This window comes from Parasteatoda tepidariorum, chromosome 3 (assembly GCF_043381705.1).
Source record: "Parasteatoda tepidariorum isolate YZ-2023 chromosome 3, CAS_Ptep_4.0, whole genome shotgun sequence".
In the NCBI taxonomy this organism is placed as follows: Eukaryota; Metazoa; Arthropoda; class Arachnida; order Araneae; family Theridiidae; genus Parasteatoda; species Parasteatoda tepidariorum.
This window is the reverse complement of record NC_092206.1, coordinates 81966489-82110667: the sequence shown is the minus strand read 5'-3', so window position 1 is coordinate 82110667 and position 144179 is coordinate 81966489. Positions and strand designations below refer to the sequence as shown.

General features: G+C 29.3%; 1 protein-coding gene and 1 long non-coding RNA gene across 5 annotated transcripts; one reads left to right on the top strand and one right to left on the bottom strand.

Annotated features, from left to right (window-relative positions):
* Positions 1-37222: 37222 nt before the first annotated feature.
* LOC107452098 (E3 ubiquitin-protein ligase MARCHF8) lies at positions 37223-99526 on the top strand. Of its 3 annotated transcripts, none has more exons than XM_071178896.1 (3): positions 37223-37677; positions 91285-91575; positions 96835-99476. In XM_071178896.1, exons 2-3 carry the CDS (start codon positions 91324-91326, stop codon positions 97570-97572), a joined length of 990 nt encoding a protein of 329 aa, XP_071034997.1. In that variant the 5' UTR covers positions 37223-37677; positions 91285-91323; the 3' UTR covers positions 97573-99476. The 3 variants fall into 3 exon arrangements, with proteins under 3 accessions (XP_071034997.1, XP_015923891.1, XP_015923892.1); XM_016068405.3 differs by lacking the exon at positions 37223-37677 and adding an exon at positions 44236-44750 and having other exon boundaries at positions 96835-99526; XM_016068406.4 differs by lacking the exon at positions 37223-37677 and adding an exon at positions 73119-73509 and having other exon boundaries at positions 96835-99526.
* Positions 99527-116756: 17230 nt separating this feature from the next.
* On the bottom strand, positions 116757-143865 carry LOC107452100 (uncharacterized). Of its 2 annotated transcripts, XR_011636447.1 has the most exons (7): positions 143304-143865; positions 141647-141796; positions 137619-137703; positions 135259-135341; positions 133900-133958; positions 125660-125802; positions 116757-122471 (listed from the first exon to the last, which is right to left on the bottom strand). It is a non-coding gene; the product is annotated as an uncharacterized lncRNA (long non-coding RNA). The 2 variants fall into 2 exon arrangements; XR_001585154.4 differs by lacking the exons at positions 133900-133958; positions 135259-135341 and having other exon boundaries at positions 143304-143848.
* Between the last annotated feature and the right edge of the window lie 314 nt (positions 143866-144179).

Genomic DNA, 144179 nt, shown 5'->3' with positions numbered 1-144179 from the left:
GAATGCGTATATTTTGAGGCAATCAACTGTTATTTTCGTCTGCTTCTGAACAGGTCATATTAGAGAACCGGACATTCCGGACATTGGTTCCTATGCCACTGTAATCCGGATAGTGTGACCTAACTCTTCCAGAAGTTTGTCGTAACATTTACACGAATCCCTCTAACATGTAATGATTCTTAAGCTTGCACATTTCTTCGCTTTGAAACTAAACCGTTGTAACTCAAAAAAGTCGAAATATGAGATTTTTGGGTCATTTTGTGTAAAAAAAGTCACCCTTTTAGAAAAACAGCCTGTTATCTTTATAGTTCCATAAAGTTAATTTAGAGAGCAGATAAATCGTCATCGCATTGCCGCGTTTAGCATTAGCGCGGAAAGTTTGAAATCGCTCTCCTGAAAAACTTGCTTTTTTGAGTTACCACGGTTTAGATTCAAAGCGACGATTTTCACAAAAAGACGAAAAATGTCATTAAAAAATCTGTATCTTTAGGAACAAAATTAATTTCAGATTTGAAATAGTCACACACGAATTAGGCAAGATCAAGTATTTGTATGAATGCAACAAAACAGTTTCTCCACGGTGTAATTAATGTAACATAGGCTACAAAGAAAGAAGTCTCTTAAGTGCAATATTGATATCTACAATTGTAAAAATAAAAAATTTTGATAAAATGGAGATTTATCGCTTACTATGTTGCATGCACGCCTGATCATAACATCGAAAATAAATTATCGAATAATATTACATTAAGCCAAAACACTGATTTAATTATGTAATGTTGTTTAATAATAATTTATGTAATGTCGATTGCAAGACAAGAGGTCTCTTAAGTGCAATTCTGATATCCACAGTTTCCAAATTAAAAACCAAATAGCCTAAGTAATTTCTGACAAAGTTTTTCATTTGCTATGTTGTATGAAAATGTGGTCTATCAAGAACAATTATCAATCAATAGATTATTATATTGAAATGTTCAGGTAATAATGTATCGTTGTTTAATTATAATTAATCTAACGTCAACTGCAAAGGAAGAAGCCTGTTAAGGGCAATACTGACATCATAAGTTGTAGAAATAAAAAATAGTCATCCTGAATATTTTTCAATAAAGTGAATGGTTCATCATGTACTATGCTGCATGTAAGTCTGATCACAATATCGAAAATCAATTATCGATCAGGATGATATTAATCCAAAATGCTGGCTCATTAATTTAACGTTATTTAATATTTCATCAGTTGCTTCATCATCATGCAACATCAGTTGCAAAGTAAGGAGTCTCTTCAGTGCATTTATGATATCTACAGTTTGTAAATTTAAAACCAAACAGCCTGAGTCTATTTTGACTACTTTTTTCATTTACTATGCTGATTGAAAATTTGCTCTATCAAAAATCAATTATCGATAAATACATTGTTATATTGAAATGATCGCACAATAATGCAATGTTGCTTAGTTATAATTAATGTAACATCAGTTGCGAGAGTGTGATTCTGTTATCTACATTTGACAAAATAAAGACAAAACAGTCTGAGTAATTTTCGATTGAAGTAAACGGGTTTTCGTATAATGTATTGCTGGAAAATCTAATCATAATATGGAAAATCAATTATTGACCAACATTTTTTAAAATCAAAATGCTTATTTAAAGTAATGAATATGAACATTTAATAATAATAAATAAATGTTGAAGGAAAACCTTATGTATTTTAATTACATGTATATAGAAAATTTTTGTTTATTCCCAATGGACTAAATGTTTTACTGTGAAGAAAAGAAAAAAAGAACATGATTACGTTTGTTTGTGTGCATGCGGTAGATAAAGTATGAATTGCCGGAGATGAGCCAAAAAGCTTTGCTGGAAAAGTGCCACCTTACTTTCACAACAACAGTTATCATTGCCAAAATGAAAAATTCTGAAATTGTAGACAGTTGGGCTAGAATTCTTAAAACTTTACTTTTTCGGAATATTTCACACTAGTAAGCAAACTGAAACTGAAACAAAATGTAATAAAAAAATATAATCCTGACTAATATTTTGAGTATTTTATATGATTAACACATTAAATTGAAAACTGCAAGTTCGAAATTCGTGTGTATTTTGTTCCATAGTGTTCCATAGAGAGAGAAAGAACTATTTGCCATGTTTGTGAAAGCAGCATGTACAATGCAAAAAATTCCGATTCAAATTACTGTTAAAGCATACTTTTTACTGTAAAATTCATTTTTAATGGAATATGTTAAAGAACAAAAAATCTGATATACTGTATGTTTAGCAGTATTAATTACTGTAAAATTCACTGAATCACTCTAATTAAATAAACATTACTGTAAAATTTACAGTAAAATATTTTACGGTAAAAGGAAATTTCACGGTAAAATGTATTTTACGAATGATGTCCTAAATTACAGGTACTTTATACCCTAATTTAATTCGAAAATTTCTACAGTGTTAAAATGCGTGAAAAAAAGTTGAACACCTTAATAACTTTTGATATAATGAACGGAATTTCATTCATTAGGAATGAATTTCACTTGGAGAAAAAGTCTGGCAAAATTACCGAAATTAATGGCAAAGTCATTTCTGGTAAAAAAAATACAACATAATTCTGGTAATAAAAGCAAAATATACGGTATTTAGACAATTCACTTATTAATTTTTCCATTTATAACAATATGACCAAAATTCTGGTTCTTAAAAAATAAAGCTCATATTACCACGCATTTAATAGTAACAGAAAAGCAAATTTAACAAAATAAAAGGTTTTTATGCTATGTTTCATGAAAAAATTACCAAATTTTACCACAGTTACCATAATTTAACACGCATTATAAAATAATATTTCGTTGCGGATTATTTTTATAATCATTACCGAAGAGCTTCGGTAAAAGTTACCGTGCTTTTCGGTGTTCCCATTTGAGCCAGTAACATAATCAATTTTACCATACTCTAGTAGCTTCAACCATACTTTTTTTTTCTGAGTGTAATGGGTCAAAAGCCTAACCGACATTATGCTAGACATTTTATCCAGACTATATTTTTAGTTATACAAAATGAGATACAATAACGGTTTTTCTGTAAATAAACACACGAAGTTTGAATTCTTAAAGACTCAAAATAAGGGGATAGATCTAAAATATATAGTTTTAATAGCTTGGGCAAAACAGTATACTTCAATTTCTCAAGGAAGTCGTATTTTTCAAATTTTAATTTCACAAGAATCATCCGATCTAGATCTTTCTGATTCTGCACTTCGTCATTTTAAATTATGTAAATTAAATTCGTATTNAAGGAAACATCCATTTTTAACCTAAGTGTACAATTTTTTAAGTAACTCTTACTGAATATTAATAAATTAAGATGTAAAGACTATTGAAATAAAAATTCAGGCTCCACATAAAAGTTGAGTGTTAAGGGTACTCTTTTATGAACATTTTATGCAAGTTAAACATACTGTCATCCAAATAACGTTTTCGTTTTTTCTCTTTCCTTCTTGTTATTGTTTCTTTTTTCCCTGGGCACAAACGGCTTGTTCTATCAATTTCTAGAAATTTAAGTGCATTTAATCATGATTTTTCTGTTAAATCTCTTTCTGATACAGATTTTAAAGTTCTTGCTCTTTTCTTTTTTTTTTTTAACTTTCTTCAAACAATATAGGGTTTTCTTTTAATTTCTGTCTAGCTTGTCTCATACTAAGTTTTTTCTGTTCCTTTCCTTTTGCATTTGAACATTTGATTGCTTTCTTTTTTTACATTTTGGTTTTGCCATTTTTTCCTAAAATTTGAAGAGAAAAAAAATTTTAAACATCACAGAAATTATTTAGAAAAATTGCCAATATTTACTTCTCCGATAAGAAAAAGTTAAACTGAATTGATTTTCTTTAAAAATACAAACACATTAACACATTTGTTCCATTTTAAAAAATATCAATTAAAAGAAAATTGTTTTTTAATTATTAAAATTGTATTATGGTTATCTAACACATTGTCTCTTCCATTGACTGTGTCTTCTCCTCCGTGGACATAATAAGTCCACGGAGGAGACAAAAACTAGTTCCTGAATTTTACTGATTTTTAATTTTAAAGTTACAAAAATGGGGCAGTTCTTTTTATTAAATATACTATTTTTGCAATCGAAAATTCATCTATCAAAAATAAAATAGTTTTCTCTTACCTTCTTTATGATGTCCACGGAGTATACGGTGAGAACTTTGCCAAACCCCAGTTGAACACAACAATCCAAAACTGACACTAAAGAGAGCAAAAACAACTGATAGTTAACATTAGAGAATGGAATGGTTACCTTTCCCAGCAGTTGTCTTATAGGGATTTCGCATATGCTACCCTTTATTGCATATTTACCGAACTATATTAATTGTCCATGGAGGGAGGTTTAATTTTTGATGGACAAAGTTTACTAGTCATTTATTTTATAAAAATAAATTTAAAAAAAAAAAATATTAAATGAAAAGTTACTATAAACATTTAACTAAGTAAAACTACAAAAATCATTAAAATAACATTTAAATTGTTTAACAGCCATTTAAAATTATTTTGTGTCACAGACGTAGGGACGTCCACGGAGGGGATTTTGAAGTTATGTTTATTAAAAAATAAGAATGAAAGATTAAATACATTTAGCAGAAATGCATATGATTTGTTAGTTAGAACTTTACGAAAAATGATGAAGAAAAATATTAAGAAATTTGCTGTATTTCCTAATATTTATTACTAAGGGACTTAAAAAATCACCTTTTTGTGAGAATGACCCATATAGTTTCAATAGCTTGGGCAAAACAGTAATCTAAAATATAAGCATCTCAGTGTTAATTTCTTTCTATTTTATTTGCATACTTCATTTTCTCAAAGAAGTCGTATTATTCAAATTTTAATTTCACAAGAATCATCCGATCTAGATCTTTCTGATTCAGCACTTCGTCATTTCAAATTATGTAAATTAAATTCGTATAAAGTTTCGTGACCTAACAATTCTAAATTTTGTTAACCACTAGTATATTTAATATCAAAAAACTATTAAAAAATAATTTTTTGAATGGAGTTATTAAAAAGTTTTTAATGAATTTAATTTGCTTTAAATATATTGTTAAATACCCAAAAAGTGAAAGGAGCATTTAAAGTATCTGACTAGTGCAAAAACATAATTTTGGGCAAAATTTTAGAAATTGAGTTTATTATAAATTTAGAATCCCTGTACTCTTAGTTTTCTAAAAAATCCTTTACTTTTATTTGTACTCCAATTATTTAAAAAGTTATAGCAGTTTATGTGCAAGGGGATAACTCTAGATAGAGTAAGGATTTTAAGTCTTTGAATGCGTTTATCCCTAAAACACATTTTTTCATATTTTTACATTTATCACAGTGGCTGGGTGACGCAGTTGGTTTGTCGTCGGCCTTCTGAGCCCATGTCTGCGGGTTCGATTTCCGGCCCAGACACCGGATTTTAGGGATGCAGAAAATCCTCATCGGCCATGTCGTATGATTATGCGGCATGTAAAAGATCCCTGGAGTGTCTTATTGGATCTTGGCATTTCCGACAAAATTAAATTCCTAGTGCACTTTAGCATCCAAATAGAGTCTCAGTGCTGCCATCTAGTGTGGCAGAAACTAGACGTCCAAATTAACATGGCCAACGGTATCTCTACCATTGTGGTGGTCATGAAAGAGTGTATACCACTTCTGGAGAACGCACTAGGTCTGCTCATAGGGAAGACTGATTGTGCAGCTCATAGGAAATAAAATGGAATAAAAACTGTTATCACTACCTTAAACAGGATACCTTATGTTCTTTTTAAAATAATTGTCTACAATTTTTAATGAGGTTTTATGATTATAACGCACATGTTTTGAACTACAGATTGGGAGGGAAAAAGGTAGAATTTCATTTTTTATGCATGTTTTTTCACAAAAATATGCATAAAAATGAAATTCTACTTCCGAAAGTGATTAAAAATTTGCTTTTTTAACTACATGGTTTCCTTACTCAGTAGTATATGTACTTGCTTTTAAGATAATAGCTCAAAACATAGTTGATAGCCTTCTAAATAAAACCCTCAAAGGCTTTTTTTCTTTGTTTCAGGCAGTCGAAATTTTTTTACAGTGTGTATGCAAAGAAATGCCATTTTTTTTAAATCTAAAAATGGCCAATCAAATTATAATAATAATAATTAATTCTCTGCCAGTTTCATAAGTTTTTACATATAATAAGACAAATAAGCTTTTTTTTTAAATTTTTGATGTGCTAAATATATTAAAATAAGAACACAAAACTGCACAAAGATTTGAAAATTTTCTTCATCAGAAGGTGCAAAAAATCATAAAGTATTTATCCTTGTTATTCATTTGTTTTCGCTTTTGAAAATATTTAATTACTTATGATCTCTAAAGGAACATTTAATTATCGAATTTGAAAAACTTAATTACGTCAGAAAAACAACAAATATATAAATCTCAGAATTGAAATTAAAAAAATAGAAAGAATTTTAATAAAACGTGCAAGAACAGGAAACGCGACCTTAATAAAAGAAAACACAGTAGAATGCATTAATTAGAATAAGATTCCTTCTACTTAGAATATTTTTTCCCTTTTTCATATATGCATGCACATGTGACGAATTTTAAAAGCAGGCTTTTTCCCCCTGCTTTATAATCACTCCACCCTTTGCCATCATCTGCTTCACATTTTGGGTATTTTATTTTCCTCTTCCATTAGAAAAAAATGGTTTGGAAGATGGGGATATGATGGAGGAGGAGAGAAAAAATTTGAGGGTAAAAAACATTTCTGGCAAAGCAGTGTGGGAACTATGATAGGGTCACGGTTGAATCAACGTCTACCGCTTTTAATTGTTCGATTAAGAGCTTTGTTAATTCTTTTCCTTCCAATTCACAGTCTGGTTTGTCCCACGCCTATCACCCATGAGATTTTATTTTTTCTCTTTTACGGATTTATGAAATCGGTAGCATTATATAAAAAAAAATTGAAAAAGAGGTAAAAGAGTTTATTATAGTTGAATAAAGTTTTTAAGTACGTTTATGAAAAGAACGAGGTACGTTCTAACAAATAGAAAAAAAATTTCCAAACTGGCACTTTTCCCATCATAGATCACGCAAAGTTGCAAGACATTTAACACTAGCTAGCTTATTTAAACGTACAAGTTTAAAAATAATTTATTCAGAGTACAATTATTATATAATAATTTCATTATAATTTAATGTAACTCATATAAATTATAATTCAATTATTCAACAATAATTTAATTATTCAATAATAATTCAATAATAATTCAATTATTCAATAATAATTCAATTATTCAATAATAATTCAATTATTCAACAAAAATTCAATGATTCAATAATTTAAACACACGAATGAAAAATTATTTTTTTATTATTAAGCACTCAAAAACATTTCGATACATTTATAATTTATAATTCAAATGTTTCTATTTATAATTCATCAAATTACCAATTATTGAAAACATTCAATAATAATTATATACGATTCAGATAATTCAACATAATTTAGATCAATGACAATTTATTTGTTCAATAATAATTCCATGGTATTAAAATAAATAATTTCAATTTGTAGTTCAATGAATTTATAATTCAGTTTTTTTTTTCATTTGGAAAGATATATAAAAATAATGAATATTCATAAAAATAACTTTACGGCATATTTATTTAGTTTTAAGTGTCTTTAAAGTTTTAACTCAATACTGAGCTCGTAAGATTAAAGGAGTTAGATATAAACCCAATGTGGAACTGAAACCCAATTAAATTCAAATAAGTCTAATAAGAAGATAATGCCTCAGAGCCAAAGGCCAAAATGAGTAAATAATATTATATTACCAATAAGGATTTTATAGAAAAAGAATTTAGTTCTCCTGCAAACTAAGTGTGACTTAAAAAGACCTTTTATTCTATAAGAGCATACACACAATTCTATTTTTCATTTCAGGCATGATGATCCAGTCATGATTGACAAATGTTTTTTATTTTAATTATTTAAAATAAAGCATTAATTCAAAAGTGCAAATCGTTAAAAAATATTAAATATATCCTGCAGTAAATACAGATTCAAACAAGGTAAATACAGATTCACAAATTGTGGGTGAGAGGCAATTAAAATTAAAAACTTCAATTAATCAATTAACTTATACTTCCTTTACCACACAGATGAGACTGATGTTACACTCATACATTATTTTTACTGAAATTAAAACAGCTGATATAATATTAATAACAATACTAATTACTATTATTATTATAATCATTATTATGTGAAAATTAAGACTTACTTCTTGCGTCAAGCCCTCAATTCTATTATAGGTATTCAGCTGAAACCTGATAAATAAATATTAAGTATTAATTCTAAATATATCTTTAAAATTTTTAGATTAAGGTGTATTACAAATATTTGAGTAAGATTTCCAGTGCTTATGAAGACAAGTTTCCTCAATCTACTTTATAGCATGCTTATTATGCTGAGAAATAAAGAATGGAACGACCAGAATATAGTAAAATTTACCTTGTCTCTGTATCTATGGAAACACCAAAAAACTTGGTAGTTTTTACCAAAGTGCTTTGGTAATGATTTTGATAAAAATTAGCTATAAAAATGTTTTTATAATCTGTGATAAAATTCATAAGTGCTTTAAAATTTGAAAATTTTATGATAACGTAAGGCATGGCATAAAAATCATTTATTCGGTTAAATTTACTTTTCAGATTTAGATTTTTTTGCGCAATGTATGGTAATAAGGACTATAATTTTAAAATCTGAAATTTATTGGTAAGCCATTACCATATGAGTAAAAAAATTATCATATGATTAATTTAAATATCGTATCTTTTGGTTCTACAACCAGAATTATGCTTCTTTTTGTTTACCAGAAATACCGTTACGATACAGTACGATAATTTTACCAGAATATTTTTCTCCGTGGATATTTTCTTTTTCTTAAGTTTCATTTATAAGGCAGCAGGTTTTAAATCTGAACTACTCCGGTCATTTGTACTGAACTATTAATTGAAGTCCTATAATGTTAAACCATATATAACTTCTATTGCAATTAGAGCATTTTTGTATTTCTTATGTTTATCAGAAAACTGAATTTCGTCCGCAGGATATTTCTAACATTTATAATTCCTTACAATGAATATTCAGTCACTTCATCTAAGATATATGATCTCTAATATATCATTAAAACTGCTATTATGCAAAACGATTTTCTATAGCTCGAAATGCTATATTGCTGTTCTCATTTAATTTAACTAAATGCATTTAATTTATCCTCTTGTATAGTTATAGAAAAACCAATATTACGTAGCATGCTTTAGGTTCACAAACAAGCTGGAATTAAGGCATGATTTTAAAAATAAAATTATGGTGTAAATTAAAATTTGATGCCCTGAAATCATAACGCAAAATAAATTTAAATTAAAAAAAGAGTACCATGTCTCCTATACCATGCTCATGAATGCATGCATAGAAAACTAGAACTTCCTTTAATTGCTTTTTTGTGTTTACTGATTTGAACTTACATTATGTCCATGTATAACATTATGCATGCATAACTTATTGTATGTTTGGGTGCACTTTTTATTTCAACATACATATTCCGCGAAAACAGATAGAAAATAGTACTAACTCAAGGTCTGTAAAAGCTTAAAATGCAATAAAATGAGGAGGCTTTATTACATGTTTCGAAACATTTTGAAAAGAATGTGTCTACCGATCGGAATTATTTACTTTTATCGGATAAACAAAAGAAATAAGCATGGATGTCTATTTTACAATGCTTATGATCGTACTGTTTACAATGTGAGCGACATCGTAGCACCGATTTAAAGTTTTGTACATGATAAATAAAGTTGGTCAAATTTTGAGACATTAAACATTTATAAGGAAAAGTTGGCTTTTACAGCTAACAAAAGGAAACAATATTCTGCGTTGCGTATGAGGGAAAAAAACGGATTATGTGTTTTTCAGAAAGACATGCCAAAAAATGTTATGGAAAGTAGTGCCATGCTAAATCACCATGCTGTCTCACCTAAATTGTCATTGTAAGTTCAACAAAGAAAACGTCTAAAGACATAAATATTCCGGCAGAGCCGTGGTGGTTAAGGTGATAGAGCGATTGTTTCCCAATGATGTTAACCAAGTTCGAATCCCCATGCTGGCTGGTTGATATGAATTCCACTTCCAGCTCACACTGATCCCAATGCTGATGCTAAATATCCACGTTGATAGATGAATCATGGTTTAGAATCCCCTTGCTGTTGGGCTTACCCTGGGAGGTTTTCGTAGTTTTCTTCTCCATGTAGTGCAAATAATTCTCCCCTAAGGCTAAATTGTCCCAATGTTTGATCTAGGAGTTCCCTTGTCTTCTAGGTTGGGTTTAAAATTACAAGGCAACGGAGTTAAACAATCATAATCGTAAACTCAAAATTGGGTCTGCTTTTCAACGCTGGATGTAAAATTTAAAAAAAAAACCATTTCGACAAGGGGTACTGACTATCCAGGAAAAAAAGAAAATTTTCTCACTCGAAAGGTTATGGACTTTATATTACTGGGGTCATAATACAGCTTTACTAACATATGACCCTTTGGTGAGGCTGTACCTGAGAAACAGAAGAATAAAATTTTATAATTTTAAGCCATGAGCTTAATAATAGTTTTTTAAAACTATTATCTAAATCCATCTATGAAATTTTCAATTCTATTATTTTTTCATCGACAGCAGTTAAGAAACTGAAAATGAAGTTTCAATGATATTTTCTCCGTTGTCGCCAGAGCACATTCAGTTGTTGTCAGAGTATTGATTCGCTGACACATCTAAGATTTATACGAAATTCCTTTTGTCATCTCTGCTTAGCGCCGCCTCTTTTCAAGTCTTAACACTTTTCGAAATTATGTCATTGTAACCACAACGGTAAAAGCTAGATGATCGTTTTACATCATTCAGCTAATTTTCAGCAAATAACTTTCTATCTTCAAAATTCTGCACCTTTAAAACGATATGCATGCTAGGGATCAAGTGCTGATATTGCTATTTTCTAATGACTTTGTATTATAAAATATTTATAAACATACATATTTTTGTTTTTACATAGATAGAGACAGAATTAAATTTTATTATTCCTATTAAATCTAAAAGCTTGTTTTGATTGGGCCTCAGATAATCTCTTATTAATTTTTTAATACTGACATAAGTGTAAAAGTTAGAAGCACTGGACTATAAATGTTATCAAAAGAGAACTAATTTTAAACTATCAAATCTGTGTATGTTCGGATCACTTTATAACATGTTTTTAGTGAATTTTTAACATAATTATAATTGTAATTCCTGCAAACAAAATATAATTGAATGTTTCATTCATAAAAGGAATTACATTTTAATTAAAAATTCCTAGCTAAAAAGTTTTGTTAATCTCTATGATAAACATATAAGTTTTCAATTTAATAAATCTTTTGTAAAAAGAATTGTAATGAGCTTTAGTCGTTGAATACAATCTCAAAACAAAAACTTTCGGTAAAAAGGTTTAAAAAAAGAATAGAAAGACTGATGAAGCCAAAGAAAGAAAGATCGAAACACTTCCTTAAATTTCCATCGCATTCATAGGAAATCTAACAGAAAGCAAAAACAATTTCAATTACTTAGCTCCAAAAAACCCCTGTTTTCTAAAATAGCTGAAAGTTCTTTGAACTTATAAGGCTTCTATTCAATTTAAACCAAAAGTGTACTAAGCTTTTGTACTCTATGAATTAGGTTTAGCTCTGGATTTATATTTTGAAAATAAAATAATGAAGCTGGGATAAGATAATGAAAAACTAAAATAATAAAAAAATAAAATTAAGAAACATGAAATTATTGGATTCAGATAAAAATAATTTTTCTGAATGACAGGAAGTACATCTAAAAATTTAAATTTAAAGTGTAGAAGCAATCAATTTTAATAAACGGTTCGTCAAACGCAAAAATTACAAAAGGAAAGTGAAGCACAGAAAATTAATTTTCCGATATAATTTAACTTTTTAAGCATTATTTTCTTCCAAGCTTCTACAGTTTCAAGACGTTTAATTTAATTACACAAGACGTAATTACTAACTAATATATAAATTGTGGTCTCCGCCCCTTGTTCTCTGACGCTGCCCAACCATCGAAGATTGCTATGCAATCATGTGTGCTCTTGTATGCAATAGGTTGTTCGCTTCGCTCGCTACTAAGTTAAAACCATTTTAAATGTGTTCCAGCATAAAATCTCAAGAATTCGAATCAATTATTCAAGTCTTTACTAATTCCTCTGTAAAAAATTACAACTTTTAGTCAATCAATAGTTATTGAAACAAAAAAATTAGAATTGAAATAAATAACATGCAAAAGAAAAACTTGCGAAAACAAAACAATAATTATGCTTTTAAAAAGCAGTATGCATGACGGCCCAGTTTCTATGCATTTCTTCAATGTCAATGCCATATATGCTTTCTTTCAATGCATTCATTCAGTTTTTCATTACTGTAATCTAAGCTTTCCTCTGCTCTTAGTGTATGCTTTTTTTTACTACACTTAAAATGCGCAACAGCACGACTATACTCTATTTTCAATAGATAACGAGCACAATGAATAAAATTATTATTATTGAAGTTGCAAAGATTTAATTAAAAATGAACACTTTGTTAATATGAGCTATTTGCTTTTAATTTATCAATTATTGGTAATTGCTTTTAACCATTTAATTCTTTTTAACTTATAGCTCAGTTTGTTTCAGCTCTTCGCTGTTCCATGCAAAAAGAATTTTCATTCAGAAATTTTAGGCATGCGCATTTACACTTTCATGCTTATGACTGCTCACGCACTTGATATTTCAATTCCTTACTGTCATTGCAAAAAGGAAATGAAGACTTTCTTTGTCACTGTGCAAGAGAAATCAGAGTGAGATCAGAAAAAAACTGAAACGAAATTAGATGAATCTTGTGAAAGCTAAAATGAGTAAAATTTCACCAAATAAAAAGAGAAATTTTGATTATTCATGTTTTTTTATTAGCTTTCAATACCCTATTTTCGATAAGTTTAAATTTCATAATATTTTTGAAAATTTAAAAGTTTTGTTTTCATTAAAATATTTTAAAATAATTAAAAGCTGTAAATATAATAAATCTTTTTGTCGAACTGTTTTTAATAGAGTCAATCGAAGGTAACTAAGAAATCAAACACGCTTCAGTACTGCAGTAAGAACGTGCCATAAAAATCCCACTACCCTCTATTTGCCCTTCGAACCTCTATGATTATGCTATGTTTCGATTTTCAGATTCTATGATTATGATTATGTTTCGATTTTCCTGTTTTGTAATCTGTCAGACTAGTTACGGAAATATTTTAAATCATTTTTGAAAGACACGGTATGTGTAAGTTCATTCGACACACTTTCGTCACACTATCGCATTGATATATTTTGCTTTGGCTATATTCATGCAATATTAGAAAACATCTATTTTGCAGATATAATTGTGAGACGAGATAATATCTTCTCATTATTTTTGTTTTTCATAAGTTTTGTTCTTTTTAATTTGAATTTTTTTTTAACTAAAAATTATTTCTTTAAATATTTAAAAAACATTTCGTAATAACTTTTCTTCTTCATAAATCTTTTCAATGTTTGCTTTGTCTGTATTTTCTGTACGAAGAGAACTCATGCTAGGGTTGCCTTCTTCCACTGGCATTTAGTGTTCTCACTTATTTTACATGGTATCATGGTATGGAGGATACATATTTTTTTTAGATCTAATGAATAATGAAATATTCGTACGCAATTTATATGTCTTTAAATACAATTAAAATAATTTTTAAACGTATTTTACAAGGAGACTAAAAACGGAGAGAATAGCTTTATATTTGAAGAAATTACGTTTTTGTGACTAATTTAACTTCATCTGAACTAATTATTTAGCATATCTATGATTAAGCCCTCGATCCATTAAGTTTGAGTCTTCGTTCATGAAAATCCTATTACTAGATTAAAAGTCCAGTTTGTTCGCTTTTTATCTTTGCAAATTAATTTTAATTAGATAATTTTTGTTGATTATAAAAAATTTGAAAAACCTATAAGTTTTTTTCCAAATACTTTGGACATATTTATTTATACACGTGTACTCTTGTACTTTTTAACATTTCATTTCACTTTTACTTCAATAAAATCAAATAACAGAATAACGATAAGCATTTTTATTCTACAAAATATTTAGATGGATTTCTGAAGAAGTTGACAAATAGTTAGAATCTCAATGGTTGCAACCTACATGATGGAGCTACTATCAAGAAAACCGTACATGTTTCAAAGCGTTTCGGATCTGATTTGTCATGTTTTTGAATTCAGAAACATCTATACGACAAAAGTAAGTGGTTTTAAACTATTTAAAAGGAAATTTAAATTTTGAGTAGGTTTATTCATTTGCTTTGTTACTATTATAAAATGGAATACTGTTTTGCAACACTATACAGCCCTTGCTATAAAAACGAATTTTTATTTGTCGCATTTTTATTGGTAAAAAAATAGATTATTTATTTCTGCACTCGTAAAACGAAATCTAATATTAGTTCTCTATTAATAACTTAATCATTTTTATTTCAGTTTGAAAAAAGTTTTTGATTCTTTACTTAAAATAAATTAAATTCTTTTTTAACACTATAGATTTATTTTTCTGCAGTTAATTATTATTTGATGCATCCGTACGATGGCTTTCTATGTATGTTTTTATGTTTATATCTAAGCACTTATTGATTTTTTTTTTTCTGCATTCTTAATCTTTTACTTTTTATTTATTCCTTAAGTCGAAAAACTTAAATTCTGTTTTAACGCTATATTCCTAATGCTGTGAAATTCATTTATATTTCTATAGTGAAGTATTGGGAATTATAGTGATTCTATAGTGAAGCATTCGATTTATATTTCTATTAGTGAATTATTATTTAATGCATATGCAAGATGGCTGTCTAGGTTTGTTTTTATATTAATATCTCATAATGATTCTTATTTCAAACTCTAAAAATGTTAAAGAATTCAGTATTAAGAAAAAATTTATTATTCATTATTAAATAAAAATTAAAGATTAAAGAATTCAAATTCTGTTTTATCACTGTATTCTTATTGCCGAAAAAAACACATTTTTTCATCATTTGCTTTACTTTTCTACAGTAATTATTATTTTATGCATGTGTAAGAAGACTGTCTAGGCTTGTTTTTATATAAATATCTCATAATTATTCTTATTTCAAATTCTAAAGAGAAAAAATTTAATTCTTTACTTTACAGAATTCAAATTCTGTTCTACAAGTATATTTCCATTACTGTAAAATACATTTTTCAGTATTAGATTTATTTTTATTGAGTCAATTATTATTTAATTCATTTGTAAGATGTCTGTCAAGGTTTGTTTTTAAAAAAATATATAAATATTTAATGATTCTTATTTCAAATTCTAAAAAAAAAATTCAATTCCTTACTTTAAAGAATTTAAATTCTTTTAAGACACTTTATTCTTTTTTGGTGTATAATACTGTTTTTTTCAGCATTTGATTTACATTGCTGGAGTGAATTTTTGTTTAATGCATCTGTAAGATGTTTTTATATTAATATCTAATATCTAAGTTTTTTATATTAATATCGAAACACCTAATGATTCTAATTTTAAATTCTAAAATTTTTTTTAAATTCTTTACTTTAAAGAATTTAAATTTTGCTATCCCACTATATATTTATTGTTGTAAAATTAATTTTTTTCCCAGCAGTGCATTCTTCTGAAAATGATTTCTATTTATTACATCTGTAAGATGGCAGCTTAAATTAATTCTTCCAATACCTGAACGCGTAATGTTGGTTGGTTCTAATGACACTTGCCACACTGTCAAGCCTGCTTGGTGAAACCGTGCAAATTTAAGGCAGAGTGCGCTATTCCTGTTTTTCAGTGGCGCCATCTGTGGCCAAGAATTCGACTTCTGTCACATCATACGTCACACCTGTATATAAGGAGGACCCATTCATACATCCATTCATCCACAGATTGCGATTTTAACCTGAATCAGAGAATGATCGATCTCCAATCCAGTACCCCCAGAGGTGTTGATTTGTTATGGGAACATGGAGGACTTTGCCACTCGACAGAATTTTAACTTGCATCAGTCACCAACTAACCGGGGGGTGGATCTTCGGCCGGCGGGGTTCGAACCCTCGAGCTCTCGGACATGGGCTCAGCGCCCTACCGACCAGGCTATCCCGGCCTTACGCGTAATGTATTTACCGTATCTGTTAAATAGCAGGTTATAGAAGCTTTTTTTTATAATTGCCAAAAAGAAGACTAATGTTTCTTGTTTAAATTTTTAAAATACGTTTTCAATTCTTTATTACCTATTTGCAGCACTATACTGCGACGTACTTACCATTACAATTAGTATTAAACAACATCAATTCACTAGTATATAAGACATGCTAACTCTATTTAATCTTTAGGTACCTTTTGATCAATGAAGGTTGATATTGTAGATAACTCACTCTCCACAGTACTTTCATTGCTTTAAATTTGAATCTTTATTTTTTTCACTGGAGTCATTTTGTTGATGAGTCATTAGACTAGAGTCATTTGTTGTCATGTATATCATTATCTTCATGTTTAAGATAGCCATTGTTAGTTTTCCTATTAATACATTAACACTGAACGTTTTTATTTCAGTTATTTAAATAAGGTGAATTCGACGCTCGTCTGAAATCCCTCGCAAATACTTAATGGAAGTTCCGTTTTTATTTCTTTTTTTATTTCAAGATCATTTTATATGCGTACAAAGATTCTTTTTTAATTTCACTTGTGAAAGTGCATTATAAGGAAGAGGAATTTTTTCTAATAGTTGAAAGCACATTAAACTCAGACTGGCTTAATCCTATTCACTCCAAATAATTCTTATGAGTTGAAATTTATTGAAAAACACTTAACTTTTTCGCTAGAGCTGAAAATTGTCTTATACGAACTATAACTAATTTAACTATGGAAGCATAATCCAAATAAAGTAGACTCTAGAAATAAATCTATTTCAAAACAAACATATTTTTTTAATCTTGTTTTTCGAAATAGTGATTTGTTTGTAAAGTCTTTTATGAAAAATTTTTAAAATCAATATCTGTTTTAAACACAAAAATAAAATAAGTTTTCAAACAGTTGTTGTTAAAAAAATTCCCGTTATCTGTTTTCCTTAATGACACTCAATCAGTGTGGTGTATTTAGTTTTCTTACGGCTTAGACTATGGTTCGATTCCTTGGGATTAAAGACGGTAAGTGATCAGACAGTGCACAAAAAATTTTCAATTCGTAAAACTTTTATTATACGAATAGAAAAAGTAAAATTTTTTCAATTCGCCTAAAAATTTCTCGAGATATAGCGAAATACGCGAAAAATAAAATTAACGTTAAGGGGTCCTAACTTTGAATCACTCTCCTGCCAGCTAGCTATAGGCATCATATTTCTCAGATTGCTGCTACCCCCTATATTTTGGGGGTCAGAAATACAAATCCGCCGAAAAAAAGGTATGTTTATTCAGAGAAAGTACGTTTTTGTTTCTAATTTCGTAACTTAAAATATCATCTGCACTTAATAATTAGCATATTTGAGGTCACCCCCCTCAAGCCATTAAGATTAGGTCCTAGAACGTGGAAATCTGATCAATAAATCAAAAGTTATTCAGGGTTGTCAGCTTTTTTTTTGGGGGGGGGGGATACCTGCAAATGACGTAGATTGGGTATCTTGATCCTGCTTGGTTGGTGAAACGTGGTAGTATTTGTTAGCTTTAGCTACTGTTCTTTCCATTCTATTTCGAGTAAGCCCGTCAAGTATCAGTTCTTTCTAGTGACACATTCTATATTCTTCAACGTAAATTCTTTCACTAAGATTTCAATTCTTTCACTATATACTTACTCAAAGACTTAACACAAACACAGGCATGAAGTCATGTAGAACATAAACAAACTAATTATGCATCCAAGTTGCCAGGTACACAAAACAAGAATATATCACGGTTGAAATAAAAGGTATAGAAATTAATAAATCTAAATTAAGTAAAATATATAGACGCGAACGAATTATATTTCGATAAATTCGATATGCGATACTGTGCTGTATTTATATAACTTCACGTTAATTAACATATGGGGAGAAACTTAACTTGACTTTTAACACACCATTTTGCTGATAAACAACCAGCTGCCACTGACGTCATAGGTCACATGTGTGGTGGGATAGTGAAGATTTCATCTCTCAAAAAAATTTCGATTTAAAAAAATTCGACAGTTTTGTACCACCGATTCCATAATTCTGCTGTAAAGATATATTTTTTGAGATTCATAGCAAACTGTCAATCTTAAAGATATTTGCTTATTTCATGCTTATGTGAATCTAAAACTTTTTGCACACAATGATAAATTATCTTATATAAAGACAAAAATCTAATTGATTAAAAATATTTGTTATTATTATTGTTTATATTGAAAATATTAAAAATAGTTTCATTGTAAAATATAAAATAATTTTATATTTTTTAACTTTCCAATTTTAAATGACATAAACTAAAATTTGAACGAAATCATTCATCCACATAGTTCCTCATAAATAAATATTTAAAAACACAAATTTTTGTGAAATTTTATTACACTTAAACCATTCTGGTGATTAAGTTTAAATTTTGTATTTTGTCAGTTGAAATTATATCGTCTGAAAATTCAAATATTTTCAACAATTAATGAATAAAATAATAAAAATTATAATGTGCATAAAATTATCTTTAGATAAGAAAATGTTTTATAACTATATACTGAAAGTTTTATAATTCACTTAAATTCGCTGCAAAATATTCCGGATCAAATTACGGTAAAAAGTAAAGGCACTATTTACCGTAAAATTTACTATTATCGGGATATGTTATGGAGTCATCAATCTGGTATACCGTAATTTTTACAGTGATAATTACCGTAAAATAACTTTATCACTCTAATTGAATAAATATTACTGTAAAAATTACGGAATAATATTTTACGGAGGAAGTAACCAAAGAGCCGGTACTTTATACCGTAATTTGATCTGGAACATTTTGCATAGTTCCAGAGAGAAATATGTAAAAAGGAAAATAACATTAAGGAGCTCAAACTTTTGATCAATATACTCAACTAGAGCAGGGGGCTGCGGGTTAGAGAGCAGGGGGCTGAGCTCCCTGCTCTCTAACGCTCGCCAATCCCCGAAAATTGCTACGCAGTCTTATATGGTTTGCTTCGCAAACCAAGCTCGCTTCACTCGCTACTAACTTAGGTACATTGCAACTGCACAAAATTCTAAGAATTCTAAACAATCATTCAAATCCATATAACAACTTTTAAAAAATAAAAATAAAAATTAGTATTATAGGAAAACGTTTCTCTATATAACATAAAATCATAATGGTCTGTCACCGTTTTCCATTGTTGTCGGCGCATTTTTATTGGCCGGAAAATCACGTGGTTGGATCCAGTTTACCCCCATTCATTTCCATATTGTTTAGGTTGTCATCAGCAGATCACATTTGGTGAGAATGCTCTCTCTGATTATTTCAGTTTTCGTTTTTAAAAGAGCTATATGTTGAGCCACCTCAACTAGATTTGGCGTGTGACATTTTTAGCTGCAATCATTGGTCGATTTTCTAGCGTTGCCATTCGGGGCGTTGTAATGAGGCATTTTTTTATCGCCGTGTAAGAGAAATATATATATAGATTATTGGGATAATATTTTCCAGATTATGATTCCCACTCCCATATTTTAGGAACCAAAAATCCAAATGCATTATTAAACTGTTTTGTTTATAAAAAGAAGTTACTCTTTTGTATCTAATTTGATAACTTTATCAGTAATAACTAATTAGAATATTTAAAGTTAGACTCTCGAACCATATTACGAATAATATTAAGTGAAAATCAAAAATCAATATCACAAATGCAGTATTAAAAATTACATCTAATACAAAATAGTGAACTGAAATACAATAGCAAGAGTTATAAATGTCATGCACGTACAAAGAGGATCATTAAGTCTTCTTCAAACAGTGCAATGGCAAATTGAGATTATATCGTATTCATAACTATTAAAAATACTTTAACTTTTAATTAAATCTATCGAGATGTAAAAATATTCGAAAGAGTATTTAAAATTTAAAGTGTGAATTTTTTCTAAAAACTTTCTTATCGTTTAGGATTGAGTACTGTAAAAAAAAACCAATACCATTCATCATATAAATACCAAGTTCTTAAAATCGGATAGTAGAACGAAGTTAATGATAAACAGGTGTTAAACAACAGAAAAAAGCATTGTATTATTATGCATATAACTTTAATGACTGATGTAGATCATTATTCTTAATAAGAAAGGTTTTTCTTTTTCAACAAATTAATTTTGTTTTTATATTCGTAGTAGGGAAAAGTTTCTGATGAAAAAAAATTTCCTTTGAATTTTTTAATTTGAAATATTAAATAAATTATTATCCTTTAAAGCACTTAAAACGTTTTAATTTAATTGACAACCAATTACACTTTTTTTGCTTTAAATAAAGAGAATTGCAAAATTTAATATGGTTATATTTGTAATTGTGATTTTGTATTTAGTTTTAAAATGTGTTTTGACTGAAACTTCTATATTATTGCTAGCCGTATACATTATAAAACCTACAGATGGTAATAAAATCACTAAGATAATAAAATGTATTTATTTCGTATTTTAAGAAAAAATTCCTCTCAGACTGCTGTGTATCTTGAAACAATTCAAATTTACTTCTTTTTTGGGATTTTCTTTTAACAAAACACCCATAAAAATCTAACTTTACTTCACAAGTCATTTTTAAAAGTTTTCTTGATGCAATAATTTTTCATTAAAAATTTTTCATTGTTATTAAACTCGTAGTGTTATATGTTTATACAATTGAGTTATTGATAAACATTTCCTTTTTTTACACATTTTTTACCCATACATTAACACTTCATACTATTGAAAAGATTGATATTTAATGATATTTCGTTAACTAGTTTGATATTCAAGGTCATTCAAGTTAGTTGTGTTTGTTTATTTTTTAAATTAAACTAATGATTCAAAAAATAAAATTCATTATAAATAATTAACTTTCTCAGAAATAGAACTCTCACTTTTGACGATTCAGCAATCTTGAGCTATATTTTGTTGATTTTGAGAATACCACGAAATCACGTGATTTGTGACGAAATGCGAACTCTCTAATGTAGGAAGAAAATGTTTCCTCAATTACAAACTTCTTCGTAATACATTGTTGGAGATTATTAACTAGAATGACAAAATTAGATTGAATACTAAACTATCGAAAATTAAGTAGTAAAGTAAGCCGACACGTCTATATGGTGGTCAAGGAATTGTCCGCGTATCAGAAGGATTCCGCGATCGAATCCCGCGTCGGACATGGGTGCAATTTATTCTCTCGCCTCTCAACCATTGGTAAAGACAAAAAGTTAGTTAAATAGGTTCCGCAAGAACTGAATGAAAAGAAAATTCTTTTTTTATCTGCAGTTCTTAGCTTTTAAGAAATAAAAGAGAATATTTTTGAACAGAAATATCACCTGTGATGAAAAATGGATCTTTTATGACAATAGGCATCGTTCAGTGCAATAGTTAGATATAGATGAAAGTCCAAAAACAATATCAAAAACAACGCTGCACCCTAAAAAGGCAATGATTACTGTTTGGTGGTCTATGTCCAGAATAATTCATTATAAATTTTTAAATGCTGGCGAAACAAAAACAGCAGAGAAGTACCGTGCAGAAGTTGAATTTATGCATGAAACATTACGTCAAATGCAGCAGAAACTGGGAAAAGTATCCCTTTTGATTTATGATAGCGAACGACAACGTGTTTCACTGATCGTCACAAACAAGTTAACCGAATTAGAAGACGACATTCACCACATCCACCGGACATGTCTCCAACTGGTAATCACTTTTTTTTAAAAATATTTGGACAACTTTCTCTGTGATAAAAAGCTCACCAATCTAGAGCAGATCAAAAAAGATTTTCAATATTTATTGACACCAGAGAGCCATATTTTTATGAAAGTGGTAGCCAAAAACTAGCAACACATTGGCAAAACTTTGTTGTGATGGTTTTTACTTTGATTCATAAAATAGTTTTTAGAAAAGTTATGCTTATTTAAATTACAGTTATAAATCCGAGATTTCATATGTAACAACATAATATATTATAGAGTTAAAAATATGTAATGAATGGGCACTCAAGAGTTAATCACTTTCGATTTTTTTGATTTCTAATCTTTTAAAAAAAAGTGATTTCTTCTTCTGTTTCTAGTAAGAATTAAGTGATCAAAAACTACAAAAAAGTTAATACAACAAAATAACAGATCATCACTCTCCCAGCAAGTTCAATTTCTTACTTCTCCTTATTAAAAAAAATGAATCATTTCCGATGAAATGCAACGAACTACATTTTTATTCATAAACAAATATCTTTTCCCTCCAAAAAACATGCAAGAAGCCAATTGTGTTTTATTAATATTTATAAAGACACAATCATGTAACTGTTTTTATAATCTATTTATTAATTTTTTACGTGTAACATAGATCTTACATAAGTGCACAACTTAATAACAACTATAGATCATAACGATTCTTTGACTATAATCTATGTCATTATATCAACTACTCAAAATTCTAATGTCTTGATATATTTTTGCCATACAGATAATTCATATGATGACGTATGCAATCTATTAAGTTTTAAGTTGGAACAAAGAAGCTATCTAGCTTACTCGAACTGTAACGATATACTGAACATTTCGAAATGATCACGCACTTCAGTTATTTTTCTGAGAAGTAGGCAACGGAGATATAAACAAACTGGCAAATTACAGATTTAACTTTCTGTCAATCGATGATTCCGAACAGAAAGGGTTCATCGATTATTTCTTTTGTTTCGTTGCTTAGCATTTGAAGTTGAAGTACATATGTATGTTAGTTTCGATATGACTTAATATTTAATTCTTTTAGCTTTTTAGGACTTTTCAGCTTTTATTTGAAAGATTGCCAATGAGGTTAAGTAGGAAACATACTAGCTTTCATTTATGAGTGATTAACATACATTTTTTTTCAAATAATACATTTTTTGAGGGTGTAGTTAAAACTGTTTAAGAATTAAGGTCAAAAAATTTACTAGTCATTTAACTATTTAGAATAATCTTAATCACTCTGATTGAAACTAGGTTTTGCTTTCTGCTTTTAAAGCAAAACTCTTTAAAGAATTGTTGTTAATAAGTTAAAATCAAATGCATTTACATTTTTCAGTGTTATACCTAATATATTTTTTTATATTTTATATCTTCGTAAACTTATAAGGATTATTGGGACAAACTTTAAGGGGACGTAAAGGACATCTCAAGTATTCAGAATTGCATATAGATCGGAAATGCCATGGGAAAGTAGTATGACAGGTACAAGAAGCAAAGAGACACAAGACTGAAATCATTTGAAATATTTATTGGTCAAAGATATCACATGTGATGTGGTTGATGATCTGGGAAAACGTCACGAGAGATGTTCGAAATTTTCAACATTTTTAGTAATACATGCTTTACAGTATAGGGTCCGGAATTGGCGGACTCGCTCAAATACATCTAGATTTTGTTGCATACCAACAGTAGCACAGACGATTCATATTACCAGATCTATTTCGGAATCGACAGATTTTGCATTTTTCAGTGCATCCCCAAAGAAAGAAATCCATGCTGCCTACACCAGGAGAGCGTGGTGGCCAAAGAACTGATCCCCCAAGCCTAATTCAGCTTGTGTACACCACCTAGTGGTGACCATGGGTTGTTATGCAAATCTGAATATTTAGGATGTCCTCTACCTCCTTTTAAAATTTGTCCCAATAATCCTGTGACACCCTGTATATTCGAATCTGATCAAAACTGGGACTTTCTTTTATCGGAAAAGTTTTTTTTAAATTCATTGCTTACTTGTAGTGGTTTGTAGTATAAGGATGGGACTTAAGTAAAAGTAAGTTGTTTACAGATAAAAGCTGAGCTATTAATTTTAAATCGTTTAAGTAACTCCAAAAATCTACACACGATTTTACACATTCATTAAATATTTATTTAATTTTATTTTATCGTAATACACATACATCTCTACTTGACTTTAAAATTTTTTGAAACTTTTTTTAAAGCTCTTCTTTATACTCTTAAATTTATGCTTAACGGTCTAAACTTCAGTTCTTATGTCGAAATTTTTTTTCTATCTTCGTCGTCATCAAAGTTTATTCCTTTAGCAATTTTTTTCAGTTTCGGAACTTTTTTCTTATTTCAATTCTGATATAAAAATTTTCTTAATATCTTCGACATCATCTACGCTTATACTTTTAACAATTTTTTCAGTTTTGGAACTTTTTTTTAAATTTCAAATCGGATGTCAGGAGTTTCTTATTATCTTCGACATCATCTTTGCTTATTCTTTCAGCAATTGTTTCATTTTTAGAACTTTTTTTCTTCAATTCTAATGTCAAAAATTTCTCAATATAGTCGACATCACTTACACTTACTATTTTAGCAATTTTCTCTGTTTCGGAGCTTTTTTTTACTTCAATTTTGATGTCAAGATTAGCTTAATATTTACGCTATCATTTACGCGTATTCCTTCAGAATTTTTTTCCAATTTTGGAAATAAAAAGAAAGCTTGCTGGTGAAAAGTCCAGATAACTTTTACAAAGGACTCATTTTTTAAAAAAAATTTTTGATAATAGTTTACAATCGGGGACCCTTCCTATTTTGGTGATTTGAGAAAAAAAACATATATGCGAAAATATGCCAAAAATCAATAACATAACGGAAAGCAAAAGTTCCGGTAACCCGAAGATGACTTCATTGAAATCAAAGATAGCAAAGAATATCGAGGTAATCAGAAACGGGGGTTTCAGCAAAACTGAACGAAAATTATAGCCAAACCAAGCACATGCCGATTCCACACCTTAACAGGGCTTTTCGAACCTTTTTCGCCAAGGAAAATATAAAAGCCGCAGTTTAAGTGCCATCCAATTGAAGAAAAGCTTTAATTTTCAGCATTTTACTGTACGGAATTATCTGTGCTTTAGAGTGGACAAATAGCTAAAAAAATTTAAAAGTTATTAATCTTTTTTAAAAATCGCCAGTTTGGTGACATTTTTCCACCTACATGAAAATTATCAAAATCAATGTCTTATGCCTATTTTTTTTTGCAAATTCTTATGAGCTCAGGTAATGCAACATTAGAGTAAGTTTCTAAATATTTAAATATCAGACCACAAACGCTTTTCATTTTCTCAAAACTATAGCATTTCTCCATATTGACTCTTTGCGCCATTTTTAAAATAATCATAGAGGGCGCTGACTGAAGATGGGCTAAAATTGGCCTAACGGTCATGAATAACTGTTGCAGACGCACATCAGTTTAGAAAAAAAGGATTTTATTCGCAAAAAAAGGATCATTTCATGCAACTACAGAGCTTTCGAAAACAGCCCACAGATAAAGCCAGGAAATCATTATTTTTCTTCTTAGAACCTGCTAAACTCGAAGGCATTCTTTAGATTTTGCGCATGTGCTAAATGACATCTATGAGCTAAAGCAAAAGGTTTATTACGAATCCATTAGGTCAACTAAAGTACTTTTAGGGTTTAAATCAAATAAAACTTTGAAGTAAAAAAACATTTAAATTAATTTTAATAGGTGGCTGATAAGGATTTTAAAAAGCATTTTTAGTAATTTGATAGGTAATTTTAATAGGAAAATAATTCTAAGATAATAAAAACAATAACTGCAAATTTTCAACTGTGTATTACTGTGAATAACAATTACAGTGAATATGTAACTGTTAATTCTAAATATGCGAAACCCAAATAAATTGAAAATGCAAAATTGATCCGTGTTAAAGTCTCATATTCTAAACATTGGTGGTGAATTTTTAATTAATTTTAATTAATGTTTAATCTTTTGCACTATGATTCCATTCCACCAATCAGAAATATTTTAAAACTATGATGCTTTACCATTCAAAGTAGTAAGATCAGACAGCTATACCAACTATTTCGTTTAGCTAATGTAATAGTTTTAATGATTTATTGCTTTGGCTTAATTACTTATTTTATTCATTCCGTGAAGACAGAAACTGAATTATATTTCTAACTAAATCGGATACCTGCAAGTGACGTCATCGTACGTAGATCGTGGCATTTTCGATTCAGAAGCCAATCAAGTTCGACATACACGCGTGGCGTCGCTTACAGGCAACCAATGAAATTTGATTTAAATCACATGATTAGGCATAGTCTTTTCACTTCTTCTCGAGTTATAATTACTCATTTCCATAGATTTCCCGCAGATAAAATTTTCCTTTCTTCGTTTTTTTTTTTTTTTTTTTTTTTTTTTTTTTTTTACTCAGGTGAGATTTTAATTATTTATGATCTTGCCACTAAACTATAAAATACAAATTGCTTATGATTCTGCTAACTTTTGTCACATAATCAGGTAGCTTCAAAATAATTGCAAAAATTATTTCAACACTTTTATAAATTTGAAATTTTTAATCTTTTGCGGTGTGTACTGCCTAAATTACTAGGGAAATCATTAGTTATTGATTCATGTATCATTACGATAGCGTATTTCGGCAGTTCATTACCGGCAGTACACAAGACGAATCCGAATCAAGGATTTATCAGTATGTATCAGATCGAGGTGTTTCAATAAATAAGCGAGGACACGACCTGAATATTAAAGACTAGTCAACCTTGACTGAGGATTAAAAGTAACCATGGTAACACATTTCAGTGTGCAGGACATTTTCCAATCTCATGATGATTCCGACTGAACCGTTGAATTTTAAAGCACAATGAATTTGTTACAACTTAGATTTTCGGCTTAGCGAGATTTCTGCTCTTTCCTAAGTAATGTGACATATTCTAAATAGTAATTATTATCAAACTCTGGAAGTTCTATTAATGAGGAAAAGACATTTAATGTGTTCGAAAGTGAACTATGTTATCCATCATTTATTTAGTTTCAGTTTATTTTTGATGTGTGAAAAATAAATTATTAAGTTTTTTATCTTAAAATAATCAATCATATTAATATACAAATTACATTCATTTGTTTTTTAAATGTAATATAGAATTTTAAAGAATTTGATTTCATTATAGGATAACAAACTTACGTTAGTTGTCTGAGTAGACTTCAGATATTAGTTTATGAAAACTACTAATTTTACTATTAGTTCTATTCATCTTATGAAATGTGCATTTTTGTATCATCAATTGCTATGAATAGTTATTAAAGTATAATTAGTAACGAGTGAATTAAAAAAAAAAGAATGAGTTCATGAAGTAAATAAATGAATCGATGGGTTAAAGCAAAATTAACTTTTTTCTTGCAAATCGATGAACTGGCGTATTTTTAACAAATCGTGGTATCGACGTATTTTTAGCAATTCAAGAAATCGGCAAAATTTTAGCAAATCAGTGCATTATTGCATCAACGAATAGGCGATAATTAGTGAATTAATTAGTAAATCGACGAAACAGAAAATAAGAAAATTAATTAACCTTGAATTGGAGAATCGTCACATTTACAAAGACCAGATGAAAAGCCTTGTTAGCTCAAGGGATAAAGCGCTCGCCACCTTATGACGTGACCCGGGTTCGAATCCTAGCGATGGCTGCTCGATATGACTTCCACCCCCGGCTCGTACCAACTACAGGGCTGACGTAAAACTATCATCAGTGGTAGATGGATCATGGGTTAGAGTCCCATCGTCGTCAGGCTAACCGGGGAAGTATTTCGTGGCTTTCTTCTCCGTGTAAACAAATAAGGGTTAGTTCCATCAAAAAAAGTCCTCCACGAAAGCAGATTACTCCTACTACTTGATCATTGAGTTCCCTTGTCTTCTGAATTGGGTTCAAAACTACAAGGCTATGGGGTTGAACTTTGGTCATCGTAAACTCAAATTTGGGTAGGCAGTTCAACAGAGTGTGTGAAATAAAATCGGAAAAAGACCAGACAAATTGTATACTGAAACAGCAGTTATTTGTCATAATTATGAAAAGAAGAGTTCAGTGACTGATAACTAGATCAATCTAGTTTAGCATTTTGAACAACAAACATGGAAACAACAAAGCTACAGATTAAAAAACTAAGAAGTTAGCAAAGCAGATGTTTAAGAAATATTCTGTCCTCAAACCATATCAAGTTAAGACATCTACGATAAAACCAAACAGGTACCAATCACGCTTAATGTAAAAAGGAGAAACAAAATATAGGTCGAATTTTGTGAATGTTTTTTGTAAGAATGCCATCAGTAGCCTTAACATAGGCCCCAAAAAGCAATCTAAAGAGAGGCAGACCTAGGCTATCATGGAGGAGATAAGTAAAAAAGAACGAACGCAAGCAGGTTGAACAAGGTGATTCGAGATTAGAGACTGTACTAGTGAGGTGACCGGCGAAGGAAGTTAAGGGCCTTATGTGCCACAGGGCACGAAGAAGGTAAATACATCTGCTACTTCAATTTATACTTAAAAGAACACTAATAAGAGGAACTTTTTGCTTCTCAGTTTTAGATTTGCTGTGTTAACACCCTCTACTTTCTTAAACAGCCATACTTGTTTTTTTTTCTATTGCCAGTATTACAGATACTTTAGTAGCCTCATGGAGTGTTTTAATGTGAGGGTGGGGAGACCTATTAATAAATAATATAATTTTTCATCTAAATATGTTATATATAACTTTTTAAGGAAATTAAAGAATTTAATTTAATGATTCAACCCCTACTGTATTGTCTTGAGGTCATTTGTTTCAATTTTTAACTCAATTCATCTTAAGAGACATTAGCTGGATGTTGTATTTGCATCAGTTAAGATTTCTGTCCTCACCCATCTCGTCAAAGAGACTTATATCATAAAAATGAAATATTACCTTTTTTTCCAATTAAAATGCATATGACGTATTGAATTAATTAGTGATAAATGTCCACAACTGTTTTAAATTACTTTTAATAATACTTTTATTTATGATATTTATTAATGATAATTAATTAATGATAAATGTCCATCAGCAGCAATTTTAATATGAAATATTGTGTTATGATTTTTTAGTTTTAAATCAAAATAATAATAATAATTGAAAACCACGCCTCAATTTTTCAAAATCTTTTAATAAATGTATACGTAACGCCATCTGTCGAAAACATTTTTTAAATAAAATCAGGAACCCTAGGAGGAAAAATGAAGGCCCTGCCTTCATTTTGCTGCAAGAATTGCTTAACGTAACGTAACTTTTTCTCTAATATATATTTTTACGAACTATAAGACTTATATAAAATGCATGTACAGTGCTCAAAAAAATAAACAAAACACCTTAAATAACTTTTGATCTAATGATCGAGTGTTCACATACTAGGACTTATTCCTGGTTGCTCGAGATAGTAACTTCAAGTATGCTAATTAATTACAAAATAAAATTTTAACTTATTTTATAGTGCAGTCATATTTTAAATCATACGAAATCAGGCACAAAAAAGTACTTCCTCTGAATGAACTTACCCTTTTTCCTGTGGTTTTGAATTTTTAACCCTCATAATTTAGTGGGTAGTAGCAATCTGGGAAATATTGACCCAATAGTTTGATCAGGAAAGCGGTCAAAAGTTTGAAACGCCTTACTGTTGATCCTACTTTTGAGTATTTCACCAAATCTCGAGAACTTTTTAAGTGAAATGAAAAATGATTGCACTCAAATATAAAATTCGTTTATTCGAAGATAATTCCATGCAAAAAATAACTTTTAATAATTATTCATTAATTTTTAGTATTTTATTTAGTAATGATCAGAAATATTTTGGTATGTAATGTATACAATTTTACATTATTTTAAAGAATGTGATTTTGCATGGCAACGTACAAAATTTGTACTAAGTCGCACGAATAGTTCCCGAGAAATCTGAAAATTTGAAATTAAATTTTAAATTGTCAGATATTTAAAATTCGATTTCTCAGGAACTATTCAACCAATTTCGTTCAAATTTTGTATTTTGACTTAAATATTATATTTGTTAAAATGGTGTAAAATTTTGCAAACCTTAAAATTTAAATTTTTTCGACCATTAGTAACTAACTAATATATAATATATATTAAATATATAATAAAATAATATATAATAAAATAATATATAATGAAATATTACATAATATAATAATATATAATTAAATAATATATGATAAAAAATAACTCATTATTAGTAGAAATTATTTTTTGCATGAACTTTTCTTGGTATAAACAAATTTTATAATTGTGTGCAAAAAATTTTCAAGTCGTTTTAAAAGCTCGAGATATATGGCGAATTAAGCAAAAAGTATAATTATCATTAAAGGGATACAAACTTTGGACAGCTCTCCTGACCAAACTATGAAGACCATATTTCCCACCTCCTATATTTAGAGATCAGAAACCTAAATCAGTTAAAAAAAAAAGGTATGTTTATTCAGAGAAGGTATAGTTTTGTATCTGTGATCTTGTAACTTAAAATATCGTCTGCACTAACTAACTAGCATATTTGAGGTCACACTTCGAATTATTAAAATTGAGTCCTAGTTCGTGAAAATTCGACAATTAGATCAATAGTTATTCACGGTGTTTCGTTTATTTTGTTGCGCTCTGTACGTGTACAAATATTTCATCACACCACAATGAAATCTAAATTCTCACTTTCTCTTATTAGTTTTTTCTTCGTTAGCTTTTATTAACTTTTTCATTAAAATTCTTTTCTCTTTCAAATTTAATAATGTTAATTTTTTTATTTGATTTCAGCCAATTTGTGACTCCCATTATAATTTTTACTTAACAACACCAGTGTTTAAAAAGTTTAAATGTTATGAGGTTCTCTGTTACAAAATATTCTTCTTTTTTAAACAGCTTCAGACCGTGAGAACTAAAAACTAAGCCAGTTGTAAATACTTTTTTTTAAACTTAAACACTTCAAATACATCAAGAAATCGGATATTGGCATTGAAACGATTGGTATTCGATTTCATCTAGGATAGTCACAAATCAAATGTCGAAAAAACACCAAACGAAGAAGCGAAATTGCTTCTACATCCTATTCAACACATCAGAAGTAGGGTTGCCTATAATATAATGTCAATCATAGATGCACGCGACCGATGAGTACAGGCCTTGATAAAGCATGAAAAAGGGAAAAATTCTAAAAAAAAAGGAACAAGTCATCGAACATCCACTGGTAAGGGTCTTTTTCCTTTTTATTCGAGGGGAAACAGGTGCCTCCTGTTCAATAGAGGGTGTCCAAGCGATCGATTATGTAATCCCAGTAGCCCCCCAAAATGTACCACCCCTTCCTCTGCGAGGTCGAATGGGTGCAATGTTTCCGTATCCCCTCTTTCCTCATCTGTTGCTTATTATTTTTGATGAAACAGCTGCTTAACCCTATAGAGCGCATCACCGTTTACTTGTTGCTCTGTTGTTTCTGCGATGATATAGCTTTTATATTGAAGATAAAAACCATATTCAATGCTTGAATTCAACCCTATTTTGAGGTAAATCCCATAACGATATTGTCTAAGTTTACTATAGAGTTTTTCTTTTTTATTTGAAAATTTAGGGTGAAATCTACTATTGTTTGTTCGATCCATATCTTCCTGCATACAACTTCCTTTGACCTAGCCTCTAATATATTGGGAAAACATTTGGCATAATTTAATCATCTAAAAATAATATTTTAAGATTATTCTTTCTCTTAGTATGTTTTTACAAAGAAATTGTCCAAGTAAAAATGTAACTATATTTATCCCTGTTGGTCAGAGTTTTTCATTATAACTTAAATAACATTATAAACTTAAATTTCAAATTTTAATTTCGAATTATGTTTGCGTAAATATTTGTATATTATATTAATATAAATATGTTTGGATAAAATCTCCATTCTCCCTTAAAACTGAAATAATTGGATTCCTGCAAGTAGACTCCATCATAGGTAAATCCTGTAATTTGTCTAAGCCAATCAGGTTCGACACACATGTTTGACGTCACTTACAGGTATCCAATTAAATCTGATTTTAATTACCCAATCAAGTACCGATCAATACCAAATTGTTCAGAATTCTTTGATTAAAATTTGATTCGTTGATCCTAACTTTTGGATGCCACAATATACTTAATCAAATACAATTAATCTGTTGTATAAACTCAAAAATAAGAAAGTAGAAATTAAAAAAGAATGTTCATTCCGTAAACCTTTTAGAATGTCGCTTGAAAGAATTTAAATTGGACTGGATTTATTGGCTTTATTTAAGTCAATAATAAAAGAATTATAAGACTTCGTAAAATATTTACAAAATTTAATATTTTAGTATACCTATGTCAGTATGTATCTCATAAAAATTTAACACACGTCTACTTCTATTAAATTTAAATTTAGCATTTTAGGTATAAATTTTAAAATATTTTTGGAATACAGCTATGTTTTAATATATTTTGGATATTAAATTTTTATAACGTTAATATCAATTTAAGTCCAATATAAAAGAACGTAAAATAAGATTTTCAATCTCACAAATAGTCAAACTTTAATTTCTAAAGAGACGTTTATACTTCTTTTGTGTTTATAGGTTTTCTCAGATAAAGTTTTATTTCATTCCAAGAAAACTGCATTGTTCGAGAATAAAGCTAAATCGTAAATTTCAAACTGTCAAAGTTTAAATCTTTTGTAAATGTAGGAAATACATCTTCATGTATTCTCTATCTAGTTAAATGTTCTATAGTCATGTCTTAAAAGTGTTAGAAAATACATATTTTATTCGATAGCTTTTTAGAAAATTGTTTTTAGAAAATGAATGAATAATTTAATTGAGTAGAAGAAATTTTATTTACTAGTCATAAATCTTTTAATTTTCTCGTTCATTAAAAAAATTATATAATAAAAAATTAAAGTTTTACAAAGGACATTCCTTTTTTTTAATAACCATCGTTGAACATTGACCCTATTTCGGGTTAACGACTCTAATGTTCAACTCCGTAACCTTGTAATTTTGAACCCAATCCAGAAGATAAGGGAAGTATTGGAAAAAAAATTTCTTCATAGAGGACTTTTTGATAGAACTAACCAGATCTTGTGTTTCATGGCAAGGAAAACCTCCAAAACCTCCCACGGTTAATCTGGCGGCAGGAGGACTCTATCCCATGATTTGTCTACCACTTAGGATATTTTACGTCAGCACTGCGGTCAGTGCTGGTCGAGTGCAGAATTCGTATCTCCCAGCCATCGATGGGATTCGAATCCGGTTTACCTCATTGGAAGGAGAACGCTCTATTCCCTGATCCATCCCGGCTCGATGAGAAATTTAAAACTAATGAATATGAATGTTTCAACATTAACATAGTTTTTTATTATCACTAGAAAGCTCCGCACCCTGCTTGCTCCACTCGCCATTTCCGGTAACTGCTTCTCATTCATTATTGCTCATTCTTTCTCAAACGTAAATATTTACCACAAAATACTAAACATTTTGGTTTCAAAATATGCAATTATGGTAGCTTTATGTACGATATATTAATAGACTAGATTTGAAAAATAATCATATGTACTTGAAAAAAACATTAACCTAAGGAATATAGATTGTGAGACTCAAAAAAAAAAAATTTGAAGTAATTTTACTCTACTGGACTCTGCTCCTTCTATCAACATTTAAATGAAATGGTTAATGATACTGTAGCTTTAAATAACGACACTCTACATTTCTAATTTAGAGTCTCTGTCATGTTTTAGTTTATTTCTATAGTATTATATCATGAGTGTTAATTGCGCTTATAGCATGAAGGAATAAAATACTTCTCTCAGTGTAGTTAGTTTTATAATTGCGTGTTTTCTTGCTTCATTTCAAGAAAAAATTATTGAAAAAAAATAACATTGCGTCAATTTGTGTTAGTGTATCGGGTTTTTTTTTCAGATTGAGTGTTTATGAAGAAACATAAAATTTCTTGATTAATTCTAAATCTTAGATTTTAGATCTACTATTCGTAAAAAGTGTTTCTGTCACATTTTTATTTACTCCTCTTCATTTCATTCTATCATATGATAAATTCTATTATGGACAGAAAAAGGAAAAATTTACAGTATTAACGCTTAACAGAAACTATTTTTTAAAAATAATTTTTAAATTAAAAGGTGTTACGTTGCATGTCATCAATAAAAATACGAGTATGTATTTTATTCAGAATTGGAATGAAATTAAAAGCAAGAAAAATGGTGAGTTAAAAAATATTAAAATATTTTAAGTAAATCATAGTTTACCTTAGAAAATATACAGTGCGCCTAAGAAAAAATGACCACCTTGAATATATTTTGATCAAATGATTAGATCTTCGCGTTCTAGGGCTCATTTTTAATGGTTCGACTGGGTGACATAAAATATTCAAATTATTTAGTGCAGAAGATATTTTAAGTTAAGAAATCAGATACAAAAACTGCTAAGCTTTTTTAATTCGCTAAAAAGTTCTCGAGATAAGGGGAAGTACACAAAAAGTAAAATTTACATAAAGGGGTTGAAAATTTTGACCGCTCTCCTGATCAAACTATTAGGACCATATTTTCCCATTGCGGCTATAGCCTATATTTTGGGGGTCAGAAATCCGAATCCGCCGAACAAAAGATATGTTTATTAAACGATGACGCAGTTTTGTATTTGATTTTCTAACTTAAAATTACGCTAGCACTAAAAAAGTAGCATATTTTAAATCAACCACTCGAACCATTAGGATCGAGTCCTAAAACGTGAAGATCCGATCATTAGACCAAAAGTTAGTTCATTTTTTTTTTTTGATGCACTGTACTTAGACCTTCATTTACATACAAAATTCTTATAGAATTAGCATCTAAGTATTTTACAGAACCAAAATAAAACGATTACAAAGTACTTCATAAATTCAATTAAAAATAATAAAAGAAAACGATAAGCTCATAATAGACCTTAAAACCAGCTCAAATACTAAAATCAAGCACATGCGCTAAGTATTTGACATCACGGTTTAAATGGCATTTTGACAATTGTAATTACTTTTTTGCGATGTTTGCTGCCATTTTAAAAATCAAAAGAATTTCTTATTTTTTTAAATCTTACGTTATCTTCTTGTTTTTATTGTTGTTATCGGATTTGTTTTTGTTATTTTTATTTTTTTTCTACTATGAAGCTAATTCTCTTTTCGTTTTGTATATTGCTGTTTATTATTTTTTTAACTTCAAATTTGTTATTTTTTCATTGTTTCAAGTTACTAGTGTTCATAGTTAGTGATTTTTAATTCTATCATAAAGTTTTTCTGCCTGTAAAAAGTCATTTTCTGCCTATCAATGTCTTCGAAGACACGCCAGTAAGAGACGTCCTGATATTATTGACATTGTAGCACCAAATTAAAAACTTACTCTCATAATTGTGATGTTTGCGACGCAAATAACATTTCGGAAAGAGTTTTAGAAGAGCATTTAAGGACACACAAAACTGATGAGTGTGTTAAAACCAGATAGTGGCACATTTAACCATGTAAAAAAATCAGTGTAGGGTATACCGAGAAGTGGCACTTAACTTTAAAAAACGTCAGTGTAAGGCACTTTACCTTGGTTAAGGTGTGGTATCGGGGGAGCTGTAAATGGTTATGCGAAAATTCCCAGTTGTACAATTTTGCTAAAACCCCGTTTTTGGTTATCAACATATTCTTTGCTTTCATTCATCAGAACTTTTTTTTTTATCGTTATGCGATTGATTCTTGGTTTATTTTCATATATGGTGTTTTTTTTTTGTTTTTTTTGTTGATTTTTTTTTAACTTTAACTGTCATTATTCTCTTAACATCACTTGATCTACCTTTATCTATAGCTATTTTTATCTCTCTTCTCTGCAAAATTCTTTTTTTAAATTCGAGAAAAAAGAGTTAAGTTGTGATATTTGAATACAAAATTAAAATTTTGCTATCTATTTTACACAACTTTTTTTTTGAATGTCTGTTAATAAATTAACATCAATAATGAAACATTAAGAGAGTATTTCTTATTGATATTATTTATTTCTTGTTATTCCTGTTTGTTAATTTCCCGTTCGCTGATATTATTATTTTCTTGCTGATAAATTAACATCAATATCAAATGTTAAGCATTTAGTTTAGTGTCTTACCTGTTATATTTGTCGATTTAAAAATAAACCAATATATATGGAAAAAAAATAACAACCAATCACATAACGGTAGCCAAAAGATGAGGTAACCTGAAGGTAACGTCATTGAAAGCAAAGACACACAATAATACCACAGTAGCCAGAAACAAAGTTTCTGCAAAACTGGAAGAACATTATCATCAAACCAAGAACCACCGATTCTAAACCTTAACCTACATTTTACTTAGTATGAAGTAGATATTTCAAGATACGTATAACACCAAGCCTACTTCGAACGGCCAAGGGTCTCGCAGTGGACTGATCGTTAAGACACGGTTCCCAGCAGATCACCGAAGTCAAGCATCACTGGCTGTGGTCAGTGTGCGAGTGGGTGGCCACTTGGATTAGTCTGCGTAGGGACCGAGGGTGTGCGGTATTAAACTGTTCTACCGTAAAGTGCTCGACTTCGGGTGCAGGTCGTCGGGCCACCGAAGCGGGGGTGTCATCCCTTCTGCAGAGGATCATAATTGTGATGGCATGTTTTCGGATAATCCTCAGGGATGTTTCCCAGACCGTCTCCTATAGCCCATTGTGCAGCTCTAGTGCGACGCAAATGAACAAATCAATCAGTCAATGTTTAAAAATCAAAATTTTTGATTTCACAAGTTTCCTTTTATTTTTAAATAAACGAAACAAGAACCTAATCAATGGTTGTTTACATAGAAAGCACTGTCAACCTTCCAGAAACATTCATGTTCTCATGACAATCCATTTTGGGATATTGTTACAGTCTGTCCCGCAGCAGTTTAACGGATCTAGTTCAGCTTTGGAACGGCGTAATAAATGCATCATTAATCAATTGCTAGTGAAATTAACTTCAGCATTTTGTGCTTAGGTGAACCTTAAAAATAAGCATACTAATAAAGCACAAATATGTGGTTGAATAGTATTTGGAAGAGTATTTGTGTGGAAGCTAAAGTGTAGATAAGTTCATCAATATAACTACTGATTAAGCTTTTTGGTGCAGCGTGACGCTAAAACATTTTGGATTAGTGTTGTCATCTTGCCTCGCCTTGAAAAAAAAACGTGTCACCTTTTCCCCTTCTCTAACATTAAAGAGAAAAATATGTATTTCTCTGTGCTCTGTTCAAATGCTGTGCTCTGTTTTCTTTCCTCATTTCACTATTGATATTTCTTACTTTAACAAAATTAAGCTACTATTGAAACTTTTCATTCGGTATAAGTATAATGAATTTTGAAAATTATAATAAAAGCTAGCGATTTCAAAATTTTATGTATAATTTTCTTCCATAATGAATGTTTTCAATCGCGATTGCTAAAAATCTCAAACACTATTGCACCATAGCCAAAATTAAATATTCTTTCTTCAACTTAGATAGGTAAGTTACCTTTTGATAAGATAAAAATATTCATTTCTGAAAATATCGTTTGATTTATAAATTGTTTTAATAACATTTATCAAGTTTATAAAAATATTTTATCGTTTGCTTTTTCTATTTCATATATTCAAATGGCACCAGAAAATTTTTATTATGTCGAATATTTGTATTTACATAACTGAAGACGAAAAAATATTTGTAATGCCCGAGATCGAAGCCGGATGCAAAACTCAAAACACATTATCTTTCAATTTAATTTCTAAACCTAGAAGAAAATTTAAAACGAACTATCAAGAAAACTTTTTCCAATAACGGTAAGATATTTATTGTCTTATGGAACAACGTGACGTATCATTTCAGTTATCCTCAAGAATTCTTTTTCATGAAATTAATTTTTTTTTCAATATTATCGAAACTAATTTTACTCTTGGATCATAAAATTAAGTTTATTTTTCTGAATAGAATTCGTTTTCATATTTATATGAGCATTGATGTATAGTAATAATTTATTGACGAAACTAGTTTTCATAATACTTTTTCAGTGAACTGTAAAAAGAAGTTTTATGCACTAAGTCAACTAAATTAAATATTGCAGGAATGGATATATTACTTTTTCTGAAAAATGCTATTTGTTTAATAGCGTTTGAGATATTTTGGGTCAAAACTGAAAAGCTGCTCAAACACAGGTTTTCCGGTCACATACATAAATAAATCCAATATTTAATAAAATTTTTGAAATACTTTTTCTTCCAAATAAAAGAAAAAACTTAACGAGCCATTTCATTTTTATAGTGATACTTTTACCCTTGAAAAAAAAAGTAGCAGCATATTTTATAAATAATTCATAAAAAATCTGCTTCTTAAACGAGTTTATTTTATTTAATAGCAAATATTTTCAAAAAAAATATTCACACTAAGTGTTAAATTAAGGAAATTATAAATAGAATACATTAAAAATCAGATATTGCGTAGTTTTATTCATTTTTATCGTACAACAGTAGAGCTTCTTCCTGTTTGGCTAAAAATAATCTACTTTTGATATAATCATCGTTAGTAAAAATTATAATTTTTTTGCCAGCCTTTAGCCTATTTTGCTTGAAACTCAAAAATTATTTTTAAATTTTATAATTTAAATTTTGTGACGCATGAGGAAAAAGGAATGTAAAAGAAATGTAATTATCTGATATTTAATGCAAACAAAAGAACCTCAGTATTAAGCAGCTAGTCAAACATTTTTAGTGCGTCGTTGATTAAAGACTGCATCATAAGACAAAGATACTTATACTAGGTAATCAAGTTTTTTTTATGTGATTTCTGATTCTAAATTTTTTATGAAGCCTAACACATAAATATGATGATAATCAATTAATATTAAATTAGTTGTTTTTTCCCTCTCTGTCTCAAAAAATCATAAAATTTTATATGATTATCATTTACCATAGGTGGATACTAAAATGTAAATAATGGAACTTGCTATTTTTTGGTATTAAAATTAAAAGCAGCACTTCAGGTGCAGTGAAAGCTTAATAAATAAATGAGTATCCTGAAGTAAAGTTCACTGATTTTTTTCCTCCTTAACATAAAAAGATAATGGTCTAATAAATAGCTTTCAAAATTGTCGCTGTTGTATTTTTATTGGTCAAAACATCATATTAATGGCCCTTAATAGAGAGCCAGATTTTTTTAGTGTCATTCAGCACAAAATTATTTAAATATTTATATTTTCCCCTTATTTAACAGTATTTATCAGTAATATTTAATTCTCATCCTTTCTTACAAGGAAAACTAGGGAAGTCTGACTCGCCAATTTTGAAATAAACTAGTGGGATGTATGCCTTATGAGGAATAATTTTCGGGGGCAACATTCGTTTCGGGCCATAGAAGGTCCTGTGAGAGATAAAAAATAATTCAATCTATAGAAAAATCGACATTTTATAACTTCAATGCAGACTATTAGTTATTGCAATTGTTTCATACTCCAATTAATTTGTATGGTTAATTAATTAATTTTCTAATTAATAAATCAATTAGCAAATCAATTAATTATTAATTAAATATTAATTAATCAATTATTAATTAATTGATTGATTTGCAATTACATACTCCAATTAATTTGGAAAATTTTGGAAAAAAAAAGTAAAAAAATTTGATGTCAATTTTTTTTTTTAATTAACCTAACAGGTTTTTCTGAAAAACTACAGATATATAAAATTTTCAAAATCAATTTTGAGAATAAATATGCATTATATAGTACGTGAAAGTAAGTACCAGAAAATTAATTGGAGTATGAGATAATTACAATAACTAATAGTCTGCATTGAAGTAATAAAATACCGATTTTTCTATATATTGAATTATTTTTTATCTCTCACAGGATCTTCTATGGGCCGAAACGAGTGTTGCCACCAAAAATTATTCCTCATAAGGTATACATCCCACTAGTTTATTTTAAGATTGGCGAGTCACACTTCCCTAGTTTCCCTTGTTAGTATTATTTTCTGCCATTATTACGTCTTTTTTTTACTTTAAGTATTATTGCAAATTAAAGGATAAAAAAAGATATTCCATTAAAGTAATCAAATGGATGTTACCTTATTGTGAAACATTTAATAATAAATATTTGAAATAGTAATATGAATAATTAACCATTTGAAAATTATTAAGTGATAAATTATTTAAATTTGCTTTTATTTTAAGCTTTGTGGGAAACTGCAATCGGTGAACATATGCATTTAAAATAATAAATAAAAAATTTTAAAACTTTATTAGGAAATGACTTGTTGCTCTATTACTAAATAATCTCTTTTCCAAAAAACATGGAACGAATTTTTATAGTAATAAAAATTAAATAGGTGTTGCAAAACCAAAATTGTATATGAAGTTGCTATGGTAACCGAGCGAAATGGTTAGATTTAAATTTAATTTCTGTAGAATCAAGATTTAAATTAGGGAAATCAAAACTGCGTTAATACAATAAAAAAAAGTTTTAATTTAGGGATTTTTAATTCTATTTTAGCATTCTGTTCATCGTTACAAGAAAAAAGGAATTGCGTAGCAATCGTGAGAGTTATTGAGAAGAACGAGAAGGGTGAGGGACCCCCTAAATTAACTTCGTTTTGAAAAATAAAGTTGTAAATGCTGGTTAGTTGTAATAAATAACTTTTGAATCATGAAAAATTTTAACCTCATCATGGGTAACAATTGTCAATTGAAACAGCTTTTTAATGTTATAAAATACATCCATAATGAAATTCAATAGTAAAACCATTACCGTTAGTAGTTTAGAATTCTTACTTTTTTTTCCTTCCTTGTAAGGTAAAATTTTAAAGACATTCTTGGGTCTTTAGTTACACTCTCTTTAATCAACCTCATCTCATTTATCCCTCCATCAATCAAATTATAAATGTAATCAATGAAAATATCAATGTAATCAATAAAAATACCAATGTAATCAATAAAATTATCAATCGCATCAAATTCTTTTATCACTCTAAATCTAATTTAGATACACCTTTTGCCAAGAAAAGTTTTAGAAAGGTTATGCAACTCTCGTTGGGAAAATGGAAGCACATAATGGAATTTATTTACTCAGCATGAAAATGGATTAAATCAAAATTCGGTAAAATGCTTCTTATTATACAATTAAATAACTGTATAAGTTAATTCTTTCAAGACGTTGCAAAGCAAAAATAGTTACTGCACAATTTTTTTTTTAGATAAAGCCTTTCTATTTTAGGGGTATGTGGTGGAACCACTAACAACTACAATTTTTTAGTTAGGATTTAATAATGTTTTGTTTGATTAAAATATGCGAATAACTACAGAAGTGAGTAGGATCGTTGATTAGATATCAATATCTACCAGAATAACGGGTTTTTTAATTGAGAAATTTAGAAATTTCCCCGAAAAATCTCCAGTAAATGGTATATGGCATGAAAAAAACCCTTACAACATAAGGGAATTACTCCTCCATACTTATATAAAGAATTTAATTTCAACTACACTGTTAAATTTTGATATCAATCGAAGATTGTGTCAATTTTGAAGCTTGGGTGACTTAAAATAATGAATTTTGGATTAAAACACTTCTGAAATTTTCTAGACGCACGCTCTAGACTAAGAGTGACTGCTACAAAAATAAAAACTTGGATACTCTTACAGCTGTTAAGTCTTCAGGCATATAATTTTAGAATAAAGCACTGTATATGAGAAAAATGAAGGAAACAAGAGAAAAAAGGATTTTTTTGTCAAAGTTCTGGAGTAGCCTAACCTCTTTAAGATATATTTTAATGAACCAGAACAATTAAATTATCGTAGATGTAAAAACTTATGAAGTTTTAGATTAGAGTGAAAACAGAGGATCGTAAGCTCGATTATGTTTAAGATACCGTAGGCGCAAGTTAGTTAATATCTTAACTTAAAAATTCACCATTTAGTAGCTGTATGTCATTTTTTCCCGTGCCACACTTCTTCTATAATACACAATCTTATGATTTGGGTATCATGCATCGACTACTTTAATAAAATGATAACTATTGTCGTAGCATATTAAATCTTGTCATTAATAAATGCCTTCTTTTGATCATGTATGTCTGTTATTAGTGGGTCATAACTGAAACAATGAATGAAAGAGTTCTGTATGACTGTGAGACATTAATCTCCAGTCGATTACGTAGAACACCGAAGTCAAGCATCACTTGCTGCTGTCAGTAAGCCTGCGTTGGGACCAAGGTGTGCGGCTGATAAAACTGGTCCTCGTTAAATTGTTCTACCGTTAAGTGCTCGACATCGCGTACAAGTCATCGGACTACCAAAACAAGTGAACTATTCCTTCTGCAGAGGATCAAAATTGAGATGGCTTGTCTTTGGATCATCCTCAGGGTAGTTTCCCAGACTGTCACTAATAGCCAAGTGTGTAGCTCTAGTTAGACGTGAATGAAGTATCTACCAGAAGATAGTGGGTTCCTTTGTAAATTAAGATTTTTGATTCTTAAATTAAAGGAACATATACGATTTAAGGCAAACCTGTAGATTCGTATTTAAATAAATTACAACAATAAGTGTATGAAACTGTTGTAAATAGGCTAAACGTTGTCTGTAGCACTCAAACTCATGTTTTCCTGTATAATTAATTGGTCTGTTGGAAACTAATGTTGGGTCACTCTAAATCTTGCCATTGATAAACACCTTCTTTTGATAATGTACTGCAATTATAAGTTTTTCATACCTGAAAGTTTTATATTTGGATTAAACTTTTTCTATCGCAAGCGAACTCATGATCTTGTGTATCAAGTATTGGATCTTTTAGTCAGTTGGAAACTAATGTTGGAAAACTATAAATCTTGCCATTAATAAATGCCTGCTTTTGATCGTTATAAGTGGTTCATAATTAAAATAATAAATACATGAAAATGTTGTATTTGGGCTGTACTTTTTCTACAGCACACGAACTCATGATCTTATGTAGCAAGTGTTGATGCTTTAGTCGGTTGGCAACTCATGGTGGGACATTCTAAATCTTGCCATAAATAAACACCTTCGTTTGATCGTGTACGGCAGTTACAAATGGGTCAGAGCTGAAACAATGAATTAAAGTTGTTGTTGTTGTTAATTTACGTCGCACTAGAGCTGCACAATGGGCTATTGGCGACGGTCTGGGAAACATCCCGGAGGATGATCCGAAGACATGCCATCACAATTTTGATCCTCTGCGGAGGGGATGGCACCCTTGCTTCGGTAGCCCGACGACCTGCGCACGAAGTCGAGCACTAATGAATTAAAGAGTTCTGTATTACTGAGAGACAATTGTCCCCAGCCGATTACTCGGCTGGGACAATTGTCGTGAAGATAGTGGGATAGTGAAGATAGTGGGTTCTTCTGTAAATTATGATTTTGACCTTCAAATTACAAGAACATATGAGTTTTTAGGGAAACCTATAGATTAATGCATAAATAAATTAATAATAAGGGTATAGTACGTTAAAAGAAATTAGTTATTGTTACATTTTGTCAGCTTAGCTGATATTTTAATGAGTACATCCGCTTTTCATGGAACGAACCTGCAACTTTCTACGTCGCAATTTAGAACCTAATTCGACATTGTTATATCTAGCAATAATGTGATAAAGTAACCGAAAAATAATTAGAAGGACTATTTATTACTTAATAAATAAAAATTTCTATCGATATTAATAAAATTTTAGGTAAGTCTTAAAATTATTATAATAATTAAATATTTATAAGGAATAGTTTGATATTTTTTAAACAGCATGTTATCGTTCAAATACATCCGCTAAAAAATGTTATTCCTTTTCATTTTAAATTTTTTTTAAATTAAATGTATTATATATTTCTCACTATTTCTTATACAATTATTTCTGCTTGCTGAGTCTCAAAATTATTTGCATTGCATCGTTCTTTTATTTCTAAAAATCAAAAATTTTTTATAGCCATATCACTAAAGAACATGCAATTAAATGCATATGCAGCAATATATATTTGAGCCCTAATCCCTCATTGACGACGTCAGCTGGTACCACGCATGCGCCCCAATCTCACGACCTCTTCTCATCGACAAAGCCGATTTGTCGAGGCGACACGAAGCAATGCAGCCCCGTTGTGTGCGCTGATGACGAAGTGAAGAAAGGCAAAAAGGCCCAGACGATGCGAAACTGGAAATAGTTCTCGTGCTCACTTCACCTTCCCTGGGTTCTCTCTCTTTCACTCCCTCTCTTCTCTTTTTATTTACATACTCTGGGGATACATCTTGTTTATGTTTCACCTTGCATTTAGGATCAAATGATACCAATGTAATCGCTTGGGTGTTATTCTTTCCATTAATTTATCGTCTGAAATGGAATTTGAATTTTTCCTGAGAGGCTTAGCATCTAGCTGCGATAAAGTGAAGTTTGTTTTCTTTCAAAGATCGTCTGTTGGAACTATGGGAGTACGATGCTTAAATTCAACATGAAGGTTTATGTGGGGATAAGAAAATGCCTCTGCAGCAAATCCGGGTGACCCCCGCTGATCGAAAAAACACAAATGAGAAAGAAAAAGTCAAGTATGATTCTAAAGTAAGTTAAATTCCTAATAATAACTTGATTATCTTTGATTTAAATTTAATTATAAATTAAAACATTTCACAAAGTTTCCTTTTCATGGTTACAAAAAATATTGGTTCATTAAATGTATTGCAAAAACTTCATTTTCAAATTATAAGTAAAGAAACTTATGTTATAGTAATAAACTATTTTGTCTGATGTAGTTTCCTTCACGTGTATATGAAACAATATTTTACTAGGGGAACTTACCTAACTATTTATAATTCTATGATATTTTTCCTTCATTTTTTTCCAAATACTAGCTTTAAATCTGAAAAAATTCTTGAGTTAGAAATTATTTACTTTAAACAAGAAGATCTGAACTGATTGAATATTTTGAAGAAAAAAAAGTAGATTTCAAAAAACAAGAAATTTAAAAGTATTTCGAAATAAAATATTTTAATCGAATCAAACAAGTTCTTTAATATATATAAAGGTATCCTCAGTAAATATAAATAATTAACATAATCTAAACCACTCAAACAGTTTTTAAAAGTATTTTATCTCTGGTAAAAATACGATTAGCTGGTTGGTTGTATCAAACTTTTCTGAAACATAAAAATGTAATAATAATATGCAACAACTTTGAAAAAAATAAGAAAATTATATAGATTTTAAACCAAAAAATGAATTTTTGCCTTAAAAACTGTTTTAAAATGCTTATATTAATTTAAATTTTGGAATATAAAACCATATTTCGTGCAACACTGTAAACAATATAATTTTGAACAATAGAGAAGAAGAATTTACTTAATCAGTTTACTAAGTGCTGTAAATTATGAGCATTTAGGTAGAAAAAACAGTATTTGATTTAAAAAAGACGTTTAAAATTTTCTCTAATTTATAAATTATATCTTTGCAATGACTTCCAAAATATCAACATTACTTGGATTAATGTCAAAATACTCAAAACTGGAATCTGTCTTAAAATACCAAATTTGAACGACAATGCAAATTTAGAAGCGCAAGAATTTGCATTTAAAAACACAAGGAAAAAATCCTAAGAAACGAATAAATACGGTGTTATTTAGTCTGACAAAATCTGCTAAAGGTCAATTCCCTATTTTGGGATATTTTTCTGATTGGTCTAATATCCAAACAGACGCATTGTGAATGTGTCACTTATCTACTTTTTGCAAGTGCATTTTAAGCTAGAATTTCTATTCAAGGAAAATTCGTGCTATTTGTTTTTTTAGCACCAATTTGAAACTTAGAACTTGGTCTATCAGCAATTTGACTATAAAATGTTTTACACTTTTTATATTAAAGATACAGTGAAAAAAAAGTGAAAGGAAATCAATAAAAATAAAGTTAAATGTCAACGTTTTTAATTATAATTTTCCCTGATTAACTTACATAAAAATCACATTGTATTTATATTGCTTTGTTACGTATTTTCTCTCAGAAATATAAGATTTATTTCTTAAAAAAAGGTCATTAGAAACATTATATAGAAATATTATTATAGAAACATTATTCAAATAAAACACAGGTTTTCCAAATCTCTAGCACATGGGTTAGCGATCGATAAATCACAGCAACTACTCCTTTATAAATCCATTTGCAACGGAGCAGGGGATCGTTGAGAAATACTTTTCGTGGGAAAATGCAGCGGTAATTCCGAGAACGCTAATGATATTTGGAAAAAAAGCGTGAATGATAAAGCGTGTTCACATATGAAATATTTCAGCTGTTTAATAAAGTTTTTGCTAAAGTTTAATGGCTTAATAAATACTAGTAAAGTCTGGTCATCATTCAAATAATCCATTTTAAAAAGCAATGACTTTAAATTTTGAAATTCTGCACTGCTTTTCCAAATGAATCTAAACTTATGGTGCACGTGTTGCTAACGATACGTCATTATCTCTCAGGTAGTACACGAAGCAAGAATCCAAAAATTTTATTGGAAAATTAGAAATATAAATAAATTAAAGGCAAAAATAAAATTAAAATATAACATTCCCATACTAGATCAAGCGATATATATTTCTCTTAATATCAATCTCGTTTTCTATTTCTACATTTTCTCTCTCATTGTGATGATTGATGATGATATGCCAAGAAATATCAGGAAATCATTAAAAGATAAACTCGTTAAAAATTTAAGTTCATAGAAACGTTTTACAAAATCTTCCAAATAAGCTTTACGACGTACCTTTATTTTTAAACTTACCATCAATGGAGTTAATGCGTCAATTATTTGTTTTTATTTTTACCGTGTCAGGAAATAAGTGGTATAAAAAATGAAACAAGATTTTTTAATTTTGTAAGAAACTTATTTTTCCGAAATTAAATTTTAACTGTTGCATGAAAAAAAGACTTAAAGCAAAATCCTTATTTGTTTATGACAAAAAAGTTAAAATAAATATGTTTCGAATGGCAAAAAATTACATTTCTTAAGGTTTAACAAAGAAATTGAAATGTGAAAAGCACGTATTTTAAAAACAATGAAGTCTCAAGTAATAATAAATTTTAAATGATTATTACTGTTATATAAAATTATGATATATTACTGTTATATAAACTCAAATTTAAAAATAAAATTTTTTCACCTCTTCATTCTTGCCCGAAGAATTTAGTCTAAGTTAATCTTAAAAGTATGAAAATTAGCATAATGAATTATTAAAAAAATTTATATTTTCCTTATCAAATTTAATTAAATTAATTGTATTAATCATACTTTCTTATAGCTTATTTATAAAACTTATCTCCGGTAAGGTTTTAAATCTGAACATGGCATGTTTAAAGAAACTAAATACATGTTTAAAAAAATGAACTCTATTCAAAAAGTGTATTTACGACAATGAACACAGCTCGTAATAAGTGCTTAAGAAACAAACATAGCTAGTTAAGAAATTGGACACAACATTTGATTCTGTTTTTCAAACTTAAATGAGTATTGTTCTTTTTTAAAAGAATTAAACAATGAATTAATTGGTACTATATCATCCATTTCCATACATCACTCTGTTCACTTTACTAAATTAGTCTTTTTCGAAAGACTTTAAAAGACAACAGCAGTTTTTTTCAAAATTTTCCCTGGATTCTGTAAATTTATAACAGTTCAGTTAATTTGCGTTGTAGGAATTCAGAGTTTTGAAACTCAAGCTTTCATTTAAACTGAATATGAGAGTTCTATCATCACCTGAAATGTTGCATCTGTAATATAACTAACCATCTCGACCCCGAAGTCCGAGACTTTGTCCCGTAAAGATTATACTCAGTGTTTAAATCAGTAGGGAAAAAATAAGCATGCAGTTCTTTGTTTAACTGTTAAAGTTTGGTTGAAAACTGAGAAATGTGCCTTTTTTGCAATCCATTTTCGTAAACACGAATTTTGAGCTGTGTTCACTTTTGTAAACACACATTTCCAGCTGTGATCATTTCATAAATAAGCATTTCAAGCCGTGTTCATTTTCTGAAATGTGAATTTCGAGCTATCACCATTTTTTAAACACACATTTTGAGCTGTCCTCATTTGCCTAAACCTGAATATCGAGCTGTGTCCAAATTTATAAGCTCACCAAGGTTCCAGAAAAATGGATTCAAAATTATCAATATTAGTAGCCGTAAAATTAATTCTACAACTCTTTGAAATCATTTTCGTACTCAGATCAATTTCAGTAAAACTTTCAGACTCATTGCTTTTCAGCTGTTACAGTGTGTAGTCAACTGGTAGTTTTTGAACTGTAAATATGATTTTGTTTTGAATTTTATTATCCAAAAAACTATTTGACTGATTTAGTTCAAATTTTGCATTTTGTCATATAACAGTTGGGCTGAAAAGTTCGTAGGCTGACACATAGATGGGGCTACTATTATTAAATACATATGATTTTTAGTTAGTTCTAACCTTTGAAAGACGCGTGTACAAATTTGACAGCTGTCGGACTATTAGTTTGTGAGATATAGTATTTTTAGTGAAGCAACTTTTCTTAGTTTAGAAACAATGGATAAAAAGGAATTTCGTGTGTTTTTAAAGCATTGCTTTTTAGCGAAAAAATTACTCTTGAAGCCAAGGCTTGGCTTGGGAAACATTATTCGGACTCTGTACCAGGAAAATCAACCATTGAGAAGTGATTTGTTAAGTTTAAACGAGGCGAAATGAGCACCAACGACGATGCACACAGTAGTCGCCCCAAGGAGGCTGTTACCGACGAAAACATCAAAAAAGTCCACAAAATAATTTTAGATTACCGTAAAGTGAAGTTGATCAAAATATCTGAGACTCTAGAGATATCAAAGGAACGTGTTGAGCATATCTTGAATATTTGGGTATGCGAAAGCTCTAGGCAAAGTGGGTGCCGCACGAGCTCCCAATTGGACAAAAACAACAACGAATTGATGATTCTGAGCTGTTTTTGAAGCTGTTTAATCATAATAAACCCGAATTTTTGCATCAATATGGGACAATGGGTGAAACATGGCTCCATAATTTCACACCGGAATCCAACCAACTGTCAGTCGAGTGAACTGTACGAGACGAACCAACTCCAAAGCGTGGAAAGGCGCAACAGTCAGCTGGCAAAGTTATAGCGTCAGTATTTTGGGATGCTCATGGTATAATATTCATTGACTATCTTGAAAAGGGAAAAACTATCAACAGCGACTATTACATAGCGTTATTGGAGCGTTTGAACTACGAAATCGCAGAAAAACGGCCCCATTTGAGGAAGAAGAAAGTGCTGTGTCATCAAGACAATGCACCGCGTCACAAGTCAATGAAAACGATGGCAAAATTATATGAATTGGTCTTCGAATTGCTTCCGCATCCACCGTCTTCTCCAGATCTGGTCGCCAGCGACTTTTTACTGTTCTCAGACCTCAAGAGAATGCTTGCTGGAAAGAAATTTGGCACGGATGAAGAAGTAATCACCGAAACAAAGGCATATTTTGAGGCTAAAGAAAAATCGTACTATAAAAATGTTATCGAGAAATTATATGACCACTATAATCGTTGTATCGTCCTTAAAGGAAGCTATATTGAATAATAAAATGGAATTTTGTCAAAAAAAATTTTTTCCTATGTTAGCCTACGAACTAACTGTTAAAGTGAACTCACAACTGAAACTGAACTGAAAGTGCTCAACTGTTAAAGTGAAATTACTTAGTTTAAAAGAAGGCAAAAACATGGCCATTATAATTCAGATCGTTATTAAATAACAATTCGCATAAACTTGTATTTGAACAAGAGTTTCGCAACTATAGACAAATACCTTTTAATTCTCTTATATAGTTCCAGATGCATGACTATTCTGAACTAATCATTATAGATTAATTTTTGAGGCTACAAACTTTAATGTCTGAAAATAAAATGGATTTTGATCTTTTCTACATTTCAAATTAGTGTTTGAGTTGCTAAACTTTAAAGTTTTTTTTTAAATATTTTTAGAAAGGAGTGCTTTTAAATTTTAGTTTTACAGCACAAAAATTATCTACAATGCTTCGATCTCTTTTCACTATGTTTTCAAATCACTTTAAGAAAAAAAATGTCAAATCTCTAGAAATCCTTAACTTCAAGTCCAATATTGTTACATGCTTTGTCATAACAAATAATGAGATAAAATAGCATTTTCATCCGGTCTGTAAACAAACCTTTCCTCCCTTTATTTTTCGTAACTTCAATTATTTTTAGAAAGAAAGATTTGACAGGGAAAAAAAGAGCAGCAGAAAATCAAAATAAAAAGTGGAAAAATTGGCAGAGCTGCAGAGGCTGGTGTAGAAAGTAGAAAATGTTTTATGCAGGAAAAGATGTGATTGATAGTGACAGACTAATTTGAAGTTCTTGTTTATTTTTTTATCACTTTTCTTTTAAAAAAAATTCTGGTTTAAAAAATTTAGCAAACATGCAATATATTTAGCAGCTGATGAGAAGTATTTTTACCATCGATTCTCGACAAAATATCTTATTTTTCTGCGTTTTTTAATATTTTTCTCTTTGTTTCCAAACGGCTTGGTTACGTGTAAACAAAACAAACTTTTTTTCTTTTAAAACTAATCGAAAACTTTCCCTTTTTTTCTAATTCTTTTTTAGTGTAAGAATTCGTCGCAGTTTAGGTAAGGAAATGTTTATCAATAATGACATGCAAGACTGAAAATGACTCTTAACATTTTTTGCGTCAAGGAAAGAGCTGAACGCATCAAAATATGTTGCAATATCGTCTTCATTATCTCGTTCATTTTTTAATGAATAAGTGTTTCATTTAACATCCGTTAAAAATAATTTAGATTTTCACCGTGGTTTTAAGGTATAACTTACTCTACAGTTACTCTTATACAAACCTTTTTTGTACGTTAATTCAATTTTGTAATCGATCTACTAGTTATTCTAAACAATTTATTTTAAAACTCAAAAATATTTCTTAAAATAAAGTACACAGAATTTCCATTACTCGATTGGGCATAGTTTTATTTCCACTTCAAGTTAAAAAGAAACAATAGTGAGTTACAGTTAAGAGCTGAATCATCTTGTTCAAAATGAACATAACAAGATAGGTTCAGTGAAAGTTTTACATCAATATGGATCGTTGCAAATAAATTGTAAAATATGTGTTAGATAAAATAGTCATTTTTACCATGTGCTCTTATGCATCAAACAGCCTAAAAAAGTTATTCCCTTATTGTTTCGATTAGAATTTTCTTCAGTTTTAAATTTTAAAGAAATCACTGGAAATTTTTTTTTCCTTATTGATTGATTACAACGGATTCATTAAAACTGTGTTAATCTGAAAGCAGTTTGTTCGGGGATATTGAAGTCCTAAAAAGAGAATTAATTTTGTTTTAAGTCCTATCTCATGAGGATGTATTCTTGCTCTTTATATCTGTGGATTAGTGATTGAAATGATAATGAATGATAATCGATCGCAGATCGTCATTCATTAAAAATTCTAAATAAGCGTAAATTATTAATCTATTGTAATATTCTCAATATAATCAGAAATTCGATGCTTTTCTTTTGTAACCTCGTAATGTCATCTACTTAGAATGAAATTAAATATGGTTGTTTTATGAGTTTGGAGATCATTGTAGTATTGTAAAAAATAAATAGGGAAGATCAATATTTCTTTGCTCACTTTTATAATTTTTATATTGCACGCAAGGGATTCACATTTGTTAACCTGAATTTTTTTCACATTTTTTAATGTGAATTTTTTCTCATTTGCTTGAAATTCACTATTGTTTATTTGAATATTTTGAAATTGGCATCTAAAATTTATTTATTTCGAATTCTCTTAAAACATGCTCCTATAGAATTCTAAATTTCACAGAATTGTACTAAAAATCATAGAATCATGTGTTGCAGTTAGCTGTAAGAAAATTTACTTAGTTTTTTAACAACACTTTTAAAAATTAGCGTTTTTTTTTAGCTCAAACGTAATAAAAATTAATAAAGCTAAGCGCCTTTACAAAAGTCATTTTGCGTTTTAGAAATGCTGTTTCAAGCAAAAAACGGCCTAAAAGCAAGTAAGCCATAAACAAATTTACTAGTACTAACTACTATGAGGTGAAATTGCTGACAACATGTAAGGATATATTTTATGAAAATTATATTATAAATTACAGTAAAATAATTATTATATGAAAATTATAATTAAAAGTTTTGAGAAATTCAAGAACTTATCATACAAATTGATTCAGTTGATGTGGCTAAAATTCCATTGAAAACTAAACTCCGATAGCTACAGACTCTATTCCCTTCTAAGAAGCTATAGTTCATTCCGCTTTGTGACTATAATAATAGGCTTTTTTGTTAGGTATGTTGTCCCAGTACTTGATCCAAATTTCATCCTCCTCACAGAAACTTTTAATTTTTCATAAGTTTGTTAGATATAAAAACAAAATAGCTAACATTAAAATTTGTTGCTGCTTTATTTAATTTGCGATTATGTGCTAATTTTTATTTTATGGAGTTTTATGAAAGTTTAGCATAACAGTTCTGTTTAGAGTACTCCTCAGATTTCATTGAAAGTATTTTCTGTATTTTTTTTATGTTATAAATGCGTATATTTTAATTATTTTTAATATATGCTACAAAGAGCATGTTAGAATTGTCTTGAGTTAAAATGTTTCCCGCAATCACAAACCTAAATATAATTTTTTAGAATTACTAAACTCATTAGAATTACTTATTACTAAATAGAATTCATAAAAACCTTCTCACTACTATGCGAATTAATATCCAAATTTGGAGAAAAAATTTAAAACAGTTATTAAAAACAAATCACAATCAAGGCCAATTACTGTTGATGTGGAATTTATAAAAACCTAATCGCTACTATACGAGTTCGTAACCAAATATGTCCCAAAAAATGAAAAGTTATAAAAACAAATTGCGATCAAGGGCAATTACAGTAAAGGTGACTCATAAAATCTTACTAGTATACGAATTCGTATTCAAATATGAAAAAAAATTAAAATTTATGAAAACAAAAAAATTATGATCAAGGCCAATTACAATCGAGGTAGAATTCATTAAAACTTATTCACTACTATGCGAATTAATATCCAAATTAGCATCAAAATAAAATTTAGAAAAAAGGTTATTGAAACAAATCACCGTTAAGGCTAATTACAGTTAAGGTGGTGTTGAAATTGTAAAAGCTTATTTTTGAGAAGAAGCATAAAAATCTCTAAGAATTGTTCTCAGCTTAAGTAAGCAGGGTTAGATAATTGTAACTCCTCCTCTACTGTAATAAACCTCGTTAATGATTCGTCAGTAAAGTCTCGATACTTTTTATATACATTCATTTCTATTACTCGTTTGAGATCTTATTGCTGCTGTTACTTATGGCAGTTACTACAAGGTTTTCTATATATCTCCTCGACCAATATATTTTGGCAAGGCTGAAAGTGTAGTGCAGCCACCGTAAGAAAATGAGTGAAGACAAAACCACGAATCGCGGACTGGAAAAAGAAAGCATCTGAATAATGATTTTTTTTAGTGCAATAACACTGAAAATAATTCTCCGTCAATCAATCCTCTTTTTATGGAGGCTTCACTACACACTATCAGAGATTATTTGTTTTCATAATAATTAACAGCTAAACAAAACAGTTTTTTTTTACTGTTTTGTAGTTTTTACGAATATTGAAACAACCAAATGGTTTTTGTAAAACGTATTTAAAGTATTATAATATTTTTTTAAGTTACAATCAGGCATATGTCTTTCACATATGCATTTCATTAAGGTGTAGGATATCCTGGAAGAAAATCAAAATTAATTTCATTGAAATTTCCTTTGTCTAAGTGATTTACAGTTTATGTTATGCTGCAGATATTTTAGCAACTTTAATATAAACTATACGTCTTTGTTAATTGATAAATTATTCAAGTTCTATGTTTAAAATTTCAAAAAATTTATTGACACGCATTTATACGTTTGGAAATAAAATGTTAACAAAAAGACGCTATAAAATTCATAAAATAACTGAGTTTTCATACTATTACTCTGATTATTTATTATTAAATTACTAAGCAAACATCTATAATATCATTAAAACAACTTGAACATTTTTTTTGTATCAAACATAATATATTTTAACGCATATAAAAGTTATAGTCATTTCCCCTACATCTAATTTCATTCAAAACTCCAATAAAGCTGTTCAGGATGCATCACAATAATCACAAATGACTTGTAATTCAGTGTAATATCCATTATCTTCGCGCTCTTTTATTGTCCAATTTATCTCCATGCTTAATCGTAAAAAAAATAACTCTTAGAGACAAAGATCGTAATAAACATCATTATTAAGAATGCAACTGCAATTTATTTTCTCACGTGAAAGTAAGGTTTTTCGGTTGTAATGTTAAGAAATAGGCCTTTTATGTCTGCGTTTAATACAAGAAAATAACTGTATAACTGCTTGCAAGATTTAAAGAACAAACTATAGATATATCTATACTATAACACATAAAGAAATTTGACATTTACACCTTTATTGCTATTTAAGAAGAGGCTTAGGGCTATATAATAAGCCATATTTTCAGGTTGTTTAGGGAAGCGTTTTTTAAGATCATTAGTGTAGAAAAATACCATGGTTTTCAAGCTGGCAATAATATTTGTGTATTGTTCTGTTGTCTAGTACTGCTGTTCCTAATTTGTTTCCGTTATGGAACCCTAAAAGAATGAGTTTCTTTCGGTGGAACCCCGACTTTTTAAATAAAGTATGCAAAAAAAATTTTGAAAGTATTAACCAATAAAAGACTACTTTATTTTCTAAATACTAACTTAATAAAATGAATGAAATTTTTTTCGTTTGAACATTAATAAACTCTGTTTTATGTTCGACTGTTAAATGCGCAGTCCTGGAACTGAATCTGGTCTATGTATATACATAAGCAATAAATTAGTAAAATAAGCCAAATTATGGTTTTCTTTAAAATGAAAATTATAAAGAAATGTTATAAATGTTCAAAATGGTTAATACAGAAACATATTTTCTTATCGACGAATTGAGTTATTTCATTTTGATTTGAAAAGTAATATTGGAAATACTAAGGAAATATTTTATAAATTCATGCCTTTTTCAACATGTTTTCAAAATATTGTTACCAGAAAAATCAGGTTTAAAAGCAATGCCCTTTATTTTTCATTCACATTTTGCTTCGAATAGTTCCATACATGCAACTGAAATATTAAATAAATAATGGATTATTTATTGGATATAAATGTAATTACAAGTTTCCAAAGTAATTATTGGTCAAAAAAAGTCCTAACTAACGGAACCCCTTCAGCTTTTCCATGGAACCATAAGGTTCCACAGGACACTATTTGAGAACTGCTGTTCTAGTAGGAAGTCTGGAAGTTCAAATAATGCATTTCTGGAAACAATACTTAAAGACAGTTTGATATAAAAATTTAATTTTCGAAAATAAAGTTGCTGATAATAAGAAATATTGTTAAAATATTTGTAATAGAAAACAAATATATTTGAATTTCAGAGAGAACATTAGAGAAAACAATATCTTTATACATAACTAGTGCTAGCTTAATACCCATCTTTCGAATGAAGTTATTATACTAATTACTTTTTATAAGTGTTTTTTTAATTACTGTATCTTTACTATTTTTAATTACGCAACATATTGTAAAATACTAAAATTTTTAAAAATTTAATCCCGCAAAAATAAAATTTCCATAATAGACAACATTGTAATGGCTAAAAGAATATAAATAAAAATAATACTAAATAAAAAATATATATCATAAAGGAGGACTGATCTGGAAAAAAGATTGAAAAATCATTTTCCTTTCGCTTCGTTCGGAGCAAAAGAAAACGTGTTTTTTGCTTAGATTAAAAAATCATTAGAGCTAGTATAATTAATTTTGTTTCGCCGATCATATTTTAAATTAGAATGAAAGATTAATTTCATATTTTTTTCCTAAATTGTATATTTGTTTATCCTGGATGTCGCAACTTAAAAAATATGTAGAGGTAGTCATTAAATAGCTTTTACCAATTTTTTTGTAAAAAGAAACAAGTTAAAAAAAGTGAGAACTTTCTTTTAAAGGAAATTGTGTAGAAATTTTATTAAATACTATTCTAGGGTGCTTCGTTCAAACCAATAAACCCCACATAAGAACCCAACTAATCATTACTTTAATAATTCGATAGATAGATAAATATTTTAATACGTAATTGAAACCCTGTATCGTTAAACTCAGCATCTACATTGTTACATTTTAACTCAACTCATACACTATTTCGATAACTCAATAGATAAGTTGGAATTTGTGCCATTAAAACCCACATTTCCGCTCATCTCCTCATTATTTAAATAATATCTTACTAAAATGTCTTATAAAGATTTCTTTTTATAATTTTAATAAATTTTTTTAATTATAAATTCTTATTATAACTCTTTTTATTGTAATGCATTTTTCATATCTTTTTATAATTTATTTTTATTATAAAATTGAGTAAAAATAACGAAATAAATATTTAATTTAAATATTTCTTGTGTAGATAGCTTACGTCCTATTTTTTTTACCTAAAATAATATGAATGATTTGAAAAATAAACTGAAAATTATCGCTTTTTAAAAAAAATATGCTCGTTTATTTTGTAAAGAAAGCTGTTCATCTGTTTTAAAAGTGATTTAAGCAAGGACAATTATGTTATGCTAACATACTAAAACGAGAAAAATACAAAAGAATATGAACTTCAATCTGACATTAATAGTCTTTTTCATTGTCTTTTGGTCAGTCACTATAGTGACAAGACTTCGTATAAACTGTTTTAACGATCATTTTAATGTGTCATATTCCTTTACGACCAACTCACGCACAGGGCAAAGAATAGTTTCATAGCAGTTGAAAATAAAATTTTAAAATAGGTATATTAACTGTTTCATTATCACAAATAGAAACACTTTTTTTATTTCATTTAATCTGTTGAGAACAAAATGTAATTTTAAAAAAGTAGTAAAACAGATGTTAAAATTCATGATTGGTAATGTTTTATATGCATATATTTAATGTATGAAATTGAAAGTCAATTTGTGGATGATATATATTGTGTAACAAGACACCAGTGAACTGGAACTTGAAGTGTTAAGTATATTTTTAGTGAAGGTAGTAAAACAAGTTTTTTTGAGAGAAACTGCTTTGAAAAATTTCACTTATTTAAGTACTTTCTTTTTCTCTCAACTATCACAAGTATCTAAAAACATACCTATTTTAGCTATACATACTAAATATTACAATAAATAGAAAAGTATTTTTAAAATTTGATTTCTCAGAAACTATTTGACCGATTAAGCTCAAATTTTGTATTTTGCCATGTAAAATTGCATTATTTAAAATGATGTAAAATATTGTATAGCTACTCAAATCTTTTTGACTTGCTATTCAAATTGTCTCGCTATTCAAGTATTTTTAACTATTATTAAATAAAATCATTAATATTTACCAAAAGTTATTTTTTGCAAAGAATTGTTATTAAATAAGCGAATTTTATAATTGTGTGCAAAAAATTTCAAATAAAAACACGTAAAAAGTACTAATAACTTTAAGGGCTCCAAATGTTGGACTACTCTCCTGACCAAACTATGGTGATCATATTTCTTCCCCCTATACTTACCCTCCATATTTTGGGGGTCAGAAATCTAAATCCGTCGAAAAAAAGGTACATTTATTCAAAAAAAGTACGTTTCCTAACTCTTTCGTAAATTCAGATATTGTCTGCACAATGAGCTTATTTGAGGTCACCACTTCAAACCGTTAATATTGCGTCCTAAAACGTAAAGATCCGATTATTAGATCAAGAGCTATTCAGGGTGGTCTATTTTTATTTTGTGCTTTGTAAATTACCTATATAACCATTTTTGTGCATCCATACATTATATGTAGATATATATTAACAAAGTGTAGAGATATATACGTACATACTATTCCCATTTATTCAATGCTGACATAAATGCATATATATTGCAAGATTTAAAGAACAAACTATAGATATATCTATACTATAACANTATATAAATATAAAACCTTTTCTTCTGAGTGTATGCCACGAATATAATTGACATCATAACAAACTAAGCGAAATTATTATAAAATTGCTTTAAATATTACCACTTAGTTCAAAATAAGAACTTAATATTAATTAAATTTAGAAAATAAAAAATATCGCAATATATTTTGTATTTCGTGAATTATTTGTGAAATTCACATTTTTGAAAGAAACAGATGATCTCTGCATATCTATTTTTTACGCAATATTGAAAGAAGTTGGTAGTATGTATAAAATTTATATGTATTGAGAAACAAGCCTATTTTCGTAAAAATTAAGGAAAAAAATAATAGAGCTTATTGAACAGTTTACCCTTTAGGAAAATTGAAAAGTGTAAAAAAATAAAAATAAAATGTATATAAAATTCTGAAAACCCCCTTATTTCTATTTACGCTTTTTACTGTACTGTAAGTTTAAGATAGCTTTAACAAGATTAAAAAAAAACTTTTTCCTTTACTCGTTCAAAAATCATATCTAATTTTAAAAATTATCAGAACATTACTTTGGTGAAGCACTATTTTATTTCAATCACTTTTCGAAACATCATGACTTAACCTTAAATTTACTCAAACTAGTTTATTTTGATTCTTTTGCAAGAAAGTAATGATTTTGCTAAAACATAATTTTGAGCTGATATTTGTGCCAGAACACAATGATACGTAGACATTTAAAATAACATTATTGAAAATAACGTTTATAAAAGAGTTATTTCATGAAGCTTAATCACGTTTCGGCATTGTAATTTTAAAATTCAAATTACGTAATTGTGATAAGAGTATTGCGTTATTTTTGAATCAATATTTTTTGTTATTTTTCTTGTTAACTTGCGCAATTGAGATGAAAGTATTTATTGCGTAATCGTATTGGAAAAGAAGTACAATTTAAAGATTTAAATTCGAGGAAATGAACCCTGAAGTGCTGTAGTTTAGTATTGCTTATTTAACAAACAAATATCAACACCAACTGATTTTTTTTTTATTTACAAAAGAAAAAAATATTTTAAAAAAACTTTTTCAGAAACTTGAAGAGGCTGAATTTGAAACCACTTGAAGGGCTCTTTAGTTATTTGCTCACTTCCACCCAAAAAAAGTTTTATGCTGGCAATAAAAGATAGAAAAAGATTGCACTGGATTCACAATTGGAAGACACGGGCATCTATATTTAACTTGGTTCACACTTAGGGTCGGCAAGCATTTTTTTGTTGTTGCTTAGTTCTGCTTCTCCTCTTGTCCAATTTCCGGCGATTCTCCTATTTAATTCGGAGAACAGGAAATAAATAGTAGGGGGTCTAAAAATGAGAAATTTCCTTGTGATATTTACTAATAAAGAATCAAAAATAGACATTGTTCCGAAGGGAACTATAAATTTAATGCAATCCTTGTATTTGCACTTATTTTTGCACTTGATAATCTATCAAATCTAAGAAGAAATCAAACTATATCATTCAACGGCAGCAGATACAAAAAAAAAGAAATTTTAAGTTATTTCGTTTGTGTCTGTCCAGTTTTCATCAGAAATATTCAAAAACATAATGATTAGTTGTGCATTCAAGTAATCCGTATGCTGGAAATCCTTTAAATAGTTTTCAAAATGCTGTACAAAATTTAATTTTAGTTTCAAACACATAATTGTTACATAAGTTTAAAAAAATAATTTGTAAATGTCATGAATTACTCTGAGCATTTCATAAGCTAGATATTTTTCTTACTATTGCTAAAAATACCGAATGTTTAATAAGGAAATAAAAAATGAATAAAATGAATAAAAAATACATAGTTTTAACCTTTAAAATATTAAAGAAAAAACCTTACAAAAATTATAGCAAAATTAAAATGATTGCAAAATAATAAGAAAAAGAAAAAAATACAGGGAAATGACGACTGATTTGAAATTGACAAATTTTAAAATATATGCTTATTTGAAATGGATAAAAATGGGGTAAAGTAATTTAGAAAACATTTAAGTAGCTTGTTGCAGAAATTTTATGATACACTTCCTGAAATTTCTTGTAAGTTGTAAAAAAGTTCAAATATTTAATGTCTAAGGATTACTGTAAATCTTATTTAAGAATGATCTCGTTTTACAACTGCGTTAAAAAAGAAATATACTTTTCAGAAACTAAAATCGTCGCACTAATCTTGAAATGTCTTCTTTTTTGAGATATGCAAATGTCTGTTAACACTTACCTAAAAAATAATTGACGGAAGTAAATTTTGAAATATTTTCTAGTTTTGTTTATTACCACTTATTTAACAAAACTATCTCTGCTGTTATTATTTAACAAAACTATCTCTGCTTTTAGGGCAAAATGAGTAAGCAATGTTCATGGTCTTTGTCATAAGAGCATTTGATACATTTTTGTTCAAATAAATGCTATCTTTTTAACTGGGTATACTTGGAGTCTTAGGCAAACTGTCACAGGTCATGTTATTCCTACTAAATTTCACCAGTAAATGACATTTCATGCGAGCCTGATTTCCGTCAACAAATAAACATTAAACGAATTGTGTTGTTATATGTCACCTGCTCGCCACGTTGGACATGTATTAGTCTGGTTCTTTTTGAAATGATTTATTTTGCTGTTTTATCTTAGTTTATGTATTTATAGTAAGCGTATTTAAAACTCAGTTTATTAATTAAACTAAAAGTTAAGCGGTATTCCTAGTAAAATTCTTAAAGTGGAAGTAGGTGTGATTTTTTTTTCATATTGTACCAAATTATAAAAATGGTTATTTTAAACCTTAGTGGCAAAATCGCGCAGACGTGGCGACATTGTCGCAGATATTTACTGAGTTCTTGCAGAAAGATTTTTTTGGGAAGAAAAAAATTTCGGGTTGCTTTTCATAAAAAATTTCCACGCAAAATTTGAACCGTGCATTTAGTCGTTTTTTGGAATTTATGCCGATATCGTAAATTCATTTTGATTGTATTTTCGGAAGTTATAGGCATTAATTTTTACGTGGCTTTTAGATATATTTCAGTAGATATAAAAATTCGAATTGCGCATTTGATCATTTAATTTTTAAGGCAACGATTCTGTCGATTTTTTTTAGCAGTTATTGCCTTTGTTTTTCACATTGCTTTTGATTTTTAAAACCATATATATATTTTATACAATATTATTTATTTAAGCAATCGAATCTTAAAATAAAGCATGCATTTGAGTAAACCCTTTCTGAAGAGTCCGATTCACGTGATTTGGTAGTCGATCTGTTTTCGTTAATTACTGCAACAGATTTCATGATATAAAATTATTTTTTTAATGTGATGATGATTTGAAAAATGTGATAAAGGAAATAATTAGTGCGTCTCTTCCCCCCCCCAACAAAATGCGAAAATATCACCCATATTAGAATGAATTAAATTAAAATTAGAATTAATTAACAACTTAAAAAAAAACTCCAAGCAGCGTTTTTGTTACCTTACATTACTAACATACATTTTTGTTATTATAGAAAGTATATTACAGAAAGATATTAGTGCTAGAGAGTTTTGTGGCACGAAGCCCAAAAAAATTCTGCTACAGGGTTTCAAACCTTATCCAATATAAAACTTATAATTTCGACCTAATAGTAGTGTTATTAACATAAGTTTTATTAACATTGATTTAAATATTGATTTAAATATAAAACTCAAAATTTCAATAAAAGTTACTAGTACGTGAATCTTAATAACCTTGATTTAATATAAATTTTAATGATAGTTTTCATTGCAACTTAGCATTTGATTATATTTGAATAACATGATACATATTTTTAGCATCTTGTAGTCTTTTGCGTTATTTTGCGACTTTTAAGTCATTAACAGTGTGTCTTTTTTTACCATTCACAAATGAACCACGCGTCCAATCAATTTCTCTGGTAGTTCTCATGCTAAGAGTGCATTTTTTAAAATAAATATTTCATTGCTATCTTCGTGCATTTGAGCCGGAACTATTTATTATATACTTGTTACAATCAGTAAATGCATGCACATTCATTTAATTTTTTTCAAAAATAAACGCATCTTTATCTTGTAATGAAGACAATTCTGTCAACATTTTTGTGCACTTCACTCAAAGAAAAACAACGGATGAAATTTATTCGCGTGAGAGTGCAAATTCCATATGCACGTTTCTTTTTATTTCGTGACTAAAAATATTCTTATAAACAATCTTCCCTGAAGATTTGACGAAAACATTTGATTTTAAGCATCTGAATGTTACGATTTAAAAAAGCGTTTTTCCTTCAGGTAATTTCTTTATTTATTTTTCATGTTTATTAAGTGGTAATTTTTTTTTAATTTATAAAATAATTAGACTGAAAAGAGAGGTTAAATTAAACATTTATTATTAAGCGTTTGTGGGTTATATACATGTTCATGAAATCTACTTTTAAAACACTAAATCAATACTTTTAAAAACAAATAATAATTTTATAAATTATAATTTTCCAACAATCAAGTAAATTTAAATGCGTTTTTGTGGGCCAGTATTTTCATCTACTATTGACTAATCATATGTTGATTTTAAAACTGAAATTTTTTTTACTACTTCAGAGCATAATCGTGAAGCTTTTTGCTTAAGTAAAATCCCAAACTAGACCTATGCAATCAGAGAAAAAATTAAAGAATTTGTATTTTAAACGCTGAGTGATGTTTGGATAGTTGACAAAAAAAATGTACGAAAAATATTTGTATTTGATTGACAGTATTTTATAGGCAAAAAGTCAAAAAATTGCACTTAATTCGCTTTATGTGTCAGTTAATTTCATGTGTTTAAGAGATAGTTAAAATATTATCCTTATATTTGAGAAATATTAACCTAGTTGTCACGTAAATTCACTTTTCAGATACCATTATTAGAAAAGAACTTAAAATCTACTCAGTGAGGCTACAATTAATAAATAAAATTTCCTTAAAATCTGATCAATTATAATTGATGTCCCTTTGAGCAAAAAAATCATCAGCATTGCGTTGATTTTTTGTGATAGATAATATACACATGCGACAGTCCTTGTTTTCAACTTCTTTGAGATAATTCTTTAATTTCGAGTAGGCAATTTCTAAGTTCACCAGTTTCTTTTTCGGTTCATAGAAATTTAAAATATTTTATTACTTCAAATATACTGTTCATAGAAATTTAAAATATTTCTTATTTTATTATAGTTATATTTCTTATGTTCCATTCATGGAAATTTAAAATATTTTATTACTTCAAATTTTCCGTTCATAGAAATTTAAAATAATTCTTATTTTATTATAGTTATATTTCTTATGTTCCGTTCATAGAAATTTAAAATATTTCTTATTGTTTAAAATATTTCTTTCTTAGCGAAATAAAATATAAATAAGCTTGGATATAATTTTACTTTATAAAATGTTCCTGTTTTGTCATCGCCTTACCTTTACTTTGTCACTGACTTTTTTCTACCTATAGTTTGACATTTAGAAGCCTAAATCGATTGACAGCATTTTTAGCAGCGATTGAACATTCGTCTTTCATACTCAAAATTTTAAGAAAAATACCGAATTAGTCTTAAATAGCTATAAAAATCCATAATTTGTCTGCCTTATCTAAATTATGGATGGCTATTCGTCCATTTTTTTAACAAAGTTATAGTTATATATCTTTTTTTAAAAAAAAACAATTGCAAAATACATATGGAATACATATGCGCCCTTAGTTTAATTTTAATTTTGAACTATCTGAACAACTTTTGAGTGTGTACAAACATAAAAAGTTCTTATGCTAAAAATTCCTAATGATAACCCACTTTTTTTACCAACATTGTGTACTCGTATCAGTACATAGCTTTCAAGAATGATTTTTATTGAATACTCCTTTAAGTAAATGAATACATTGTACTTAGTCTTTTTTATACATATATATTCGATTGTTAAAATATTAGCTTTCAATTTTTTAAGAACAAATTACTATCCCAATTCAATAAACTGCAACTTTTTGATAAATAAGAGAATTTGAAGAACATTCAGTATTAATTGATAAAGAATGTTTCTTTGAACCCATACTAAATTTATAAAACTCAATAAAATACTAATAAAACCCAAGTCTCATAAAGAAACGAGGGCAATTTTAAAGAAACAAAGTCAACAGAAACACACAAATAAAATACATTAGGTATAAGTGACTAACAACGAAGAAAGTAAGCAAAACAGACATTAGAAAAACGGCAGAAGAAAAAGAAAACATCAACTGAAACTGAATTAACGAAAAAAAAGGAAAAGAAGCCAGTTGTCAATATTTTTAAGATGAATATTACAGTCAAACTAGCTAAAAATTAAAAGAACAAAATAAACAACTCGACCAAAAAAATTTAAAAAAAGGAAAACAATCAAACTAATTTGACTTACTACATGGAGAATTAAAACAAACAAAACTGATGGATAAAGAAAAAAATTCTTGTATTATGTTAATTCAGTTAATATTTGAAATTTTAAGCAATGTTTAGTATTAAACAAAACTTCGCAATTACGTTTCAGACGAGTTTAAAATCTCATAGAAAAAAACCATACCAATTTCAGAAATAATCCGAAATGGTATCCTGTGAATTTTTTATTTTTGTTCACAATGAAATGAAATATTTCTGAAATGCTATATGATGTTATGAGATGTTATGAAATATTTCCATGTTATTTCTGAAATATATAAATCATATTCAAAAGCGGTTGCAGACAGTACAAAGTTTGACGTTTTATAAACAGAACATGTATGTTTTGCACTCTTTCGAAACGTTTTTGCACTAAACATTTTCAAATTAGTAACTTATCTATGTCTTAAATACGAAATTTTATACTATTGTGGGATTTGAACGACTTTTACGCAACTTTAAGTATTTGATAAAATGGTTTAATTACCGTTTAATGACTAGAACAAATTAAAAAATTTCCGATAATTTTGCCGCTAAATTGTTTAATTTCACTCTAAAAATAGTAATTTCTAGTAACTATATAAATTGCATTATATTACAAATAAGTTCTGAGTGACTTAACCTTCCAACTTTTTTTAAGTAATTTTGAAAATATCTTTTATCAATGTAATTATTATGGGAAAAAAGGTTAAAGTGAAGTATAATGTACCATAAGTCGTTTGTGTTATTCACTAATGGCGGGTGCGGTGCTTTACAATGCTTTTATAACCTTCTTAAATGACTTTTTAGAGGTTTCATTAGTTTCATTGTTGTTGTATTAAGATAAATATTCATAATGTCACGTTATATAATTACTCTCACTTTCAACCTTTCCAAATTTGTAAGCGAGATAATGATGAAGATAAACGATTTTTATTATTCTATTTTAAAAGCCGTACACACCCGATGGGGTTTTTCTTAACTCAAATACTAATATTTTTCGAGAGAATCTTCTTCATTCTTTCATTAAAGATTAAATTCTGGTTAAATTTTCTTTGAACAGAAATCTTTAATGGTTATATTAAAAAAACAATTCTAAAGTGAAAACGAAAAATCTGTTAAGAAAAACAACGACTTTTAAATTTTTGTATGCATCTTTATTGCAAAATAAACGTTATATATTAAATAAATGTTTAAATTAAACTTCTCTGTTGACTTCTCACATCTGTTGGTGCTTAGTTTCAGTATCCAATATATCACCGAAAGTATGGTTATTTATTAACAAAGTTTGGTGCAGTTTAACTGCATCCGGCTCATTCACTATGAACTAGTATAAATACAATGAAAGTTAATCTACAGAAAAGGTCTATCATTTTTATCTAAAAAAAATATCTAAAAAATCTATTGAAAGGAAGTTAAAATTCTATTAAATAAATAATATCAAAAAACTGAAACTGTAAGAAATAATTTGATTAAAAAAAACTTCATTGTTTTCAAAAATATGGAAATGCAAATAAAAGGCGTCTCGTTTCAATCGCCCAAAAATAGGCACCCATTATCACGACTTGATCAGACGTGAATGAAAAGAAACGAAAACGATTTGAAAAGTAAAAAGTAAAGTTGCAAAGGAAAAATGGGAAATAAGGTGCAATAAATTATTTTTTTCATTCACGTTTGGCAAGTCTTGAAATGGGCGCCTATTTTTCAGAGCATGAAACATATTGACTTTTATTTCTATCTGCATAGTTTGTACGCTAATGAAGTTCTTTAATCAAGTAAAAACTTGATTATTAAAATAATATATAAGTTTCTGAAGGAAAAGCAAAACAAAATTCTAACATAATAAAAATTAATGTATTTTTATATTGATTTAATAGGAAACTAAGAATCACTTTCTTAAAACTATTCCTTGTAAAAAAAATATAGAATCTTGTATATTTTAAGAAATATTTCAACAGGGAGAGTAAAAGATATATAATAAAAATAGTTTTTAACTTTTATATTTTTTAATTTGTAAGGATAATATTTTGATATTTATTTAATTAAAATCTCATTGTTTCAAACATCCATCACCGTTTATTTTTATTTCCTGGAATAAGAAATATCACCAGTTTTATTTACAGTAAGTTTGGAGAGGTATTGCGAGGTATGACTACACTGTAAATACATCTTTCAAATTTTGCAGAAAAAAACTGTTAAATTATGTACCAGTATAAAATCGTTTTATTTCATCGAGAAACACTGTTATTTAAAAACGGATGCCTGTTTTTCAAGCAGATAAGTACAGTTATTTTAAACGAGAGACTCTTATTTAAAATTAAAAAAAATAAACTAACTATTTCAGCATTGTGGTCAGTGCGAGCCGAGAGCAATATTTACATGACCAGTCAACCTGGCATTCAAACCTGGGTCACCACATTGGGAGGCGAGCCCTCAGTCCACTGAGGCACTGCAGTTCTAGTGTTTGAGTACGAAGATTTACACTTTGAATTGACTGTTTTATTCCGTTTATGATTTTAGTGAAAAACAAACAAAANTTTTTTTTTTTTTTTTTTTTTTTTTTTTTTTTTTTTTTTTTTTTTTTTTTTTTTTTTTGCAGCGCGTGGGTAGCGATTTAAAACAGAAAAAATCTGTATTTATCTTTAAATAATTTTATGTCTAAAAATGTTTTTTTTCTATAGAATTTACAGTTATTTTTTACAGTGTAAAGTGTATAAAAGTTATTACTTTTCACCATTTTTTGTTTCTATGGAAATTTTAAAATGTTCTTTTGTACTTCATTGAGATACAAATAAAACTTTCACACAGTAGCAAAAACAAAAGATTCATTGTTCCTAAGACAAGTATTCAAACTTTTTTTCCCTCGGGAAGAACAAATGAAATCCCGAAAATAAAATTGATTCCTGGAAATATTGTTCCTATATTGATTCCTGGAACTTGTTTTCATATCTTCAAAGTAAATGCATCAAGAGGAAAAATTTTCTTTTTATTTTTAATTATTTCAGTATTAAGTACATTTCAAAATTAAATTTTGCATTATTAAATAAAATAAATGCTAAAATATTACGGTTACCAAATGGTTATTTGTTTAAAATAATATTGATGATTTCTTCGAACTTTTTTTGATCACTCTTAAAAGTATATCTTTAATTAAACTATGTACTATTTTTATGCACTGTTTTTCAACAAACGCGCAGGACCAGCTTATTGTAATGCCAACTTAAAACTGAATTAAACTCCATTTAACTCAGATATATTCAGTATCTGCTAGAAGCCCACCCAACTTCAGATTGAGGGGTACCAGCTTGTCTGAGAAGTAAAGACGGTGTGTGCGCAATGTTGACCAAATTGAAACACTCATACCGTTGATTACTAAATTGTGGCGCCTTAATCACCATGACTCCTCTGTCCTACAACGACCTGTTTGCGAGAAATCTTTGCTATTTCAATTTAGATATACGCAAACAAAACAAGAATCTAATCTTTCAAATTCATGCGGTCACGACGAGTTTTCCTGCAGCATTGGATTTTTCAAATTTTCTAAGACAACAAAAACTTAATATATTTTAATATTGAATTTTTCGTGCAAATAGAGAGAAAGATATTTATGTTACCGATCTTTTTATAGATACATCTTATTATTCATGCAGTTTATTTCATAGATGACTCTTCTATTTTAACCATTTGTTTATACCATTTTCTCATTTCGAAGATAACTTCTGTTGCATTTCAAACATTAAAGAATGAATGTATTTATTTAACGAATGTTAATTTCAAGATAAATTCAAAAGTCGCTAAGCTGATCTGCGCGTTGAAATTGGACAACCACTAAAAAAACTTAGATGAATGTTTTTGTAAATTTCTAATTCTATTTATTTTATTATTTTGAAAGGCAATATATTCGTACAAAATTTTATGGATTCTGTTTTAAAAAAGTTTTTAAAAAAATTTATAAAAGTCATGAAAAATTCAATACATTTTGAATGATATATTGTGATTTTAGAAAGTCATAATATTTATTAAAGTTTTGAAACTAAAATACAAAGCAAAACCAATACCGTTATAAAAAAAGATGCCAAACAATTTTTATAAAAATTGGTTTCGAAACCTTTACTTGAAGCTGTCAATTGGTAAACTAAATCATGGATTAATCATTTAAAAAAATGTAAAACTTTTATTAATATCGTGCTAAACATTTGTTGGTATGTACTACTTTCCAATATTGCTATTATTTCATAAACAACTTTGATTTTTTTTAAAGTTTTAAATGATATAGAAAGCCTTAAAATGTTCAATTAGTATGTGGTTTTTGTTGCGTTTTAACAATATTCCACCAAATTATACGAAATGGAAATTATTAAAAGTTAACTGTAAAAACAATTTAGTCTTAAAGATTCTTATAAATTTAGTTATAATAAATTGCTTTTAATAATGGAAATATACCCATTACACCATAAATTATAATCAAAACTCATAACGATTCGTTCACTTTCTGGTGTGATACAAAATAATATTTTAGGAGTGCATATAAAAAGTTTTTTTTCCTCGAATCCAGCTGGTGAAACTGAATGTTTACATTTATTTTAGCAGGATAAGTTTTGACCTGAGAAGAGACCGAAATAGACTCCTTTCTATGTTTATTTTAGCATCGTGAACTTTTTTGAGATTTTCTTTTCAGACCCCTCATTTATAAAGATGAGAAATTCTAAGGTTGTTTAGTTTGTTTGTTTGAATTTTTTTTTTTTTTTTTGAATTTGGTTAAAGGTTATTTGAAGTAGGTCAAGAAATTAGGTTTTGAGGTTTTGTTTTTGTTTACCATCCTTACAAATCATTGAAAAATGCAGATTTATTAGCGAATTAACTTCGAAAAATGCAATCTTATTTCATTTCTATTGATTGATTAATAATAAAACTTCCTAATATTGTAAAATAAAGAGTAGTTCAAATATATAAAAGCTTGTCATTGATTACAGGATTCGATATGAGAAATGTAATTTTGGTTTTGTTTACCAGTTTTTACGAGGCATTGCAAAATTGAGATTTGCTTAAGAGAAATAACCTTTGAGTTTTGCAGTCTTATTTAATTTTCAGATGATTTATTAATAATAAAATTTCTTATATTGCAAAATGAAGGATAGTTTAAATACATAAAAGTTTTTCATTGATTATGATTCTAAATAACCATTATTTATTAATGTTTCTGCGTAAACATTTGTTTATTATTCTTTTTCAACAACGCTAAAATAAAAATAAAGAAATTCATCCTATAATATATATATATATATATATATATAACCAGCGTTGAATAACTATTAAAAATGTTTTGGTTTGCAACAATCATACGCTCAACTTCGTAGCCTTGTAATTATAAACTTAACCTAGCGTTCGTGGAGGGCTTTTTAATGAGACTAACATTCATTTTCGATGTACAGAAAGGAAAACCACGAAAACTTCTCATGGTTACCTCGGCGGCAAAGTATTTTTTCCGTGTGCACTGTGTTTGGTGAGTTCCAAGAGTAGGATTTGAACCTGGGATCCCTCATTGGAAAGCGATAGTTCCATTCCCTGAGTTATCGCGGCTCCATTCAGTATGTTGTCATGGCACGTCATTTCTCAAAACCGACCCATTTCGGTTTTTAAATTTTTGAAAAAGAAATCTTTTTCGCATTTTTTTCGCCCAAGTATGCATTAGTTTCCGTTCCTTAAGATTTTTGAGTGGTTCTAATCAAAGCCTGCTAACCCAGAATTTAATATTTAAAAAAATAGTTCATAAGCTTGCCTTGAATTGATGCCGTCAAAGCTTGAAATGCTTTTTCATTATTAAAAAAAAATTACTTTCTTTGGAATTATCTGAATCCCAAAAATAATCCATCAGAAATTATAAGACCTATGCATGGCTCACTTTTCAACCTTCTTATAATATATAAAAGCGAATTTCCACTTACAACGCATAAAATTGATGTTTTAAACTAACTGTTGTTCCTAAATTAATAATAATTAACTACTTAAGCTCCATTGGAATAATCTGAGATAAGTTCAAAAAGAAGAATAAGTTCAAAGTTCCTTCGCAATTTTTTTATGTAGTTTTGCTCCTTATTTATTGCGTTCTTTTTCAAAATTCTAGCATTATTCTCAATTACTAAAGAAATTATATTGGATGATTTTCATGTTTTTCATTACTACATTAAAATCACATTTTTTACTAAAACTTGGTACGGAAATAATATTTTTCGATATGAAAGATATTCGATTAAAATAAAATATTAAAATATTGTTAATTAAATTATGGACTTAATAAATTAATGGATGCAAACTTCTTTTGTAGTTATTTTTATATTTTACGAGAAATCAGATTTTATAGTTTTAAAAAGAATCACCTACAACTTAAATTTCAAATATGATTATTAAATTTAAAAATAAAATTTTTTCAAGTTTTTATTATTCTTCCCTGGCGGGACATCCCTGGGTGGGCCTTGTCCTTCTCTAGGAGTTTCCTCCAATTGTCCTTTTGTTAGGAGACTGTCTTAATATTTCATTAGTTTATTTAATATTAAAAAAATTATATATGTATTTTAAATTTCAATCTATTTTACAAAAAACTGTCAATTTTTAAAACTTTGTCCGTCCCCTAAAGGTATTACTGTATATAGCAACAAGACTCCTCATTGCACAGTTGCTTGATAAGGAGCCTTTTTTATGGTAAATACCGTATTTAATAATTTTTTCCGTTTATTTGCTTACTTTTTAAATCAGTGGTATCATTTAATAATGCGATACGAAATTGAAAGCATGAAATATATTGTATTTTGAGATTGGCTCTTGCTACCCCTGACTTTATTTAAAAATAATTTATGTACCACATCCTTATTCACACTAAATCATCCATTCGTTGTCAGAAACTTAGCTTTCATTCAATTGAAGCTTTTCTGAGTTACTAGAAATCGAACAAAATAGTGATTGTAGGAATGTTAGAAATGGAGTTTATCATCAAACATGTTTACGCAAACAAATTTCTGTTAACATTCAGGTGATAAAACTGTTACTTTAGTAAAATAAAAAATAGCAAACAACGATATATGTGTCAAACAAATGCGTTCATCTGTGTTGAATCTAGAATAATCGGGTGGATTGAAGTTTTTTGTAGACCATTTTTTCTGTAAAACTGTTTGATTAGTTTAAATATTTGCATTTGAAAAAAAAATTCTACTGTCTACAAAGCAAATTGTCTTAGAAAAATTAACGGCGTATCCAAATATTTATTATCATAACAATGGTTAAGAAGAGAACGTCCTACGAATTTTTATACCTTTTTGAAAAAAAATATTATTGTCTGAAAACGAGTATTAGTTACTTAAATAAATATAAAATAACTTAAAATAAATTTATTTTTGTATATCACTAGCACATTCCAAGTTACAATTTTATTCAAATATTTTTCTGAAATATAAATATTTTCTTCCCAGTAAGTATTTGTGACAGAAAAACTCGTTAAAAGATCAGTAAATGCTGATAAAATACCATATATGAAAAATAGATTTATGATGCACTTGCATAATATAGATTATATTTCATTATTTTGTCATTCCATTAAGATAAAACACACAAAACCAAACTCTTAAGCCTCCCAAGCTTTAAATAATGGCATAAAATTTAGAAGCATGTAGCTTTGAAGAAAGTAAATTCATAAACGTGACAAAATTATATAAAAAAATTTCAGAAAGTTTTAAAAAATTTAAGAATTTATCTACTTAAAGTTTTACAATTATTTTTTTATTACATAATGAAAAGATAAATTTTAATTTTTATCACTTTTTTACGTATGCTAGAATATTTCTCATTATAGGATATTTCCTCAGAACTTTACACATATGAAAAACATTTAATAAAATATATAATATGTAACAATAACAATAAAATGTAACATAATATTGTTGTATATTTGTATATATAATATGGAATTTTTCAGTTTAGTTCCATCAATTTATTTAATGTTACTTAACTAAATTTTTTGGTAGGAAATTTGAAATTTTTGACATATCCTCAAAGAAAAAATTAAAATTGAAGAGTGCATATTTAAAATTAAACCCAGAATGCAAAGCAGAAAGAAGTAGGGGAAAAAAGCACTCAAAAGGAAAGCAGAGTATTTTATATTTTTAAAACTTTTAAAAAATACGCTAAAAATAATTTTCGCTATTTTCTTAACGATATACACAGGACGGACATATAAATCCATAATAACATCTTAATTTAAACTGGATGATTTTCAAAAGAATTTCGCAAACTATCCTTTCATCCTCTTAACTATACTATCATCAGTTTACTTATCTTCAAGGGTTTCCAAGCTCTTAGAAATTACATTTTTTTGAAGTTAAATATTTCCATAATCCCATTCCACTATTCTTACAATATGAAAACAATGGACACAAATATGAGTGACTCAATTCTTTACATGCTCTTTAAATCGTTAAACTACCGAGAGAGGGCAGTACTGTTTGTTGTGATTTTGCCGCAACTCATCGCACTGACATCTCGGGGGGGGAAAAACTGAAATTCACCGGCACTCAGGTGTTATTGAGTCGCCGTAATTTATTAAATCATGAGAAATATGCATCTTACTTCCACATCAACTTTAAATTTCGTAAAGAAATCTAATTACGCTAAAATCGGAACAAAATTCATTCCAAAACACAGTTGAGTGATTCAATGGAGCTTTGCGGAAAAGCCAGTGCCGAGATTCTTCCATACCGTCTGCTGTAGTATTGATCAGTGACGTACGGTAGAAAAAGTTAGAGAGATTTTTCTTTTAATTCATTAAAAGAGAGAAGAGGTGGACCCTCTTTTCGTAAATCCATGCTACGGCAATCCAGGTAAGCTAGTATCTTTACGATATTAGTGTTTATTTAATTAAAATAGTAACTCATTCACTTTTTAACCTGTTGCCTCACAGCGTAGGATTTCTTTTATTTACCTTTTCTGTATCGTAGTTTTAAGCCTCTTTTTATTTACACTTAAAACCAGAGCTTGGTGTTGTGCGTAACGGAGTGTCATTCCGAAGTATTTCTAAGCGATTTATTTTAATAAAAAAAATTTATGATGCTTTGAATTTATAATTATTAAATTTTTTTTTTTTAAAAAATAGAGGAACCTCACACTTTGTTTCGTGGGATGTTACCGTTCATATCCTCCGACGTTTTATAGTTCTAAAACCACTGCCTGAAATAGTAAAAGAAAAATATAAGTAGTAGGTTTAACTTACATTTTATAAAAAGAAATTAAAAACATAGAGATTAAATATAGTGTATATAACTGTTTAGACGTATATAGAAATAATATTTAAATGTATGATTTTTTATCTATGCTGATTATCTTGTTACCTTAAAATTAACAATACGCAGAAATAATATATTTTGCAATAAATATTATATTGTGCACATTTTTTTTTCTTTCATTGGAAAAATTTACTTCATCTTTCATCTTCGAACTCGTGTTCGAAAAGTGAAATTTACAGTTTTCATCAAAATATTCTGGATTTTAATAGAACATATTTAATTATAAAAAAGAATACATTTTCTAAATAAGTTAAACTTAAAGTCTGATAATTAATATAGGAATTTTGAAATTAAATTAAAATTTTTTAAAGCAAATATTCGGTTTTCAATTTCAAAAAGAAAAATAATTTTTTAGTTTTTTATATTTTATGCGAAAATGTCAAGATGCCAACCTTCCTATGTAAACTACATAGTGTCAATTCTAAGTAGCTGGTTCATTTGTTTTATTAAATTTAGAAACCTATAAAACTAGCATAAAAATAACTATTATTTACATGTCCATTTTTAGGTAAAAATAATCCTTTTTTTGCATATACGCTACACACACAAAAAAAAAAAAATTCTATCGTCTAAAACCAAAACTTCTTTCAGGAACTTATTTAGAAGGCCATTAACTATATTTTGATATATTACCTTAAAAGTAAGTGTACATACATACTACTGACTTAGGGATCTATGTAGTTAAAAAAGCAAAGTTTTACAAATGTCCGTACTTGTCTTTGCAAAAAAAAAATCATGCAAAAAAATGTAATTCTACTTTTTTCTCTTAGTCTGCAGTTCTAAACAATCCGTGCTACAATCATAAACATTCATGAAAAATTGTAGACAATTATTTTCAAAACATGATCTATCGTATTTAAGGGGGTGTAAAATGGAATAAATCTGATTTTGGGATAAACCCATTTAAAGACTTTAAATCATTAGACTTACTTGCACAAAACCAGCTATAACTTTGTAAATAATTGGAGTACAAACAAAAGTATAGTGTTTTTGGAAAGTACAGGGATTCTAAATTTATAATAAACTCATTTTCGACAATTTTGCCTAAAATCATGTTTTGTGCTATTCAGATATCTTAAAAAAATTAAGACATCTGGTTTTCCTGTTAAATCTGATGCTATTTGAAAATAATAATTATAAGATGCAAAAGAAAGTTATATTGTCTATATCTTTTTTCAGGAAAATAAACTTACCATTTTGTTTAATTTTACTCTATTTCATATTATAATTATCTTAAGTCTTGTAGTACCTATCATATTTTAAAAATTGGGCATCACTTTTGTTTGCTACATGCTTGCTCAAGAAAACAATTCAACTGTAAAGTTTTAAATTTTGCATGTCATTATTGTCAGCATTTTAGGGCCATCTTTTTATTGGTACCTATTAGGATACATTTTTTGGAAAGATATTTTAATTAACTTCTTTTATTAAAATTGCATTTGCACAGAATATTCTCTTCTGATCATGTGTCATTAACCCACATCGCCTTAATTTGATTATTGTTTAAAATGTATCTTCGGTACGTATTTAAAATGTCGATTTGTTAAAATTTTAATTAACTTTAAAAAATTAACTGCCTTTTTAATTATTTCCTCCGAAAGGTTTATTTTTGAATAATAGCATAATTGATTTACCTGATTATCAGTTTTTTAAACTTTTTTTCTGTAACTTTGACGTATAAGCCTATTCATATATAGCGCCTTTAAAATGTACTGTTTGCAAAACATTTAACCACCCTAAATAACTTTTGATTTAATGATCAGATCTTCAAGTTCCAGGACTTAATCTTAATTTTGTGAAAGTCGTATTTTTAACTAACTTTGAGTAATTATTTTTCATAATTTCATTTAATAATCAAGAAAATTTTGAATTATACCGTATGAAATTTTTTAAATTTTAAAGAATGTACTTTACATGGCAAAATACAAAATTTGAGCGAAATCGATGGAATAGTTCTTGAGAAATCGAATTTTTAAAAAGTCATGTTTATAAAATCTCATTTCTAAGAAACTAATCGACCGATTTTGATCAAAAATTGTATTTTACCATTTAAAATTATATTCTTTACGATGATGTAAAAATTTGTTTACCTTACAATTCAAAATTTTTTCTTCTATTATTAAAATAAGTAGTAAAAAATATTTATTGAAAGTTATATTTCCATGGAATTACCTTTAGATAAATGAATTTAATAATTGAGTGAAAAAAAATTTTCAATTCGTTTGAAAAGCTCTCAAGATATAGTATAAAATACTCAAAACGTAGAATTAGCATTAAGGGGTTCGAACTATAGGCCGCCTTCCTGTCAAACCGAATTGGGACCATATTTCTCGGATCGCGGCTACTCCCTACATTTTGGGGATCAGAAATCCAAATCCTAAAAAAACGGTATATTTTTTCAGAAAAAGTACGTGTTTGTGTCTGATTTTGAAACTTAAAATATATTACTAGAACTAGATCAGTAACTTAGTTCAACCCTTTTTTTCAGATAAACATAACATTTTCTTAATCTCAAACATTCCCGAATTTGTATTAGATTTAGTTAAAAACTAAACTTCATATTTGCTTACCTTAAGTATATAATGTTGTTTATGTTTAGATTACATACTATAAAAATTTCCGACTCTTTTACCATTAAATTATTTATTCAATTTTTTTCAGTCCAATCATTTTGGAAATTAATATAGCTCAATATCATGACCATCGTTAAAAGCACTGCAGTTTCTTGGTTATCTCAAGCAATTGTCAATAGTTTTTTTTTATCTTGAGCAATACCATGCTCAAGTTTGAAATTGATTATAATACTTGTTTTTGCAAAAATATTTATATCCGGTATTTTTTTTCCAGCTTATTTTTATAGCCATAACAACTGTCAATGTTTTTCAGTTCATTTGTATTGTTAGAGCACGCAATGTCATTGTGTGAATATCAAAATTAAATCTATATCTAATTTGCATTGAGTCATCCAGGACATTAACTCTGCACGTGGAAATCGATCAATAATGTCATTTAGTGCACGACTACTTGGCTAATTTAAAACAAGAGTATGTCAAATGTTTATGAATTACTTTTCATGCTAATTTATTTACAATGAATTCGTAAAAATTCCCTCGTGTATTCTTAGAAAAAGTGTAGTTTTTGTAAAGCCATAAACTTAGTTTACTATTCTAAGTTTTTGTGACTACTGTTAAATTATAATAAACATTGGTAGTGTAGAGAAACCATTGCATAATGATTGGAAGTTAGTAAATTTTGAAGTTTTTTTTCCTAAATAATTTTGCTTCATTTTATAAACAGCGTCGAATAGCCGACGCAATTTCAAGTTTACGACTATCTCTATTTAAATCATATCCTTTGAGTTTTGAGACTAGATTTTATCAAGATTTTTGTTTTCCATTTTTCGGAGTTTATAGTTGGTTTTTCATGTTAGGATTTATTTTAAAATATACGCAATAGGCTCCTCCTTTGCAAATGCCTCGGTTTTATTTTATTTTATTTTACAACTGTCGTTGAACAGCCGACTCGATTCTAAATTTACGACTGTCAATGTTCACCTCTGTCGCCTTATAATTTTAAACCCAAACCACAAAGCAAGGGAACTTCTGGATCAAGCGTTGGGACAAACTAACCTACGTGATTTTGATTGAATTAACATGATTGAATTAACATGCATTGAAAAACAACGAAAACTTCCCATGGTTAGTCCGACGGCAAAGGAATTCTGACTTATGAATTTGTCTACCATTGAAGATATTTTATGTCAGCACTATGGTCGGTGGCAGGCTGAAGCAGAATTCATATCGACCAACTATCTGTGGGATTCGAACCTGTTCAACCTCATTTGGAGGCGAGAACTCTAACCTCTGAGCCAATTTTGTAAATGTTTGATTGTAAAACCTTTTACAACCAAACCTGACATGATCCAAAATAACCTGATAAAATATGAAAACTAGACCTTGTTTTAAAAAAAACTTTTTTTTCCTAAATATTGTGATGTATCTAAAATATAATGCTTTTTTTTATTTTTAATGTTTTATTACTTCGTCAGAAAAAGCATAAACTGAAATCATAAGGGAAGGCAAAGGAAACGTAGATGTTAAACAACCCTTAAAATTAAACCAGCTGTCTAATAAAACTTCTGTTAAACAGACAAAGGTATAAATAAAACAGTCCTATAAAGATTAATCTAAGGATCTATTGCTAAATAATGTAATGAAAATCTAAAAATAGAAGTAGTAATACTGAGTGCTAAAGCAGCTAGATGAATTGTACTAACAAAAAAGGCAATCTGGAGAAAGTCCAGTTCAAACGAAATAAAAAGAAAAGTCTTGGCGCAAAAGAAAAGAAAAAGGTTATTTGTCTTCAGTTGCCTTTTAAACCAAAGAAAAAGATGTTTTAGCAATACGAATTACATGCTTTTGAAAAAGCTATGTAGATTGGTATAATATAAGGTAATACACCTGAAAATACATAAAATGAATAAAACAAAGCCATATCATATGAAGCAATGAATAATACACTTCTGGTCGTTAAGATTGGTACACCAAGAAGGTAGCACGCAATAAACTCGTAAATTTGGTTGAAATGATAAGCGAACGATTAGATTTTCAAAACATACATGCAAAACAGGCGGCAATAGCGACACATAATGTGCTCATAAAACAAACTTTTGGTGGAAGTTTCGCCTTATTCAACTTACATTTAAACAGTATTTTTGGCTGAAAAGGACATTGTAATGCCCTTAGTAAGAAATAGAAAAGACTACCAACACGTGTATGACTTAGATAAAGAACGAATTATAGCCTACTGTGTAGTTAATGATTTATCTCAACGCAATGTTGCCGCTAGCGTTGGCTCAGATACATTGACTGTCCGCAGAATATGAAGTCAATGAATTCAGGATAATCATATGAAGCTTTGGGCTAGATTTAGGCTGCTCATCACTCTAGCAGCAGATAAGGCAAACATCTTATTCTCATTGATAGTGGGTATCAGGCCACGAACCATGAACCGTTTGCAAGACAAAAAGCTTCTGCTCCAACAGGTTGGCGACGTAAGCAGCAGTACTTTCTGTTAGAGCGGCAACCAGGGATTCTTCTACACTTAGCTCTGTATTATAGATTGCAGAACCTTCAGTGGTGTGATCTGGGATCAACATCCAGCCTGAACCCATGAATTTCAGCACATCAGCTTTACAGCCGAATCTCGGTTCTGTACAGAATCATGACGACAGCTATCCTGTTTGGCGAAATCATAGAAACGCACGTTACTAAATTTCTTGAAGCATTATGCAATTGTTGTTGCATCACCGCGAAGTACTTGCAGTGATGATATGGAATGTTATTGGATGCATATGTCAGTCACCACTAGTTCGTTTACTTGGCACTATGAACACCAACCGTTAAATTTCAAACGTGCTAAGACCCGTGGCTCTGCCCTAACTACCCACTCTAGCGCCATTTTACAGCAGGAAAAAAGTCCTGTACTTCCTCGTTATAGAACAAGTTCGACTGATACAGAAAATGTTATTTTGGTTTGCACATTTTCCTTATTACTGAACAATTAAAAATGCGTAGTTCATGGTTGCCGACTGATCGTCTCCAATCGGTCTTCGATAAGCTATGGCACAATCTTAAAGTTGTATTTACTTAGAATCCCAAAACTACCATACATCAGTGAATAAATGCTGTTATTTTTGATAGATGGGACAACCTTGTGCATTGATTTCTTATTTCATATAAATTTAATCATTTCTTTTTTTTTATTATGTGCGTGCTTAATAAATATTACGTTATTTGTATTCCATCATGGTGTTGGAGTTTTAGAGGACAGCTGTATGGAAATTCCCAAAGGAGATATTGACTTACACGCAGTCAGCAGCTGGAAAATAAATAAATTTGACCAAAATGAAGGTACATTATTACTGCAGTTTCAAAATCATCAGAGAAAGGAACTTTATATTCACTATAGCAGAAATATTTAAGTTTACAGAATATTTTTTTATATTTATGTAATTTTATATAATTTTTTTTATTTAATTTTTCATTTTCCTGTATTTTTTTNTAGACTTGGTCTATTTTTGAACATATTTTTAAAATTAAAATATGCAATTCATAAAAAAAAAATTTCACTTAAAAGTTGACAATTTCGTGGAATTGCCCAGGTACATTATTACTGCAGTTTCAAAATCATCAGAGAAAACTGTATATTCACTATAGTCGAAGTATTTAAGTTTACAGAATATTTTTTTATATTTGTATAATTTTATTTTATTTTTTTAATTTAATTCTTCATTTTCTTGTAAATTTTTTTAAATAGTTAAAATTAATAAATACCATACCATGAAATTCAAGATTAATAATAAACTAAATATTTAAATAATATATGAGCAAAAAAATACCGAATGAGGTAAAATATTTTATATATTTACCTATGCATATTAATAATTTCATAGCAAAAATTATCATATTAATAATTTAATTAATTTAATTGGGATGCTTTTGTTATTAATGGTGAACGAGTTTCTTATTATTAAAATTTTTAAATAAATTATTTTTATAAGAAATGTTAAGAACATGTGTAAAGTATTATAATCAAAAAGTATAAAAGTACCTAATTTTATCTTATCTCAACCTAATTTTCTTTCTTGCATAAGTACTAAGTAGTAAAATTGGTTTGTATAAGTAAGACTTTGTTTATTGAAACTAAAAGTATGAATAAACAAAACTGATTGCATTTGCCGAAATAAGAGTACATAAGAACTGATATTTGCTAAGTATTTCCTGTCACTGAATCTATACTAAAAACGTGTCCCTGTTAAGAAGTAATCTTACAAAATAGATGAATGTAAATAATTTGCGCAAAAATAACTGTCTTGAAAGCAGTGCAAACTAGATTTATCGGTAAACTATGATTAAGTATCTATATTTGGCAATGATTTTTATGGCTCACGTACGGTAGTAAACGTATCCTAAATGAAGTATGGCGCATTTCGCAAACATCTACCTTTTGTAGGAAATAAATATAAAATAAAACGTAAAGTAAATATCTATTTAATAAAAATTAGTCTAAAATATCTTTTAAATTAGTCAGTACTATTACGACATAATAGCTTTTATACTCTTAAATAGCTTTTAACATAAAATTGCAGCTTTGATGATACTGAATAAGTAAACAGTATCTCTTCTACAGTAAATAATTTGAAGCGATGATGTGTGTTTAAAATAATTGCATTGTCATGATAGAATTTGAGGGATTTATATTCTTGAAGGAACAGGAGTTTCACAACGCGAAGACAACCCATTTTTCTGTTTTCTTTGTGTATAAAACTAAGTCAATTACACCCCGTTCAATTGTTTTTCCTACCCCTTTTAAGTAATTCCTTTTCCGTTTAGCGCAGTATAGCTTATTCCGGCTTTTGAGCCTTAAAACTTTACATTCAATCCAAAATATAAATTATATTTTTGTGCATAAAGGCTTTTTAATAGAGAATGAATACAACTTAAACATTTACTACGCCTGGAACTCTATATTATAATAAATAAAAAAAATTATGCTCTTAGTCAAGTAACGAAACGTTTTACAAGACTTTCCAGTTTAATAAAACTTTAAATTTAATTAAAATATTTTTAGTTACTCTACATTGTTTTAAGTAATTCTATTTTTTTTCGTTATATGACACAACTTAAGCTGAGACAATATTTTTTTTAAATATATTCACATTTTTTGGTTAAGTGTTGTATATCACAAAGTAAGTTTACAGATGTTTCAAATTAAAATCATGCTTAAATACTCTAGATTTTATTTATTTTAAGTGAAAAACGGATAAAAACATTCATAGTCATTTTGTTCCAATTTTCTCCTGGATTATTTATGCTGTAGGAGGCTCCACCCATTGCTCGTTCTGCTTATCAACCCCTGTGGTTTCTTCATTAAAATTCACAACAAATAAGAGGTAGTTAAGCTAAACAAACCAACCATTTGAAAGCTGCCAGCATTTTCTAGTAAGCGAATAATTGTGATTATTGATATGCGAGCTAAGCAAATTGGGGTAGTAACCTAGATTCCAATGAAATCATCATGTAACTTTGTAAGTTAACAATCAGAGTATAAAGGCCTCAATGTTTTCTTTACATTTTAAATTAATATATTAACGAACTGACACCCAAGCGTATACGCTTAAGATCATTGAAAAAAGTACCAACGATTATCAGTAACTTTTTCAGGAATTCTATCCCTATTTTTTTTCATTTACTGATTGTAAAAAGGATGGTATCTTTAGCGTCATTGATAAAAATTCAAAATGCAAGTTGTATTAATAAATTAAAAAATTTAAATCAATTTGAATAAAAATGGATCATATAACAAGTATTTCATTAACTTTCAGTGTTTCATAATTTTTAACTCTTTGACGCAGATGGGACACCGGTGTCCAGAGTTGCCAACTGCTCCGGACACGAAAAAATAATTTAAAAAACGGTAAATAATTTCTTACTAAATTTTGCAAATACTTGACTAATTTTGCCTGCTTTTTAAAAAGTTTAGAGTGACATAACTATAATAATTTAGAAATAGTGGTAGATAAAAATCTAATAAATTTAGTTTATTTAACCAAGAATTACAATTAATAAGCTACCACTTAAAAATATTTATTCGCTGTCCGGAGCAAGTTGGCATCTCTGGGTGTCCCTTTTTATATAGTTTTTTACTGACGCTTTAATTACAAGTAAAAATATATTTTGGTAAATTTTAATTATAAAAAACACTCGAATAATAGTTATTGAAAAAGATTATCGAAATTATATTTGTATTACAATGTGAAATCCAAAAAAATAGTTTTAACTTTTTTGTCATTCATATTCAAATATTTATCAATTTTTTAAATTAAAGAAAATCTAATGATGAATAACTGTTTCTTTTAAATCTAAATAACTGCAAATAAGTGCAACATTGGAAACTTATTGCATGGAAGTGAGCTCACTTTGGAAGATTTTACCTTTCACGCAGAAAAAAGCACAGACGTTTCATGCTGTATTTCATAATTTATTACAATACTTAAATGCTTAATATAATACTTTTTTCACTAATTTTGACCTAAATCAAAACAAAATAATAAAGTGTGAAAATTATGTTAATAAAAAATTCTGCGTCAAACAGTTAAACATTGTGAATTCTAACACTCCCATAAAGCAAAATCTGCATTAAAAATAGTATTAAATTATTTTTATACACTTTTCGACTTTGTAAAAGTAGTCTCAAATTCTTTCTGTAGAGATCTCGGGCATTCGATAAATCAATCGTAGGTGCTGTAAATCATCTTCGTAATTAATACCTTAATCAGAATTACTGAGGATTAAATAAGGTATTTTTAGATAAGAAAAAAAGGGAATTTATGAATTGATTGCAGTCGATAACTTCTCAAACCCACCCATAACGCCCAAAGCGATAGTAATGAAATGATCGCTATTTAGAGTTCTTTTGAGAGTGGGAGAGGCATTCTCCGGTATTTTTACATAACTGTCTGAATTTCGATGGATCGATTTCTCATAGATTCACATCATGTTTAAACTCATGCCTGTGGTTAGAAAATGCATCTATTTTTATCTGCCATCGATTACAATTGCAAGTCTAATGGAAGGACACGTTATGTGCCATTTTCAAAAAATTGATCAAATCAGACTGTTAGAGGTGTTTAGTAAATGATGTTTACTGACACTTTAGACTGTTGAAAACCGCCTTATTTTAAGTCTTAACAAAATAAATTATTCTATGCTGACGTTTAATCAGAATGCGTTCTTAAACTTAGGAAATTGTTCTTTCAAAACGTCAGCTAATATATCTTTCTTCTAAGCTTTTCAATTACTTTTTCTCAGTTTAATTTTATTCCTGACATGTGTGCTTATTTATTTCCATGTAAACTAATTTATTTATATATATATATGCAGGTTTCAGTCAGTTGCAAATAAATTTCGTAATACGAATACATAAATACATAGTTCTTTTCACTTTATAAATTCTTATTTACAGTGAGCAAAATAAAAAACGGATCACCCTGAATAACTTTTAATCGGATCTCCACCTTCTAGGACTCAATTTTAATGGTTTGAGGGGGTAACTTCAAATGTGTTAATTAGTTCAGACGATATTTTAAGTTACGAAATCAGGAAATCAGACCTAAAAACATACTTTCTGTGAACAAACTTTTTTTTGACGGAGTTCGATTTCTGACCTCCAAAATATGGGGGGGTAGCCGCAATCTTTAAACCATGGTCCCAATAGTCGCGTATTTCACCATATCTCGAAAATTTTCCTAGCAAATTAAGAACAATTTTCACGCAATTATAAACTTAAATTATCGAAAAGTAATTCCATGCAAAATATGAATTTTAGAAATCTTATTATTTATAATTATTTTATTTGATAATCGTCAAAAAAATTTCGTATTTCAAGGTTTACCATTTGTTATATTATATTAAAGAATGTAATTTTACACGACAAAATACAAAATTTGAGCACAATCGGGCGAATAGTTACAAAGAAATCAAATACTTAAAAAATTGTATTTTTAGAATTTGATTTCTCAGAAAATATTCAATCGAATTTGCTCAAATTTTGTATTTTATTATTGTAAAATTACATTCTTTAAAATAATATAACAAATGGTAAACCTTAAAATACAAAATTTTTTGGTTATTATTAAATAGAATAATAAAAAAATTATAATACTTAATAAAATTATCTTTTGCATGAGATTATTTTTGTGTAAACGAATTATACTTGTATATTTGCGTGCAATAAATATTTAATTCTCTTAAAACGTTTGAGAGATGGTGAAATTCACAAAAAGTACAATTAACATTAAGGGGTGCAAATTTTAGACCGCTCACCTGACTAAACTATTGGGACCATAATTCCCAGATTGCGGCTACCCCCAAAATATAGTGCCAAAAAAACCAAGTTCAAAGTTTTCTGGCCTAGACTGATAGAAGGTTCAAAAAAATCTTTAAACTCATGTACTTAACTATTTTTCCTGCTGATGAACCTTTGGGTATACTATTTTAAGAAATTAAGATTTTAGATGATAAAAAAAAGCAATTTTTCAAAAATCCTAGCATATTTTAACACCTTAAAGTTTTAAAGAGCTTGTTTGCATATTATGTATTCTCTCTGTACGAAAATTCCCAAAATGTTAGCATTCCAGACTTTATTAAATTATAAACATCGAAAATGCTGCATATTAACTTGTTAATTTGGCAAAAAAAAAAAAGATTATTTGGCAATAAAAGCAAAGCTCAACGACAACAAAGAAAGAGGGGCAAAATTATAGTTGGGTATCGATTTTGCAGTCTCTTGACCATCACGCAAAGGCATCATCAGAGTTGGCGAGATCGTACCAGGTGATCTTAAAATCATTTCAGATATGGCCAATCCATTGTCAGAAAAATAGAATACCTCGTTTCCCATCTACTATTAGTTCTTTCATTCATTTGCTGTTCTCTCTCTTTCTATCTATCCTGCTTGTGTCATAATGTTATTAGTCAATCAAACTAATGCTTTCTTTCCCCTTGAACTTCTCAGTTTTAATGGTGAGGGATATGTTTTGGTTTCATTCTCTACCTGAAGCTGTGTTTAAATATTTATCTTTATGCAGTTTTAATGAGAAGGAATTATTGAGTTGTTTTTAAGTCTAATTGTAAAGGTTAGACAAAAAAAAATGGATATTTGTTAAACATACGCTGAAAGAGAGATCTTAATCTGAGAGTTTCTGGAAAGAAATCCTTATTTATAACTCTTTAGTATAGCCCGAAAATAACCTCGGTCACTTTTTTTATCGCTTTATTTATACATTTATTATTATTTTTAAATTATTAAATGATACAAATACATCAATGTAGAAAAACTCTGGAAACCATAATTTTATGTTTAAAAGGTTTAATGAGTCCTTTCAAAATTTTGATCTCTCAGAATCCATCAATTTGAGGTGAGCAGATTCATGTGAAAAGAGAGTTCTTTAACGATTCACATATTTTAATGTTTTAATGTATATATTTAATATATTTTACCTCCTCAAATATTTTTAAATATTCTTTAAAGTCAATTTGTTTAACTAAATTTTGTCGCAATTTTATATTATTGATATTATTGAAATAACTTTTTATAACCGTAGATTATTTCTATTATAAATTTAGTTCAAAAATATAATTCAATCTAAGCAAAATAAAGTTTTAAAAGGGTTATTAAATGAAATAGACCTATCGATCACCGACTCATTAGGATTGAGGAAAGTTGATAAGGATTGAGGAAGTTATTTGAGTCTACCGGCCATTGCCTACTAAATGAAAATTTGAATTTTCAGGTCGAGTTTAGTGGTCGAAAATACGGGCAAATTAAGGAGAATGTTTAATAATTTCTTTGTAATATACTATTTCCCTATAAAATAGCATCGAAATATTTGCTTGGTGGAAAAGAATGCAGGTCGAAATTCGAAGTCTTGATTTTTAGAGGCAGTTGTTCTCAATTTCTATTCGGTCATGAAATCCTAAATAGTCGACATTCTTCCAGACTTCAAAAATGAAATTCTTTAGAAGTTACAAAAGTGTTAACCACTGAAAAATAACTCATTATTTTGAAAATATTTAATATGAAGGATGGAGCCGTGATGGATCCCCGTTTGTCTCCCAATGAAGTATGAATCCCACCGATGGCTGTTCGATATCGAACACATTGCACCAACCACATACCACCAAATACATTGCTGATGTAAAACATCCTCAATGATAGACGGATCATGAGTTAGAGTCCCATTACCATCAGACTAACCGTGAGAGGCTTTCGGGATTTTTCTCACCATGCAACAGAAATGCAGATTAGTTCTGTCAAAAAGTCCTCCGCGAATCCAAATTTCCCCCTATACTTGATAAAGTTCTTCTCCCTTCCCTTCTGGATTGGTTTAAAAGTTACAAGGCTACGGAGTTGTACATTGGTAGACGTAAATTTAAAATTAGGTTAGCTGTTCAACGACGGTCGAACCTGATGATTTAACTCTGTTTTTATTGTTAATTCAACCACCAACTTGTTTTCTTTTTAATTTTTATTAAATTTTATTTAGTATAAAAACTCATTAAATATTTTTCGTTAACGAGATTGTCTAGCAGAAGTTATGAAAGTTAATTCCTAATATTAATTCAGATTTTGAATAGTTTTGTTATCACAATTTTAATTTCATACCTTAATTGGACACTTATAAAAGTAAATGTAGCTAATTAAAATTGAAATAACTTATTAACATTTTAATACATGTAAAGGTAAATACCTTCCTCATCTAATGTCGCTCTATGGTATGCATTTGATGAGATTTTCAACTTTGACTTATAAGCTTAATCCTGTTATGCAGATATCACTGTTCTGATGCTATCAGCATAATCCTAACATCATGTAATTGCTAATTACATAAAGTAATGCCATCTTTAGTTTTAAAACTTTAGCCTACCTCCAACTTATAATCAGAATCAGTAACGTAATTACAGCTGGGAATAATATTAGAAAAGAGATAATAAATTAATATTACTGCTAATACCTTTAAATCAGAGGAAAATAAATAATTTTACTGATAAATATTAACTTTTTTAAGCTGGTTACAGTCAACGATATCTGTAACTTTCTCTTTCGGTAATATTATGTTACTTTTTTGTCCAATGAGATTGTGCAAAACGATAAGACAACAATAGCATTTTTATGATACATCGAGAAATATAACACATCATGGGTATAATACTAAACACCTGTTTTCAAAACTTTGTGGTTTAAATTTATGATATACTTTATGATATTGATACCTACGATGTAAGATCTTCCCAAATTTAGTCTATTCAATTAAACATGAATATATAACTTCAGATGTTTTATTACTAATCAATACACTAACAAAATGATTTTAACTTACTCACTGAATAGACGTTATTTTATTTTTATTTTATGAGGAAAAAAGAAACAGATTAAGCAAGATTTAGTATGGTATCAATAAAATGTACAAAAGAAACGTTTTCTTGAAAATTCTGTTCATTTCTTCTGGAATGGTTCTGCCGCTCCAGAAAACCGAAAAGATATCTTACGAAATACCTTCCGTCCACTTAAATCCGTATTTAGCTTCCACCTACGTTCCATCTGTAGATAGAAATGGAATAGTGTCAGGGATTTTGTGCCCATCTCCAGAGATTTCCCGGAAAATCCAGTTATTCCTCCTTTAATTTTGTTTTCCAGTGAGAATCAGGTCGTTGGATTCTCGGTCCTGGCAGAAAATCGATGGTATAAAAGAATACTTTTCTCTCTATTTTTTTTAGTACTTTTTCGTTTGTTTTTGTATCAAACACAGAAAATTCTTCGGTTCCTTGGCTTACGAAACATTTGCTTCGAATCAGTTTTGATTAAGGGAAAGGAAAATTGTTTGAACTCCTTTGATAACATATGTTGTTGTTTTCTTTTGTGCCGTGTAATAAGTTAACGTAAGTTGACTTAATTTTACTGAAGATTGAAAAAATAGAGAAATCTTTATCGCTCCTTTTTCATTTTACTTGTTTTGGCTAGTTAAAAACGAATGTTGAAAGACACTGATAGGGGTCTTCTGAAAGAAGATCGGTATCTAAAAGCAAAAAATACTACATAGGCAGAGCGATAATTTTACATTCATCACAATTGAACTTTGTATTTACAAATTATAAAACACATGGGGAAACACATATAAACTAAGCTAGTGTAATTAGATTTGATTATTTGTGATAGAGTTGATAGATGGGACACCTGCGTCTCTTTCATATGTTTTTTCCTAACGCTCTAATTGGGTACTTACACTCCAAGAAGATCACGAATACCCACACATACCCATAATATCAGTGCCAGCTGATCGCGTATAAACAAATGACGTGTTAAAGTTGAGCTAAGTTTCTCCACATAATTAGCATGCTAATTAACGTGATATTAATTAAAATACAGTGCCGTATCACACATCGAATTTATTAAAATGTTATTCTTTCTCGTCTGCGTCTTTTACTTAACTTAAATTTATTATTTGTTTATGTATTTTATTGTAACCGTGATGTAATTTTGTTTTGTGTGTGTACATGGCACCTCCGATGCATAATTATTAGTTTATGTTCTACGTGACTTTATGCCTGTCTTTGTGTTAAGCAGGAAATATATAATTCAAGAATTGAAATTGCTGTGTAAGAATATAGAATGTGTCACTTAAAAAATTGATACTTGACAGGCTTGGTTTACTCGAAATAGAATAGAAAAAATCAGTTGCTAACGTAAACAAATTCACCATCTCTACAAATCTTCACCTTTCCACAAATTCACCATCTTTCATGAAAAAAAATATTTTATGTCTTTCCGCATGTGTAAGTAAAAATGCACAGCAAAAATAATAAGTAAATACATTTTTAACCATGCTTAACTGCACACTAAGAATATTTTTCTTTTCTTCTAAATTTTCAGTCAGTGATTAATCTAATTGTCTATGTAATCATTGAATAACTTTTACTAAATATTTTTTTACAACTAGCTCAATTTTTGGTAAATAGGTTTTCCACGGCATTATGAGCTAAAATATCGATCTCATATCTTGCTCTTCTAAAGAAAAAAAGAAAAAAAGGAGGGAAAAGATTAATGGCGCTAACCTTGTTACCATTCTTTTTCGCTTTTTTTTTTCTTTTCTTTTTTTTTTACCAGTCGCCCTCTTTACCTACACCCATACTCTAGAGTAAAATAAATGTCGAAAAAAAAAAAGAAATATCTGAGCTAAGTGACACAGTCCAGAGTTTCATTAGTCAAAGTTACTACGTGCAATTTACTTTACAGTACTATTCGGCCGTGAGAAAATCGATTCACTTTGCTTCTAATTAAGAGAAAATACTTGCTTTTACCTCGCTTTTCACAGTTAATGATGATGATTTCTCCAACTCGACCTCAACTTTTAGCGAATCAATTCTCCCACTTTAGGGGCAGAGATCTGATAATTAAATACTCCATTTTGATGATTATGTTTCTTTTTTTTCGCTCTCTCTCTCTATTCATCATTTTAAGTGAACAGAAGCTAAAAAAAATGTTAGTTTTTGGAAAAGGAAGAAAATTTTTAAATCTGTTTGCTTTCATTGCATTTAATCGTGTTAATGGTTGCTTTTGAATTGTAATATAAGAAAAAAATTGTGTTTTAACCCTTGGTATGAGGATATTTCAGACACAGATACATCTATGCAATTTATTTTTTTACTGGAAATTAGTCGTAAGGAGCGAAATTTTCTGATGGAATTTTCTTTTAAATTTTCATCAATTTTGATTTTAAAAAAAATAAATAAATAAAAATCCGACAGAAACAATTTTTGAAAATGAAAGATAATAATTTTTTCGATCTTCACTGTTGAACGGGGTTTTCCCATTGTCCGAAAAAGTATCTTTTTCATAAATTTTAGTTTTCTGTGCATCACAAATTTTAAAAATTGAAATTGCACTAATTTTTTAAACAGGAGGTACGAAGCTGTGAAAACTATTAATATATTAGATAGACTCTTAGGCTAATTTTCTAATTAAGAAGTTATATTAGGCTTAAATGTGTTAAGTAATGTTAAGCCTAATGTTATGTTTAGTTTCCTTTTAACTGACGGGCAGTGAGTTTCACTTAGATCATCTTCCAACTACTCCTGGTATTAGTTGCTAAATGTATGCATCCCAGACGTTAATTTGGCATGTTTAGATTCAAATTATTTTTTTAAAAAATTCCAGATGACTTGGTAAAAATTGCTTATTCAGTCAGAAAATCTTTATATATAGACTACATCAGCACGAGGCCACATTGCTATGTCTCATTAAAGAAGATCTACCGGAGACGCAAAGGGTTTAAATGGCTAAATTTATTGATTTTATTTTAATTATTTCTATTTAGTTATTATTATTACATCGTGGAGAGGATATAAGGATATCTTCACATTCATTTAGAAAGTTTAAAATGATCTTTTTTTTAATGTATAATATCTGAGATATTATTGAATGACATAATGCACTATTTATACCAATTTGCATTACGCTCTATAATGTAAATGAGGGATGATAAAATGAAATCATAAATATTTTGCTCGCATGTTTCTAATTCATTGATCAATGTATGTCATATTCATACGGTTAAAGATGCAATATTTTATTGATGACAGTCAAAATTTGCACATTTTGAGATTATGAAAAATTAGATATTATAATGAAGTTGACATGTTATTTATTACTGCAGCAATGATTGAACGTTTCAATTTTTGTTCCTTCTTTCAGCACGAAACCTTCAGTCCTGGGTCCCCGACGTGCCCTCGCATGGATCGTCGCCACTCGTCGCAACCATCGACGGTGTCGAGCTCCCTGGGGGGGAACGTGGACATTTGCCGCATCTGTCACTGCGAGGGAGACGCTGAACTACCCCTCATCTCCCCCTGCTTCTGTGCTGGCTCTTTGCGCTACGTCCACCAATCCTGCCTCCAGCAGTGGATCAAGAGTTCAGACACGAGATGCTGCGAACTCTGTAAATTCCAGTTCATCATGCACACAAAGATCAAGCCATTTCGAAAGGTCTGACTTTTTTTTTACTTTATACTTAAAAAAAAAAAAAATTACATTATTATGGCGATAAACACCCTTAAATGGGTCGGGGCCTATAAAGGAATTGGGATTTAGATGTATACAACAAACATCAAGAAATTACAATTTAGAAACAATTAAAAGCAAAAAGCTCCTTCAGTACCTTAACCTAATCCCACCCTGAGACACAAAAAGAGAGTTACAAAATTTCCTTAGAAATATGAGAATAAAGCTTTCACGTGCGAAAAGTGGGGATGAGAAAGACAAAGCAGACAAAACCTAGTAACGAAATAGAGGATAATAGTACTCCCTAAGAAAAATCAGTCACTCGCTTTGAAGCATAATATCAGTACCTTGAACGATAAAAAGGGGTAAATCTGTTGCAACCTTAATATAGGCTGTAAAATGAACCATATTTCCTTTCAGGTAGAACCATAGTATCGTGTAATCAAGTTAAGAATCATGAGGGATGATTAATGGTTTCGCCAAAAAAAAATCCTCAATAAAATTGCTCTGAAAACTCACATTGATAAAATGTATAGTAAATGCCCGAGCTGTTAAATATACATCACGCACACACATTCCAAGCCTTAAAAACATCAATAAACCTATCTTTAACAGACAATCTCGTAATAAAGTCACCATCAACATATCTTAATTCTTACTTTCTACAACATATCCAGCCGTGTCCTCACTTTTTGCAACCTTTACATGTTAGACGAGATACAACGCTTACCAACACTTCATTTTTTAACGTGGTTCGTGTTTTTTCTTTTTTTCAATTAACATTAAGAAAAAAGTAGAAAACCAAAAAACTGAATCTATTATGGGATTTTTAAACAAACAGCTCTTATTTACTTCCTCCCTAACACGACAATTTATGTAAAACGATGGTCATCCTAACTATTCAACTCCAAAGTTAACTATCTGGAGCCTTAATTTTTCAATTCTACAATCCAAACAATTTAAATCTAAAAGCAGCGATCAATTTTATAAATGGCTGACTCGAGAAATTATTCGTTTAATTTTGCGCTATTTTTAAACAAGGCGATCTTTTAACGTGGTAAAACAAGGCGATCTTTTCCTTTAACAAAAAAGTCATTCTTGTGTCCTAAGATTATTAAATGAAGAAATATTTTTTTAACATATTTCTTACACAGAAATTCTTAGAAATTGAAGAGTACGTAATAGAATGGTATGAAATATGGGCAATAATAAAATATGGAAATTTAGTTTTCCTACAACTATTAACATTACTACACATCTATTAATTTTAGATTCGTTATTATAAAAACCACCAGTTTCGTTTAACTTATTCAAATTATAAAACTTTTTTATTTATATATCCGCACATCATATGATAAAATAAATAAAAAGCTATTCAAGTACTTAAATGCTGGACAGCTCTTGTAATCTCAGCTGTTGTTGTGCAAGTGCAACATGAGTATTGATTTACAGTGACTCTTTAAAACTTACCCGATTTAGTGCCAAATTAAAAGCAAACAAAATATCTAGGATATGTTTGATCGCGAAATGTGTGTCTGTGTACACAACCTGATTCATTTCTGAACTATTTATAATATTTGGATGATACTGAAAATGTGCATTTTTTTTTATAGACTATAAAATTTTAGAACAATATTGTTGCTATTAAAACATACTTGCTTAGCTCAAGTCATGACTATTTTTATCTTCTAAGTTTTTTTTGCGTTTAATTATGGGTAAAACAAATATAACTCAACTATCTTTGATTTATTACGAATACATTTCGCAGTTTTTTTAAGAACACTTAATCAGAATTTGGTGTGAATCTATTTGAAATGTGATATTGATTAATTTATTTAGATAAAATTAAGGCAATAAATATCGAAAATAAACTAATAAAATTAAAGAAAATTACATTTATTTTCACTTAAAAAAATTATTTTCGTTCATTTATAGTTCGAGAGACAGCATCGCATAATGTATATACACATCGCATGCAAATAATTCAGCTCTTCTCAAACGGGAGCAGCCATTTTGTAATGAATAAAAATTGTCTCAGTCCTTTCTCAATTAACCTTTTTATTTCAGACAATTTACAATAATCCCAGATTCTTATTAAATATCCTTATTAAAGGCTTATATCAGGAAGCCTAAGTATTTCCTAATCAGCCTGAAACTCTTTATGCTATCACAATTATCACAATGAGCAAAAGTACCATTAGGTTGATTAGAAAATTATCATTCGTTGCACAATTAACTTCATTTCAGAAAATGTGCAAAAACCCCAGAGTGAAGGTCTATATTGCAGTGTAATAGGAAAATCAACGTAAGTGACAAAAATTCAAATTTGAGATTTTTATATATTTGACTTTTTTGTATGATAAGCAATATATATTGCAAAAAAAAAATCAGTTTTTATCTGTCTTCTGAAATTCTATTTTAGCGTTCCTAGCGTTAGCGATAGAAAGACTTCAGGCAACTTTTCTCGAAATCTATCGTGAAGAACTTGCGTTGTTTTTTAAATTGCATGGCGGTATAGTAACAAGTCTTATAAAAGGTTTATTGAAATACAATTAAACAAATTCAGTTTGAATAATTATTTGCTAATTTCCTAAGAAGCCCGAAAACGTGCACGCTAGTTACAATAAACCTAAAAATATCAGAGTAGAAATACTGAAGACTTTTTCCAATTAGCGGGGTACATTGCAAAATGCCATCCATATTTGCAAAGAGTCGGTTTTTTCAATTAGCCTACAATATACATACTCTGCAGCTTAAAACAGAATGATTGACCTTTATTTTACGTGATCATCGACGTGTTAAGCATCATATCATAAAAATTCCGACTTTAAAATGACAGTCAGCGGAAGAGATTGCATATGAAAAAAATAAATTATCAGTTTAAATGTAACACTCGAAAAATAGCAAATTTTTATTTCATTGTTAATTAATCATTTTTCATTCTCACTTTGTGTTCAATAAAAAGTCTAAGTCTTTCGTTGCATATCTAGACTAGCATATAAACGGTAATTATTTTTTTAAAGCTTGCAGTAAGTTTTCTAAAACAATTGCATGTTTTCAAAGAACTTTTATGTATTTGATTTAGATTCTAACTTCCATTCAGTTTCTAAGACTTCTGATCAGTTACATACAGCAAACAACAACTGAAAACTGTGCTGTAATTCAAAGTTATATAAAAAATTTTGCAATTTCAGATATCTGAACATTTATTTCATAGGTTAATTAATTGTGATAAAACTTCTGTCTACTATAATATGGTTGTCCCACGGAAATAAAGCCGTATTGAATGTGTGCCGTAACTGGACATGGAGCAAACAAGTGAGAACAAAACACGAATATTCGAAAAACCCATATGCAAATACATATTCACAATGAGTCACTCACTTATTGTCTTACCTGCGCTGAAAAGAATAGAAGAAATGCGTTACAAGAAAAAGGGAAAATCTCCTTTTGAGTAAATACAACTGCTGTTAATAGGCTTATGTATCCGCCAAGTTTATTACCTCAGATTTCTATAACGGATTCATTTCAGCCTCAGACTGAAACTGCGTACCATCAGCAGATACAGCCTTATTGAGAATACCCTCCCGCATAATCGTCGACAATGAAATCAGGGAAAAAGGCAGACCTTTCCACCACATGCATTATATTATTCAATAACCTATATCGTGAAGCTACGTTCGTACGATTACGGAGGTGTTATCCAGCTGAAAAAATTGTACTTGGCCATTAGTTCTCTGCAAACGGCAATAAATGAGTTCACAACATTTCTTAACCATAGACGAAACTTTCCCACAGCATTAATGAACCTCCACTTTGCTATATATTAAAAAAGAAATTCTCTTTTATTTTGCTTTGCAAATACACTATAAGGCCGTAAAGGCCATCTTAATTCGTTTCTTTTTTACTCTTTTCTGTTAACGTATAGCTTTCAACATAAGCTACTGTTTAATTATTTTAAATAGCAATTACTTATACTACATAAAAAGAGAAATATTAAGTAGAAATCTTCCGCAGTTGACAAAAGGTGAAAGCTAGTTAATGATGCGAGAAGACTTTTGGTAATCATAGTAAAGTTAACCTGGCTTTTCTCTCAGACCGAATGAGTGCAACTTAAAACCAAGAAACGCATTTATTATCATTTTTAGAGAAGAATTGGTGCTCCAGGATGAAATTTCCAGCACTGTAACGTTTCCATTCATGTTACGGAATCTTCATAGTTACAATATTTAGAATAATATAGTGCATCCCATGCTATAGCTTGCATTTTTCTCTTATATCAATCCCGAAGAAAACGTAAAAAAGCAGGCTCAGCAATGTTGCCAATGCTTGCTAATGGTGGACAGTTTCAGTCTGTGATTGAATTGGAGGTTGCCATCATTGAAACCTGGGTTGACATTGATGCTACTGTCCTCTAGAGATTTGTATGTGCCGCATAGTATATTCTAAGTCGTGGGTAAATATAGCGGATAAATTTGGTATTAATAGCACTGATTTTATTTCAACGAAGCACTTTTTCCTTTCTTTTTTAAACAGTCTCGAAACAAAGAAAAGTGTCTGGCAAAGATGCAGATCCTCAGACTATTAGAGACAATTTTGCCTAGAACTTTTATGTGTTTGATTTATATACAACTCTCGCAATTATTCATCTACTACTATTTCTGGTAAGCCAGTCAGCGAGGAGTAAGAACCATGCCTCTTGAAGACGCAGTAATAATCTGTGGTAAGCCATTCTGTACACACTTTGCCCATATCTTGAGCAATTGACCTTAGCTTTGATCCGTATAATAGCATCTTGACCTGTATAAATTCATATATTATTCGAGCAGCAAATATTTAACACGAGAAATCATTTGTTTAATAAAAGGATGAAAAATCATATAGTAAAAGAAGTTTATCCAAAAAGACTAAGACGGAATACAATGTGAATAAAGCACAAATTAAGTTCAGAAATGATCATACTATAGTTTGGTTCTATGAACAAGAGTCTTCCTCGATGTCTTAACGCTAAAAAATTTTCTAAAAGTCACCTCAGTGTCTTTTGGTGTAAAGACACTGAAGGAGGTACTTGTTTATAGGACTGAAACTATAGTTCATTGTTGTACTTTATTTTTGCTTCATTTACATTGTTTTTTGTTTTAATAAAATTTGAATTAAACAAGAAAGGACAATTCAGTTTCATGCATATCGCATGTTATTGCTTGCGCAAGTGACGACATTTAATGAATTTATTTATATTTTTAGTGGGAAAAGCTGGAGATGTCCCCTGTTGAGCAACGAAAAGTGCTCTGTTCCATCACTTTCCATGTGGTAGCCATTACGTGTGTGGTGTGGTCCCTGTACGTACTCATCGACCGAACTGCCGAGGAGATGCGGACGGGCGTTCTCGAGTGGCCCTTCTGGACTAAGCTGATCGTGGTTGCGATCGGATTCACGGGCGGACTCGTCTTCATGTACGTCCAGTGCAAGATGTACGTGCAGCTCTTCAAGAGGTGGCGAGCCTTCAACCGCATCATCTATGTGCAGAATGCGCCTGAGAAGTGCTGCCAACAGCAAGCTGTCTATTCCGCGGCCGAGATGACCGCTAACGTACTCGCAAAGAGCGAGGAGAAGCGGTTCTCCCCGGACGAGGAAGAGTTCCACAGCTGCCAGAGTGGCAGTAGCGAAAGTGTTAGTGACGGCGAGGGCCCCAATGAAGAGGGGGCTCCTACCGCCACAACTAATGCCACCCTCATCCTGGCCAACGCGGCAGAGACTGGATCAACCAAAACGACGTTGACATCTGTGACTGACAGTGCCCCGACGAATGAGGACGCTCTCGGTGGTCATCCCCTCAGCGAAGTTGTCGTCGTTTCGAATGTCGAAGACGATCTTCCACCCCCACCACCCTTGGTGGTCAGAGACGTCACCCCATGCACAGGGGACGAGGCGTCTCTGAGGGACGCTTTTCTTACTAGGCAACTGCAACAAACCGCCAGCTGAGGGTCTTTTAGACCCTTGTAGACAAAGTGATGGATGTTAAGCCATGATCACGTTGATTCCTTCGCACGCTGCATCAATTCCTCACCATGTTCTCTTATAGAAGATCTTCATTCTGAGACAATTGGTAGCTTCTTCGATTAAATTTAAATAAACATGGCATTAATCGGTTTTCCTAACTGGATGGAAGTATTTTTATTCAGAAATAATTTTTATTGATCAGTAAAAACTGTAGGCTTCACTAATCAGAAAGTCGATGCACCTGAGAATCTGATTGGTGCAATGAAGCTATATAAAGTTTTACGCCATTCTGTGAAAAGAAGCTACGCCGTGGTAGAAAACTTTTCATGAGTTTAAAATTTAAAGTATTAAAAAAATGAGTGTAAGTAAACCTTGAAGTTTTGAATACTGAAATTTTCCTTTTGATATTTTTAAATAAACTTTGGAAGATTTACTTCCCTACTGCGTTATCCTGAGTAATAAAACATTAATTTGTTTGCATTTTGGTATTTTGAAAAACAATTTTTGCCATTTGAAACAATTAAAATTTGCCATGAAGTGTTTCACCCGCGGTATCGAGTCCTCTTAACTACATATAAAATTCGTACGAATCGAACTTAAAATAGAAATAAAATTAGTAGCTCTTGTTTTTATTGCTCTCATGCTTTATATAAGTTAATCTCAAATTTTATAAATTAATTCATTTAGAGGATCATTTATAGAGGGATTAAATGTTGAACTTTGAAGTGTAAAGTTAATTTTAATTTGTAACTAAATTTTCTGAACGCGAATAAAAAGCATACTAATCCGCAAAACAAGTAAAACTGAATACGTAGCTGCCTGCATTTACATTCTTAAATCAGAGTCTAACATTATACTTTCGCGAGTCAAGGTGAACTTTTAAACCTAGTTCATATAACTTTGAATAAAATTCGGCACAAATTGAATTTAAAATAAAAGCTTTAAGTCATTATCTAGATTTTTAAAATATTTTTTAAGCCATTCATTGATTATTACTTCTTAAGTTTACTTCTTAAAATTTGCGTTGAAATCACTTCAAAAAAAATATATACATATTCATATACTTCTAGTCTTAATTAAATACTAAGTGATAGAGATCTCACGCGCATCACTCAAGGAATTAATTAGTATCTTTAAATATTAGTTTTTTTTTCTCAATTTACAAAAAAAAAATGCCAATAATGAACTTTTTCATGACAAATGATCACTTGAAGCGAAGCGTTGCGCTGAGAGCATTTATCAAAGAATGTCGGTTGTCGCAGATATGGAGAAATTCAGTTCACGACCAAGGCAGAGTGCCAAAGAATCAGCGTGTGTGACTGGTTTATTATTAATCATTTTTACCAAAAAGCATTTTTTGATTTACCATCATAAATAAGATATAAGCCTCCAGGAAGTGAGGTACGCTTCATTTTATCATTACTTTCGGGTTTTGTTAAGCTGTGATCATTGACTTTTATTGAGAAAAACTGCAAGTGTGCTTCATACATTAGTCTCAGAAGAAAGCGGAGTTAGTGTATATTTCTTCATATCCTTTATCTTTCATTTCTTCAAAATAGATGTATGTCTTCAATGTAGAACTTCTTTTCATGTTTTTGCTGTCCCCAATATCAACATGTTTTTCCTCTGGTTAATAATTTATGAGCTAAGCATATGAATGAAGAGCTCCCCTGCTGTTTTAATAATAGATTTATATTCTAAAGAAATTGTAAAAACTGAGAAATATTTCTGGTAAATTTTGTTTTGCAAAAATAACCATTTTGCTATATGTCATTCATCCTAATACCATTAATACTAACAAATTCATGTTTACTTGCATTAACGTTTTTTTAGGGAAAGGCTGGTGATTTTGCCCTAATTTTCGAGTGAAAATTTAAAAAAAGAAACTCAGTTTTATTGGAACAAATATTCCTCTAAATTTCGAAAAACAAGAAAATATGTATCTGGAATTTCCAAAGTGTTAATTTTTTTTGCACATAAATTTAACTTTAAATTTCAAAAAACTGTAATTTTCTGAATTAGTAACTAACACGATAATACATCCAATTGAAACCTGATAATTCCTCATAGTAACTATGAACTCCGTAAAGAAAATTTTTTCTAGTGCTTTTATTCCAGTTTTAATGAATAATCTTTCATTAAAAAAAGTTGTGTACATATCATGAATTGCATAGTACTATATAGTGATAAGCCATACTTTTTGTAATTATTCAACAACAGAGCTTTTTTATGTCAAGCTGTTCCGTAGTATTGTTTTTAAAATAGGTACTTTAAGAATTTAAGAAATTTCCAATAATTGGCAGCTTATTATACAGAAAAAAGTATTTTTGCATACTCAAAAATACTGTTTTTCAACAAAAAAGCTCTTTTAAAAATATTTAAAAAAAATATGGCCTATCATAAAGTTGCTCCAAACATTTCATGTATATACACATACATAAATATAAAAGTTACATAAATTTATTACTTGTTAAATTTAACATATTACATTTGTGGTTTAACCATTAATTCCTTCAATTATTCTTTCAATTCACAAAATCTCTCTAGTTTTATAATGAGATCCTGAAAATATTTTGGAAAAAAAATTTTATGCCATAATAATGATATAGTTATGCCATAAAAATATAAAATCAGCACATCTTAAAAATTTGCTGCATGCATAATTTGCTATAAGTATACATTTCAATTGACTAATAAAATATCCATATCCAAGTTTATTATATTGGGAGCAATTTTTAAAAGTATTCAAAATGGTATTAGGATAACTAGTTAAGTCTTAAAGAATTTCAGGCCAACAATTTAGGCTAATAATAATTCTGTTTCTGAATTATATCTTTCAAAGCTGTAAATCCTACTGAGCATTCTCTTTTATGTAGTTCTGTGTTTTAATTAGTTCTGTTTTTATGATGTGGTTAGATTGGTTTATTTTCTAAGCTTGCAAGACTAAAAAAAGCTGTGTATATTGTAACTTTATAAAAAAAAATGTGTTTTTGAATATGTGAAAAGCTACTATTTCATCATTTTTGCTGAATCATGAGCTACGTGCTGTTTAAAAATCAACAGAAAAGGTTTCTTTTAATTTCATTAAATTAAGCATTTCGGTAGAGAAATAAATTCTTACGTTTTGGCACAAAGCTTAGAAATTTTAAGGTGCATTGTTTCTTAAACAAAAAGCTTTAACAACCATTTTCAAAAATTTACTCTTATTATCTAGTCATAATACATTTCACTGCATTGAACCAAATTATATATGTAAATAAAGCGCACGCTGTTGCTTGTATTTCAGTATCGTACTCTAAATTGTGTTGTATAAAATTGTTGGATCCTTTAGGTCAGCGGTTCCCAGATGGTGTTCCTCGGAACCCTGACGTTCCTTGAAAGGGTCATAAGGGTTCCCAGTGATTTTTTAAATCAGAAATAATTTTTGAAACTTCTTATTTTATTTTATATTATGACTTTATATTTATTATTTATGAAATTATTTAAGTAAAATGCCAATAAAAAAAGAAATGGCAAATTTAATTTTAAAAAAATTCATTAGTATTTCTCTTTGAACTTTCCAATTCAAAACACTATGACCTAATTCAAGAATAACGGATTTCTTTAATAACTATTCTCAACTTTTATCAGAGTTATTTTTTCCGTAATTTAGCTAATTTTAACCATTTTCAATAAATGCATACACCAAAAATAAATTCAGAACTAGACTAGATACAAGCCTGCGAGCACAACTGTTTGACATAAGTTATTATTTTAAGAGTTTAAAGGATGAAACGATTCTTGAAAAAAAAATCATTCTTCAGATTAAATATAATCAAAATAATTGGAAGTCTTTGGTCAATGCATTCGAGGCTGCTAGTACATTTTATTCATACTTTTGGGAGTTCCACCAAAAGATGCTCCATCTATTAGTTCCTTAGAGGAAAAATTGGGAACCGCTGCTCTAGGTTAACATCTAAATTATTCCTTGCATTATTTTATTACGCAAGGTCGGTGGAAAGTTCTAAATAAAATGGTTATATTTTTAGAACAGAAATTTTTATTTAATCATAGAGTAGACAGGATGAGTATATAGACAGGTTTTTAATTTTGTAGTCTGATAATAGTCTGCTTCGAATGTGAGAGATAACGTGACTTGTAAATCTACAATTATTTACATCAGGTAAAATAACTTTTTCTAAGTTAGAACAAAATAGAAAACAAATCGTAGCTAGTCATCTTTTAATTTTATGCGAAAATATTTTTTAAAATGTATGTTTAGTTTTTATGATGCTTATTTTTAGATTACATACTTATCCGGTATTTTTTAACACACAAAATTGAAATATCAATCTTAAATAACCAAATGGATATTTTTAATTACAAAATCAATCGAAAAGCTTAAATAATAACGTGTTAAACAACATTTTTAAAAACTGTCAAATAGTTCGGTACGAGAACTTATTATAGATGAGTCTAATTAACATTAATTTATATTACTAAGTTTTTCAGTGAAAAACATGTTTAGTAAACATAATTTCACTGGCACTGTATGTTGTAGACTAATTTTAAAAACTCCAGCTCTTTGCAAATGTATCAGGCATTTTGCAATGCGCCAGACTCATTTGAAAAGTGTTAATCTTTTTACAACTAGTTTTAAGACTTAATACGATCAGCTAATATGTCCTTAGGTTACTTAAAAAAACATACTAATTCTTACATCCATCCTGAATTCGTTAAGGATCATTTCAATAAACCTTTAATAAGGCTATTTACAATGAGTTTTTCCTTCTGTGGGCTTATTCCAAATTGCCTAGAATAAAATTAATATAGTATTTGAGAAATTAAATAAGCTAGATGAGAGATGTCTTATAAATAGAGTATAACAGCTCTCTGCAATTTTCCTAAAAAGTGTCAGGCTGGTTAAAAAAAACACTAGAGATTTTTCCATTCAACCTGATGCATTAAAAAATGACGGTGACTGATTTCAAGAGAGCTGATTATTCATGTAACTTTAAAGTTGATTTTTACACATTCACTAAAATACCGCTTAACACGTTCTTTCGATAAGCTTTTCAATTGTTATTGCTTCTTAACATGTGATATATCAAAAATAAATATACTTTGATTTTTTGCAGATACTAATTTCATCAAAAGCTGTAAATAGTTTTGTATATTTATATTATGCTTATGAATTTTATATAACAGCAATTATAATCTATAACGATGTACTTATTTTAAATTAAAAACATTTCGATTAGAACGAGTATGAAGCTTGCCAACTGGTAGATATTGCAAGCTATACCATTACGTGACGGAATATAATTTTTTAAATATTCTTGCATGATCAACCGCCAGTAAAATTTATTCTCATAAAATTTTGTTTTTTTATTGAATAATAATTTGTAAACCAGCTATAATTTTGCTAAAGAAGTGTACACATTAGGTTTACACAATTTTATGTATTTGTTATTTCTAGTCTGAACGATATTCCTAAATTGCATATAATAAAGAGCTTTCTCATCATCAACATTATGCTACTGACTTTCATAATGCTTTAAGAGACAGAAATACGAAAATGGGTTTTTGTTATGTGCTCATAGTTACAAAGTAATAAAGAAAGCTTTAGAAGTAATAAAGAAAGCTTTAGTGATTTCTCTGAAATCAATAAAGTTCTTTCTAAAATGTAAAACGATTGATTGAAGATTTATCTGTCAGACGAATATGCAGAATGAAGTAATTCTATCATATTCAATTTTATTTCCCTTAACAATTTAAATTTTTATGGAAAAAGTAAATTATTGTCTACTGCATATGTACTTAAAGTGAAACTGTTCTTTTCTTGTAAACAATAACGTGTGTTTTAACAAACACAACTAACTGTAAGTATATATTCTAGTCAAAAACTCTATGTACTGTCGTGTCATTCAATCATACGACTGGGTGTTACTTTTACATAAGATATCACGTAAGATCTTATATCATTGAAACTTTTGTTTTCTGTGGAACTAAATACTAAATTAAACACGATCTGGAAAAAATGCCCACTTAGATCACCAGATTTAATAACCTGTAATCTCTTCTGTTTTTTTACTCTGAGGAACGTAAAAAGAAATTTTTTAAATAATATCTAACCCACTAAATGAATCTCTTTTATTATTTTGCTTTTTGCCGAGCCGGTTTTTTTGACGTATTGAATTGCAATGATTAATTGGAAGTTTAAAGTAACCATCTTAAACAACTGCCAATGTATCAACGCACATTCTACCCGATGATATAAATGAACCAAGATGAAATTATGGAACGGGATTTTCATTGATATGTGTTGGCTAAGAGGAAAATATTATTTTTTTAGTGGGAAAAAATTAAAAACATTATATAAAATAATAAATATAAAGGAATCCTTTATTCCCTAATGACAAAAGCTTTATGGAATAAATATTAAGTTTTGCATTTCAATGTAATAGGATCGTACGTGAAATCGCAAACTTTGTGTGATGCTTTAAGAAACTTTTGCTGAAGGTCGAGATGTGTATAATAATATTGGAAATAAAACTTTTTTAATGATATTTGTATGCGTACTTCAATTTATCAATGATTCCTTTCAAATCAAACGATAAATAGATATAAACTTTCTTGTTGGATGTTTAAGTTTTATTACAAGAATTATTATTGACTCAATGGTTATTTGAAAAGTAAACTCTTTCTCAACCTTGTAATTGCAATTTTGAAATCAATCATGTTGTCTAAACACAATAAAATACCAACATTAGCTCCAGGTCTAAGAGAATAACCTTTGTTTAAGCGAAATTTTGCCAAATTAAAATGAAATTTATGGAACATTTCCTCGGTTGCTAAGCAACCAAGAAGTGCTATATAAAGCTCTTCGGTTGATTTTAACCAACTATACCCGATTTTTCACCTCTATGGTTTCTAAGAAACGGACTTATCTTCCAAGAAATTTTGTAGAGATCTTCTTTTCAGTCCTACTATGACAATTGGTAGATAGAGTTGAGTAGTTCTCTTTTGTTGTGCTATTATAATAACTCGTAAAAATTTTGAGTTTCGTTTTTTTTTTTTTTTTTTTTTTTTTTTTTTTTTTTTTTTTTTTTTTTTTGATTTTTAGCTACCTAAGTTGCCTAAGAAAAAGACTATTAAAATCCAACCAATGTTATATTGGACCTCCAGTTGTAGCTGGCCATCAAAGTTGCGAGAGATGTGAGGAAATTAGTTGTCCCAGTTGCAGTAAACTCTAGATTATCCGTGCACAAGAACGAATTAGAGAACTCAGCTGATAAATCATAAAATGTTCAAAACATTGCCCCTTGCAAATGTAATTATTATGATAAATCACCACTTAAAAAAACTTTTTGGCGATGAATTCCTATTCTAAATTACGAATTATTATGAATGTGTAATTTAAAATAACCTTAATTACCTATTGATTAGTTTTATTCATTAATAAAGTAAACTTCCCTCTTTCTTCAATCTTCGATTTTTAGACCTAATCTTAAACACTATGACTTTGACACCTGCCTATTAGTTTCACTTTGATTTCTGCACTGTGTTCATACAGTTCTTGTGCCTTTGAACTAGAGTTTCCCGTCAGAGTTGCAAATAAGTCATGGTTACGATTCTTATTATTTCACGCGAACTTTTGTTTCATAAATAATTCTTCTACTTTAACATTTGTTTACTTTATGAATTTTCTTATTTATAAAACAAACTTTCGTTTCATTTTACACGATTTATATTTAAAGGGACTACGCAATTTTAATATAATCATTTTTTTCTTTTTAAATCAAATTTCTTTTTAAATAATTGCACACATAATTTATAATATAAAATATTGTTCAATTCTTTTTTTTTCTTCTTAATATTGTTTCTTTATTAAAATTGTTTAATTAAGTTTTTACACATTAAATAAACACAGCTTTATCTTAAATGAGGTATTTCAATTTCAAATATAACAACGTTTTTTAAAATTTAAGTTTGCATTGATTTTTATCATAACAGTATTTTTTATGTTTGTGAGCAAAATTTAAGAATACTTAATCTAATGAAAAAAAATCTTGCAGCAAAAATCTATAATTTAAGTCAAAAATATTTTATTTTATTCTGGAAAGTTTTATTTTATAATGAATTAATTGTAACTTTTTAGTGGTAAAATGTAAATATCAACATATCAATGAAAAATAATATTCAAAAATTTCTAAACCGATACATAATCACTTTAATAAATTATATTCATAAGTTTTTGTGTTATGAGGGCTATGTATATCATTTTATCGAATTTCGAAAAAAGAATCAAATTTTAAATTTTATTTTCGAAATAGTTACCGAAATATAAACTTTTTTTTAAACTGAATCTATATAATGTATGAAAAATTAGAATTTTTCCAGACAAAAATATGTCTTGAATGAATAATATGACGATTACTCAAATTATTATTCATCACAAGCTTAACTAATTATTTATGAACATTTTTTAATTTACCTATAACTAGACTATTGAAAAAAATAACACAGGAAATATTAAATAACCGATATTAATTAGTGAATTGCTATTAATTTGTAATGTAAGCAATGTAATAATAAAAGCAAATTTATTTAGTATAGTAACTAACTTAATTTAAAAAAATGCGAGTGCATTTAAAGTAAAATTTCTAATTGTTTCCAAAGTTCATTAATAGTCACTAATCAAGTTTTGGGTCATACGATGTTTATATACGTTCATATTATATATGGACATCAAATTTTTTTCATCTTTTAATGGTTTTGCACGATTTCAATATTTTGTACAAACGTAATTTTTAAAATTAATTTCTTCAGCTGTTATTGAATTTTGAAAAAAGTGCACTTTACTTTAATCGTAGAAAAAAGTAGAAATATATAATTTGAAATTAACGTTTATATAATATGCATAATGCCGCCCGGTGGCTGAGTGGTAGCGCTTCGCTCACCCGTCCCACAGGCCGGGCCCACAGTCCTCGGGCCGGGTAAGGCTGACTCAGCCTTTCATCCCTTCAGTGGGTCGATAAATAAATGAGTACCAAGCATGCTTGGGAACTAAACACTGGGGGTTTCGCTTTCGACTGACCACCAAACCAGAACATCTGCTTCTGCACCCCGGAGCCCAAGGTCAAAAAAACTGAGATGGACACAGTAGGCCTTGGCCCTCTATGAACTATAGCGCCCCTGAGTTAAGTTTTAATATACATAATACTAGTATTAATGTAGGGTGGTTAAAATTTAACCAACAGTACTCAGAAGCTCGTAGATCTTGTTCTACGGAATAGATCCGGGAGAAACGTCGCATAAATGTTGTGTTGATCATGGGGTCAAGGTTTCCGTTAAAAACAAAACTCGAAATTTCTCCATCAGAAGGCACTTTACTATTAAAATCATACGCATTGAATAAAACATGCAATTTTTTTTATAAAAGCGATGCGTATTGTTTGAAGAAATCATTTGACCGCATTTTTACCTGAAATATTTTGTTATTCTTTTTTATATTTTAGCTGTTATATTTTTAATTTTCTATTAAAGCTGTTGTTGTTGTTGTTCATTTACGTCGCACTAGAGCTGCACAATGGGCTATTGGCGACGGTCTGGGAAACATCCCTGAGGATGATCCGAAGACATGCCATCACAATTTTGATCCTCTGCGGAGGGGATGGCACCCCCGCTTCGGTAGCCCAACGACCTGCACGCGAAGTCGAGCACTTTACGGTAGAACAGTTTAACGAGGACCCATACCGCACACCCTCGGTCCCTACGCAGGCTGATCCAAGTGGTGACCCACCCGCACACTGACCGCTGCCAGTGATGCTTGACTTCGGTGATCTGCTGGCAACCGCGTCTTAACGATCAGTCCACTGCGGGACACATGTATTTGAAGTTTCATCCGGTTCTATTCAGAAGAATCGGAGCTATGGATCTCTGAACACTGTCAGTTTAATTTTAACTACCCCGTACTTTCCTATGATTTGATAGAAATTGCATTTGAGTTGGAGACGAAGTCGAACAATTCAACGACCGACTCAGCACTGTCCTGCGAAAAACTGTTTTTAGGTAAAACGCCACTTTTAAAGATGTACAATTCCTTAAAAAAAGCAATTTTATTTCTTAAAAAAAAGTACTTGCTGTCGTAAGGTTGTTGAAATTTATACGAAATTAAAAAACAAAGGAGTAAAGAAAAATAGGAATCTCTACATTAAATCAAACAAAATATCACTCTTTGTTTTTGAATTTTCTTATAATTGTTTGATGAACATAAAAAGTTTAGACAGTAAATAAAATGTTTGCTTTTTATTTCATATAAAAATAAGTTAAAGAAATAATTTTTATATTTCAGTCTTTCCTAAAAAATATTTATAATGAATAATTAAACATTGAAAAACACTTAACAGTTACGAGGTTAAAAAAAAAACAGCATGGGTTCCTATTACATTCCCTTTTCCTCTATCGCTTACGTAAATGTATGTTTTTCAATATTTTTCCCTTCATGCATAATTTGCAGGTATCGATTTAATGCAATCACTAGTGTATAATTAGTGAACACATTTATATTTTTCGAAAAATCTGAGCAATCGTAAAAACAAGATTTGTCCTTGACTGCTCACATAACGGAAACTTCTTTTAAATCATATTCTTACTTTTATTGTTGGTTACACCATACATTTTAATAATACGTTTTGATATCTTCAAGGCTGCTTGAACCAATACATTTTTGCTACGGATATCACTTTTTTCCCCTTTCTGAATTGATAGTCATTATTACTTTTCAGTTAAACAATTGACCGAAATCATCGTCAATAATGAGGTTGTTGGCTGATAGGTGTAAATTGTAAAAATCACGTGTTAAGGATTTTTTTTAAAAAAATGTTTTTTTATGTTTGTTTTAAGATTCTTTAATCCTTTTTAAGGCCGTGATAAGTATACTTACTACCAATTTTTAAAGTTCATGTTAATTTTTCTACAACTTTTAATTCAGATTTCCATTTGTTAATAACTTCAGCTTTCTTGAAGTGCGTTTGAATAAAATTGGCAACCATTTTTTAATATCAGAAAACTTATAAAAGTTATAAAATGCATTATTCCTTCTGAAGTTTGCAGCATTTATAAAATTTATTTAATAAATAACGAAAAATAAAAGTCAATAGGTTCCTAATAGGTCGAGGGAAGTACACTTACCACCAAAAAAATGGCATTAAAATTTAAATTAATTTTTTATAAGCTTGAGTTTTGAGTGAAAATGAGTTTTTCTTTTCTCATATCAATTACTATTCTTACATGAATTTCAATTCTAAAAATTCTTTAAATTACCTTTACTAGAAATAAATGGTACAGTAAAGGGTTAAATTATGTACCCTAGATTTTATGACCAGAAAAAATATTTGAATTCTAAATTTTTGTGCAAATCATCCTGGTTCTACTACATCGTTCGGAAAATTTCAAAAGTTGCAGTTACGTTTTCGAAATTAGTCGAAGACACGACGTGATCAAATCTTTGCTGGTTAATTTCAAATTCAAGCAATGTTTAAAAATATGTTCTTTACAAAAGTACGTTGGATTATTCCATCGTATTACAAAAAAATTATCGGTCATTTTGGGGGAACTTTATCTTTTAAGTTCCTATTTTAACTAAAATCATTTTTATAAGTCTTACGCTACGCTATTATATAGTTATTCCTATATACAACTGTCAAAATAAAAATAAATAATTCTATCTTAAAAATTGCGAAAGCTCTTAGTTCGGTCATATACCCTTCAAAAATAAAGACTTCATCGAAAGAATTTGTGTGCAGTAAAGCCTCCATTTCTCTTTACATTTCGTAGAAAAATTAATTTTTAGATTTCCCTGTTTGGGCATCTTTCAAAATTTTGATTTATCCCATTGTTTTAGCAAAATTAAAAATTCTAAATATGCTTATTTTTTCCACCGTTATCGAAATTCTTTCCCAAAAAAGTCTAAATTCTTTTATCAAAAATGTCATTTAGTACATTCTTCAACTAAGTTGTTTATTTTATTTAATAACCGTCGTAGAACAGCCGACCAGCGTTACATGGAGAAGAAAATCACGAGAACCTCCCACGGTTAGCCTCACGGCAAGGGGACTCTAACTCATGATCCGTCTACCACTGAGGATATTTCATGTCAGCACTGTGGTCGGTGCAAGCCGGATGCGGAATTCGTATCGACCAGCCATCGCCAGGATCGAACCCGGTTCACCTCATTGGAAGGCGAACGCTCTATCCCCTGAGCCATCGCTGCTCAAGTTGTTTATTTGCAATTATAATTTGTAGCATATTATCATTAACACATTGAATGCCATGGGGGTCACCGGTGACCGGCGAAGCCAAGATTATTAGAAACACATAATTCGAGTAAATTTTTAATTCTTTTAATTTTTTTACATTATTTCCGTTACTAAAATGGTTTGAAGAAATTAATGCAATATAGAACACGCAAAAATAGTTTTATTTATATACGCAGAGATGCCAACTTACTTCGGACAGCGAATAAATACTATTTTCAAGTGGTAGTTTATTAATTGAGATTCTTGGTTTAATAAATTCAATTCAGTAGATTTTTTTCCACCACTATTTCTAAACAATTCGTAGGCTTATATAATTCACCACTTTTTTCTTCTATGTCATGCTAAACCTTTTAAAAAACCAGTAAAATCTGTCTAATATTTGCAAATTTAGTTTGTAGTTATTTACCGTTTGGCCAGATGGGCAAGCCATGTAGAATTAGCGTGGCATTCAACGTGTTAAAAATGTAATCATATTCTGTAACATAAATTTGAGAATGTAGCTAATATGTCCTGCTTCCCCCAAGTCCACTAAAACTCTAGGCGCACTTTTTGATAAGCTCAACCCTGAAGGTGTGATTAAACAATTCATAAAATTTATGTATTTATTTAATTTGAGACAAGTAATCATAATTTAGAATAAATAATCAATTACGTCATAATTCTATGAGAACAATATCTTTGATGTATTGGGAAGCTTTTATGTTTTGAAAAATAAAATAAGATATTAGAGATTAAAAAAAAATAAGCAACATTTCGTCTTGTCTCAATAAGCTGGAATAAAACCAGTAATCACTTCTTACCGGAGTTTAATTCCGAACGGAATCACGAATTCATAAAAAGCAAAACTGACTTTTTCAGAATTATGAAGTTATGCGACGGTCATTCTCAGGCGGAATTCGATTTGGTGCCGCTGATAATAGGGTTAGCAAAAGTTGTTTTATATTTCTATTGATGTTCGAAATTCCTGTATACCATGTTAATCCACTGTTGTATAAAGGTCTTCCTTAAACTCTTCTATCTGATGCTGTTTTCCTTCAAATTCTGTTTTTCTAATTTCTTTAGACCACCTAGTCTGTAGTCATTTTATTGATCTTTTAAAGAAATTCAGGTTAAGAAAGATTGATTTGAAAAACACTGTGGCTGAAATTGACAAAGTAATAAAGTTGCAGTTAATCTGAATGATATTGTTTCATTTCAAATAAACTACAATATCAGAATGATATTGTAGTTTGTTTTGTATATAGGTTATTATTTATTATTATTATTATTTTTGACAAATTGGTAAAATATTGAATAAAAAATACCTTTAAAAATGCTTAACAATCAATCAATCAAAAACAATAAACGTGATCAAAAACATAAGTGTAATAGAAACTAAATTAATAGCATACACTAAAAAACTTTTTAAAGAAATCGAATGAAAATGTATGAACTTATCGAGTTACATTGTTTTAAAAAGCATTATTTAAAATTTAAAAATGTCATTCAGTGTAAAATTTAACAATCCGATTGCAAATGCTATGAATTTCAATTTTTAATTTGTCTAAAATATAAAATGTGCCCCATTAAACTTGAAATAAAATCGCAAGGAGGTACAAAATTTGAGTTTGTTCCCAGGTGCTGTAAACCTTAGTACGTCTCTGCGAGTTCAAAATCTTATTTTATTAATATTCCGATTTAAATAAACTCGGTCCCACAGTGGACTGATCATTAAGACACGGTTCCCAGCAGATCACCGAAGTCAAGCATCACTGGCTGCGGTCAGTGTGCGGGTGGGTGACCCACTTGGATCAGTCTGCGTAGGGACCGAGGGTGTGCGGTATTGGTCCTCGTTAAACTGTGCTACCGTAAAGTGCTCGACTTCGCGCGCAGGTCGTTGGGCTACCGAAGCGGGGGTGCCATCCCCTCTGCAGAGGATCAAAATTGTGATGACATGTCTTCGGATCATCCTCATCTGATCTTTCACCTATCTGATCATGTTTCCCAGACCGTCGCCAATAGCCCATTGCGCAGCTCTAGTGCGACGTAAATGAACTACAACAACAACAGCAATTAAATAAACTCGTACATTGATGATGTTTGTGTTTAAAACGAGGGTCTCTCATAAATTTGCATATAGTTTGCTCGAAAAATAATGCCTGTGAGACGTTCAAAAAATCATGCCTGGATCCGATGGGTGAAACAGATTAAAAGGTATCGAAACAGGTTAATTTTTTTGATACATTGCTTCGAATAAGATTTCCAGGCATCGAAAGCGTCACGTAAACCTTTTCCATATTATCCTCTGAGGTGCAAATCTCATTTACTTCGTCAGTTACTCCGAAATAATGCCAATTCATACAAATTAAGATCACAAAAAAAGAAATAAGTGGTAGCCATGTCAGATCTATAGAACAGCTGGGGATTCGTTGTGACCTTTGAATCAGTCAGGAAGTTGATCATAAGGAAGGTTGAGTGGCAAAACTTTTCTTCACAAAAATTACTCCTGTGTAGATTGCAATTTCGTTGAAAAGTACTTTTTAGTATAGTTAATATCTGTGCCTTAAATGAAAATTCTAACGATAGTATCATACCAAGAGTTCAGCCACACGTGCACATTTTCACCGGTGATGGTCATTGGTGGTTTTTTAACGTGGACTTATTCACTGGCTTCAAAAAGGTCTAGTTCTTCCAGTAGATTGGGTGATCCGATAAACACTCACTAAATTCGTCAATGGGAAAAGTTTCCATGGAGGACTTGTGCATTTTCACGCAAAACTCGAGAGTAATCAATTATAGAGATGGGAAATATAAACAAGTTTAACGAAAATAACTTTCCTTATTTACTACATGGTCAGAGACAATGTCGCTTAGTCCTTATGATCCTGATCGATTCGAGCCCACTGCGATGTGTATTTGTTTTACAGTAAACGCTGACAAACCTTGTCATTTCTGCCATCATATATATTATACATAAACTTATTATTGTTGACAATTTTTGTCTTATTTTATAACCGGCGTTGAACAGTTGACCAATTTTTAAGTTTATGAATATCAATTCTAATCTGCAGTCTTGTAATTATTAAGTCAACCCAGAAAGCAAGATAACTCCTGGACCCAGTCTCGGTGCCGCAACGGATAGAGCACGCCATGGTTAACCCGTCTTCTGGGTTGGGTTCAAAATTACAAGGCAATGAAGTTGAACATTGATAGTCGAAGACTCCAAAATTGGTCGGTTCTCTAACGCCGATTATAAAATAAAAATAACTCCTGTCTCAAGGAATTGGGCAAACTTGTTTCTGTTCAAAGGCCATGGAAGCCATTTTAATGAATCCAGCCGGAACATGGGGAGGAAAACCACCACGTTTAGCCCAACGGTAAGGTGATTCAAATCCACCCGCATACCATATACATCAGCACTGTGGACGGTGGGTGACGTAAACAGAATTCGTATGAAGCAGCCATCGCAGGGATTCAAACCTGGGTTCTCATCTCACTGAGAGATGAGTCTCTATCCCCTAAACCAACACGCCACCCTTGTTGACAAGTAGTTGATATTTTTAAAAAAATGTTACATACCTCCTTTATTACTCTAATTCATAAACAAATTGTAATAAGTCGTTAATATTTAACACCTTATGCTTTCTCAAACACGTATATTTTTACCATTAAAAAGCTTAGATGAAACATTTTAAAAATATGATCTTAATGATGGATTAACTTTCTACGATGAACATTTCTTTACTTAAAAATATTTGAAAAAGGAAAGAGCTCATCCTTTTTCATCATCCCTTGCTGCCAGGTTAAAGATCAGTTTTAATGGCGACCTGGATTGGAGCCAAGCCAATAATGGCCACACCTAATAAAAAATGAGAAAAAAAAACATCTGGTGGGCACTAGGCGAAATTTTGTGATAATTTTGGCGGCTTTCCTCTCGCGGCCATCGCATCTTACCGAAGAAACTTAGAAAGTATTCGTGTATTACATACTTTATTCGCCAGAATTAATTTTTCTTGTCCGTGAAGTCGGTCTTTTGCAACACAAGCAATCAAATCTTAGAGTATGGCGCTGACTTTTAATGATTAAGATTCCGTGAGAATAATGTATCTGTTTCTTTCAAAAATAGCTTTTCAGTTACAATTCTCTAAGGGATACGTAAGTATATGTTGAAGCACCATGTAAGGAAGAAAAAAGAATATAATTTGGCTTTAGAACATTAATTTGTAACTTATTAAAAAAATTAAATTTTTCATATTAACTTAGTCAATGACTTCTTCTGTGATGACAAAATGGAAACAATCAGTGCCGAAAGAAATAGAATCCTTTCAATTAAAACAGCTTCTCTACTAAATAAAAAAAAAAAAATAAGACCATAACATAATTTATTGAATAATTCTAAATGAAGCTTATATTTTAATTAAAGCTAAGTATGGCGTCATTACTTAAATTATTATAAATAAAGCCTTAAAACTATTCATTCTTACAAAAATCTGTTATAAAAATTAATTTATTGTAATTTCTTACAAATGAAGCAAAAATAATTTATAGCAGAACGCATTGTATCGATACTAAATTTTAGCACTAGCAGCATATATTCTTAACAGTAAATGCACAAAAATAAATTTTATTTTTTATCTTACAGACTAAGTACTAAAACTTTTTTTACCATTGATTTTTGAATCAATTAAATACTGTTTTTTTATTTCTAATGAGCTGCACAATCGGTCTTGCCGATGAGCAGACCTCGTGCGTTCTCCAGAGGTGGTATCCACTCTTTCAGGACCACCACAATGGGTGAGATACCGTTGGTCATGTTAATTTGGACGTCTAGTTTCTGCCATAGTAGATGGCAGCACCGAGACTCTATTTGGATGCTAAAGTGCACTAGGAATTTAATTTTGCCGGAAATGCCAAGAGCCAATAAGGCACTCCAGTGATCTTTTACATGCCGCCTAATCATACGACATGGCCGCTGAGGATTTTCTGCATCCCGAAAATCCGATGTCTGAGCTGGGGATCGAACCCGATCAGAAGGACGATGACAAACCAACTGCGCCACCCAGCCACTCAATTTAATATCACATAAATACATTTTATATAAATATATTAAACTGTTATGAACACGTTCTACTCAAATTAGTTACATTTAATAATCCATATAACGTAATTAGGTGTTATGTAATTTTACTGGAATAAATTTTCAGATAGATATTATTATAAACACGCTACAAATTTAAATAAAACTTGGCGATGAACTTAATTAAAACTATGAGACAATGAACTGTTTTGTGTTGATCTATAAGAAATATTTTTAAAAAAACATAGCACAAGACATTTTTTTAAAGCGAGGGGGTAGAAGGGAAACTACAAAATTCTGGGAACTGAACAATATAATACAAATACACAAAGAAACTTACCAACCCTACTAGGCTGCTGAACGGAAAAACAATATTAGATTTTAACTACATGCCTTAAACGATCTGCGGTGTTCTAAAAAATTTCTGCTCGTATCAGTTAACAACCTCCTAGAAGAGAGAAGGCCTCCGCACGGGTTGCTAGAAACAAGAAATCCGACCTTTTAGTTGTCCAAACGAAGTGACAACTTTCGTACTGCTCCCACTGCACAGTTTAGTAGCCCGAACTTACTCACATCGTACTTATTTAGTCCCAACTGCGCAGTTTATGTTCGTTACATCGCCCTACTAAACCAGTCCGTTGCTTTGGGGCCATGAAGGAAAACACACTTCAGACGCGGAAATCAGTTCCAAGTCCATGTATAATCTACCCCATGCATAATAGCTATGTAACAAAATATGAAAACATTCATCAAAGAGTAAATCATTTAATTATGTACCTTTTTCCTGCAAAAATTTTAATTTTCAACAATAGTGACTTTTCGAAAACAATTTTATTTAATTAGTTCATTTTGAATTAGCAAAGAATTTAAGTTAAATAAAAAAGACAAACTATCGACAAAAGAAAGCTTAGATTAAATGGCAAAAATTATAAGGGTACATTCTTTTGAACGTATAAGTTTCCTATAAAACTGATTTGCACAAATTTGCTGCCGAGTAGAGCCAACACCTCTTAGAAAAAAGCAGGCCTTAGCATGGGTTACCATAAATATGGCATTCTATCCTTTAGTAGTCCAAACGTAATGACATATTTCGTATTCACCACCACTGAGCAGCTTAGTAGTCCGAACGTAGAGACATTTTTCTTATTTTTCATCCACTGCGCAGTTTAAGTTCGTTACATCGGACTACTAAATTGATTCGCGCTGAGGTCTTTCGTCTTCTAGGAGGTGTTGGTAGAACGTATTAAAGGTTTAGGCAAGATGTTTTAACATTTTTTTTCCTTTTTTTTTTTTTATTCTTACGTGATTTCAGAAATACTTTTTTTTTTAATTTAATGGCACATATCAATAGTTCTCTTTTAGCGTAACATTCTCAGAATAAAAAAATTGAATCGGAGAAAAGTTTAGGCCGTCTTAATAAGTCTTAACTACTGATGTCAAGAGAACTATACATAAATAAGTTTTATATTAAAGGCTTTGAAGAATGAGTTGACGAATTTGTAAGAACAGTCTGTTAAACTGACAACTTAATGAGACTTTTCAGAATTTATAGAATGGGAAATACCATTTTTTTTCTTCCAAGCAGACAGCTCACCCTTCTTAACTTAGAATAGAGTTTGATTAAATTCTCTGAGAAATCGCACTGATAATTTTAAAAAAGCGAATTTAGAGTTCGTATTTTTTATATTATTATTATTACTTTTATTACTTATTGTTATGTTTTTGAACTTCGATTTAAAAAAAATTCCCAGAAATTTGAAAATTACTATACTATAACATGTTATGTGTAGTCAGAAAAAAAAAGCTGATTTCCTCACTAAAAAGACTTTATTAATTCAAATAATTACATAACATAAATACTACGGCACAATATAAAATGCAGGAATAAATTACAATCATAGGAAATGTGTCATAAAATCAAATGAATTTTGAAAATATGAATAGTTAAAAAATGATAATAAATATGCACAATAACGCATAGTAAATATTATGCATTATTTTTTCCACGTGTTACACTTCCATCAAATAATTAATAATTGCGTACCATTATGACTTAAAAAAGCATCCAAAATTAAGTTCGATTACTAGTATTTCAGATTTTACTTCTGTAATTATAACTTATAATGACAAGAAATTATGAATCGCATATAAATTTTTTGATTCACGACAAACAATTATTTTATAGGTTATGCATTAATATATATTTATTTTATTATTGCTTAAAATGTTTTAACAATAAGTAATCAAACACATGCATAGTATTCTATTTTAAAGTAGTACTAGGCTAATGAAAATTTTAACACTGAATAAAATTTTACTTTTAATTCATCACATTTTCAGTAATTTTCATAATAATATTTTTAATAATTTCTATAAACGATAAAGATTTTTATGATTAAATTAATTAAGTAAATGAATAGTTTTATTTGAATATTTCTTTCATAAAATGTTTTGGGGAATAGATTCTGGGATATTAAATTAAAAAATTGAATGTGTGTGAATCACTATGAAATTATGTTGCCATTATGGAAGAAAAGATGCCACACGCGATTTTGTAGATTTTAACATACTAGTTTCCAAAAATTTTGATTGTTACTTAATTGCAATAGTAAAGTTTTTTTTATTTATGGAACAAAATTCCCCAAAAAATTTCTTATTCACAATTAGCTAAGAAAGAAAGATTTGCTTAAAAAGAAATGGTAGAATGACCAAAAAACACTATACGCTGCAAACAGTGTACAAACTATTATTGTAAATGTTTTAAAAACGCGTTAATTTTACTCAAAAAGAAATCTTCAGGTTTAATATATGAGAATTTCAAGTTCAGTAGTAATCAACCGGTTTTGTCCTTGCATCGCATTTTAATAATGATGGATTGTCGGAGAAACGATCTAAAACTTTAAATATATATATATTTATATAGTACATTAGATTATTAGAGTGTATGTTAAATTTATTTAGAATTCACATTATGTGAATTATTTCTTAAAAGTAGTTTATACAATAAACAAAAAAAATGTAGAAAATGTAGATAAACACAAAGATTTGAATAAAAGAGAAAGATTTAATTTTTGTTTCATATATAAACGCAAAAAAATGAAAATTCATCTTTTTACAAAATTGTTTTAGCCTATTAAGTACGTAAAAAAATAATTAAACGCATGTCGACTAAGAAAATCATTTTTATTTCTGATTTTTCCTGTTACAGAACAGTTTAACTAAAGCAACTGAATAAACTAAAGCAACCGAAAAAAATAGAAACTGTTCCAAAAATAATAGAAAAGATTTTCTTTATACGTCCTACAGCAAGAAGATTGCATCAAGCTTAAATAACGAACAAACCTCATACGGAAAAAAGTCTCTTAATTATTTAAAGAGTTAAAGAAATATTGCACTACAAATTATGCTAAGAAATATTGAAGCAAAAGTTGTATCCTTTGATGCGAAAACTCTTATCTTAACTTTCGTGTAACTCTAATTTAATAAATTGGACGCTTTATGGCAGAACCACAGTAAACATATTGCTTGTCGAAAACTACATAAGAAAAGAAAAGAAAGTCAATTTAAAACATCGATGAAGTAAGAACTAAAAGAAGTAAACGTTTCCAGAACCAAAACCACCCTCTTAACAACTGTAAAGTAAAACCCTCGGCCTATAAGTTTTCTAAATGAAAAACTTTAATTGAGAAGTAATTCACAGAAAGAATGTTTTCTGCAGGGCACGAATCTTTAGTAATGCTCTTACTATATCACAGATTACAATGGTGCAAAGCACAGACGATAAATATGCTGCACCAATTAGATCGATCCTATAGGATCAGGTAGTCAGTATTACTCTCCATGCTCAAAATGTGCAAAATGTAGGAATCACGGTAATGAGACAAGAACTAGAAAATACAGCAAAGAATCTTCCTATGATTTAAGACATATTATTTTTGAGTTCTAAATGCTTTGCAAACTACGTTTTGCAATTTGTCAAGAAAAACTGTGCAACATGTAGGAATTGCAGTTAAGAGACAAGAATTAGAAAGAAAAGCAAAGAACTTTTGCAATTTCCGATTCGATAGATTTCGAGACTTATACATATTCGATGTGTAAACACACTTATCAATATACGATATCCAATCAAAAATTTGCAAAATGTAGGAATCACGATGAAAAGAACAAGAAACAGAAGCTAAAAAATGTTTATGCTTTATAATGACTTCTCAATATTTTATGAATCCTCTTTTCATACAAATAAAAATCAAATTACTCGAATTAAAGCAATTATGGTTAAAAAAAAAAAAGGTCTTCAGGTAAAAGTCTTTAAAACGACTTTGTTTCATAATCACGGCTCAGAATTCACTTATTTCGAGCTACAACACAAATCAACCTGTGCAAAATGTAGGAATCACGGTAAAAAGACAAGAATCAGAAATATCTATAACGATCCTGCTTCATAATCACGGCTCAGAATTTTACGAATCCTCATTTTGAACAACAAGAAAGACCAACTTGTGCAAAATGTAAGAATCACGGTAAAAAGGCGAGAATCAGAAGTCTAAAACCACTCAAATTCATAATCACGGCTCAGAATTTGACGAATCCTCATTTCGAACAAGACAAATCAACCTGTGCAAAATGTAGAAATCACGGTAAAAAGACAAGAATAAGAAATATTTTTCAGGACTCTGTTTCATAATCACGGCTCAGAATTTTGCGAATCGTCAATTCGAAACTAATGACAAACCAACCTGTACAAAATGTAGGAATCACGGTAAACGGGAAAGAATCAGAAATCTCAACATCATTCAGACTCTTAATCGCGGCTCGGAATTTTAAAAATTCTCATTTTGAGCTGTAAGACAAACCAACCAGTGCAAAATGTAGGAATCACGGTAAAAAGGCAAGAATCAGAAGTCTAAAATCACCCCGATTCTTAATCACAGCACAAAATTTTATGAATCCTCATTTTGAATTGCAAGATAAACCAACCTGTACAAATATAAGAATCATGATAAGACAGCTGGAATCAGAAGTATCTATTAAGACCTCATTCTTAATCACGACTCAAAGTTTAACAAATCAACCTGCGAAAATGTAGACATCGCAGTGAAACGTAAGTATCGATAATGACCTTAGTTTTATGATCTTGGCTCAAAATTTTACGAATCTTCATTTGAAACTTCAAGTCAAATCAAATCCAACAAAATGTAGAATTCACGGTCCGTCTACAAGAAGCATAGAATGTAAAAGCATGTTGGTGAACTTTATGGCATTCTTAACTAAGTTGCTTCTTCGTCACTATATGACTGGAAGAAATACCAACTAAATACCCTAAACCTTTTAGAGTTGCGCTTTTGTGTAAAATCTTAGCAAACTTACATAAAGTAAGCCGAAACCTTGCCCCTTCTCTTAAATGTGCAAAGTGTCGAAATCACGGAAAAAGCAATAATGCATTCTAAGCAGTGCCTAAGATGTTTAAATGTTTCAAAAGATCCATACCTATTTCATTTCTTACTTTTTCATATAGATTACATTATTCAAACTGGCTTTGTTAGGTTAGAAACTGAATTCGAATTAGTTAACCAAACCTAATATTCACTCAATTAAAACACTCCTGCGTTTCAAATAACACAAAATTGCGCATACCAATAAATAGAAGTTACGGTTTCAGCATTATTTTCGAAAAAGTTAAATACAATCTCAGAAAAATATTAAAAATTTCAATTACATTTTTATTAATCTCTACTGCGACTTTCAAATTTAAAAACTCCCACGCTTTTTTTTTCTGCCAGAAATAATGCAAATATTTTCATTCAATGATAACCTTTAATTTTGAAAATCGTTAAAAAAAAAATTCATGGAAGAAATTTAGCGCAACTGAACAATAGCGTCAAATTAATATTTGCGACATGCGAATTGAATTCCTGAAGTAAAATAAAAAGAAAGAAAATAGATAACCTCGAAACTTACTAACACTTTGCGAAATTTTGACGTAAGTATTAATTCACGCGTGTAGTAAAAAATATACGGCTGATTGATTATTCATTATGACTATGATACCAATAGGATTAATTGGTACCAGATATACGGTTAATTGAATTTAGATTTTAATGGTGCAAGAAACAAAACCGGATGAACTGCGCATAATATAAATGTTATTACGAACTCTGTGTCACAAATTCAAATGGTGTCATAAACTAAGTCTAATGAGAGGAGGGGAAAAAAACGATCATACTCGATAATTGAAAGTCGTGTGTCTCTTATTTACCAAAAGAAGGCAAATCACTAAAAAGTTCTATATCAAGCTTCCAGAAAATTGGAGAAAACTACCCACTGCTAGCTAATAAATATTATTGATTAATTTTATTAGTTAGCACCTCATTTCGTTAAACCCCCCCCCCAAAAAAAAACAATTTTTACCGAAATGCATTATTTACCAAAATTAAACGTTTTCTTATAGATTCCTTTTTGATTCCGTTATTAAAAAAAAATATTTTTTGCACAACTCTGCTTTGAAACCCAATTCGATGTGCAATCATGTAAATTTCATTTATGTAGGAAAAATTAATAATTTAACACTAGAAAGACTGAAATACCTATATTGCCCAAAAGCAGTCAAAATGACTGCATTGTGAAAGAATAACTAACATATAAAGAAATTTGTTTAAAATAATTTTTTATATTTTTGATATTATTTCAGTTACATAACAAGTTATTAGTAAACATCAAAAATTAAAATAAATATAAAAGTCACAAAATTCTAAGAAATTGTGTCATTATTTACATCATTTTTTTTCTAATTGAAATTAAAAAGCAGTCAAAATGACTGCCTTGGGCAATCTAGTGTTAATATCAGAGCAGAAACACGTTTCGAAAAATACGATGCTTCAAAATAATATCAAATGCATAAATTTTTTTTTAAAGATATGTTGACGTATTTCCCGTCATTCTTGCACACCTAACACTTGTGAATTCAATAGCCAAACATAATTAACTAATATAAACTATAATTAATATAATTATAAACATAATAATCATATACTTTGTGGTGCATGAGGAGTTTTAAGTCGTTTAAATAATAAATAAAAAAAACATAATTAACTTATGAAAATGCTTTAACCTTTACACGCCAAAAAAAATTTGATTTCACAGACCATATATTGTTGCAACTATAATAAAATTTAACCTCATTTATATTAAATGAAAATAAACAATGACAAACAAAAATTAATTATACATATGATTAGAAACCTAGTCTACCACACAGCCCATTACACATTCTAAACCCATTACTTTTTATCTTCAATGACTTTGTTTTTAATTTAATCTCAATCTACACACATGGAATGCTCTATTACAGACGTTGTGGCGGATTTTTCTTATCTACCTTTCTTTAACTCTTAGTCACCAAATTAAAATGATTAATGACTTGCATCTTTCTGAGCTGCAACACACCCCATGGTCGAAAATTCCGAAGCATATTCAGTGAAGCGGTAAACGTTGGTATCCACTTTTTGTTAACATCTAAGGAAACCCTGAAATAGAGAAACAAAAATAATAAATTTTATTTGTGTATTTTGATGTTAATAAACACACTTTAAAGACTGCTAAGTTAAAAAATGCCCAGTCCCAAGTGTTACAGCAGATGCAAAATTTAGAATGAAAGCTAGTCTGAACCTACTTAGTTTCTCCCATAAAATAAAAATTAACATAAACAATTACAAAGAACTTCGTATATCGGGTAATTAGGACCGGACTTACTTCGGATAATCGAAATATTCGGATTAGAGAGGTTACATTGTGGTTTAATCCATTTTTGTCCATAAACTATAAAAATGGAGGATTTTTTTTATTTTTTATAATGACACTATAGCATTTAAATTCGATATTACTTAGTAATTGTCTTCCTGTCAAATAGGTATAAAGATATTTTAAAACTGATTTATACTATTGTCCCAGATAGATGTCAAAAAAAGATCTTCCGATCCTTTTTTGAATGAGCCATTTGTGCAAAGCAGCAATAATTCTGAATTGTTAGCTGATTTCCTCGATTTTCAAAGTTAGTTTCTTCACTAAGCTTTATAAGGACTTCCCTAGATTTCAATCGCACTAAGATACTTTTCTTGCACGAGCAACATAACATGCTATCTTTAACAGAAATAGTAACTCTGATTATCAAATCAAACGATACTAGTAATGGACAACTTGTCAAATTTTCATTAAGTGAGGTGGCGAAGTTAACTGATCATAAAACCAAAGCGTTAAGTTTTTCGCTACGTTTTTTCTTTTTTTTTGCTCTGAATATAAACAAAATCGGTTCTCGCCTTTCTCAACATATTCAAAGCTGAACCTGTTACATATTAGAACCGGTTAAACCTCTTTCCTGCCTTCAGAGATCACCTTCACCTTTCTCAAACATATTCAAAGCAGAACTTGTTACATATTAGAACCGATTAAACCTCTTTCCTGGCTTCAAAGATCACCTTACTTATAAGAGAAACATGAACATTAAACATAACATCAAACAGTTTAGAAGCTTCGCCCCATTCGCGTTATGCATTGGATACTTGCAAGCGACGTCACGCGTGGCCAATCAAGTTCGTCACACACGCGTGACGTCGCTTGCAGCATGATAATCAACCCAAGTTTTAAAGCTGTATCGTTAACACTCTATGCACAACCTCATTAGACACAACCATGTGATTAATTGCAAGTAACTAATTATAAAAAGCAAACAAATGAAACAAAGAAAATTGCGATATTCAAATTTCCTTAGGAAAACCAAAGCAACCAACTTCACCTACTGAACGTTTATAAGTTACTCCCATAAAATGATTAATTCTACATTATGTCGTCCAAATAGTAATTTTATTTTGAAGGTCTAACGTAGAGGAATTATAACAGCAGTTTACTAAAATTGAAGAAAAAAAACTAAGTTTATGCGTAAATAAACACTTCTGAACCGACATCAGTAGGATGGTCGTCGAGATTCCACTTTAAATAAACAAAAAAAAATTTTAACTACCTGTATCCTTTTATACTTTAAACTAATTAAATTAAAAATAGCTCCTTCCCTTTGAAAAAATTTAAACGCAAGTTTGTTTCGGACTTAAATTAGGAAAATCAATTAAAAGCCCCACGTAATCCAAAATACCCACTCAATCCAAATTAATACCTAATTTATATTAATACTATCGCTACTAAACGGTGTAAAAAGACACTTATCAAATTTTAACTTAGCAATTATTATGAGCAGCTATGGCTCAGTGGTTAAGGTACTGAACTGTAATTATGAAGAATCGGGGTTCGATCCCCAGTCAAAGAATACAGAAAAGAGAAGTCCAGCTCTTAGAATACGTAACTAAAGCGGAGAACTGCTCGGTTCGGTATGCTATACCAGAAAAACAACTTACAGGGTGAACAACATACTCAGATTTAACAGAGCATCATATATACTCAGAATCAGCGCATAAGGAGCAAAAATGTTGTCAGGAGGTATGTCACCTGTGAACCGGTTGCTGGGCAACTCTACATGTATGGTTAGGTACGCTGCCTCCCGCCAAAGGCCGTTTCTTTCTTTCTTTGTAAAATGTATTAGCAGATTTAATTATTATTGATGATATAAATGTATCCTCAAAGAAATATCTTAATTATAGTACTTTTTATGAAAAAGATAAAACTTTTCTCCTGAGCCCTTTCCTAACTCCAGTGGTGGTTGGTAAGAGAATTTTTTAAAAATGCTTTACAAAAAAAATTCTGAAGCCATATTCTGGTTTGTCTTCTCAGTTAACAAATTCTCCTAAGTTTGTTTTAAGTAAGAAGAACAGAAATAAGTCTGGATTTTTGTTATAAGACAGAATATCCTCCAAATTCGCAACGTTGTGAGGAATGGTTTATAGGGCCATCCTTAACTTGGTCAACACACCGTGTAGACATTTTTCCAGCCACTGACTTCACCTCAGTTTGCATCAATCCAACCAAAAGATTACATTTTAAAAGTATGTTCTGAAATGTTATTGCAGAGTGAAGCACAAAAGCACTGCAAAATTGCTGATCTAGAAAAAAGTTTTGAGGACTGCATACAAAATGTGCTCATCCTCGGATTTATACACTGATTAGGAAAAAAGCCTGAGGTCCTGAGATTAGACAAGACTCAGGCCTAAAGCTTGAGAGTAATGTGTCAAAGCCAAAAAATAAGACAAATTCTGCTGGAAGAAAATGAATCTCGAATTGCTATTTGAATTTGGTGATGGAGTTCAATTAAACATAACTATTCAGAAAGTAGCCATAATATTGGTTGGTGATTAATTCTGCTTTTCGTGGTCACAAAACGATTGAACAATCTTAATAAGCCATCAGACACACAGTTGGAATTGAAGTTTTCTAACAATTTGAAAAGTTGTCTAAATTTTGATTGGCTATTAAGCGCTACATAATGACCATAATATGCAATCGCAACGCTGGAATACGCCATTTGGGGAGCAGATAGGTTCCATGCCTTTAGCCCTTCCCCCTTCTTTCTCCTCCCCTTTTCAGTTGTATAAGAATGTACTACAATTTTCCTTTTCTTAATATTTTTCGTATTTAATTGTTAAAAATATTTTTTTTAAATGTCCATGGTTCTTTCTTTTAGAACTATGTTTAACGTAGTTTTCAGTTCCATATAATTCCCTAACTTAAAAGATTTTAATCCATTTGAAAATCAAGACAGAATCTAACGTACTTCCTTCTTCTGCGACTCTCCACGCGCTAAGGGTGAAAGCATGCGAAGTGTTGCCATGGGTAGAGAGCTCTGCTCTACGCCATCTGTAGCCCATTTTGATCGCCAATTGCTGGAGATTTCTTCTTACCTTTCTTGTAAAATTTCTGAAAATGGACGAGAATGGTTTTAATTAACTAGCAGGCAATGAATACACTGTTGTCTTTTTTTGATCATAGTGTTAAAAAAAAAAATTTAGATCTGTAAGGGTGGACCATATGAAAAGTGAGCACTCGTGACAGGGTCAGAAATACAGCAGCGATAGCAACGCCACTCTTAATCATAAATAAAGGTAAGAGAGTTGCACTGTAGATTGCGTATGGCTCATTCTAAATCAGACCATTTCAAGAGTATGCAAAATCGTTCTATGATGGAATAGAACAAAGGGTGGGAGCAATGCTGTTAATGGCGTGCATCGGTTATGTCAAAACACACGACAAGAAAAAACTAAGTTCTCTAATGAATTCATTGCTACTGTTGATGAAACGGATATGTCAATTGAGAGCAATTTTGACCATTCTCTAAGAAAAGTTTAGAAGGCAAAAAAGCAGTTGATAATTTACATTTAAAAGCTCTATATATAAAAGTTTAAAAAAAAAGTTAGGCTGTTGGTTGCAATCTTGGCCAGATTGAGAAATGTTTCTATTTAGTGTTTTGTTTATCAGCGTGAAAATAATTTTTAGGAGGTAATTGAGCAAGCAATTTTAGTACCTTAGTCACTATGATCCTTGAAGCGAATAGAAATAGTTTATAAGTTTTTCATATTATTTTTCATTTGTGTTACATATTTTCATTTGTGTTAACAATTAAAGGAATATGTTTTTAGAATTTTAATACCTTAACTTTCAGGTTGTTTTTAGTTGGGCTATGACACACTAAAATCCATAGGAAAATTGGAATTACTTTGCTCACCTTTCACAAATTGCCACAGAGTGTCAAAACGACTAGCATGCATAACAGACTCGAATATTAAGGAATATGCCGACATTTCTACACACGACTTGAATCATTTCTGGTGGGAAAAGATGGACGTAGAACAAATCATTAAAATTGAGGAAATATTTCTGAACTTGCAAGCAAGGAACTTAGTTTGCGCACTTCTTCAAAAAAGAAAATTTAGAAACATTGAAGTCGTTCACTTTGCATGAAAAAAATGGATCAATCCTGAATTTTTCGACCGATATTTTTTTGAAAATCCCATCGAGACATATTTCGTTTCAAAGATTTTTTTCAAACAGCACGAGTCAAAATATATACCACGGTAGATTCTCCTTTATTTTTTCCTCATTATTTCTGCCAATAGTTATTAAAATTTTGTAATTAAAATCTAACCCTTGCCTACGATAGATCGTCGATGAGTTTTTCATTCTGGTCAGCTCATGAACAGAACTCACGGTCAATAGACAGGTACCGTGTCTAGAGCTCAAGTACAGTTAACACGCATTTTAAACTGCTTCCAGAATTTAAAAAAAAAAAACTCACCAAAGAGATATAATTAATTAATAAAAAAATTACGCCATCTGGGGAAGAGACCGGTTCCATGCAGGGCTGAAGAGAATACAAGGGCTAGTTCACTCCGCTCNGAACCAGCCCTTCTATTCTCTTTAGCCCTGGGTTCCATGTCTTGAACTTTTCCCTCTTCACAGCTGTATAGGAATGTATTACGATATTTTCCCTTTTCTTTATATTTTTCATATATAATTGTCACAAATATTTCTTAAAATTTCCACTACGCTTTCTTTTAGAATGTTCAATGCAGTTTTCAGTTCTATGTCGTTTCCTAACTTAGAAGTTTTTTTATCTGTTTGAAAATCAAAAGAGAAACAGCCGTACTTCCCTCTCCTACGACTCTCCACACACTCTAATGGGGAAAGCATGCTAAGTGTTGCCATTAGTATAGTGCGGCTTTCAGGAAAACTCCTCCAGACATCCGTCACGCGTCGTGGCGGGTACTATAGTTACGAGGAAAAGACACTTCGAATAGGAGTGAAGGGTGAATAGTTTTGTCTTAATCTTGGCATAGATTGTCGTGAGTAAACCAGTCGATACCTTCTTTCCTCCATTCGAAATGTGCTCTCGCTTGTTACCATAGTAGTAGACAGTTCCCGACTATAAGTCTGGAGGAGTTCTCCTCAAAGCCGCACTATAGAGAGTTTTGCCGTAAGCCACCTATAGACGTAATAAGATTAAGAACTAATAAAATAAATAACACACCTACTTTTTATTGTTAGGTACAACTTTGTTCAGTCTCTTACCATTTTCCGCTCGCTGGAGTCTAGAAGTTAATCTGTTTAGCAATTTTTAAAAATCGAAAATTAACTCTTTGTATAACTATTTTTGCACTCAAAAAGCGGTAGTCACAATTAAGTCAATTTAATTTGCATTTCTTGTAAATTAAAAATTTAATAGTATAATCTTTTAAGTTTAAGAAATTAACTAGGTAACAAGTTCGTTAAGCATAAAAAAAAAATAATCTTACCACATCAGCTTATGATTTTTTTTTAAAAAAATGCCAAGTGAGATTTAAAATTAACAAATGAAAGAAAGTTATTGAGAGTGAAATTGCAATGATATAACAAAATGTCTTTTGCTTGGAAACCTAAACTGCAGCATCGTTCAAATTTGCAAGTATCTTGACACGGTGCCAAAATGAACCATAATTGAGAACTTTTGCAAAGCGTTTATCTTACGTTACCCACAACGCTGTATTTAAATCCCTTAGCGTATTGTGGGGAAATTTTCGCGCTTGCACTCTGAAGCTTAAACAGCCTTAAAGTTTAAGGAAACAGTTTATGCTATGTAAAATCTGAAAATTTAATCCTTATACGATATTATGATTCTAGGCTGTGTGATATTGTTTAATTTGGAACCGAATTTTTTTTTTCAGAGATAGTTTAGAGCAACAGCTTTATACTTCATGAGGGATAATTCTACCTCAGCTGGAATAGTGATAAGAATTAAAATTACAAAATGAATTACATACAAAATACAAAATGAATTAAAATTAACAACAGAAATTAATTTTTTGGAGCAAATCAAAAAATGATTTTTCAACATAAAAATTTAAAGTTTTTAATTTGATGCAAATTAAGGATGAATTGAGACTTTCAACAATTTCCTGTTTTGAAACAGTTAATTTAGATTGGAATGGCAATCACAATTCTTAATTTCGTTTAAATAAATGGGAGTATTTGCAGCTTAAGTTGCAAGGAAAGAAAATAAAATTCAGTTAAAAAACAGAGTTTTTTTTTTGGGGGGGGGTAATTTTGAAAGTTTCCAAATCGTCGTACCTTTTTACTAATTTTTACTAATTTACTAATTTTAATTCGAATAACCCTTTTTAAGTTTCAAATTATTTCCTTATTATTTAAGAAGCTTTCTTAGAGAAGAAATATGATTTACATTTTCACCCCTTCCTTCTAGCTCTCGTGAAAATGATGGGGTGAGGTTTCGCCCTCAATTTCTCGCTCCCGTGATATTTCCGGGCTGGAGTGTTCAGTAGTAACGAGGTAATAAGAATAAAAGTAATTCATTTCTTTTCCCCAGAAAACATTTTATTTCTCATTCTACACACCAGATGGCAGTATCAAGATATTTTTAATGTAACTGTAGATAGTTAGTTTATTTCAAACTAAATGCCAGCACTAATCAAATACGTGTAATTGTGATTGGATAAAAAAAATAGTCAGTTTTATGACCGTTTTCTTGAAAATTAACCGATCGTTAAGGGGTTAATGATATCTTTGTATAATTTCTCATAAGTTGTAACCTATATTTTGATCATAAAAATGTTGAAATACCTTTGAATAATTTACCGTTTATTTTAATTAATTTGTCATCATCTATGCTCATTTTATTTTTACATAAATGTTTTCACTTAAATTTATTTTTTGCGAACTATCGTAAAAAGTCTATATTATATTATATATATATATGAATATTCAACGTGAACTAGAAATTGATAAAAACGAAGAATTTCATAACCCATTGTTGGACTAAAATCTTTAAAAAAAATTTTAAAAACTGCAGAGAAATTCTGGATCAGAAAACAGACAGAATTTAAGGTATTATAACGAATTAAGACTGCCATTTATAATTATATGTTCAAAGTTTTCTATTTCTTGAGAATTAGTATCCTAAATTGGATACCGAGAAAATGATTCAGGGTACACATTTTCTACTTATTTTTCTTATTTCTCCTAAAATAAAATGTGAATTATCAATATGATATCTTATAAAATTTCTTTATAAAGAAGCAAGATGGAAATTGAGCGTCTTAAAAATTACCTTATTTGAACACCGCAATTTTATAAAAATAATTTTTCCAAAAATCTTATTTTTTGATATTATTTAAACTTCTGCTTATTCGATCAGGATAACCTAGAAAAAATTTGTAATAAAAACTTACCTATAGAGTGAAGTTAGTAGTCTTTTTAAGTGATCAACATCCCATTCTGGTTTTAAGAGAATAACAACCAGGATAAAAATGGCATTATAGTAAACTAGGAAAAATTTTTGATTTATTCTTAACCTACTCTAATCATTCTTAAAAGAACCGAAAAAAAAAACCTTTTTAATTAAGATTTATGTTATGAAGTTAGTACGCAAAAATTAGTTTGTATTAATAATTTTTAAATCTAACAGAATGTTACAAATTTAACAATATTTAATTACCCTTTTCACATCGATATAAAGCATGTAGTAACAGTCGTCTGTTGTAATGTAAATTGTAGTCTAATACTGGAAGTAAATTGTTAAATAACAGACTTGAACTTTTATTCACGTTTTTAACACTAGGTTTACGGGACGTGTAATTTTGACGCATTTCAAATTTTATAAGAAAAATTACAAAACCCATTTGCATTTTTATTTTATCTCTTGTAATGACTTTTATCCATTGATCGAGGTAAATACGTATATATTGAAGTCTATTCTCTTCAAAAGCGTTGAAATATTGAAATTCTCTTTGTGGTATACCTATCTCTATGGATATGCGTCAATTTGAAGCGATCGTAATTTAGACAAAATTTTGAGTAAACATGCAAACATCACATCAATAATATATAGGAATGTACCGACAATACTTCGATCCGTTATCCGATATCGTGATCTCAAATGAAACAAGCGATAAACAACTGTTGCCAATAAACACAGTGTACTGTTTCAAAATTATCCAGAAAGGATTTTCTATTTCAGTTGGCCAAAGAACTTGCAAAAGGAGAAAAGAAAAAATACAAAAACAAAGATTATAATCACCCACCATCTAGTACTTCGGGAGAACGCAAGACTTGCCAAATTGGCTTTTGTAAAAGAAACAGGAGCAATAACACCTGTAAAATATGTGAAAAGGTTGTTTGCGGAAAGTTTACAAACAAAATTGAGTATTTGTGTAAAAGATACGCGAAATAAATGTATAATATTGAAATAATGTATAATAAAATTATTGAATAATAAAAACTTTCCATAAATATACATCTCATATTTTCATTTTTTTTTCTTACAGTATATAATTACATTGCTTTCTAAGGTGCTGTTATATGTATTCGTTCATGCGTCAAATTGACGCGTGTTCGTAGAGGTAGGTATATAAGAAACGTCCGTAAACTCAGTGTTAACCTACTCTAACCATTCTTGAAAAAAATAATTAAAAATTTAACCATGCGATTAGTATGCAAAAATCATGTTTGTATTAATAATTTTTAAATCTAACAGAATGTTACAAATATTACTATATTTAATGTCCCTTTTCACATTTATGTAAAGCATGTAATAACAGTCCTCTGTTGTAAAGTAAATTGTACTCTAATACTGGAAGTAAAATCTTAAGTAACAGACTTGAACATTTATGTACGTTTTTAATGATTTTTTTTTAAACTTTTTTAATACCTTACAAGTTGACCTATACTATCTAGAGCAGCGATTCTCGAATGGACTTAATAATTGTTATTTATCGTCTATATAATTTTTTAAAATTACGATGCCATGTCTTCAGATCATCCTCAGGGATGTTTCCCAGACTGTCGCCAATAGCCCATTGTGCAGCTCTAGTGTGACTTGAACATTTATTAACGATTTTTTTTTAAACTTTTATAATACCTCGCAAGTTGATCCCCCTTGGAAGTTGACCTCGATTTTCTAGAACAACATGGTTCTCAAATGGTGTTCCACGGAACCTCGGAGTTCCGTGGAAGATTTAAAGGGGTTCCAGGAGGTAGAACTTTTATTAAACATTTTTTTTAACTATTTTGAAACCTTTTATTATGTATTTAGTTCCAATCAATAAATTACTAGTTACTCAATATTTTCGATGTCTTTACGAAATTATTAAAATAAATTGCCAAAAACATTGGGAAAAAACTTTTTCTAGTAATGTATCGAACAAATAATTGTAAAGACATGTATTAATAAAAAAATTTGCATTAGTATTTCCCATTGTGATCTTCAAATTAAAATGAAATTACTAAATTCGATAGCATAGAAACGTTTAGATAAGTTCTTTTCATGCCTTTTTTTCTTTTTTTTGAACAATTTAATTTAATATAAAGCTTAGGCTACATAATTAATCTTATTGTAAAGCTAAACGAAAATGTAAAGGATTGTTTCATTAATTAAATTTATTTCCATTTTGATTGATCATAAGTATAAGACATATGGAATGATAAAAAAAAAGATTTATCTTCTTTTATAAGTTGACAACATACGCGACGCACCGCGTATGTGGACAACTTCTAATGGTTTCACTGTATTCTGTTTTAGTCCGCCAATGTGGCAGGTCCCAATTATTTATTTATTTTTTTAACCTAGAAGCAAAACTTATGCATGCCATTCTTAAATGAATAAATAAACCACGCTATTGAACCATGTCATTAAAAGTGATTATTATTATATACATAAACTATTATTTTAGTAGATGAATTTTGTTGGCATGATTTCAAAACAATTTCAATACTTTTTCTCATGGATTAATTGCTCAGGGATATTAATTTTTCTATTTGTTCCAGAGAAATTTAGAACAATTTTTTCCTGCAATCTCAAAAACTTTTAGAAAATATTTCAAATACATAGAAATTTTGTAACTATTTTCTCATGCTGCTTTATTAAATTTATGGAATTCCTAAACTTAGCAAAAAAATTGAGTTACTACATTATCATTTATCAAAATAATACTCATTTATCACATTTATTTAATCATTTATCAAAATAATCTGATTTAGAATTTCCTGTAATTTCTGAAGATGGAAAATTTACCATCGACAATTTTTGTAAGACATTTTAATAATTTTCTATCTTTCCTCAAACAGTGGAGCAAAATAAATTTACAATGAAAACTGTCGTTTTGCATTTATTATTTTTTAATTGGTAAAAGATGAATAATTTTAACAATTTATTGTAAACATTTTTTTCTAAATCCTCGTTGTATACAATAAAGATAGAAAATACCTCAATATGAATTGTATTCTTGAATTATTTCATAAAGAAAATTCAAAAAGATTTTGTTGATTTTTCAAATTTAGGTTAGATACAAAAAAATTTTTTTTATTAAACAGCCTTATCACTTAGAAAAACGGCATTGAAACTGAACATGGTCAACTTTATGAGATTTGTGAAAGATGTATTTTCACTATGTTTCATAAATGAACTGCTCAATACTTCATATTAATGCAAGGATTTCCAAATGGAACAGTAGTCCACAAGAATTCTCACAAAGCACTAAATTAAAACATTTTCAACCATTATTCAAAAAAAAAAAAAATTATTCAGGGTATAATTTCACTATTTGCTAAAATTTTTTATTAATATAATCATAATGAAATATTAAGAAAGTCAAAGGTGAAAGAGAAGAGTTGTTCCCACATTAAGTTTAATTTGCAACTGAATCCCATTAACGAATTGTAAAAATTTTATAATAGACAATATTTTTTTAAATGCTTATTTGCTTCATGTGACTAGACATCATATACAGCATTTGCAAGTAGCAGATAAGACTCCTTTGCTGTGCATATAAAAATTAATGTAAAAAATTCTATTTTATATCATTTAACACTTCAAGAACTACTATTTTTAAAAAAAAAACAGTGAGTAACATTTTATTTTGACACTAAACATCATGCAATCATTTTGTAATAGTTATTTGGAACAAAATTTGCAATGTAATAAAAATAGTCATATCTGATAGGAAGAAAAAGAATGAATCAGCATCTTACCTTAATAACCAATCTACTTATTTGTTTGGAAATTCAGACTGACTCATGGCATTAAATAACTATAAATGAATCACGTAAAGAATAATAATGAAATCATGAACTTAAAAATTGCCTCTCTATTATAAATAATATTTAAATGAAATGCAGAGAAAGAAAAGTTGAAGCATTCAAAATTATAACAAAATCTCAAAAAACGACTTCAAAATATGTTAGGAGTTATTTTGTCGAAATAAAAATCTGGGACATTCCATGAATAGCACAGTAGCATTTTAACTTATAGCCAAACTTATTATCAAGGACAATAAAAACCTGAGCATTTTACATAAATAGTTTTTAATTAAAGTATTACAACAGTAATATTGGTTACAAGCGCACAATTTACAAAGCTAATCACTATGTTACAATTCGTATAATTCATATATTACATTACTAATAAGGTTACAATCGTAATAATTAAAATAGAAAATATAACATAAACAAAACTATGATAAATGCTTAGATTGTCAGTGTACTTTCAATTAGCGTATTCTTTATATCAAAAATATAATACATACTTACTGTTTTACAAGTCAAAATGTTATTCGTAGGATGTCTCAACTGCTATTATGATTTATATCAATGTTTAATGCATCAAAATTTATTTGTATATTCATAGCAATTTAAAATAAAAATAAATTGTATTCAGAACTAAAAGTTTTTTCTCCTTTGCTATAATTTCTACAGTATTATAATATGTTATGCATGAGATTACATGAAAGCAATCCCATTTCAATTCAATTGATATTTCACTTACTTGAAAACTCCTTTCAGGGGTCTGTCTAGGTTTTTCCGAGAGGTACCTATTTTGTGAAATTTTAGATATAATTTGTGAAAATTAAAAATTATATTAAAAAATCAACACAAAAATATGGTCAAAATATGAATTTATCATTTCTTACGGGATACAAAAATAAAATTTTAGGAAAAAGTATTTTGTGAAACCACCGTTTTGCCTGAAGTTGAATTTGTGAAGGTACCGCTAAACGGTAGTAAATTTGGCCTAGACAGACCCTTGCCACTATGGATAAAATGTTAAAAACTTTCTTTAATGAAAATAAGCTTAAAAAGCTATCTAATTATTTAATTAAAATCTATGTATCCAAAGTCAAAGTACTCTAATTAATTGTTTAAATTTAAACAAACCTAAAACAATAATTTTAATGAATGTGTAATGTGAAAGACACAAATAAGAAATAAATAAATAAAAACACACTATTTTATTCATCAATCAAATAGATACAAGTGACTTAAAGGTGATGTTCTACAAATATTGTACAATAGTTTGACATTAATTTTGTATAACAATGATATAATACATACCTGATGTTCTTTTCAGATTCTTTAAGATACTTCCCAAAACTTACCTACTTTAGCAATCAATAAGTATCAAAAGGGACTAATATCTAGCAAAAAAATAGTTTGTAAATAACTTTAAGCAATTAACCAATGAATAAATAAGGAACATTTTATTTGAATAAAAAATATTCATAAAATTCAAAAATATTTCATTTTATCCATTAGTAAGAAATCTAATAAAATTTTAAAATAAAAATTTCAATGATTTTTCCCGTAAAATTTTATGCAGCAATGAAAGGATATAAATGAAATCATTAAAAACAACTAATTACAACATGACGTTTTTTTTCCCAGAAAAATATGGTAAAAATAAAATTTACATCAATATATATATTTTTAAAAAAAGTTAACTGACTTGAGATTGCTGAAACTTTAATTTTTAACCTAATGAGCATAGGAAAATAAAAGCTTTCTAAAAATATAAAAAGTGGTTGAATTTTTGATAAAAATACATTACTCATAAAGCCAAATAATCTTGAAAACATTAAAAATGATTTGAACGAAAATAGCTTATACATAAATGATAATCTAACATTTCATTTTCATATCTAACATTTATAATTAAATTACCTACTAATAAAGAATATCATAACTTTATAGTAAATAAATCAAGAAACAAACTTACTTCTCACAAAAATCTCAATATTGTATTTAAAAATCGTGTGAATATGAATAGACATGCTGGACTTCAAAAACACTAATTACGATATTGAATTCTTAAATCATGTAAATACGAATCACTGCATAATTTTAAGATTGCACGAATACGAATCACAATGCATAGTTTTTAAATCATTGATAAATACAAAAATTGATGTTTGATATTACAAATCGATTACACGATTTGTTCTCAATAAAGTTATATTTGTTTGTTTGAAAAAAAAAAAATACATAAATACTAATCACAATACTGGATTTTAAAAACATGTGAATATAAATCGCTATATTGGATTTTAAAAACGTTTTAAGATAAATCGCGACATTGCATTGTAAAAAAGCGTGCATACAAGTTGCTTGAACAGGAATAGCGACATGCGACTTTTAAATTGAGTGAATATGGGTCGCAAAGCATAACTTTTAATCAGGTAAATACGAAAATCTATGTTTGAAATTAAAATCATGTGAATAAAAATCGTGATATTAGCACAGTTACAAATATTCAAAAATGGTGAAAATCTGCCAAACAAAACCGAAAAGAATCAATTTACAGAAAAACTGCAATTATTTAAACATTTTGTTTAGCAAAAGTTTCAAAATTTTTTTGGATTATAAGTTTTTAATTCATGGAAACCCACAAACAAATGGACTTGAGACAGGATGCAATATTTGCAGAAAAATCACTAGCCCTGCTCATGAAATCACGAATTCTTAAACCCAGAGGAAAGATGCAAAAAAACCTGGAATACAATCACCTCTGCAGAATTCAATAAGAAATATATTTTCAAACCAATTAGCAATAAAATTTATTTTTTATCAAAAATATATCATTTTGTAACAAACAAGATTTATGTAGCTGATTGTCTTACACATAAACTTTATAATACACAAATTAAGTATACAAAATCTCGGTAGAAACAATACTTTGCACAAGAAAAAATTTTAAAACTCAGTCTTATAGTTAATTAATAGAGTTAAAAAAAGTTAAAGAGAGATCATTCAAGATTAAGAACTAAAAGTAATTTATACAGAAAACTTAATTTTTAACAAGCAAGGGAACATAAATTAAGAAATACAAATATGGTTGTATTAACATAAAAAAATTATAAACAAATGAAAACACTGAACAAAGAATAACAACAGGGAAAAAAACAGACTATCTCTAAAAAGAAGACTAGACTTACTTCATTGACTACAACTTTCACAACTTTTTTGAAATCACATCCAGATAATTTATAACTTACTGTTTCAAACCAAGGTTATAATAATCCCTACTTTATGTTTAGCTGAGTGAAAGTAAGTTTAACTATTTTCATCATAATTTTTTTTAATGCAAAACAAAATGTATCTCCCAAAATAAAGAAAAACAACAAAACAAATAGCATAACTTACTTGCGCCCAGCTAATCATAAAGTATCTGATAATCTTAGATGCAATTTTTTATAAGTTAATATTTAATTTTTAAAGTTTAATTTGTCCTTTTAATTTTTTTTTTTGTTTTTTTTTTGTTGCTGAAAAGCAAACAAATAATCTTACTTTGAAATTAATATAATAAATACATTTGGAATAAAAATATTTTTTTAAATAATAACTATTTCATAGTACAATCACAAATTAATGACATTAATGTACTTTTTACTTGAGTAATTTATAATGCAAATACATACTCAGTTTAGAAGAATTAGCACAGATGAGTTGGATCCCCAATTCACAGCTACATTAGCAAACTTCCCAGAATTAAGAAGCAAAAACCTAGGAAACAAATACAATTAAATTTCGTATAAAAATTCATAAGTCACATCAACACAAGACACAAAACAAGGTAAGTGCCAGCTTCAGCTGAACTGAAAAAAAAAACTAAAATAGAAGACAGTGGATGCAAAGTACCCTTTAGAAACATTTTTTTCCCATTTGGTGGCTTCATTAACCTCTTATCTGTTGGCGCCGCACGACATACATTCATAGTTATTGTGCCCGTATGATCAACGTCGCATGCCATGCGCTGAAGAAGAAAATTGCATTGAATTTGAATTTGTCGCTACTTACTCGTCTTTTTGAATCAGGCGATTATTTTTGTATACCTGCATATTGCTAAAATATGGTGCAACTTTCTTCACAATTCTTGCAGTGAGACTTCAGTGAGTAAGACAAGTTGCAGTAAGACAAGACAGAATCTGTCTAAATTATTAGTTAATTTGATTGATTTTTTAAAATGCTTTTACTGATTCATACAATTTCACTATGCATGTTTTGAAAGACTTTATCCAGATTCTATTTACAGTGGGTATTTCACAAAAGAGGGAAACAACAAGGTTAACAGCAGCTATTTCTGAATTCCATTAATGTTTATATTATAATTTCTAAATATTCCTCACTTACGCAATATTCTTTTCTAATCAAATAAAATTAATTGCTAATAACTTTTTTTATAAAATTTTAAGACATCTTAAACAATAATTTATAGTAAAAACTGTCAACATTGCATAGATTCCATTTTTTGACAATCCTTCATTTCACATGTAAGAAAATGGCATTTGAATACATAACAGATTTGCCAACCTCAAAAATTTAAAAAGCCTGAGACTTTCAGTGACCGTGACATTTTCTCGCATAGATAACATAGGACATTTCTTTTTAGAAGCAAAACTCAAGATGCTTAAATTAAACAGCATAATTAATATTAAAAAGACAAATGCAACCATAAAAATTAGAACTTTATGATTATTTTAACGTGATCAAGTGGATATGATCAAGTGGATAACGTGATTTATTGTTTACCAATTAAGTAACTAATCTTTATACATTGAAGTGTCACCTTGCTTATTCTCTTAAAATGATATCTAACCAATAAAGAATAGCATCATTTAAACGATAATTTTAACTTTAATGTTAAAGAATATGACATAAAAATTTACCAAGTAAACAAGCTTAAATTTCAGTAACAATTCATATTTTAGGTAAATACTCAGTTAATGAGCATGCAAGTATCGACTACGAATGTGTCACACAGGAGGCCTGCACACAAGTTTTTTGTTCCACAATGAAATTATATACTCCACAAAAACAAATTAGAAGAAATGTTATAATGCAAATTGAAAGATAATTCATTCTAAATCTTCATATATCTATCAATTCTTATCTTCCTCTGTGCTTACCCTATGGGTGGTCTTCACATCGCCTGAGACCCCCTTTTACATGGAGAAGTCTTGTAGCGTCCACCATGTAAAAGGGGGGCGACCACAAACTATTTGTAGTTCACAAATTTTGTGGTGGATAAAGTTTCATTGATTGATAGAATCGAAGCTCTTATCGCATAGCCTCAATATTCAACTCAGCCCCAAGTTGATTCAAAATAATTAAAACAAGTAGAAAAACCAACAAAATACATAACATAATTTCTATTCAAAGTATGCAAAGTATAAATATTTATAATTTAAAATACTCCGGACAAGATTTCTTTTTTATCAAAAATGCATTATCAATACAAAACTACTTTTCAAACTTTGGAATTTTAGCTTAACAAGTTTTTAGGCATAACGTAAACTTATAAGCACAAAAATAATACTGTTTAACACGTTGAATGCCACGCTAATTTTACATGGCTGGCAGTCTGGCCAAAATGATTTTTGTGTGTCCTATATTGTATTAATTTTTTCAAACGATTTTAGTATATATATATATATAATCAATTTACTCGAATTATGTGTTTCTAAAAATCTTAGCTTCACTGGTCGTCGGTGACCCCTATGGCAGTCGATGTTTTAATAAATACAGTGGAAAGTCTCATATATAGAATCATTAGGACTTTGGTAAGTTCAGAAGAAAAAATTTTTCATATAATAGGTATTTACGTTAAACAAGCATCCTTACTTAAAAATAAAAAAACAAGAAATAGGCGATAATTAACGTCAATTACAATCATCAGCGTATAAATCCGAGTAATTTGTGTGGTCGAGCTATTTCCGAAGTTTTTGTTACAGATTTCCACATGGTTTATAAAATCTCAATGTTTTAATAAGCCGTTATAACATACCGTTAATTCCGAATCATACATTTCAGTTAGTAAAAATTTCTCAATCCACTCGATTAGCGATGATTCCACGGTAAATCTGCAAGGTTTTGTGGATCCTTTTTTCAACTACTTATTAAAATGGATTTTCACTTGGTTATTAAAATCCTAATGTTTTAATACGATATTTCACTCGGTAAACTACGAATTGTGCATGTCCTACTCAATTATTGATGATTCATCCGCAATTCCAAGAGAATTTACAGTATCAGTTTAGTCAGTTATTGCCAAAGATTTTCATGGTGTTTTAATCCTACAATATCACACACGGGAAATTTTGAATTGGTTTTATTGTCCTCCTGGTTTTCTTGGTTTTAATTTCAACAATTGATAATTTCCACATAGTCTTAAAAATTTTGATTTCATTTTTATAGATTATAATGATCCGCAAATTCTGAATCGAGCTTTTGAATAATCACTTCAATCGTGACGAAGCACTTCAGTCAATAGTGATCAGCTCAGTCACACTAATTACTTCAGTTGTGACGAATTTATCTGAAATCCATAATTTTCAAAATGTGAAATTTTCACAGACTCTGAAATTGAATGCGTGATTCTTGGCGGTAATAATCCTTCTATGCGAGACGCGCGTAAAAAAAATACGCAATTTTTATTAAAATCAAAGATCTGTTGCCATAATTTTAAATTAAAATATATAATTAAGTTTGTCCTGTTTGTTAAGTTTGTACTGCGCAATATAAATCTAATTTTGTTCTTAAAATCAGTTTTAGATACTACTGAATAAAAACTTTTGCAACATTCATTTAAATAAAAATGAACAAAGCACTAATAAAATCACAAACATTTAATGTTCTCAACATTGAGGATAGTTCTTGATCATAGACCAAAGCTATAGCATGTTTATTTTTGTGCTTCATTTGCCTTGTTTAGACTTATTTTTAGGTACAACGAAATCAGGGGTCTGTCTAGGTTTTTCTGAGAGGTACCTATCTTGTGAAAATTTAGACATAATTTGTGAAAAATTAAAAATTATATAAAAAAATCAACACAAAAACATGGTAAAAATATAATTTATCGTTTCTTAAGGGATATAAAAATAAAATTTTACGAAAAAGTATTTTGTGAAACTACCGTTCTTCCTTAAGTAGAATTTGTGAAACTACCGTTTTTCCTAAAATTTAATTTGTGAAGGTACCGCTAAACGGTAGTAAATTCGGCCTGGACAGACCCCTGAAAATATACCCTTTCGTTTATCGGATTCCAAGAGAACTTTAATTTAATACTTAGTGAGTTTAACACAAATATCAAATATTTGAACCATTTATGAATATAGTTATTATGATTAAAAAAGTTAAGGGGATACTTCTGCATCGTGATCTGTTGCACTAACTGCAACCACCAAGGCTCCAAATGAGTCTTTAACTTAGAATTTTCTTTTAAAAAATATGTAGAGGTTTGTCTGAGGGGGAAACGAGTTATACCCTTAGAGTTGGTTATTTTCTGCTATGTTTTCTGCTTTTTAGTTTCCAACCAGTCGCTGCACGGAAGTTGCCAAGACTTGAGTGATTACCTGCTGCAGATCACAATGCAGAAATCTTCCCTAAGTTAAATTTAACATGGTGCCACAATACTTATTGTACACAAAGAATAAATAGAAAATCTTACGAATAATAGTAAGTTCCTATCAAAACAGAAATGCGAGATCTATATTGCTTCCAAGCTTTGCCAACAATAACAACTGAAAGGACATACTAAAATACTAGAGTAGAGTTGATATAAAGAACTATAGCTTCAAAAATGCTTGGTCTAATGAATCTGAAAAGGAAAAAAAATATTATTTAGAATGAAACTAGACACCTAGATAATAGTGGAACTCACACTACATCTTAAATGGTTATAATGCCTAGAAATAAATTTAAAATATCAAATAATCTTTAATCCTAGCCTGTTTATGTTTACACAACTTACTTCCCAGACAAGCTAGTAGCCATTGATCTGAAGCTGGTTGAGCTTCAAGCCACCACCGGGGATCGAACTCTTGTTCTTTACAATGACAGTTCATTGCCTTAACCACTGAGCCATTGGGGCTCAGATAACTTTAGCATAATAAATTTTATAACTTTTTTTTAAAATTAATTTAAGCAATTTTGAAAAATACCAAATTCTTTACTTTTAGAAGTACAAATTGTAAAAGGTACAATTAATATCTTGAGAAGATGTTATATCGTGGGAGAAACTTTTCCTGGCAAATTCTTTTTCATTTCCATCAGTGTGTTAAAATTTAAAATATAGAATATATATATCGGTTAAACTTTGTATAAATCATGAGGATTATAAACTGAAAAAAATGCTTTCAAATTATAAAAATGCAAGCAAATTATTGCAGGATAACTTCCTTTCTCCACTGCATAATCGAGTTATAATTTTAGTGATATTTTGAAAGAAAATTTTCAGCATCTGTTGTAGCTTTATGATTTATTTTAGGTTTACCTAAACTCAGTTTTCTTATATACTTTAAAATACAAATGTAAACAAAAGAGAATTGGCCAAGATCTCTTCTGCAAAATAGTGTCCTTTTAAAAATTCATTTTTAAGAGAATTTTTCCAAAACCTGTTAATAACAAATGCTTGGTAAATAATTACCTAATAAAAATGCTACTTTTTTTAAAGTAAAAAAAAAAATTTACAAATACAAAAAAATATTAATAAAATCAGTTATTTATATTATAATGCTATGTTTATAACAGAAAGTCAAATGCATGAAATTTTATATGCATTTAAATTCAAAAATATTATTCACAAATTTAAGACTAATTGATTGATCTTTATACACAGAGAAATAATTAAGATCTATCTTAACATCTTAATGAAACATCTCATCTTTGATCACATGCTTTTTTAATAGGTATATAAACTACAAATGTTTCTTTTGACTACAATTCATATTTAGCAAGTATTATCAAGGGAATATTATCAACATGTCTATTAGTTTCAACCAATCATATTTTTTTTTTAAAAATCGATAAATCATAAGTGTAAACAAGACTTATAAACTTAAAAACCTTAACCTTATAGACATCATATACAGAGAGAGAGAGAGACTTAATATATATTGATTTAAAAATCTTAACTTAAATAATAAAACTTAAAAATCTTTCACACAGAGAGCTTTTCACATTCGCATATAAAATTTATTAAATTTAGACACACCAAAAATTATCACGAAATATATAAAAATTAAATGATTCCATTCAGAAAAAAAAATTTATATACAAGAAATTCATTTAAATTAAATATATTAGATCATTATTCTGTTACTCACGTGTATTTTCTTCATTTGGTCCTTATACATGAAAAAAAACAAAGCATTATCATTATGGTAGATATATTTAATTATAATACATTAATTTGAAAAAAAGTATTTATTATCCGTTAAACACGCGTTAACAGATCTACTTTTGAATAAATATTAGCACGAATCAGTTTTTTAAACTTCATAAATCTGCCACTTCAACCAGGCGTAACTCTACCGGAAGTAGAGATGAACACCATCTTTCTATTATGGAGTGATAACGATGTGAAATTCAAATAAGTGGGAATAAATAACAGCAAGATAATTTCTATGGCTATTACCAACAACACTATTGGTCGATTCCTTCTCCCAACAACAACCAGCGCTACTCACAGACAGGTGAGGTTGGGAGAAGAGGAGAAAGGGTAATGTCTGTTATTGTTTTTCTTTACTTAAAAGGGTTGCTATGATTGGCGAAACTTTCATTTCCAAATTCAAAACTATACGCCAAGAACTCTCATCCTTCTCGTCTATTTATGGAACACGATATTCGGAAAAGTAATAAATATCAAATGTCTTCTTCACAGCTTCACAATCGCTATCTTGAGTTGTTTTAAATTATGTCTGTTTATAAATTTTAAAAAATTGATAATAAATTTGTTTTCTTTTTTTTATTCCTACTATTAAAAAATTTTTTTAATATATAAATTTTAAAGTTTGTTGAACAGAAATAGAGGAGAAGCAAACAATTACCTATTGTATTAATTTTCAGGTTCATTTGTTTTAACTTTGATTAAATAGTTGATAAAATTCACAGGAGTTCATCTAACTTCAAAATATTTGACTTCGTTATATATAATAATAACTAACATTAAAACTTTTTTTATATTTTAACAAATAATTATT

Coding starts and splice junctions, on each gene's coding strand:
- LOC107452098 (XM_016068405.3), top strand. CDS start 44,670: ATGCCTCTGCAGCAAATCCGGGTGACCCCCGCTGATCGAAAAAACACA. Junction 44,751..91,284: donor AAGTCAAGTATGATTCTAAA/GTAAGTTAAATT, acceptor TCCTTCTTTCAG/CACGAAACCTTCAGTCCTGG. Junction 91,576..96,834: donor AGATCAAGCCATTTCGAAAG/GTCTGACTTTTT, acceptor TTATATTTTTAG/TGGGAAAAGCTGGAGATGTC.